General features: G+C 41.8%; 13 protein-coding genes across 15 annotated transcripts in view; 7 read left to right on the forward strand and 6 right to left on the reverse strand.

Annotated features, from left to right (window-relative positions):
* The first annotated feature begins 2379 nt into the window (after window positions 1-2379).
* Window positions 2380-9009, forward strand: fzr1b (fizzy/cell division cycle 20 related 1b). The gene is made up of 14 exons (XM_085390297.1): window positions 2380-2599; window positions 2951-3131; window positions 3253-3354; window positions 3439-3502; window positions 3619-3746; window positions 3957-4039; window positions 4141-4324; window positions 4408-4473; window positions 4561-4663; window positions 4848-5029; window positions 5435-5668; window positions 6814-6918; window positions 8435-8527; window positions 8634-9009. Exons 2-14 carry the CDS (start codon window positions 3054-3056, stop codon window positions 8673-8675), a joined length of 1464 nt encoding a protein of 487 aa, XP_085246423.1. The 5' UTR covers window positions 2380-2599; window positions 2951-3053; the 3' UTR covers window positions 8676-9009.
* Window positions 9010-9121: 112 nt separating this feature from the next.
* On the reverse strand, window positions 9122-22249 carry LOC146648506 (importin-13-like). The gene is made up of 21 exons (XM_085390293.1): window positions 21796-22249; window positions 21193-21318; window positions 20423-21063; window positions 20201-20341; window positions 19945-20086; window positions 19690-19856; window positions 19443-19563; window positions 15251-15398; window positions 14858-15039; window positions 14751-14777; window positions 14446-14580; window positions 12348-12494; window positions 12111-12191; window positions 11890-12027; window positions 11686-11782; window positions 11562-11614; window positions 11414-11480; window positions 11246-11304; window positions 11063-11152; window positions 10757-10938; window positions 9122-9636 (listed from the first exon to the last, which is right to left on the reverse strand). Exons 1-21 carry the CDS (start codon window positions 21862-21864, stop codon window positions 9543-9545), a joined length of 2907 nt encoding a protein of 968 aa, XP_085246419.1. The 5' UTR covers window positions 21865-22249; the 3' UTR covers window positions 9122-9542.
* A 5-nt stretch (window positions 22250-22254) lies between these two features.
* Window positions 22255-28796, forward strand: LOC146648507 (uncharacterized). Its single transcript, XM_085390301.1, has 6 exons — window positions 22255-22390; window positions 22517-22697; window positions 23546-23836; window positions 25350-25625; window positions 25751-25911; window positions 27540-28796. Exons 2-6 carry the CDS (start codon window positions 22631-22633, stop codon window positions 27582-27584), a joined length of 840 nt encoding a protein of 279 aa, XP_085246427.1. The 5' UTR covers window positions 22255-22390; window positions 22517-22630; the 3' UTR covers window positions 27585-28796.
* A 78-nt stretch (window positions 28797-28874) lies between these two features.
* Window positions 28875-31032, reverse strand: mgst3a (microsomal glutathione S-transferase 3a). Its single transcript, XM_085390302.1, has 6 exons — window positions 30905-31032; window positions 30056-30182; window positions 29899-29972; window positions 29730-29787; window positions 29498-29570; window positions 28875-29405 (listed from the first exon to the last, which is right to left on the reverse strand). Coding segments are annotated over exons 1-6 (465 nt in total). The 5' UTR covers window positions 30907-31032; the 3' UTR covers window positions 28875-29274.
* A 1070-nt stretch (window positions 31033-32102) lies between these two features.
* Window positions 32103-46496, forward strand: LOC146648509 (leucine-rich repeat-containing protein 52-like). Of its 2 annotated transcripts, none has more exons than XR_014908635.1 (2): window positions 32103-32339; window positions 42755-42892. XR_014908635.1 is itself a non-coding variant. In XM_085390300.1 (2 exons), exons 1-2 carry the CDS (start codon window positions 34961-34963, stop codon window positions 43081-43083), a joined length of 978 nt encoding a protein of 325 aa, XP_085246426.1. In that variant the 5' UTR covers window positions 34556-34960; the 3' UTR covers window positions 43084-46496. The 2 variants fall into 2 exon arrangements, 1 of the variants encoding a protein (XP_085246426.1); XM_085390300.1 differs by lacking the exon at window positions 32103-32339 and adding an exon at window positions 34556-35609 and having other exon boundaries at window positions 42755-46496.
* A 4938-nt stretch (window positions 46497-51434) lies between these two features.
* On the reverse strand, window positions 51435-60160 carry LOC146648510 (protein zyg-11 homolog). Its single transcript, XM_085390295.1, has 14 exons — window positions 59989-60160; window positions 59318-59483; window positions 58262-59061; window positions 57961-58101; window positions 56274-56450; window positions 55533-55597; window positions 55140-55239; window positions 54837-54887; window positions 54278-54439; window positions 54113-54160; window positions 53776-53976; window positions 53645-53697; window positions 52620-52717; window positions 51435-52424 (listed from the first exon to the last, which is right to left on the reverse strand). The coding sequence occupies exons 1-14, from the start codon at window positions 59989-59991 to the stop codon at window positions 52243-52245; spliced, it is 2247 nt and encodes a 748-aa protein (XP_085246421.1). The 5' UTR covers window positions 59992-60160; the 3' UTR covers window positions 51435-52242.
* A 2400-nt stretch (window positions 60161-62560) lies between these two features.
* LOC146648511 (angiopoietin-related protein 1-like) lies at window positions 62561-72631 on the forward strand. Of its 2 annotated transcripts, none has more exons than XM_085390298.1 (5): window positions 62561-62774; window positions 65492-66316; window positions 67997-68190; window positions 70415-70685; window positions 71492-72631. In XM_085390298.1, exons 2-5 carry the CDS (start codon window positions 65512-65514, stop codon window positions 71677-71679), a joined length of 1458 nt encoding a protein of 485 aa, XP_085246424.1. In that variant the 5' UTR covers window positions 62561-62774; window positions 65492-65511; the 3' UTR covers window positions 71680-72631. The 2 variants fall into 2 exon arrangements, with proteins under 2 accessions (XP_085246424.1, XP_085246425.1); XM_085390299.1 differs by having other exon boundaries at window positions 65520-66316.
* A 5294-nt stretch (window positions 72632-77925) lies between these two features.
* tada1 (transcriptional adaptor 1) lies at window positions 77926-82659 on the forward strand. Its single transcript, XM_085389129.1, has 8 exons — window positions 77926-78025; window positions 78608-78699; window positions 78804-78869; window positions 79089-79183; window positions 80177-80389; window positions 80956-81107; window positions 81294-81450; window positions 82144-82659. The coding sequence occupies exons 1-8, from the start codon at window positions 77943-77945 to the stop codon at window positions 82294-82296; spliced, it is 1011 nt and encodes a 336-aa protein (XP_085245255.1). The 5' UTR covers window positions 77926-77942; the 3' UTR covers window positions 82297-82659.
* A 1130-nt stretch (window positions 82660-83789) lies between these two features.
* Window positions 83790-85922, reverse strand: LOC146648513 (transcription factor Jun-like). Its single transcript, XM_085389130.1, has one exon. It carries the CDS (start codon window positions 85536-85538, stop codon window positions 84567-84569), a length of 972 nt encoding a protein of 323 aa, XP_085245256.1. The 5' UTR covers window positions 85539-85922; the 3' UTR covers window positions 83790-84566.
* A 5661-nt stretch (window positions 85923-91583) lies between these two features.
* On the forward strand, window positions 91584-109575 carry fggy (FGGY carbohydrate kinase domain containing). The gene is made up of 16 exons (XM_085389317.1): window positions 91584-91707; window positions 92002-92195; window positions 93963-94074; window positions 94443-94594; window positions 94777-94865; window positions 95196-95311; window positions 95434-95562; window positions 97433-97536; window positions 97972-98079; window positions 98348-98409; window positions 98710-98872; window positions 104847-104921; window positions 105058-105178; window positions 105621-105715; window positions 108958-109019; window positions 109180-109575. Exons 2-16 carry the CDS (start codon window positions 92013-92015, stop codon window positions 109259-109261), a joined length of 1653 nt encoding a protein of 550 aa, XP_085245443.1. The 5' UTR covers window positions 91584-91707; window positions 92002-92012; the 3' UTR covers window positions 109262-109575.
* Window positions 109576-122275: 12700 nt separating this feature from the next.
* Window positions 122276-132765, reverse strand: LOC146648515 (peroxiredoxin-6-like). Its single transcript, XM_085388648.1, has 6 exons — window positions 132632-132765; window positions 132014-132145; window positions 131275-131431; window positions 123083-123232; window positions 122818-122964; window positions 122276-122683 (listed from the first exon to the last, which is right to left on the reverse strand). Exons 2-6 carry the CDS (start codon window positions 132103-132105, stop codon window positions 122555-122557), a joined length of 675 nt encoding a protein of 224 aa, XP_085244774.1. The 5' UTR covers window positions 132106-132145; window positions 132632-132765; the 3' UTR covers window positions 122276-122554.
* Window positions 132152-136086, forward strand: LOC146648516 (polyisoprenoid diphosphate/phosphate phosphohydrolase PLPP6-like). The gene is made up of 2 exons (XM_085388647.1): window positions 132152-133000; window positions 135344-136086. The coding sequence occupies exons 1-2, from the start codon at window positions 132622-132624 to the stop codon at window positions 135763-135765; spliced, it is 801 nt and encodes a 266-aa protein (XP_085244773.1). The 5' UTR covers window positions 132152-132621; the 3' UTR covers window positions 135766-136086.
* Window positions 136087-139640: 3554 nt separating this feature from the next.
* Window positions 139641-140707, reverse strand: part of LOC146648517 (myocilin-like) — a 2382-nt gene continuing 1315 nt past the window's right edge. The window contains exon 3 of the mRNA XM_085389405.1: window positions 139641-140707. This exon is cut by the window's right edge and continues 38 nt beyond it. Within this exon, the coding sequence (XP_085245531.1) occupies window positions 139943-140707 (765 nt within the window). The 3' untranslated portion in view covers window positions 139641-139942.

The raw sequence follows: 140707 nt of genomic DNA on the forward strand, positions 1-140707 counted from the left end.
AGCGGATCGGTTTTGTTCCAGTTCAACTTGCTGCGCTTGGCCAGATCGGAAAGTAGGAACTTTGTGCTGAGTCAGCTTCGCTTTTGCTTTGTGTTACTTTAGCTGTTCCCCAAAGGTCTGTGCAGCGCCTTTCTGATTGTAACTGCTTAACTGCTGCCGCTGAGCAGTGCCATAGTGTGAATAGGTGTATGGGAGTCTGCAACAATGTTTGGGTACGTGATGTGCAAAACTAAAAATCTACAATCAAAACTAGGACCCATAGTTTCCCCATTAAAATGTTCCTTTCACTTCACTGGAAAGTAATGGCTCTGATAGTTAAAAGCAATGGCTAAACTGCTACTCTGATCTTTACAGTTGCAAGAAAAAACTCTGGGAACTCTTTGGAATCGTAGAAACATAGTCAAGGTGTCTGGCACAGCTTCACCTGTTTCCAGGCTGCACAGAGAAGCTTAAAGCTCTTCAGCTTGTAGTCTTCAGCAGGGATGACACACACTCATTATGCATCATCACCGAAGTCCATTGACACAACAGGACTCAGGTTCAGCTCTGCCGGCCTTTCCCCCATCAACACCCTTCCAGGTTTCAGTTATCATTGCCTTCATGAGCAGCTGAGGTGCCCCAGCAGGACAATCAAGGATTTTCCAGCACCCTTTTCTGGGACTCTGAGAAGGCCGGGTACTCTGAGCCATTGGCACATAAATGTTAATAACAGTGAGGGCCCGTTCTTGACCCAAGGAGCGAAGCAACCCTCTCACTCACTGGAGAAAAATCCTGTGTAGAGGCACCGACCAGCTCTGGCTCTTTCCTGAAATACTGCAAAGAATGAGTTTAACTACAGTTTTGAAGTTCTTGCACTTTACCTGACTGTCTTGTTTTCAGGTTAGTTTATTGACGTGTTGTAAAGAAATGTTGCATTTTCCAATTCAGACATGCTGACATCCTACTGTGTTACCAAGGTAACAAATCAGTCCACACCGTGATGAGGTTTGGATGTTACTGTGCACCACCTTTGGCTCAAGGTCAACTTTTGCCTCTTCTGTCCACAGGACATTGTCAAATAAGTGTTGTAGATCATAAGGGTAGTTTTTAAGCAAAGCACAAAGACGTAATTTATTACCATCATTCTTACTCCGTGTTTGAGACTGTTACACAGCGTAGAGGTGTGAGATTTGAAACAAAAAGTACAGTGAAAAGGAGACACGAAAGTGACGTTTAAGCCCTTCAGAATTCAGAGAAACACAAAAAGGAACTTAGACACAATCTATAAACAGTGCCTGTGTGGCCCACACCAGATCTGCTGACATGTAAATGAAGACCGAGTGTCTCGAAGTATGTCAGAGAACAGCTTGGCAGACAGCCTACGTGCAGCTCAGGGTGCAACCAAAGATGCCAATGCCTCGACTCCACTCTACCATGTCAGTCACTCTAATTAAAACCCCAACATAATAGTAAGGCTGTTTTCCTTTCTCTGTTTTATCAGTTTGGCTCAGAAATATTATATGAAAGAGGCCAGAGAATAGACCTTTGTCTGCCTTTTTAGTTTGCAAAGTGGCCACCCCCATTGCTTTAAGCCAAGGGATGTAAAAAAAAAGAAAAAGTAAGATTACTTCACTTTGAAGTTTCACAGAGGGGCCCCTAGCCAAGCATATGCTATCAATACTCTGACAGCCTGACCCAAAAACTTTTGATGGCCATGCAGCTGGTGAATATGAGACGTATGCTTTAAAAACTGGTTAAAATTGAGATCTGTAGAATTACTCTCATACATAGCTCTCTGGTGTCTACACACCAGTGTGAGATAAGAATTTGCATTTTCCTTCTTAATATGTGCACGTTTAAGTAAGTGACAGTTAAAACAAATATAAATAGAATAAAGAAAATGTTTTTAAAATTAAATTTAACTGATGCACTTGGTGACGGTGGGAAGAAAAAACAGGAAGAATAGGAAGACTCCTCTGGGATAACCGAGCTCAGGTGAAAGAGGGGGAGACAGATTAACAATGACTAATGATTAAATGTGTAAAACACATAAAATAAAGTTAAAGGTGTTGTTTCTCTTGGAATTAGGTTTTACTCATTTAATCAATATTCTTTTTTTTATGTTTTCCCTACTACTCTCGCTTAAATCTTTCATATAATCTATTTTAAAAAGGAAAAAAACCAAAACAACAACAAACCCCCAAACAATAACAACAACAACAGAACAACAAATAAATTGGGAATTCAAAGAGTCGGGTAATTTTATTTTACAGTGCAACAGCGACATCTTGTGTCCTTGCGAGGAATCACAGGCTACGCTTCAACGATGCAGTGAACATCTGTCGCCAGCGGGCGTCGCTGTTGAGTCACACTGCGTTGACTGCACAGACAGCAGAAGTCAACCAAAGAATTTCTTCCACAGCTGTCGCCATCTTGCTCCAGAACATAAACAACACCACCGAGTCCCGTTAGCGTTTGGGTGTACCGCTATTTTTCTTTTTCTTTTTTTTTTTTTACTTTTTTGATTTTGGAAGAAAACAACAAGTCTTCCGGCCTCAGCGCCGATCCTTTCAAACAGAGATGATGTTTGATGTGGTCACCTGAGCCGCCGTGTCAGTCGGTATGACAGTCGTCAGCTGATGTGCGTTGCTTGTAAATTGGTTGTTGTGTGCGCGACCATGATACCATGACAACGGTGCGGCTGTCATTAGCACACCCTGAAGCATTTTATTTTAGCTTCATATCTACCCGCTTTAAGCTAGTTTTGAACGCCGTAAGCGGAATTGGCTTTTCAGTCGTGTATGTTTAAACCAGCTGAGCTTAGACGATGACGCCAGGCTAACCAGGCCGTTTGGTTTGTTAGCCGAATAAGCTACTTGTGTGTGTGCGTGTGTGCGCGTGTCTTTGGATAGCGCACATTGTGTTCTGGATGGGTTCTGCTGTGAAATAAGCTGAGCCGTTTCTTACACAGACATGGGGATACACTGCGGATTTCCTTACCGGGAGGGAGCGGAGGTTTAAAGGGGGGCGGGGAGAGCAGCAGAGGGGGCTTGCTGCTCGTCATCCCCGAAGAAATGGACCAAGAGTACGAGAGACGGCTGCTGAGGCAAATCAACCACCAGAACCTGCCCGCAGAGGCCCGCCTGACCAAGGTGAGGAATAGAGAGCGATAGTTAACACGTTTCAGCACGGCTGCAGTCTTCTCGTGTGAGTGTGCTGTTTTTTATTAGCACTGATCTTTAGTGGACTGCTTATCTCTTACGTTCATCCTAGTGTTTGAGTGCTACCTGCAGTCCTGTCAGTGTGAAGTCAGGGGACCGCTTCATCCCTACTCGAGCTGGAAGCAACTGGAGCATCAACTTCCACTATGCCAATGTGAGAGGTGTTCGTTTGGTTAAACTAACAGTGACAGCTCAGTAATCCAGGCCAGTGGTGACATACCTTTCACTTTCTTGACAGGAGAACTGTCGCTCTCCCAGTCAGAACCATAAAGCAAAGGACGCCACTTCAGACTCAAGCAAAGGTCAGAAGTCTTTATTATTATTTGTTATGCAAATGTGTTATAACAATCATTTAAAGTCCAGATCTGCACCTCTAACACGAGCATTTTCATCACCGCTCTCACTGCCGCCCCTCCAGATGCTGTGGCCTATGCTGCCCTGTTGAGGAATGAGTTGCTGGGGGCCGGGATCGAGACGGTGCCAGACCCTCACACGGAAGACCGGCGGCATGCAGTCCTCTCGCAGGACTCTCACAGTCTTTTTAGGGTAAATGACAACGGGGGTGTGGGTGGCCATTAAAGTGAATTTAAAGCGACTCCTCCCGTGGGCTGTCAGTGTGATATTTACATGCGGCTGTCATAAACATTTCACGCATGTATTATGCTGTTATTTTTGACTCAAGTTGGCCATAAGAGACAACGTCCGTACCAAAACCTGGTGGCAGTTTGTAACTGTGGTTCTGTTTCCTCTCTGCAGTACACTGTCCACACTAAGAGAGTGCCTTTTGATAATGACAGTGAAGTCTCACCATACTCTCTTTCTCCACTTAGTAACAAAAGGTATGAAATGTCTCACACACATGCTGCTCACTCATCAGGTGTTTGAGCCGTGCTTTTTTCAGGAGGAGGGGTTTAACGTCTCCATGTTTTGTTTCTTGTAGTCACAAGCTGCTCCGCTCTCCCCGCAAACCAGCCCGAAAGATCTCCAAGATCCCCTTCAAAGTGCTCGATGCTCCGGAGCTGCAGGATGACTTCTACCTCAACCTGGTGGACTGGTCAGCAGGCAACCTGCTGAGTGTTGGTTTGGGAGCCTGCGTCTACCTGTGGAGTGCCTGCACTAGCCAGGTAAGTGGGGGTGTGGGTTAGATTTTAAAGAGGTGCGCTGCAGATAAGGAGTTCTGGAAGTGCTTATTTTTGTGTTTAAACAGGTGACGAGGCTGTGTGACCTTTCAGTGGACGGAGACTCTGTTACGTCAGTGTGCTGGAACGAGAGGGTGAGCAAGCGACTGCTGCTTGTGTGTGGCATGAGAGAGGAGAGTACAGACAGGAGAACAATAATGTTTGGGTTGCTCGTGTTTTAGGGGAGCCTGGTCGCCGTCGGGACGCACAAAGGTTACGTTCAGGTGTGGGATGCAGCAGGAGGGAGGAAGCTGACCAGTTTGGAGGGCCACTCAGCCAGAGTAGGTCAGTCCGAGCAGGAGCGAAGTGAATTCAGTCAAATGTGATTTGTGCATCTCTCGCTGAGAAGCCGTTTATCCTGCTGCTGGTAGTGGTTTCAGGAACTACCGTCGCTCTGAGCCTTTAAGCTCATGCTCAGCTCTCTTTATCTGGGGCATGAGAGTAAGAGAACCTACCCTGTGTGCCCAAGGTGCCCTGGCGTGGAATGGGGAGCAGTTGTCTTCTGGCAGTCGAGACCGAGTGATCCTACAGCGGGACGTCAGAACGCCGCCTTCTGCTGAGAGAAGGCTGCAAGGTCACAGACAGGAAGTGTGCGGTCTCAAATGGTCCCCCGATCACCAGCACCTTGCATCTGGAGGCAACGACAACAAGGTGAGGCGACTAAAACAGCACATACTTAAGGAAAGTTTTAGGTTAGAATCTAGGTAAAGGTTCAAAGTAAGCAAATTCAAGCTGTATTGATATCTATATATTTTAAAGCAGCTGTTCGTACCTCTTTAGCCTCTTCTAGGAGTAGCCCTTGAATTTTTGTTCTGAACTGAGTGGTCTCTTTTATATTTCTGCCTCCTTATAAAACAAATTGACTGGGTTTACACTAGAAAATATCGAGGGTGGTCTCTGCCCATGGAGTTACCCATGGAAATGATTCTAATGGCTGTCACAGCATGTTTTTATTGGCATAAACTGAGGTGTCAAAACTTTTCATTAAGGGTCTTTATGGAAGAAAGAGTTAAACTCAAAGCTCTCCTTACTGACCTCTTCCTGCCTTTTGAACAGTTACTGGTGTGGAACAGCTCCAGCCTTCTCCCTGTGCAGCAGTACAGTGACCACCTGGCAGCAGTGAAAGCCATCGCCTGGTCTCCGCACCAACACGGGCTGCTGGCGTCAGGCGGAGGCACGGCCGACCGCTGCCTGCGTTTCTGGAACACGCTGACGGGTCAGGCTCTGCAGAGCACAGACACCGGCTCCCAGGTCTGCAACCTGGCCTGGTCCAAACACGCCAACGAACTGGTGAGGAGACGCAGACACGCACTGCCCAACACTCTTAAGACGTGACGTCAGCACAGCAGCGTCTGGCTATAGATGATTTCATCAAGCTAGTTAGACCCACTTTGTGAAAACAGTAGCTCAAACATTAAATTAGCAAAACAGATCCCGTTTGGACAGCTTAATATAGAGCCAGTTACTAATGCGCACATTGCACCTGTGTTGTGTAATGCAGCGTTTGGTTTAGCTGGAACTGCGACCCCTGATGTGCTGAGTCATGGTCAGTTTTCATACTAGCCGGTGTTGGTTTTGTATTGAATTACATGATACTTGAAAGGCGTTTCTACTGTGCACACATGACAAAACCCTGAATTAAAACAGCTTAGTTACGCTCGACGTCCAGAGATGGTTGCAAATTGAAGTGAGCAGTATGTTGAAGGTGTTTCAAACTAATAAAGACTTCTGCAGTATGTTATTAAATTCCAATATTATCGTCTTACACTGGTGTTTTCTTGGAAAGAGCATAACCATCCAAATGTGGTCTGAAATTTCATTTCACTAGCTGGGCCCACGTCCTCATTTATGTTTGACAGCGTTTTAGCAGGAAAAAGTGAAAGCTTTGACATGAATTGAGCTGCGGTTTGGGGAAGGAATCGAAGGGGACTGGCGATGGCTCCCGGGCCTGGCAGATCCCTATGCACTAAATAGAAGTGAAGAAGTTGAAGAATGGAGAACAAGGAGGGAGGGAGGGTGGGGCACGTAAACGAGAATGATCAGCTTGCAGAACTAGGGGAACCTCGTGTTTGGAGGCGTGGTCCTGCTCCTGAAATTCCGATACATAATCTCCAATAAAAGTGGTGTTTAACTTCCTTTTTTACTTTTGCTGTTCAAAGATCACTATGTCTGCATAAAAAAAAAATCAAGAATTCATACACTGCTTATGTTTAAGTACCGTTCCACTCAGGAACATCAGTACCGCATCAGACGCTAAACTGATGACGATCTGTGTTGTTTGCTTATTACATTTTTTTTTTTTTTACAAAATCATCAATTTATATATTTATTATACAATAAATCAGGATGGGACATGGTTGGAAGCTCCCCCTTGAGTGCTTGGCAGAAGCATCCAACTGCAAAGTGGTAACTGCAATGCTGCTCTTTGTTTGCAGGTGAGCACACACGGCTACTCTCAGAACCAGATTCTGGTGTGGAAGTATCCATCGCTGACACAGGTGGCCAAGTTGACGGGACACTCCTACAGAGTCCTGTATCTGGTATGATTACACGTTCTAAATGAATCACTGTGCATGTTCAGCACTGATGTAACTAGATAGTTGCACTTTGATAACTTACACACTTCTAGCGTTGGAATACATTTTAATTCAGTGTGTAGCAACTAGGGATGGGTACCGGTGTCCGGTGCCATTATGGCACCGGTTCTGACATAAACGGTAGTAACCAGACCGAAAAGCAGCGCACATTTCGGTGCTTTATTTCGGTGCTTTTTTTCCTGAGCTGTGATACACTTTAGATTCTAGCCAATCATTTTACGTTTCCGAGGATAGTAGGCGGGCCCAGGTACGTACATTCTGTTAGAACAGAGCTACAGATTAAAAATGCCCAAGGCAAAGCGGTCAAAGTCTGGCTGTACTTCACAGCAAAAGATGCAAACTCAACAGCCTGCAACAAGTGCTTTAAGCTGATACTGTGATACTGTCAAAGGAGGTAACACCCCGAATCTGGTGAAACACCTGGCGACGCATAGCGTTGTTTTTAAAAGCCGAGAAATGCGCCATATTTGATAGCTTGCTGCGAGACCTCACTCCGTGCACATCTACTGCGGGTGGGTTGCCTGTTATCGGACCCGGAGCAACATCCCCCAAAAACCCGAAGAATAGAGTCCTGGCCCCTAGCCCTCCCAGTGTAGCAGAAATGATGAGGATGATGATGGTAGCAGCCGTTCTTCTCTGCTTGAGTAACTTCATGTTGTTCGAGTGTAATTTACGTTGAGTAGGCTAACCACGTTATTACATTAATGCATGTAAGGTGAACTAGCAAACACCGTCGTAGTTACATGCGGCTGTCTTCTTGTTTGATGGCAGATACTCCCTTCACCCTGGCCAAAAAGGCTAAAATGACCAAAGAAAAAGTGGAAAACAGTTAAACATGAGAGGTTTTTGGACAAAGTTTGTGTTTTTTTCCATTGTTTAAGCATTGCTTCCAGCCAAGAGTGATACCATATATGCCCCATAGCTGCAGAAAAGGCTAACATTGTTATCTTTTTACAAAAAACAGCTGAACATGAGAGGTTTTTGGACAAAGTTTGTGTTCTCCATTCATTAAGCACCGGTTTGAGCACCGTTTGAGCACCGGCACCGTTTCAAAAGTACCGGTTTGGCACCGGTATCGGATAAAACCTAAACGATACCCATCCCTAGTAGCAACATGCCGAAGTAAAACTGTGCAAGAATCACTCTGTGTTACATTTAATGGACATTAAACTAGGGATGCACTTAAATCCTGCGGTCTGCTTCCATTAGTGAATTCCACACTTCACTGTTGCATTATTTTTCACAGTAATAAAGAGGTAATTTGTGGTATTATATAAGTAAAGAAGCTGATTTTATAGTATGTCTTCGCACCAGTTAAAGCTCATGCCTGTGCTGTTGTTCTTACTGCATTCAGTGCATGTAAATCAAAAACATTTTGAGAATATTAAAGGATCTCAAAACTGTCTTTGTAACTGTCCTGTTAAATCTCTCACATGCCACATTTTTTCTGCGCTCTCAGGCTGTGTCACCAGACGGGGAGGCCATCGTTACAGGAGCGGGAGACGAGACACTACGATTCTGGAACGTCTTCAGTAAGACGCGCTGTACCAAGGTAGAGTAAATTATCCGAGAACTTTATATTCTTAATTTCTGAAAATGAGTAAAACTTGATGCATTTCAATGTGCTTCACACTGTTTTGATGCATTTCTCTTCCCAGGAATCAAAGTCAGTACTTAACCTCTTCACGAGAATACGATAGTAAACGGCCCGGGGGTCGGGACGGTCCTCTGGAGGAGCCTGCCGGGGTGTGGCTGTAATACACAGAGTCAAACAACGACACTCAGACTAGCCTCGCCGCACAAACTCTCATCCTTTTCTACAAAAGGATGGAGGCAAAACTTCGACGGACAACTGCCATCCCTCACAGTGATGTCACCGATTCCAGAAAAAAATAACACACACACAGAAACAGCAGTCTTTTGTCACAATTTGTTGTCTGCTTATCAAGTTGATCTCGTTCTTTTTTTTGTTGTTGTTTTTTCCCGTTGTGAAAAGTGATCAAGTCGTTTTCTTATCTATCAGCAGAAGTACACCTGTGCAAGAGTTCTAAGCTAAATAATGTAATGTAAGATGTTTTTAAGAGGCGCTCCTTTGTAACAGAGAGAAGATAAAGCCTGACCTGGGTGGTTTTCTTTCATTAGATAATGTGTGAATATGATCTACAGCAGTATGCAACAGAAGAGGGAACCACAAATAAGTGAACAAACACGACCGGTTGCTCAGGTGGCTGCAGCAGAGTTTCATGTGTTTATTGTTGTTTTGTCAGTGTTCATAGACACGAAGCACAGGTTTGGAACCTTGCGCATTCCTGCCTATAGATACGAAAATGCCACCCTGACTCTTATCTCATTTTATCCTGCTTTGGATATTTTATTAAAAAATATGTCGCACAGAGAATCGATTATCTCATAAGTGTCCACTCAGTGTGTCTGTGGGAGCGTCTTGTTTTCCAGTCGTGCTTTCTTAAGTCTCATTTAGAACCAAAGCGTTTCTGAAAACGAGGATGAGCCGTGGGCCTTTCTCAAAGACCCGGTGAGGAAGTCGGATGCAACGCTGGCAGCTCCGACTAGTAATCTGAGTATCCAGAGCCCTGCGGACCTCGGCAGAGCAAAGCGAACTCCTTCACAATCTCCTTAACGCGACGCTTGTTGGTTTGTTCCCTTAGAGAGGGAAAAAAAAGAGAACAGATTTTGCTGTTGGACAGATTTGTATTTGAAATCATCTCCAAAGCTCATTGATCATAAAATGTCATTTTATAAATGGGCCAAATATCATAAAGTCATGTCTCACATCCTAATTTGGCATCAGTAATGTTTCGAATGCGTTCACATTACATGCCGATACTTTTGTGTCTTTATCGTGGAATGAAACAAGTTTGTAACACAGCAAAACTACAGACAACACATTTAAAACGTTTTTGTTATTAACAATTATTTTTAATGTATACAAACACCAAGTCTGTTTTGTTCCATTTTGCCATCGATGAACATTACACTTAGGTCCATGATCTCTTGGACGATACAGCTTTTGCAGTTTTGCCTCTGAATGCCAGCACAGTGGATTTTAAATGTGCCTTTTAAATGTGATTAAAAGGCAGACTTTCAGCTTTAATTCGAGGGGTCTTATAAACGTTTTGCATTCACTCTTTATTAATTACAGCCATTTTTAGAGGCTCAAAGAGAGATTGGAAACTGACTGACAGCAGTATCCTGGTCAGGTGAGGCTTGTTTCATTGTTATTTCATGACAAGTGAAGCAGACAGATTATCTGAAGTTGACTTTGTATTTTATATCTTTTGACTGTAATTTTAAATATGAAGCACAAGAAGTCTGTGCAAGTTGGTGAGGACACCATTAGGCTGAAAAACTTAAATAAACCTATCAGAGAGAGAACAACTTTGAGAGGTGTAAAATCTACTGTATGGTTTATTTTTAAAAAGCAGAGGAATGCACTGGACAGCTAACCGACACCAGAAGACCACATGATGACTAAATACTTTCATGGTCAGGAAAAACGACTCGACAGCATTCTCAATGTCTACAATCAAGACACACTTTCATGAGTGGAAATGCAGAGGATTTACAACAAGGCGCAAACCACTGGTTACATTCAAAATGTGTTAAACCCTCGAATTAAAGCTGAACCTCTGCTCTTAAGTCATATCTTGACTGATTTAGAAACCACGGTGGTGGAGAACAGAGGAAAAACTACAAAACAATAAACAACTTGTCCATTAATCGAATAGGTAATACTTCTCTACCACTTGGTGCTGTACTTTACCTTAGAAGCTGCTGACTGAAGGTGTGTTTCTGCTCTGCAGTGAGCTGGGCACAGGGGAACCCTGGGGTCTGCAGTGTTTCTTTGAGCCACTGAGACAGCAGGGCCGGGCAGTGCCTGCTTAGATTGAGCAGCACCTCAGAGAAGTGCTCCGTCAGACTGCTGGGAGACTCACCTCCAACCGCCTGAGAGAGGAGGAAAAATGTACAATATGTTAGCATTAAAAGACAAATTCAGTGCCAGAATGAAAAAAGAAACCCATGGGTTTAACGAATTGAGGTGGACGCTCCGATACTGTCACTAGTTTACCTGCAGAACGGTCTCTGTCAGGAGCTTTCCATCCCTCTGCAGCACATCACCAAATGAGGGCATGTCTTTACAGCGACTCAGGAACTCTGTCTGCCAGGAATAGGGTAGAAAAGGTGAGAAATTCAGTTCTGACAAGAAACATGATGTTATATGAAAGTCTGCACATTTTTTGCCTCAGCTTACAAAGAACTGGCTGGCAGCTTTTACTGTGGGTGTCTCTGGAAACTTGAGTGACAGAATCCCTGCAGACAAACATGACTGATTCAGCGAGTGACTCACACAAAGGCACTTTTGCAGGAACTGTAAAAACAATGTAAAATTTTCTTTTCATGAGCATGCGGTGATACTCACCACAGTAAAACAGTGCTTTCACATCGAACTGCTCAGACAGATACAAATCAGGCTTCCTTTTAAGAATCTAACAGACGAGAAGACATGGGTGTTGTAGTCAAACAATGAATTTCTTAGACGCTCCTAAACTCGCACGGCTTCCACCAACCTGGGCGTGAAGGTCCATAAACGATTCAGCAATGTCAGGATGATCTCTCGGACCTGCCGAGCAAGCACACGGTAAGAAAAGCCCTGATTCAAAACAGGTGCATTTCCACGCAGCCTCTTTTTACCTTGCTGAAATATAGTGAGCGTGGTGGATGTTAACACTTCAGTGAGGCTTCTGATGTGAGGGATGTGATGCTCCTCTCCAGCAAATATGTGAACCATCTTTAAAACATACAGAAACAAAGAGACTGACATCTGAGCCTGCGAGAGTCTGTGTCAGAGTCAGAGGAGTAATACTTTAACTCTGGCCTGTGTATGCGGAGGTGTACCTGCCGAGCCAGGTCCAAAGCCGAGGCTTGTGGGAAGGCGCTATAGATCTCCCCCAGCATCTCTCCCAGCTGAGGAACCATGGGTCCAAAATCATGTAGGAGGGTTCGAACTGATTTATCAAAAACCCCACACACTGCCTGGTAGAGGGGGGCGCAGTGGGCATGTGTGAGTCATGAAACACACATACACACGTTTATGCAAGAGGTGAAAACCCTCCTACCTCTACCACCTCCGAGTCATGGAGCCATTTGCTGAGGATGGTCTGGATCAAAGTGAAGACTTGTTGTAGCACAACGACCACCTAAGTTTACGAAAAAAAGAAAAGAATAGTTTTTAATTAAAAAATATTAGCATAAGAAGTTCTATATATGAACTTTAACACTTTGTACCCACAGGCATAGTGGGGTTTTCTAACTGTTCTCTGCTAATCAAGCTGTTGTTTTTCCTCTGAACTTACTGGGTTTTGCGTGCTCTGGGGGACTGGGAGTCTGGAGCTGGCTGCTCCCTCTAAGCAGTCTGCCTGCCGATTGATGTCCAGAGTGGTAAAGAGACTGGCCAGCATCCCCACAATGTGGATGATGCTCTGTTTATTAGTGGGATTCAGCTGTGGGGAGAGAGAAGGTACATGGGTCTGATATGTACAGCACAAAGCTTGAAAAGCTTAAAAAATAAAGGACAAGTAACTGTCAAGTGTCAGAGTGAAGCCGCTGCTGTTACTGTAAAAGCTGTGTTAAGAATCTGAGTGTGAAAAGATGTTTTTAACATCTTAACTGACAAACTGTGCATCGAAATGCATTTTATCTGTACTCTAACAACTCTGGATTACATGCTGTGCTCTATTTGCAAAGGAAGCATTGTTACTCTTTCTAAATGTGGATATGTTATATAACAAATGACTGTTTGTGCACTTTCATCGGTGTTTTCACTTGTTTGTCAGTGCTTTAAACTGGAGGGAGGACGTGAGTGGAAAAACGCTGATGTCACATTCACGCAGGATTGTGCAACAGTGCAATCAAAATGTGATGACAGCTGTGGGGTTGCCCCCATCAGTTTGAATTTAAAAAAAACACTCAGACGCAGAGCTGCTTCAGAAAAACAGAAAGTTCTTCTTTTTTCTCTCATGAAGTAAATGATGAACTAATCAAACTAATCACACTAATATCTCTTTTACTTCAGACCAAATTGTCACCAGCATTAAAAAAACAGCAAGGTCACCCAAACAATTCGTAGGCACCAGCACCTCTTCTGTAATTGTTGATTCAGTATCACATTTGTATCAGTTACAATGTAAGAATTTTCACTGTTAAAATAAAGGACGAGACTTGCCAAAAAAATACAGTACTATGCTTTATATAATAGAAGCTTACCAGTATAATTATCAGTACAACTGTATGTATCTGTATCTATCGTGCAATGCAGAGATAAGGAAAGAATCAAGGTGCTTCAGTGTCCACAGACACTGAAGCACCTTGATTCTTTCCTTTTGCAGTTAATCTGTTTTAGATTTGCTGCTGTGTTTGGGATCATTGTCCTGTTGCATGACACAGGTTGGGCCAAGCTTTAGCTGTCAGGCAGATGGCCTCACATTTGTCTCTGGAATACTTTGGTATGCCTACGAGTTCATGGTCGACTCATTGACTTCTGCATGGTCCTGTAGGTGTGAAACATGCCTAAATCATCACTCCATCACCGTGCTTTAGCGCTGGTATGAGGTATTTGTGCTGATATACTGTGTTTGTTTTTTGACAAACATGATGATGTGCTCTATGGCCAAACATTGTTTGTTTGAATTAGGACATTGTTCTAGAATTGCATTGGTTTGTTAAATTCAATTTTTTCAGATTGTGAATAATCGTTCTCACTGTTTAATGACGGACGTCAGATTGTTTGGAAATAGTCTTGATGGGCAGCTATAATTGCTTCTCTAAGATTATTGCTGGCTGCTTTCGTGTTTGCCGTTGTGTTAGCACACACCTGAATGTTTCAGAGCAGCAAACTGCCAAACCTGCTGCTTTTATAGAGGTGCTCACACTTGCTGATGATCAGCTAATCACACGATGATGTGATTAGCAGCACTTAGCAGTACCTGTCACTTTAATTCCTGTGGTTGTATTAAGGATGGACTTAGTTTTTCACATGACTGCATATCGATATGGTTTCACTCAAATTGCACTGATGACGGTTTGTAGCTGAAACGTGGATTGAACATTGAGAATTTATACTAATAGGTAAGTGATGGTGTTTTGTCTGCTATGTGTTATTAAGACTGGTCACCCTATACAGAAAACACTGGAATAAACCATTACAGACTATTACAATACTACCCCACCCCCACCCGCCCACATTTACACATATACAAACACACTCAAAATAAACCAGACACTAATATTCTGTAGAAAATATACAAATACTGCTGCTCTTACTTTTTCTCAAAGGCTTCAGGATGTTCTATATTCAACTGGATTTACAAAGAATTGTAAACTATAGCATTTCCTGTATTTTTTTTTAAACATCAATTTACTAAAGCATATAATTATTATTATTTTTACATTTACCTCCTGCTGGGCCAGTGTATCCAGCTGCTGGATGTGAGGCGTGATGAGTGAGTGCAGTCTCCCTAAAATCTCCTCTGATGGCAGGGCAGACAGCAGGAAACCCAAACCCTGCATCAGCCACATGCACTGGCTGCTCTGCACACACACACACACACACACACACACACACACACACACACACACACACACACACACACACACACACACACACACACACACACACACAATAAATTCCACCCTCTGACAGGGAGGTGATATGGTCTGTGTTTCAAAGTAACTGTGACTGTTTAAGGTTAAGAACTCACCTTGTGGACTTCTTTAACCAGTACATCCTACAAAAACACAGTAAACAAATCACCACATGGTTTAAAAACCCTGATTACGTGTTGCTGTGTATTTCTCTGTGTCTGACCTGTGACACCGTCAGGATGTCCTGAGCGTAGGGGCCGAGGTCATACCGGCACTCCCTGCAGATCCTCTTCAGTGTAGATACACTAGACACAGACAGCTCTGGCTTTGCAAGGCCCTGAAGCACCATAGGCAATATGCCACCCAGCATCACCGGGTGGTCAGCCAGCCACTCAGCAAGTGAGCCTGTTCGACGAGGGATGTTAAATTTCCATTTGAGCATAAACACAAATCACAATCACAAATCTACGATCGTAAAAGAGAGCCGAGCAACCAAAGATCTGTTACCACAGACTAAGCAAGAAAAAGAGAAAATAAGAATTTTCTTTTAAAATAGGCATAACTTCTTACTATGAACAAGGACAATATCATGCAGGTGTCTGAACATACACTGTACCTATTGTGTACATCACAGTGTCGGCTAGCAAAATGTTGCTGATGTTGATTCTGGGGATCAGACCAATCAGACCGGGAATAACATCAGAGTAGTTCACGTCTATGGTCTCAGCTATGGACTGGAAGCCAAACAACAGCGCCTCAGTGTCCTGGAGATGGAAATAAACAAAGTCTGGTGTTAGAGACGACATGAAGCATTCCAAATTGAATATATATAGAACTAGCTTAGCAGCTCAGATTCTTTTATTTTATTTGTATAATTAAACTTTCTTGCTGTTTTTATAATTGTTTTTTTAATGATAATTTATTGTATTCATTTATTTTATATGTGGATTTTTCTGTTTGGCATCTGTTGTGGACAGTAAAGGATGTCTCTTTACTGTGCATATCACAATAAAACTTGTAATTTGAAAAAAAAAAAAAGACACACAGCAATCAAAATAAAAAAAGAATGAAAATAAAGTAAGAATTTACTTCAACAACTGGTAAAACACGATGTTTGTAAAAGCTCTTAAACACAACTAAGCTGAGATGATAGAAACAAACAGTCTGTTACACACACAGTCAGATAACAAGCCACACATTCAGGAGCTGTAATATGTTTAATAGATCTGTTAAAACAAGTTATGTAAAAGCAACTATTGACTATAAGGCTCAAAAGATGAGATTATTTTGAATGGTCTGACTCACAGCAGTTGTAAAGGTGCAGACTTATTCCTCTAAATCATAAGTACAACTGAATAATTAAAACAATAACAATATCCCTAATACTCAGTGAAACATGCTATTTACTTCAGTTCTCTATTCCTAATGCTTAATGAAGTAGGAGTGAATCATGGTGAATTGTGCTATAGTTAGCTCTGAATACTGCTTTGAAGTGCTTGAACACTCAAGATAACAAGTGTGGGCTCTAGGAGAGAGCAAGGAGGCTGTCCTTTCTTCTGCAACATTAACAATGCTACCTTTCAGTGTCAGTCACTTTCTCTATAGGTGGCTCAGCTGAGCACAAATCTTTTGTTCAGTCAAAGAAAGACTAATATCGGCCCCTGATGGACACCTGGAAGATCTTATTTTTTGTTCTAAGAAGCAAGCACCAAGAATGGGTCACTAAAGCGGCCGGCACCATGTCATCACAGTTTTATAGAAGGACAGACTGAAACAACCAAATCTATTTGTGAACTAATTTACAATTTAGTTAACACACATATGCAATAACTGCAGGTTCATTACTACAGGTGAAACAACTTTTACAGTCTTATCAGTCATCAAAGATTAATTTGCAGTTTTAGCTTAGTTCATAGATAATCCTAATATATATGTGTGTATATATATATATGTATTGCCTGGAATGATTACAAGAAGGGCCTGTCCCTGTGTGTTAGCCCTGCAACAGACTGGCGACCTGTCCAGGGTGTACCCCGCCTCTCGCCCTATGACAGCTGGGATAGGCTCCAGCACCCCCCGCAACCCTGAAAAGGATAAGCGGAAGTGAATGAATGGATGGATGGATTACAAGAAGGCCTATGACTCAATGCCCCACACATGGATCCTGGAATGCCTAGAACTATAGAAGATCAACAGGACCCTAAGAGCCTTCATCAGGAACTCAATGGGGATGTGGCGTACAACACTAGAGGCCAACTCCAAGCCCATAGCACAAGTCACCATCAAGTGCGGGATCTACCAAGGAGATGCTCTGTCCCCACTGCTGTTCTGCATAGGCCTGAACCCCCTCAGTGAGATCATTGACAAGACTGGCTAAAGATACCGACAACAGAATGGAGCAGTTGTCAGCCACCTCCTGTACATGGATGACATCAAGCTGTATGCCAAGAGTGAACGAGACATCGATTCACTGATCCACACTTCCAGGCTATACAGCAATGACAGCGGGATGTCATTGGGACTGGAGAAGTGTAGTCGGATGGTAACAAAGAGAGGGAAGGTAGTCAGAACGGAGGGGATCAAACTACCAGAAGGCAACATTGCAGACATAGAGGACAGTTACAAGTACCTGGGGATCCCGCAGGCGAATGGGAACCATGAAGAGGCCGCTAGAAAAGCTGCAACCACCAAGTACCTGCAGAGGGTCAGGCAAGTCCTGAGGAGTCAGCTGAACGGTAAGAACAAGATCCGGGCTATCAACACCTACGCCCTGCCCGTGATCAGGTACCCTGCTGGGGTAATAGGCTGGCCAAAGGAGGAGATAGAAGCCACTGACATAAAGACAAGAAAACTCCTTACCATGCATGGAGGGTTTCACCCCAAGTCCAGCACCCTGAAGCTGTTTACTAAGCGGAAGCAAGGAGGCCGGGGACTGGTGAGTGTCAGCACCACAGTCCAGGATGAGACAACGAACATCCACGAATACATCACAAAGATGGCCCCAACTGACCGCGTGCTCAGTGAATACCTCAGGCAGCAGAAACCCAAGAATGAGGAGGAAGAGGAGGCACTATCATGGAAGGATAGGCCCCTGCACGGTATGTACCACCAACAGATATGGGAGGTGTCTGATATCCAGAAATCCTACCAGTGTCTGGACAAAGCTGGACTGAAAGACAGCACAGAGGCACTAATCATGGCAGCACAAGAACAAGCTCTGAGCACAAGATCCATAGAGGCTGGGGTCTATCACACCAGGCAAGACCCCAGGTGCAGGCTGTGTAAAGATGCCCCAGAGACAATCCAGCACATAACAGCAGGGTGCAAGATGCTAGCAGGCAAGGCATACATGGAACGCCATAACCAAGTGGCCGGCATAGTGTACAGGAACATCTGTGCCGAGTATAACCTGGAAGTCCCGAGGTCAAAATGGGAGATGCCCCCAAGGGTGGTGGAGAATGACCGAGCTAAGATCCTGTGGGACTTCCAGATACAGACGGACAAAATGGTGGTGGCTAACCAACCGGACATAGTGGTGGTAGACAAACAGAAGAAGACGGCCGTAGTGATCGATGTAGCGGTTCCCAATGACAGCAACATCAGGAAGAAGGAACAGAAATACCAAGGGCTCAGAGAAGAGCTCGAGAAAATGTGGAGGGTGAAGGTAACGGTGGTCCCCGTGGTAATCGGAGCACTAGGTGCGGTGACTCCCAAACTAGGCAAGTGGCTCCAGCAGATCCCGGGAATAACATCGGAGATCTCTGTCCAGAAGAGCGCAGTCCTGGGAACGGCTAAGATACTGCGCAGGAGCCTCAAGCTCCCAGGCCTCTGGTAGAGGACCCGAGCTTGAAGGATAGACCGCCTGCAGGGGCAAGCGAGGAATTTATATATATATATAATATATAAAATCTCATGAGTAGGGTGAGAAGCTGGAAAAACAGAAGCAGCTGTTTAGCTGAGCTGATTTGATCAGTTCTCCTGCACAGCTCTGGGACAAGCTGGTTTATTACTGCTCTGTAAATTCCAGTAGCTTTCCTGACTTACACAAATGAGTAACTCATTTATGTAATTAAAGAATTTATGCTTTTATTATTTATGCGTTTTTTTTTATTAAGTAGATGTTCATTGCACTGTGAAAATAATAGTTTACTCTTTTTATGAGTGACTTCAATTACTTTGCCTCTTGTTTGGGTGGTTAATGTCTTACACCTGGACTACTTTAAAGCCATGACAAAGTCATTCATCTTTCAAAGACCGATGGGTTGCATGCAACAGGAAAAAGACCCTCCCAAAAAATCTGCAAACTTTCAGAATAAGAAGCCTTTAGATTTTAAATGTAACTAAACAAGTGTCTGCACACATGGTTTTATATAATCACAAGTGGAACTAAGCGATGCTTTGTGACCTGTTTTCTGCCCCTCGGTCCTTGTATACAAGATAGATCACAATCTAGGGAAAAATACAAAAAGCTCAAACTGCTGCCTCCACTTGTGTAAATTAACTTTTCAGATGAGCAGTCTCAGCTGCTTTAGAAGGAGAAAAATAAAGTACGAATATCTGAACTGTATTTTTGCCTTTATTTATTATACGCATGTATTATATGTATGTATGTGATGTTTTTAGAGGAATGCAACCTCTTTGCCATTTATCTCAATGGCTTTCTGAAGCACCTGAATCACTTGAGTAATGCTTACTTACTTTTTTAAGGTTGTGTGGTTTTTACAAGTAAATCAAAAGCTCATTGTATGAAAATTCAGTTAATACAATTTCATTTTAAGCGGCTGAATAGGAGTTATTCAGGGCATTACCTGCCATACTGCTGACTGCTGGGGGTCCATCAGTAGTCTGCCAAGCCTCTCATAGAGGTTACTGAGCAGCTCTGCCCCCAACATTTCATACACGTACATCAAAGTGTCCGAGATGTCGACCCTACAAAGTCAGGAAAACATATTTGTAAAGTTGGTCTTGGGCGTTGAAGAAAGATTATCAGTGTAGATTATTAAAGTCAGCCTCCAAATTTCAATCAAACAGAAAAAATATTAACACCAGACCCACCTGTAAATACGAAACTGCTCTTTGTCATCAGGGGACCAGGAGGTGTACTCTTCCTGGGAGGGATAGTGGGATTTATGAAGCAGCACGTCCACCAGTTGGAAGTAAACTGGCCTGTAAACCTGCAGGTAAACAGACTGCTTCTCCTCCTCAAATGACAAAATGTCATCCTAAAAATGATAACAAGCTGATTTTGTAAAAAGGAAGTATAAATCTTTTGTCCTAATGGACAACACGTTAATACTTCACTCTCCATACCTGCAGAGTGTACCAGAAGGTGAGAGTAAGAGAACTTGTGGTCTCATTAACTGGGTAGTGTCCAGGGATGCCGGTGCAGAAGAGAATCATGTTAACCAGAGCTAGGTATTCTTGCCAGTGGTCCACCTGTTCCAACAGAACTCTGTCACAGGGAAAGAAATGTAAGAAATAAAAGAACATTTCAGACATAAAAGACAAATGGTGGAGCCCAGGTACAGGGTAGAGTGTGTGTGTAGGTGTGTGCTACTCTGTGTACCTGGAGTGTGTTTCCCCTAAAGCAACTGCAATTCGACAGATACCATGTGAGGTTTCCATGTCCCCATCCTGAGCTGCTGTCTTCAGTTGGTCATAGAGGCCCAGCACCAGAGGCATCAGGCTCAGTAGAGCATTAATGTACCTGCACACAAATGTTTGGAGTCATCCACCCATATGCTGCATGTCACTCATCATCACCTAATCATCCAGCTGTGCTTCTCACCTTTGGCAGTCGGGCTGTGAGATGGCGTTAACTACCGTCTCCACAGCTGCGTCAAACAGCTCTGGGTCGGACAACGCGGTGAAGCAGTCATGGAGCAGTTCCTGGATTTCCCCCAAAGGCACATCTAGCGCCACCCAGCTAGACAAGCATTTGAGCACCTTCTCTTTCACCTGACTCGATGAGTCCTGGCTCTGCATGAGCTGTCGCAGCAGAGGACACACCACTGCCCACTCTCCGGCAAGAGCCTCCCTCAGCTGGCCTCGCCGAGCTTGAGCCAAGCGGCTGCTCTGGAACTCCTCTGGAAGCACGGTGAGAAGCTCTAGCAGAGTGAGACAATGTGTGTGGGGGTCCTGAGAGGCCTTTGCTCCAGAGCCATCTTCAGGATCAGGTTTGTGCGGTTGGAAAGCCCTCACCATGTCCGCCACCGGCTGAGACCAGGCCTGGGGAATTACGTTAAGAGCCAAAGAGGCCAGTGCTACACACAAACGAGTCAGCACCATTTTAGGCCCAGAAGAGAACTGCAAGATATGGCTGAGCAGTTGCGTCCTCAGGCTCTCGTGCTGGTCTGCAGCGAGGTCACTCCAGTGACGGGAGATCTTGGTGTGCAGGGTGCTGGCACCGAAGAACTGAACCTCTGGGATCTGCAAAGCGACACATTCACACACGGCTGCTCTTAGTTTCACATTCAACCAGGCTGTATTAAGTTATGGTGCCTAATGTTTGTTACAGAAAAGTGAAGCGTGGGGGTAAAGAGGGGAAAAACTACAGACCTTGTCAGGGCTGAGCAGGGCCCAGCAGAAGTGCCAAGCCTGTGCAGAGGCCTGGGCCTGGGTCAGCCACTTCTGGGCTACATTCTTATGCTCCATGTCTGGATCAAAGTACAGCTGGTAGAGAGCCTGGATGGAGAAACACATACCAGTGCAGAGAACAAAGTAAGCGATGTAAGAAGTCAAAGGGATATGCCGAGAATATTTTAGCACATAAAACTGGCTTTAAATTTGCAGGGCAACATGTACAACAACCACTAATAATCATTAATAATGCTGGATGGCCAAATGTTTGAATTTACTGAAAAATGTGTTGTCACAGCAACTAATCCAAAGCACATGTGTTAGTTATTATTAGTACAGCAGGTGCTTCTAACTGGCATCATATTACAAATGCTACACTTTGCCCAGTCTCTCTATGATGAGCAAACTACAGTTATTTACATGATAAAAAAAATCGTTTCACTAATTTGGTATGAAATCATATTTATATCAGCAGAATGTGCTGCAGTTCTTTTTCTTCCTGGGAAAACATGCTGCTGTTTCCATTCCATAACTCAAACTTCCCAGTTAAATGCACGAGTTTTGACTAATATCCTAACTTACCGACTCCACATTCTCCAGCGTTAACTCCAGCTCCACCGGGGTGCCTCCCGGGTTGCCTGGAGGCTCCATCTGGGACAGGGTGAAGGTTTCTTTTACTGTTGCGTCTGGATATCCTTTACAGCTCAAAGCCTGATTTTTTAAGGAAAAAAATTAAAGGAAAATTCGGCGTCTTCTAAAGTGTGTCAAGACAACGCCGAGAGAGGACGCAGCGGGTCATTCAGCTGTCCGTGCGGCACACAGGTGGGCAGTGCGCTCAGCCGTGACGACACGCTGACCTCAGTGGGAACTGAGAGGTGGCTGAGCCAACCACCTTGCTGTGAGCCACAGCAAGACACTGACACACATTCAGCTGTTTGATACTGCAGACTAGTTTTCACAGTGATAAACAGCGCAGTAAAACTTGTCAAAGAGCGCGTTCACTTCGGTGTCACGGCGCTTCGAACGGGCGCTCCTGACGCACGCAACTGCGCCTCTGACACACTGATGTGTGATTGGTGCAGCAGAGCAACAGCGACTGCAAAGTGACGCGTTGTGGACACTTCCATGTAGAGATGATTGGCTCCGAAAGGACAAACACCGAGACGAGAGGCCACGCGTGAGTTTGCGGTGGTTATCGGGGAAGCTTGTTTTACTCATTAGAATCTATTTCTTAGTGGTGCCACCCACCAACACCGCCCGCATCCAGCCCCACCCCTACTTCTCTTCTGCCTGACTCCCTCAGGATATTTTTAGAGCCCATGATGTGCCCTGTCAAATCGCGTAACGGAAACAACCCCAGAGAGCCACAGAGGAGAGCTGCTGTGTAATCTAAAGGGGGAAGCCTGCCGCCGCTGAGATGAAAACTGAAATTCATTTGGTGTTTTGCGTGTTGATTGTGCTGTCCGGCACAACGCGGACAAGAGGTAAGCTGCCATTCTCTCTCTCTCTCTTTCTCTATGTGTCTTTGTGTTTGATGCGAACACTTCTGACATCCCGCTGATGTGAGTCGGGCTCGTAATCGAGTCCGCACGCGACTATTTATTGGTGTGATTGAGGCGATGACGGAGATCATGTTGCTGCAGGTTCTTGGTTGCATTTCATCTTCGTTAAACGATGTTTGTTAACTTTCCTTTCCTTTCCTTTCCTTTTGTTTTGTTTTTTTATTTTTAGAGTTTCCTCTCATCTCTCTTGGCTTACTCGTAATTCGCCATAATGAATCTGTCATGATGCAAAATAGCACCTAAAGTAGATTAAAACTTGAAATTGAAGGGGACGTCAATGTGTTAGTCGATGAAATGTCAAATTAGAGTCGTTTACCTCGAGAACACACGCAAAAGCAAATATAAAGCAAAAAGTTTTCACCCTTTCCTTTTTAGGAACCCAAACAAATCAATTCAGTCAACTGTCACCTCAGGTCACCTTAGATTGTAAGGTAAAGACCCTAAAATTATAGAGAGAAAAATCCCAACAGTCAGCTGACCCCAGTGAGCAAGCATTTGGTGACAGTGGGAAGGAAAAACTCCCTTTAAACAGGAAGAGACCTCCAGCAGATCCAGCCTCACTGTTTGGAGGTGAGGGGAAAGAGACAGGACTGATAATGAACTTCAAATTGAAAGTTATATTTTTACACTATTTTGCTATTTTAACACTCACTTGATAAGTAATTAAAATACCTTTATGTTAATCTAAACGTGACAAAGTCATCACTAGTCTGGAAAACGGTCCTAAAGTCAAAGTCTCTTTAACAGGAGTTCTCTTTATCAAATTACAGGTCAAAGCAGTGCTCTGCCCAATGTCTTCACACCGGCCGTCTTCCTGAATCATCCTGGAAGCTCAGCATCTTCTAACCTGACAGAGTATCCTGGGAATGAGTCCCCAGAGCATGCACGTATTCCTGCAGGCAGGGATGAATCCGCGGGTGAAACCACAACCCTCAGCGAGACAGAAGGAACAGTCCGTGCAGAGACTCTGACAGATGCAGCACTTAAAACCCACTTGTTCACAGCAATCCCCGCAGCACTTACATCTCAGCACGCAGACCTCGGTACTCTAACTCCTTCAGGTAATCAGCCTCATATGACTTGTCTTAAAAAGCTGCATCTTTATAATTAGGAACGTGCGATTATGTGATTATATCATAATTCTATAATTGTCCATCTATAATTTTCAAGTCCGGTCTGTTTAGATTGACCAGACTGGAACTTTAAAATAAAACTTCCCACACACTTAAACACTGCCTGTTTGCAAATACAGGCTCTTCTTGGGCACAGTCCCTTTTGCCAGCAATGTTCGTGCAACACACTCCTCGCCTGACCTGACCCCCGCTTGACTGGACTGAGAATAAGAATGTGTGTCGCAACCTTGTTTAAAAGATTCCTTTTATAGATTATATAAATATAACCCACTCAGCTGATGCTGTGTTACTGCTTTGAGAAGCACAGAAATAACAATATGACAGATCCCTCTCACTTGTCCCTTTTTGACCCTTTGTTGTTGCCCCGTCCCTGCAGAATAACGTGCAGGCTGTGTGTGGCTTCTCGCTTTGAAAGCTGAAAATATTCTCACTCGAAAATATTCTCACTATAATCCAATTAGAAAACAAACATTTTTGTGGTTTGTGTATTTTGTTGACACCGCACAGTACTTTGACAGTCTGTCCGTTCTGCTGCAGGAATGTAGTCCGGCTGTCAATCACACCATGTGCACCACATTCTCAGCCCCCACCAAACTGTCAGTGCAGGCACATGCGCATGAGGTGAAATGAAATACACCCACACCGAGAGAAAGTTATTGTTCTACGCATAAACAATCATCAGCCACTTTATTTCGTTACACCTGTTCAACTGCTCATTAAAGCTAATCAGTCAATCACATGGCAGCAGCTCAGTGGATTTAGGCATGCAGACACAGTCAAGTTGACCTGCTTAAGGTGAAAACAAGCATCGGATTTCTTGGCAGACTTTGGGCCTTTAGCACCAGATGAGCCATGTACACCACAGCCTACCTGAGTATTGTTGCTGACCATGTCCATCTCTTTATGAGCAGTGCGTATCCACTATGTTGTGAAAAAAGGCCTCCACAGACACCTGATCTCAGTCTAGTAGAGCACCTTTGGGATGTGGTAGAACAGGAGATTCACATAATGGTGTGCACGTGACAAATCTGCAGCAACTGTTTGGAATCGCTGGGATATATTTAAATTCTTAAGCAAACAGTAGCTACTTATTTAATGTAGTTCTGTGGCTTTAAGCTGAGACCTCAGAGTCCAAAGCTCTTGGAGAAAAGACTGTGGATTTATCTGATTCAAGAGTACCTCTGTGTGAGCAGTGATGCTTGAAAGCGCAGGCCATTGGGATTCACAGCGTTCTGATATACTGACAAAGGTTTTCTGTAATTTGCACAGATTTTTGTCACGGCGTGAGCCACACATGCTGCACAAACACAATCGCGGCAGCTTTAACGTCAGCAGGGCAGTGCAGCGTTACCTCTGGCTGTTGTGAATGCATTTCATTTCGTTTGAAGAATCTGTACTGTTTTGAATTGATACAGCACTGCGCTCACATCCCCCCTTTCAGCTGCCGCAGAGAGCCTTTCATCCGCGCCGACTGTTCAGAGCACCACCCCTCTGCACCCTGCAGCTACAGAAGGCAAAACCCCTCTGACCAACCATTCCCTCTCTACCTTTTCATCTCAGCCAGCCCCAGCAGTGCACCACACAAGCTCCACAGCACCCACCTTCACCACATGGCCACACTCTGAATCTCTGAACACAGCTACCGCATCTCCAGGTGGAGCCCCTGCTGGGTCGGTGTACAAGGAGGTCCAGTCTGTAAATAAATTTGGCGGTGAAGGTAAGGTGACTGGCAGGTGCTAAGTGTGATGAGGTGTTGCCTTAAGCTTCTCCCATTGAGTTGTTTTGCCTTTACCATGACCTATTTTATTTTCTTCATATCATATCAAATTCTTTATCGTGTAGAGAGGTCCGGTCACCGTTCCAGCTCCCCTCTAGACCCTCTGCTGGCTGGTCTGCTGTCAGTGTTTATTGTCACCACAGCTATCGTCTTTGTCGTCCTCTTCCTCAAGTTCCGCCAGCGCACTAACCACCCGGAGTTCCATCGTCTGCAGGACCTGCCCATGGTAAGATACAGTCTAGTACCTTTGCATTACCATTTTCACCACTTTTTTTTAACAATCTCCATCTTAGAAGTCCCCAAACTTTATGAAAGTCAAATACCAAATAACTGCATCTTTTATTAAGCACCCTTCACTGTCAAGATGAACTTGGGTATTAGAATATTAACTGCAAGCAGAGATGACATATTGGAACGTGACTTGGCCGCTAGCTTATTTCTTGATCAGGGGTTACTCTTGAGATGTGGTTTAGCTGATTAAAAATATTCGAGAGCTTAGGTAAGAGAAACTGAAAATTATTTTCATATACTTTATTAGATCCTCACTAGCCACTTCATTATTTACACCTTGCTAGTGGTTGGCTGGACCCCTGTGGCCTTCAGAACTGCTTTTATTCTTTGTTGTCTAGAGTCAACAAAACATTCCTGGAAACATGCCTCAGAGATCTTGGTCCATATTGTCATGACAACTGATAAACCTGCTGCTTTATCAGCTGTGCATCCATGATGTGAATCTCCAGTTTCACCACATCCCAAAGGTGCTTGATTGGACTGACATCTGATGACTGTAAAGGTCATCCGAGTACAGACAACTCATTGCCAAGATACCAGTTTGAAAGGATTTGAGCTTTGTGACATGATGTGTTGTGTGAAGCAGCCATCAGAAGATGAATATGCTCTGATCATAAAGGGATAGATATGGTCAACAACAGTATTCAGATAGTCTGTGACATTGTGCCAAGAAAACACCCCCAACACCATAACGCCACCAGCAGCAGCCTGAAACATTGATATAACGCACAATGGATCCCTCGTGTTGTTTTCGACCATTTCTGACCCTACCATCCAAAATGTTGCAGCAGATATAGATTTATCAGGCCAGGCAACATGTCTCCACATTTTCTATTGTCCAACTTTGGTAAACCTGTATGAATTGTAGCCTCAGTTTCCATGTCTTAACCCACAGGGTACTCTTCTGCACACCTGGGTTGTAACAAGTGGTTTATTATAGTTTTTATTAGAGTTATTACAGTTAATGTTGCCCTTCTGTATGACTCAAGCAGCCTGGGCAGTCTCCTCTGACATCAACAAGATATCACACAATGAACTGCCACTAACTGGATTTTTTTTCCTTTTTGGACCATTCTCTGTGAACTATAGAGATGCGTGTGTGGGAAAATTTCAGTAAATAAGCCGTTTCTGAAGGTCAGCCCACCCCATCTGGTGCCAACAACCATGCCACAGTCACAGTTTCTTAAATCACAGGTGTCGAACTCCAGGCCTCAAGGGCCGGTGTGCTGCAGGTTTTAGATGTGTCCTTGATCAAACACAGCTGATTAAAATGGCTAAATGACCTCCCCAACATGTCCTGAAGTTCTCCAGAGGCCTGGTAATGAACTAATCATTTGATTCAGGTGTGTTGACCCAGGGTGAGATCTAAAACCTGCAGGACACCGGCCCTTGAGGCCTGGAGTTCGACACCCCTGCCCTAAATGCACCGAGTCTCTGCACTGTGATTAGGTCATTAGATATTTCTCCAACAGGAGGTATACCTAATGAAGTGGCAAGTGAGCGCATATTTTGAATTATGCTCTGTGGAGTACTGATAATGTTTTTTAAAATCACCTTATTTAGGATGATTTGATGGAGGACACGCCACTGTCCAGGTACACCTACTGACAGAAGATCCTGTTCTGTCAGTCACTTCCATCACTCAGAGGACCGAAGCAAATCTAACACCAAAGGAAGACCAGTTTGGATGTGAGCAAAACCTCTCTTTGGCACTGAGAACCTACTGTTAGCGATTAAGAAAAAGTTAAAACACATTTAACCAAGGACTGTTAATGTTTTAAGCGGGAAGTTTCTTCCACATTCCTTTTAAAGTTTTGGAGACATTCAGTGTGCTGAGAACTCCCCACCCCGATGGAAATTAAGATGACTCTGCGCCCCTGACTGACTCCTGCACAGCACTTTAATATGACACAAACGGTTACACTGCCCTCTAGGGGTGATCTGAGGTAATGTGGATCAAGGTCGCATGAAGTCCTCCGTAGCCAGTAAGGCAGAATGAAGGCTCATGGGAAAGCTGCTCAAAACAATCACAATCCCTTGGGTGACCAAATGTTAGTGAAGTGCATTTTCAAATCCAATTGCCCAATCTGCATCATGTGAAGCTAAGGTCTTGCAGAAAGTTGACAAAAAATTAAACAGATTTTACAATTGAAAAGCCACATCTTTGGAGATGTGGACACAGACACGCCAGGTCTCCAACAGTGGAAACCACTTTATTTTTCCAAATTGTAATTTAGCCTGAATTACAAATGCAGATTACTTACTGTTGCAGCTGTTAAACATGCAGTTATGTTCACAAAGTCATGGAAATCTTGAATATAGTGATTGCTTTTCTTTAAATGTTTTGTCTGCCAGTGTTTACTGAGGAGATACCCTGCTAAGCCAAATACTTAGATATCTGTAAATTGTAAAACTCACTTAGTAAAATTGTTGTTCGCACACAGTGGAGGTTTGAGAGCAGCATTGGAATCATTTTAAGGGTCCTCCATCTGGACTGGTTGGAATGCACTGCAAATACAGTGGAACGAAGCTCTTATGTTTTAACTTGGTTACTTTACTGCCTGCAGTGATGTATGATGAAATGCAAGAATGACTTTCCTGTTTAATGAAAATAAATATATCGAATCTATGTGGGGTGTGGCAAACGCAATAATAGGTGGGTAAGCTCTCAGGCATTATGCAGAGTCACTGTGTGAACGACAGTTTCTATTGTCAACTATGATTCGCTTAAGACTTCAGCAGCGTTGGTTCCTGCCTGTCCAGACAAGGTAGGTGCACTTTGAACATTACTCCAGAAAGAGCCACTCCCTCCACACACAGGCCATTGTTAACCACATTCAGGCAAAGAAATTAAACAGCTGATATGAGAAGGTGTCAGTTTTATGACAAACAGGAGAATAGAAGTTATGGAGGATTTTAATTACAAAAGCAGGACAGTTGAATAACCATCTTTAGTCACTCAGTGTACAAAGTTCCTTTTCAGCACAATAAACAAGGAATTTCTTCATCATTACTTCTTTTTATTCATTAATAAATGCACGACTGTAGATGATATTAAGAGTTTAGACCCAATTCATAGATTGCTGTTAACATTATAAGAAACTGATAACTCATGTATGTTACAAGAGTGCTAGTCTGCATTATTCTAAATCAGGCCATACAGTTCTTGAAGAACTAGTCAGATCAGCTAACACACCTGACTTAACCACTTAAAGATGAGCACAGTGCAAGTGTATGAGTTACACCATAGCGATGATGACTGAATTGGCCCAGGCGTAAATTTTCATTACATATTGGATCAAACACCAAAACGGCTCATACGTGAGCTCCCCCTCCAGCCCAGCAGAGAGCCTCCGAAGTTCAGTGTGGCCAGCATCATCCCAAGTAAAGCCAGATTTCCAAAAGCTCCCCTCATTCTTTTTTTAGGATCTAATTAAGATGAGAGACAGACATACATTCTGACCATGTTTTATGATATAAGAAGAATAGAAATCGATGTGAACTGCTGAACGGTTTCTTACCTCCTGTAGAGTAACCGTGTGCATAAACCTCTCTGCTGATAATCCACACGACTCCAAGTCCACTGACCAGACGCTGCAACAGCCACACAAACAATCAGATGCAACAGGACTTGACAGAACGGCTACCCATTGCATGCAACAAGTTGTGAACATTTTTAGCCAAAACGTTGTGACAAAGTTGACAAAAATAATTTGTATGATTATGGTGCAGATACAATGAAAATAAACTTACAGGTGAATGAAAACCGCCAACAGCCAGGCAGAAGAGGAAGGCAGGGTAGGATTCCAGGCTGGTGAGGAGGTCACAAGAGCGACGTTAACATCAACCTGCTTCTTTGTTGTCGATGAAAGAACATGACATAATGCTGCTGACATGGATTACATTACCTTACTATACTTACGTGTTTTGGTGTGCCCGCTGGATGCAGTTGAAAATGTTCCCAGTTTCTGGGTCGTTGCTGTACATCTGAGGATACTGCAAGGCGTGACAAGTTCATTCGTACAGGACAGCACCTTTCAACAGGTAGCCTCCACTGTGCTCCATATTTGAATACTCACGTGCACATTGTACTTCTTCCTGGCTTTGCCAACTTTAATGGCCAGATGTGTAACCATGACCATACTAGCCATGCCAGTCAGCACCACATATCCATAGTCTTTGGAAAGCACAACCATCCTGACAGACCTGGAAAATGAATTAGAAATATATTGTGGCTCATATCGAAAGTACTCATTACACTTTTATTTTGGTAAAAAAAGGCAACGCAAGCGTTTCCTCCCCCGGCTAACACATAAAACAAAGTGTCCATTTTCGGACCCTCTAACAACACAATTACCTCGAACACCTGAGGAGAAAATTAGCCGTGCAGCTACCGGCGCAGATAAAGGACGTCTCACAAACGAAAGGTCAAACGAGAAACACCAGCAGCACCATGACTCGTCAGGGCTGCTTTGAAAGCGCACGAATTACAATAAACATGAACACACTCACTTTGACGAAGCAACCAAAGTTCACAGATACAACCCTGGAAAACACCAACCACCGTGAAGTTTCCGTCTGAATATATCTGCATGCGTGCGGCTTACGTAACATTCACGGGGGGGCGTGGCTAACAGCCCACTACTGGGATATCTACGTTTCAATTCAGTTTTATAGCTAATGCGTGTTAAAGGTTAGCTGTAAGACTCGTAAGGATAGACCGAAGCCTTTTTTTTTTAAAATAAGCACATCATTGCGGAAGTAAAGACTCCTCACGCCACACAGGCTTCACATTGACCACAACCCTGTAGGCAAATACTAACACCGACTCATTATATACGTGCGCGTATATGTGCTAAATGTCAGCGATCCAAGTTATCTTATCATAGCACTGCTCCACATTTCCTGATTAGATCCGCCTATCTTACATGCAAACCTGCTCCCCAACAGGACTGACCAGCGTGAATGGACTGTGCTACCAGTAACTTGCAGTTAACTTCACCTCCGGTGTTACTAAAGTTGTACGTTTTTGTATTTGTTTTTTATTTTTTGAAGTAGGGGAGTTCATGATTTTTTAAGTGGGCGGTGCAAGGAGGAACAAAGGACAACACAGGGGGAGGAGGTGCCGGAAATGAGGATGTGTAACCAGAAGTTAAAATGGATTGCTGTGATTTGCAAAGCGTCAAAAACAATAGTTTGGGGCTTTTTAAATAAGTAACAACACAATCTTTCTACTTAAGTAAAAGGATCCCTGAAGTATTGAAAGTGAATGTACTCCAACTGACCTTTGATGATTGGATGATGGTTATTAATTTACTGATTGTGTACACAAGCTGGAATTTTTATTTTTATTATTATTATTATTATTATTATTTTGTTAGCCATTGTTTTTCTTTTTTCACTTTTCTTTTTATTGTTATTGTCCGCAAGCCAAAAATATTTGGGGTACAGCATAAAGTCGAGCCTAACTGCCCAGAAGCACGGATTTCTTAAAGGACATAATCTTAGAAAAGAAAAAAGCCCATTTGAAATAAAAACAAAACAAAACATAATTTGATAACATGAGGGTAGTCTGCTCCTCTTGAAAATCAGAGTTTACGCTACCCGGACACGATTTATGTGGCAACGTTTACTGCAGAGTTAATCCCTTTCTGACTTGGCGTGCCAGACAAAAGTGGGAACCCAGTGTCATTAACGATGGCCCCATTCTTTTGAAGTGACTTATATTAGCCATGTCAGTGAGCCAGCTCACAACAACTGGTGCAGAGCGCAGATTTTCTTGGCTGGAGTGCAGCCACATTATTGTGCCCTGTGATGAGGGGAACAGGGATCTGACATGCCAGGGTTTCTTGTATCAAATATCAGGTCAAGTTGAGGTATGCGCACCACTGTTAGAGGTGTCATTGGTTCAGTGACATTTAATAGTTTATATAGCACCTTTACACAAAAAAGTCAAAGGTCAAAGGCCTCTGTGAATAAGTAACATTTCAACTGCTTTTTGAAAATTTTCAAAGACAGAGTGTTTTAGAGGAGAGCACATTCCAGAGAGTGGGGGGCTGCAGCACCGAAGGCTCTGTCCTTTAAAAGACCCCGGCCTGGTGAGGGGGATGGCAAGTAAGCCTTTAACTGGGGAATGCAGTGTGGGGTGTAGGGAAGGGAGGATAAGACTGAACAAGTACAGGAGAGAAAGAGCATGTGGTGGTTTGTAGGTTAGGTGGGGGTGATGTAAGGCCAGGACTTGTTGCAGGTAAGAACTGTGAGTTCTGAGCTTGTGCAGAGCTAACGGGATATCACTGCAATAATCCAGGCAGGAGGTGATGAAGGCATGGATGAGGGTTTCAGCTGAGGACTCTGAGAGATGAGGTAAGACTCTAGAGGTGTTCTTTAGGTCGTAGAAAGAACTTCTAGAGATGGATCTGATATATGATGAGAATTAGAGCCTGGGCTCCAGGATGGCACCCAGATTGAGAACCCCAGAAAATTAATGACCTTTACCCATGTTAAGGTGAAGGTCAGCCCCTTTCAGGAGTCGTGACTTGACACAAGAGTTCAGTTGTATTGTTTTTCAATATGATAAAGCTGGATTACATCCAGATTTAGATGTCATCCAGGGACTTAATGAGAGACAGAGAAGTGAACTGACTAGAGGGTTTGGTGCTGAGATACAGCTGTGTATCATCAGGATGGCAGTGGAAGCTCAGCCCATGGTGGCAGATAGTCTGACCACGAGGGGCACGCAAACTGTGAAAAGAAAAGGTCCCAGCTCAGAGCCTGGTATTTGGGAAGGACCTGAATTTGTAAAATCCTTGTAGATACTGATGTGAGGATGTGTTGCCAGTTTAACAGTGATTGGATGCTTTCGTGAATATATTTCTTTTTTTTTTATTACTTTGTGTGACTTGTAATACAGGAACACTCAAAGCAGCATAACCTTCACACCAGCTGTTATAACGGAAGAAATTTGTATGTCTGCAGATTAAATAGGATAAATAGGGGGATTCTTCTTACAACACTAGATTTAAAGGATTACAAAAACACCTTTCGGCTGCAGCTCTTTCTTCCAGTGTTTTGCATTTTTCTGCCATGCCATTCTAGACGGTTAAATATAATGATGAATATTTTAGGGAAAACAGAGAGTAAGACAGATGTGCCTGTGCATGACTGTACCTGCTGGAGATTCCAAGAAAACAAATAGCAGAGGTTAGACGTTGTCAGGAATAATGCAAAGCCTGTATTTTGAAGTCTGCTTGCCAATCAAACAAGAACTGGTCCTGCTATGCGCTTTCAAAATAATGGTTCCTCAAAGTATATATGAGATGATTAGATTTTAAAAAAAATTTAAAAAAAATTCTCAATGTTCTTAATGTTTTAAAAGTATCTTCTTCTACCCTTTCTGTAAATATCACATCTAGATATTTAAGCCTCCAGATTTTATGTTTTTATGCCTGCAGCATTCCCTCATATTTCTCATTTGTCATTTTATGCACATTCCCCAACATCTATATTTGGAAATTTGGGGATTTTGTCAAAAAATCAGCTTTGGCTTTGCACAATGCTGGACTGAACTTGCTGAGTTATGGCTTATGTTTGGTTTATACAGTTTTGCTTCCTGTATGATCATAAAAAGAGAGCAGATAAATTTAGACATCTATTTAAAAAAATCCTTGTGCAATAGCTTAAAACTATATAAAAATAGTTACACAAAGACCATTACATGGTTGCTGTTTCTGTGTAACATTACCAAGTTTTCGTCACTAGATGTCCCCATAAAGTCACTAAATATCCTTGACGCAAAACAGCTGTGTGGATTAAGTTCAGTCCACATGGATCGAAAGCGTGAAAAAAGCATTAGGTTATACACAGGCCCACTGTTCTGACACACCATCGCAGGGTAAAAGGCTTCCGCCTGGTTTTGTTGACGTGCGCGAGCGGTCAGCGTTCAGCAGGTTGCTGGCTGTCGACTCGGGGTAGCGCCTTTCACGGACTGTCAGCGGCACATCTGTCCTCCTCCTCCTCCTCCATCACGCCGAGTCTGATTCAGCACTTCAACACCTACACAGAGAACCAAGAATAGAGACAGGGCTCACACTGAGACTGGAAAGAGGAGGAAAAACAACTGCAGCCTGAGACCACCTAGTACCATCTCATCTCAGCCCATCATCTGCTGGCTGTATACATCAGGGAAAGTTTCAAGTGGGTGGGCTGGCTGCCTCTGTGACAGTCAGTCACATACAGAGAAAACCCACGAGATGCACATCCAGGTACACCTGATCCTACTCCTGAGACAGGCTGATGAAAAGTGTGCACGCTATCATCCCCACAAACAGATCTTTACATACACATTCTTACATCCACGCAGCTTTTACCCACAGACCCTCCAGTAGTGTTTGAAGATGTAATCACAGCGCCCGTGCTGGCAGCTAAAGCATCACAGGTCACCTTACACTAGGTGTCAACTGTGCGCGGGCTTTAATATTTAATGTCAGCCTTACATTACCTCCACTGCCCAGACCCTTCCACTCCCCACGCTCCATCTCACTCCCGAGCGTGAGATCACTCCGCAGCCCCCCCTCCCTTTCAGTGCGCCCCCTTTATTTGGATTCAGTTTCGGAAAGCGAGAGGATGGCAAACATGTAACGGAACAACTGACTGCAAGCAGCAGCGAAGCATCAAAGGACGTCGGCTTTTTTACGACGTGCGAACAGCTGTCAGCAGAATACACTCAATAAATTCATGAAATTCGAAACAGCACCAAGGCAGCCGACCGTCAAGTCCAGCACAGCGGATGCGCGTCGGATCCAGAACCAACAGACAGGATGAACTGAGACATTACGCGCGAGAGGTTGCCACGGGCACGTTTGGGCTTGACCTCGGCGGAGATCGTTTCTTGGGACAAGCGGCTCGCACGGTGATGATGTATCAATGAAGAATGTCACTGCGACCGACTCTGTCCAAACAGGGTTGATGAAGCCCTCGGCGGTGTCATGCGTCTTGCCCCGCAGCCAAGCGCGCAACCCCTGCGGCTTCTAGTTCTGCTCCTCCTCGCGAAAGCGGTCCCCTCATCCCCGGTAATCTCCACTGGCTGCCCGGACAGGTGCGTGTGTGACGACCAACTTGTGGTCCAGTGCGCTGGGCAGCATCTGACCACCTTCCCGGTCAACCTTCCGCTGGCCACGCGGCAGCTCATCATCTCAAACAACCGTATCGCGGAGCTACCGCCTCTCGCGCTCAACTACCTCTCTGACCTGGTGTACCTGGACTGCAGCAACAACTCTCTGACGGAGATCTCAGAGTCCACTTTTGGGAATCTACGCAAGCTGGCCTACTTGGACCTCTCCTTCAACACTCTGACCCGGATCGAGGACAGGACGTTCGGCCCCTTGGCGAGCTTGGTGATGCTGAGGATGACGGACAATCCGGGGCTCTCCGAAATTCACCCGGACGCTTTTGGGGAGAACGCGGCCCTTCAGGTACTCGATGTGAGCCGAAACAACCTGACGGTCTTCAACATCACCTCCCTGATCGCGCTGCCCGCCCTGCGCTCAGTGGGGCTCAGCGGGAACCCGTGGAGCTGCGAATGCGACAACGAGGACCTGTCCTTGTGGGTCCATCTGGAGGGCTTCAAGTTCCAAGGTCTTGTCAGTTATCTACTCTATTTTTTCTATCAACAAAGAACATCACTTACATTTGCTTTGGTGAGAGGCCCCAGAGAGCCAGTCATACACAAACATTGTTACTCCATTTAATTGTTAGATAATTCTCAGTTACATAAACTGGCCTCCCGATGGAGGTTCTTTCAGTAACAGAACAGCATCCACTAATAAGATCAACAAAGTGCCCGCGCAGCACCTTTCATAAATCCAGCTGTGTTGTATGTCGATAAGCAACAACTTATATGAAGAAGCACTTTAGAAGTAAACAGACAAAGGGCTACTTTAATAGCTAAAAAATTATGGTGAATCTAGAGGCTAAGTCATTGTTTATAAGCTGGAATTACTTCTGTTTAATGTGCAGAATTTTTTTGCTATTATTTGAAATCACTGAATTGAAATCCCCACGTCTGCACAGTTTAACCACAAGGCACTGATTCAAAATCAGCTATTGAACCCCTTTTGTCCCATCTTCTGTGGAATATAGTTTGAAGGTCATTTGATTTCGTTTAATTTATCTGGGTCTTAGTCATATGCACATATACATTAGAGCTTCAGGGGCCCTGAAACTTTTGCCTTGTTGGTTGGTAATCGAGATTGGTGTCCTCCTACAAAGTGACAGTCCTTTAACTGTGATATTTTTTGTTTTTTCACACCTTACATAATTAAAATTCTTCGTATAAGACAGAAAAGATGTTCAAACATGATGGCAAAATGGCAGCAAAGCTCTTCCTTTTGACTCCCTCAAGGAAAGAATGACTCTGTGTCTTTCTGAATACATGCAGAGGCTTAACTACTGGATTTCCCTCACACCATGTCACTCCCTGTCATGTCTGCATCTCAATATACACACACACACACACACACACACACACACACACACACACACACACACACACACACACACACACACACACACACACACACACACACACACACGCCATGTGGTATCCATGTACACCACAACTCTGCAATGTGCTGTTAGTTTGATGTAACTTCACTCCTCTCTCATCTTTCAGTGGGATGAGACGCAGGTGACAGCAGTGGAGCGTGGCAGCAATCAGACTATCAAATGACAAAGAGGGTGAAAGAAGATCGTAGGCAGGGACCCACTTGATTTGTCTTCTGGCGACTTTACTCATAAATTCTGTTCTGCTCTCTGCAGTGATGAAGGAAACAAGGCGTTTCTTTTTTGTTTTGTTTTTTAAATCTGAGAATGACTAATCAATCTGCTATCAGGCTCCTGCGTTGCAGGCGTGATAAATGGATCATGGCTCCACCATCAAATATTGATCCCCTTTGTTTTGTTGCTGTCAAGCTGATAAATGTGTCCGGTATTCCATCATCGTTCTTACTTTGAGTTATTATGCTCGTGGATAATGGTGTGGATGTGTCACTATGCAAAAGGGCAGCTGCTATTTATAGTGTGATTTACTGAGCAAGAAGCCAGCCATAATTCTAACACCACAGCTATAATACAACTGCCACGCTCACTAAAAAGGCATCCCCTGCTCTTTTCCCTCTCACACACACGCACACATACACACACACTATAGTTCATCATGCTCCCTGTGAAGCTCAGACTGAGTCCAAAAGGAGTCCTGCAAGAGCTGTCCCATTTTCCTGCCTCTCGTTGCCTTTTGTCTAGCTTAATTTGGAGTTGAGTCTCTTCCAGTGACAGCTGCCAGCGAGGGAGAAGGCGGACACATGGATACAAACATTCTCTACATCTACACGCAGCCTTTGGTAAACACTATAGAAACTCACACACATACACACCCTCACAGGCGCAGATTTTACACACTGACTGATTTGTGCACTGAGACGTTTAAACACAGACAAAGCATACTTGTGTAGCTGGGGGGTGGGAAGGGGGTTTCTGGGGGGGGGGGCGTAGAAAAACATTTTAGAGACGGTTGTTTTTCAGCTGCAAGCTCCGGCTCCCAAGCCTGTTATCGCTTGCCTGGGTCTCACCTGGCTCATGCAACATGGCTCGCCTTGTCTCCTCGGTTTAGGAAATGCATCGAGACCAAGCGAGAGACAGGGAGAGAGGGAGCGAAAGAAATAAAGCCTCAGGAAGGAACCAACAGATTCTCCTCTGTCTCGCCTTCCTGGCTAGATTAGCACTCTCTCAGCTGTTATATAAGGAAAGCGTCTAGAAATAGAGCAGTGTGGATGGGGGAAGGAGAGAGGGAAAGCCCTGTCCTTTGATGTCAGTCCCTGTAGGGGTATAGGGGGTGAAGCCATAAGGGTTTCCTTCCTAGCTGTCAGGCCTCCCCTCACACACACATACCTGCATATGCAAACACACACACGCGGACATGTGCATCCACAACCATTTGCAGATTCAGATTGGAAACTTAAATCTCATGCAGACACATGCATGTACAGTGCATTAAGTGGGAATGCACACTGTACGTATTTGTGTCTGCATGGAGGGCTGTCGGAATTTGAGCAGCATATTGTGTGAACAGTGAGCAGCAGCAGAAGCTTCTGAGAGGATCAGAGCAGACTTTGAATTTTCCCTGCTATTAAGCTTAGAGGAGCAGAGCCTCCTCGTGTTCTTCAGCTGCATGCTCATTTTTTAATCTTTGAGACACATAAGAGCTTCTCTGAGCATAAAAGCAGAGATTTCAGTGCACAGTGAATAATATATTAGGGGAAGCATACATTTCAGTGAGATTGTCGAGTAGTTTGATTGAAAGCGACGGTATGATCCCTGTCACCCTCTGTCAAATCACACCTCCCACCAACCTGAGCCTGTTTTTATATGTGTTGCCAGTGAGCAAGCGGAATAGGTTTAAACAGCTAAAAGTAATTGAGTGTGAACATTTGAAAACAATTAGGTAAAATATTAACTAAACAGTTGATATAAAAATGAAAGAAAAGCGATTAACAAATAGGTGAATTAGTCTAAAAGACTGAATGTGCAGGTTAAATGCAGAAAGAAGTAAACAAATTCAGCTGAACTATAACAATAAGCAAGTAAAAATGCTGTTGACTTGGAGTTGACTTGGAGCAATTAAGGGTGCAACAATAACGGCTAAACACCTGCATTTAATGGCCTTGTTGATTCATGTGAGGTCATCAGTGAATATGGACGTGGCCGATCTTCATTAATCACAAACACATAAAGAACTGAAAGAAAACAGTACAGTTATCTGTTATAATAACAACTTTCTTTCTTCTTTGTTTTTGGCAGAAATTGGGAATTAAAGAAAACCAAACTGGTTATTAGCCAAACTGTTACTTCAAACATCAGGATTGGCATCAGCCCAATATTTCAAAATCGTATGTGTCTCTTAAAGTAGTTTCATAAAAAGCCAATACTTGGAAAAGGAAGTGTAGATGATTTAAATTCTAGGGTTTTTTTTCATGTCAAGACATAATAAAAATGATTTGGTCCTTAGCAGGTATTAAAATTTGGGAAACATAACCTCAGATTAGGATGTGACATATTACACAATGTCATTATTTGTTTAACAAAAATTAAGCTAAAATGCAGAATGCAGCTAGGTGCCGATAATGAAATGCACTTAATTGCAATGCACTGATCATCAGTTCTTAAAGAAGCGATTGCTGCTGCAGCCAGCAGTCTGGGAAGGTTTGTGCAGCCATGTCTAAACCATTCGAAGTCCGTCATTCTACAGCGGGAAAAATTACTCACAAGTGGAAAACATTCAAGACAGTTGTTCCCAGGAGTGGAAGTCGCAGCATATTTACCTGAAGTTCAAACTGTGCAATGTTTACAGAACCTGTAAAAAAAACAGGAGCTAGATCTCGGACTCTGAAGGCCTCAACTAGCATGTTCAATGTTAAAGTTCATGACAGTACAATTTGACAAACAGTTTGGAAAGGTTGCCAGGAGAAAGTTTATTATCTCTACAAAGAACATGTCAGGACAGCTTAGGTTAAAAAGCTGCATCCGAACAAACTACAAGACTTCTGCAACAATGGCGATATCTGGCGATAATTCACAGTGCCACATTTGGACCAAAACAGCACATCAGCACAAAAGCTGTAAAGCCCGGTGGTGGAGGGGTGATGACCAGGGCAACCTTCAGTCACTGCGTCGACCATGAACTCGTCTGTATACCAAAATATTGTAAAGTTAAATGTGATGGTCATGGATTGGCTCAGACAAACTTTACTTATGTCTAATATTCCTGTATAAGTGTAAACATACCATAAATGTAAGCTGTACTTATTTCCTACTTTTCTATTAAAACAGAAATAAATGAGGGACTTTTTCACAGTACTGTATATAAAATGTTTTGACGGTCATTATTATTATTATTATTGTTTATTGTCATCTAAAATTGTCAGCTGAAATAACACAGAATACAGTAAAATGTTCATAAAGTCAAAGCTTACCTTGCTGAAAGACCAATGATCTCTGCTACAATGATCTGAATTTGCACACAATGACCACCTAATGGATCTTCACCCAAACTGTGCTTAAGGTCAAGGGCAAGATCACATTCATCATTCTCAGGCTATTTGAATTCTTATCAATTTGTCCAATACAGCAAACTATTGGCAGCTGGGTGACCAACTACATACGACATAAAGCTACAAAATTATAGGGTAATACATGAGTAAACGTTTTCATTGTCATTTTTCATAGTAAAAAAAAAGATTTATGAATGTTTTGTTATTTATCAGCGGTTTGTGCGACGAGATCACTCTGTTCAATATTAATGAGATGTTTATGTAAGTGTTGTGCAGTAAGTTTACAGTTATTCTCTGATGGTCATGTCTCGGTTTTCCTCTGTTTGTTAGGGTTGTGTGAATGTTACAATTCCATGGCATGCATCTCACAGCAAAAAGAGTCAGGGTATTTTAAGCATGCTGGTATGAAAATGGGGCTACAGGAAACTGTTCCCTGTGCAGAAACTTCCAAGTCTTTTCATCTCTCCCAGTGGGAATTTCTCCTAGCACAAAAGCTCTGAAAAAACAGAAGCCAATTAAAAACAGTGGCCGCGTGGAGATGCCACACTCTGCTGTGTTGCACTTTTTTGCTCACAATAACAAAAGACTCAACCAGCTTTCAGGATTGTTATCTTAAAAAAAAGGCCTCTCTGGTGAGCTGCTGCAGGGCTCAACACCTATAATGTGGTGTGTTTAATTTTCATTCAGAGGGCTTTAAAATTATAGTTCATGCAGTTTTCCGAAAGCGAATGAACTCAATATTTTGTTAGAATATGTGGATTTCAGCAAGGTCTCAGTACTGTAGTGAAGTCATATCCAGTCCCTGATGATGAGAACCCTTATTATCTGTGGTTTCAAGCAGACACAAAGGCTCAAGTCACTCACTAATCCTGTGCAGGGAAAAGGAATTTGAATATTTCATCCATGATTTTTTCTTTTTTGTTAACATAATGCTGCATCAACAGCAGACTGTGAAGCGCAGGAAGCTCTTAAAGCTTTTGTAGTTTTCTGAAAGAAACAGCAACATTATTATGATGCAATTTGATGCCTTTTGGTTATTTATTTATTTAGAAGTATGAATGTGAATGAGTTTTGGATATCCTCGTCTCAGGATGCTGCCATTTACAAATGTTGAGGAAAACAAGTACAAACATGCTTGAATTATTCAAAAGGCTGCTCTCTTTAATGCCATATGTATGATATCGTACTTTGCATTATGTTACAACTCTCACAGCAAAGGATCTCATAGATCATATGCTAATTAGATGCAAAGGGTTTACACACATCTGCTGTACATAAGTAAAAGTACTGGATGAAGAACGTGTGAGAGAGAAAGAGCTCTGTGACAGACTGGCGACCTGTCCTGGGGGGAACCCGCCTCTCACCCTGTGGCAGCTGGGATAAGGTCCAGCCTCCCTGCGACTCTGATAAAGATAATTGGAAGAGATCGGAGGGATGAATGATATAGTACAGTGGAGGGGATAACAGGAGTTATATGTGTCCTGTCACATTTTCTACTATTTTGTACGTTTTTGCTTTTATTATTTGGTGAAGTTTTTTTTTCTGAACTTGTACGATCTGTTAGAAAGTTGAACCACTGATTTATTGATCATTTTTACCTGGTTTTTTTTTGTTTGTTTATTTGTTGATGGTTCAAGCTATTACGATAAAAGTTGTGAGGTGTTTGTTTACAGTCAGCGAGGATAAGTCGCCTGGAAGTAAAACAGAAGGAGACCGTGTGATGCTGAGGCTGAGGAGCTTGAACAGCTCTGCTGTAATTAGTCCTATAGAGAAATCTTGATTTTAAAGCAGCTTTAACCCTCTGACACCAAGTGTCTCATATTTAATACATGTGTTTTCCAGACATCTATGTCATCAGTGTGGTTTGTTTAAGATGAACTGTGAGCAATAAATTGCACAAAAAATGCCAGATGTATCAAAAGCGATACAAATTGAAACTTATATTATACTATTACGGGGCGGTCGTGGCTCAAGAGTTGGGAGGTCGCCTTGTAATCGGAAGGTTGCCGGTTCGAGCCCCGGCTTGGACAGTCTCGGTCGTTGTGTCCTTGGGCAAGACACTTCACCCGTTGCCTACTGGTGGTGGTCAGAGGGCCCGGTGGCGCCAGTGTCCGGCAGCCTCGCCTCTGTCAGTGCGCCCCAGGGTGGCTGTGGCTACAATGTAGCTTGCCATCACCAGTGTATGAATGTGTGCGTGAATGGGTGGATGACTGGATATGTAGAGCGCTTTGGGGTCCTTAGGGACTAGTAAAGCGCTATATAAATACAGGCCATTTATTATACTTTTTAAAATTTGTTAGAAGGTGTAATAAATTCTCCAGTTTAAAACAAACAAACAAAAAAAATTAATGGTTCAGGCTTTAGAGAGTTAACCACCTTATGATGTATTAATAAAAAGTTAAATTAATAATCATAAAGAAAACAATATTTTTATAGAAAAAGATCTGATGAACTTTCACTTGCCTTGTGTCTTAAAAATGTCACTTAACAGTAACAACATCGCTCGAGCGGTGCCACTCTAGGACAGCTGTGAACTGTCTGTGGTGCGTTTCTTTGATATTATGAAAGAAAGAAGAAAAAAAAGGATTGAGTTCTAACAATAGAAAAATGCTGATATGTTACTTTGTCCCATGATTAATCCTCACCGTTCCTCCTTGGTGTACTTTTGTGTGACAGATGAGGGCCAGACGGTGTGCGGTTCACCTGCTGATACTCAGGGCCGTCGACTGGGGGAGGTGGGCATCCAGCTACGGACGTTATGTCATCAAACACTCGGCTCCTGGGACTACCTTTTCTTTGTTGTCATCGGCTTTGTCATCTTCGCTGCTGGCACCGTGTCGGCCTGGGTGATGGGTGTCATCATGGTGCTCTATGAGCGCTACATCAAGAAGAAAGACGAGCAGCTCGAGATGGACGACGAGGAAGAAAGCATTGAGACAGGCCGTGCTGCGAGCACCAGGAGTGGCCATGACAATGGGAATTTAAAAACTTCACATACTGTTTAAAACAAAAATCCCACCCCTCTCGCCATGGATTCCCACAGTGCCTCCTTTCAACTTCCACGACTGTCTGAGAAGTCTCATGAAACTGGGTCCATTTATCAGGCTCAGATCTGTTAATGAATGGAACAAGGAATGTGTTTCTATCATTTTTAGTGGGCTTCCAGGTGTTGTTACACACACTGTAGTCGCCATAGTGGAGGTCTCCAGTCCTTGGGTAATACATAGACTATGTATGCAAATATATGACCACATATTTTGTTACTTTATGTGCAAAGTTAGCATTAAAAAAACTCAAAAACAACATATCTCAGAAAAACTCTGAATATGTTTTCACAGAGATATTTCTGACTGATCTTCACATCAGTTTAAAATCAGCTTTTCGAAATTTTAAAGTTTAAAAGTAAAAAAAAAAAGTCAAGACAAGGCAAAGATAGAATCTTAAGCTAAAAGTAACCTACCCCCAGGTTACCTGTGAACTGCGACCTGCACTATAGTAACACCAGTTGAAATAAAGACGGAAAACGTGGCTTACAGTTTGTGCTTTGCTGATGATATTGTTAACACTGAGTAGGAAAAGTGTGTTTTTGTGACTGTAGTTGTAGTTTTTTTTCTCCAGATCAGTTTGTCTTTTTTATTGGTACATTTTTCACTGAATATTCCTCTAAGATGCTTTATTATGGTTATTTTATGGATGTACTGAGGAAAGCTGGATACCAGAACTAAAGATGTTGACGGCTTGCTTGACAGAAACAGAGCTCTAACTGGATTTGTAGCTCAGTGAAGGAGCACAAAAGTATTTTCCTCCAAAAAAGACCTTCACCTACTGTCTACAGCTATTGGCCCATAGCTGTTTCACTGCACTGATATCATAAAAATAAAACTCATTGATAACGTTTATAGGAAAAAATATGTTTTGGGCACAGAAGATCTTGACCACTGTGAAAAATGAACAACACAGACTTTTTTTTTTAATTAAAAGACAGACATTTGCTGATGTTGAAACCAGATGTGACAAGAAAGTGGTGGATCTGAGTGAGAAATGGAGGGACACTGCACACTCATACAGTAATGATTTATCAACCATAAGCCATCTCTAAAGGGGATCATGGTTTACAAACTAAACATCATGCTATATTCAGTAAGAATTGAAACTAGCATCTGAGACCATATAGCTATTATTTTTAAAAAACAAAAACAAACTCTTAATGAAGTCAAAGACAGCGGGAGTTGAAGGGCGGTTTTTGCCATAAATTATTAAACTGCTGAACTCCTGTTTGGAAACCGTGTAGTCGCCCCCTGCTGGCCACGAGAAAGAATCAGGTTTAAGGCACTTTCACATTAGCTTCACCTTTTAGGAACAGAAGCTACATCCATCTTTGAGCAGCAATGCTGAATACATTCAGAGGTTTAAACTTATAAGGAAATTATAGCAAAATAATCCCACTTAAGACATTTAAGAGCTAAACAAATGTGTGTGGATAAGTTTAGACATCTAAGTCGGACAATTATATCTAAGCCATAGTCAAAATATCCATGCATCCATGCATCCAGCTGTCATAGGGTGAGAGGTTGGACTGGCACAGAGAGACAGACACATTCGCACCTACAGCTAGATTAGTTCTAAATCTATGAGGTAAAACCAACCATCAAAGAAAAAATGTTGCTGTTTGCGTTCCATTGTCTTAATACCAAGCTAGGCTAACCATGTACTGGCTTTATATTTAGTGGATGGATACAAATATGCCTCTCACTCAAAGAAAAAAGAATTAATCTTGTGTTACCATCATTTTTTACATGTCTGGTTTACAGCATTCGCTAAAAAATCCAATAGAAGGAAACTAGAAATGTTTGCCAAATCTTCTGTAGTAACTATAGACCCAGTTCAAATATACAAAACATTTTCCTAGTATTATAAAATGCACAAACACTATTTGGTTAAACCATACAGCCATCTTATATAGAATTGTTTTGTTTACACTGACAGTTTTCTCAAGGACCTCCATGATGGCACTAACCAAAGCAATACAATTGTGACACAGCTCGAGCTCCTCTGTGTAACATTATAAATGTCTTGTTGTCGCTCCACCCACAGGTATGACAGGAAGGAGAGGAGGAACTCCTTTTAAGGAGTGCATTTATCCCCGTGTATGTGACAGAGTGTACGATGTAGCTTTATGTGTGACTCTGCACAGTGAGAGTGTCAGTCCGTGCACTGCTGGGGCATGATTTTGTACTGTAATCCATCTTTCCCTTAATCATTAGCCCAGAAACAAACTGCTGTGGCCGTATTTGTGTTAAGGTTCTACAGTTGTTGTGAAGTGGAGAGAGCCCACAAATGCCAGCTGCTGAGATCTGTTTTGGCAGTGGGCCCTGCTGGATGGCGAGCAAACAGGACAATGTGATAAGTGATTTCTACTCTGTTGGGTTGGAGTGCAGTGTCCCATCTACTTCTGCATGCACTGTTAATGCACCAAAAAGCCTTACAAGGTGTGTATACGTTCATTAAAGAATGAAATAGGATTTCCTGTAACATACGAAAACATCCTATTTGTGATCATTTCAAAATGCTTAAAAAAAACAATTCTTTGTATTTTTTTGGTGACTGAGTTACTGTGCAAAGACAAACATTATTTATGCCCAAAATAGCAAACATGAACACTTGCTGTGCTTCAGGTTTCCATGTCACAAACCTTCCATGCTTTTAATACTTATCTGGAATTGCTCTCCATTGACCCTGACTTTAGTATCAACTTGCTTCAACCGAGACATCAGTCTGCCTTTTGTATGTGTACTGTTCCTGTCTCAGAATTATTCATTTGATTAAAGAAAAAAAAAAGCTATGACAGACATGCGAAGGATTAGATCAGATACTTTTTTCCTGTGTTTGAAGTCAAATGTTTAGATGTATCCAAGTATAACATATCGCAGAATTGAAAGCAAAGCAGAAAAGAAATACTTTACTGAAGACATTTTGAGACACACACACATTAAATCAAATTAACGAGAGCCAAAATATATTTAGCTATACAATACTTTGTTTCCATGGCTTTGGGTTTAATTTGCTATTCTGATAATGTCAAGGTCGACTGAATGTGGCAGGATTTGTGTGCCGAAACATGTGAAGGTTTTTTGAACTGCAACTGCACAAACTGATGCCTTTCTGTAATGTGATCTACATCTAATAGTGAGAAACCTTTCTTCACACATTTACTGGCACTTCCAGTCACATATTCTTGTGAATTGTCCAAAAAGAAAAAAAAAGGTAGGGTTTTATATTTTATGTGATGAAATGAATGCACAATAATAGCATATTATAAACACAGTATTTATGGATGTGTCAGAGGTGGTGTCACAGGTATTTTATTTTTGGTCACCACAGGCCTTTCACGCGGCAAACACATGGCAGCGTTTGATGTACAAAGGTTTTCTTGTTGCATCCTTAAGAGCTATTAAAAGAAGAAAGCAAATATAAACCACAAACATAAGACAGTCAGAAAATAATTCAAATTTTTTGTTGCTTGTTTTCTCTTGAGAGAGAGAGAGAGATGATTGGAATTAATGCTGACTCATAACAGTATATATAATTATGCATGTACCGATGTTTTGATTGGTACATGCATAATTATATATACTGTTACTTCAGCAGTATGCTGAGATGCCTTCAGTCCTGTGCTCCTGATTGCTTCTATGGCTTTGGGTGGAATATTTGCATGGGTTCTGTCAGTAATGCATTGCTTAATGTGCAGGTCTATTCAGGTCTCCATACTAAACTCTCATGTATACACATACATACATAAACTCGATCATTTTGACTGTGAGCCTGTGTTAGTTTCTGCTGCAGCTTACTGATTAGGCCATGCGATGCCACAGGCAAGGGTGAGGGTGCAGACTGGAAATAGGATAGCTGATTGCCCCAATTCATGTCAGCACAGTGACACACATGAAATGACAAGGAAAACCCACGTCTCCCTCTCTGTTCGTTTACACAAGGTGAAGGTTTGCAAAGCTTGGTTTTGAGTAATAACAGCTTCCTGTTGCATAGCACGTGAATGAGCTGAATTTCAAGTAAAATGGAATATTTTGCACTTGTTACACCCCCGTGCTTCACGGTCAACCCATACTTAGGCACACGTATGCTTAAACACACAGAGACAGAAGCCTTGGTTCTGCCTCTAATTTCCCCTTGGGGTAGAAAGACTCTTATTAACACTGATTCTGACAGCGAGTACAATAGTATTGTTTCGCATCACAAACAAAATTGATATAATTTGCTTTCTTTCTGATGGTAAAATAAAGTAGAAAGCTTTCTCTTGTCTATCTGATGAAAAGCCAGCAGGTTATTAACATAGCATAAAAATAGGGGAAGACAACTAGCTTAGCTCTTGGAAGGAAACTAAGCTGGCATAACACAAAGGTAAAAATTTAAGTGGGTTTAAAAAGTGCTAGATGAGTTGATTAGTTAACTTTGAAGACCAGCAGTTTTTTAGTGTATGATGGTTACACACCAACTACAACTGCAGCTACATAGCACCAGAACAGGTGTTCAAAGGGCAGAGTGGTAATGCAAGAGAAGCGATTCTTTCTATTCACAGAACCATAAAAGGATTTAAAAGCTGCCATTTTTTATTTTATATAGGACTGCAGTGCTCCTTTAAACAAAAACGTAACATTCATTTGGCAGGTTGGGTTAGGGTCGCTGTTTCCTTCTGGTTCCACGTTAATCTAAGTTCAGCAGCAACTGGCTACAGCATCACATTAACATACAAACCTGAGGGGCAACAATCATTTGATCTGACCATTGGCAAGTTAGCAAGTAGTAAGAGCACATTTCCCAAGATGTTGAACTGTGGCTTTGAAATAATAGCAGTACTTAAGGCAGCTGTGGTGCTTGCGAATGGATGTTTGTTTTCATTTTCATATCCCATCATTCAAAAGCCAAGCTGAGGCAGTGGTCAGGATGTGCTCCAGGACAGAGATGCGCCCAACTGGATATGGTCACATTACAGCTGTGACTGCGAGCCAGTTCAGTAAATAGACAAGGAAATGCACACAGCTACTGGACGCAGAAGCTCCTGCAGCCCTGCTTCCTGCTCATATTTTTGCACCATTGTGTGCACCCACTGAGCTGGAGGCAAACGGGCCAATGTAAAAATGCCTGCAGATGGGAGATGTGACATGAAGTAAGACTGGCTCTAACCGACCGTAATAGCCCTCTGACACATCTACTTACAAACATGCTCACTTACACACAGTCATGCACACACACACATCAAATTGGAAAATAATCCTTTAGTCATGGAATAGTGGAATGACTTAAACTGAACTTGGAGATGAGGGGGATATTTCCACGGAAGGGTGGAAATCTGGTGTCAGTGTTACAGCTGTTATGTGAGAATTTCATCATTAATCAGACCCAAATTAATGTTAGCTGAGACAAATCTGCGATACATGCTGTACGCCTGTAAAGAAAATACTTTAACGTATACTGAAATGCATTTCTTTTGCATGCATTTGTGAACACACGAAGGCTAAGGAGGGTTCTTGTTTTATACTCCGAGTTACTTTCTGACCACAGAAGGATCAGGATCTGCAAACACTGGTTTTCCACCAGTTTTGCTTCCCTCATTTCCTCCATTGTGATCTCAGTACATTCTCAAAGCAAATTATTTGTGTCGTGGGATTTGTTGCAAAATAACATTACTGTTTGATTTGATTTCTGTCACATGCAGTATATAGTATATATTTTATTGCAGTATATATTCTATTGGACTCAATATTGACAGCTTCTACTTATCCCTTCCTTGGAAAGAGGCTATTGATTGATTGCCTTCACTTGGCAAAGAGGAGGATGGTCCTGCTGCTGTTACACACTGTATTTCCACACAGGCCCAGGGGCCTGCCAACTCTGTATCCTTCCCCAGCAATAAAAGGTCATTGGAGAGGAGATGGTGTGTCCTTTTGTGCGTCACAGTTCTGCCTGGAGAAGTGTTTTTTTCTTCTTTTTTTTGTTTCGCCTTCTTAGACGTCTCCTCTCCTCCTCTTCTTTTCTTGAAACGTGTTTTCTTCCGCTCTTGCTCTGTGGGTATGTAGAAGGCTAGCCGGTGTCTAATTAGCTTCCAAGTCAAAAACCTGTAAAGCCAATAGGCACATATGCACTGCAGAGACCGTCGCACACAAGTTAATAGGCACACAGACATTCGCAGCTGGAGATGTGTTGCATTTTACATTAGTGTATTCTGGGCACCCAGGCCAGTGCACAGTTGTTTTAATCCAACGGAGCTGGCTGCACAAGTGAGATAACGAGATGCTTACTCACACTTAGCTCCAACTCAAAAGCAGCACAATGGTATTTCAGACTGAGACAGGCACTTTGCAAACTGGTCTGTGGTATTTTTTGCACATACAACTGGCATGAAAGGGACTTTAATTTTCATTTGACTGGCTCTGTTCCTCTTATCTCTTAAATGTCACTTTATCCCTCCCTTGCTGTATTTGTCTCTTAAATATTTTGGCCATATGGCCAGAAATATCTGCACCTGCCATTTTCCCTATTGACGTGCCTATTTCTAGCTTTTTGCCAATCTCCACCCTTCTCTCTTTCTCTGAACAGAATACTTTCTTGCTGTCTGATAAATACCAACAATGAGTTAAGCTTAGCTTAATACAAAAAAGCTTCATATCTAATTCATATGCTGTACATTAACTGCTTCTAGCACTGATAGTCTTGCAAATTTTTGCTTTAATACTTCAATTTTTGGAGCAAATGAAATAATGTAGTGACCTTCAGGATTGCTTGCACTGTATGTGTGTGCATTTTCACATCAAAAAACACCTCTTGGACATCTTTGCACAATACAGCTGCATTCAGCTTTTATGCTCCTTATATCTGGAACAAACTCCCAGAAAGCCTCAGATCAGCTGAAACACTCAGTTTATTTAAATCCAGGTTGAAGACTCACCTATTCTCAGCTGCATTTGAATAAAGCACCAAATCCACACTTTTAAGCTTAAATTTCAAAACTTACATTTAACTACTGATTTTATCTATTGTTCTGATTTTATCTGTTTTGATTTTATATACTGTTTTGTTTGTTTGTTAATTAGTTTGTTTGTTTGCTTGTTTTAATCAATTTTAAATCATGCTTTTTATTTGTTTTTGTTTCTAATGTCTCTGTAAAGCACTTTGAATCACCTTGTTGTTGAATTGTGCTATACAAATAAACTTGCCTTGCCTTGCCTTGCCTTACACTCAAGGATAGGAGTCCAGGCACATTATGAGGCTGGAGGTGAAAGCAACTGAGAGACACAGGGAAGGAGTTTCAGGGATCAAGTGAGGGTCAAGGTTGGCATGCCCAAAAGGTACTGTGTCCCTGTACTTTCACAGTAAACAGTTAATAGTCTTCAAGTTGAATCAGTATTAGCTCCATAACTTTGACACCTGAATGAAGAATCTTGGGCTCGAATCTTCGGAGACACCTGGGTCAATTTTGAAACTCCAGAATTTCTGTATTTCAACACTTGACATCTAGCAAACACTATAGTCTACCATCAGTGATATATCACATACACTAATTTTGCCTGACAGAATCACGTCCATTTTTAATTCAGTCAGCCCAGTGAATACAGTCATTCAATTGTGGATTTGACTTCTGTTAATTTCTTTTTAAAAGAATCATGAACCCCTTTCCGTCTTTACTTCTTACAAATAGTAAAGATAATCAGTCACTTTAGGAAGCTCTCTTTATAAATAATCCTCTTACTGACTTCTTGTTAATTAACCAAATTAGACTTTCGTTGGCCCTTTCTCAGCTTTTTTTCTTCTTCTTTTTTACAAACCATTTCCATGTTTTCCCCCTTGCTTTTGTCCGTTTGATATCCTTCTGTCTGCTTCTTCCTCGTGTCACTTAAATATTGATAGGTTCCTCGAGCAACAGAAAGAAACTTTAGACCTGTAACAGTGCACAGCGCTGTTGTCCTTTGGCTCGGTTCTCTCCAGTCACTTTAACTCATCACACGCCGTCTTTTCCTGTGTGGAAGTGGAGTTCTACGCTATCGAGTAACAGCACAACTGTAATAAAAACCCTCGAAGGAAGCGCTGTTTTTCCACCCTTCTCATGACTTGAACTTCACACCTCTCTGGCTGTTAGCACTTAAACTTTTAACACAGGGCTGCCACTGTGAGTTTAAAGTTTAGAAGGCGAGTCTGTGTTAAATGCTGCCTCTGGATCAGATCTGGTTCCCGTTTTCAAGCGTACAGAATAACCCACCACTTCCAAGGAAATGAGAAACCTGGCTGAATCACAACATGCAACATTATTTTATTTTTTAATAAATACTTTTAAATGCCTGCTGGGATTTTCTTTTTTAAACAGGTGAATCGAAGCAAATTGACACTTAAAAAGTTGAGCAGCCTGGTAATAGTCAAATATTCACGTGAGCTTTTTAAATTCACTTCTCAAAAGGAATTATTAATAGAACAATTTATAATAGACACTCTCGATGCCTACAAGCAGCTCTGTCTTCCGGCTGTATTACATAAAACATAATGAATTCAGAGAGCCAGAGAGCGACAGTGTGCGAGAGAACAGAAAAATAAGAAGAGGAGAGAAAAACAGATAAACAGCAGGTTAAGCCTGCTGGTACCTAGCCACTTATCACACGATGACCTGGAATCTGTACATTTAGTGCCTAAATAATTTACACAAATACACATTAAGGGCAAAACAGTCCAAAAAATACAGTACTAAAGCACCCCCTAGTGACAGGTTTTGAAATTAAAACCTTAAGTCAATCCATTTTTAGCTGCAGTTCATTTTATTAAGCTTCTATGCTGTTCAGCCCATTATCAATGTAGACTAAAAACAGTGCACATGTCAAAGTAGAACATTCGCTCTGTAAACAGCAACTCTGGTTTCAAAGTAAGTAAACAGTTTAAAAAATAGATAACACAAATAACTTTTTACATCAAGCAAATACACTGTCCATATGAAATAAATATTATGCATTACGTGGTTTATTCTATTAAATATGTTTCCAGATGATTAGTATTAAGTGTCTGCACCTTGATACTGCCTCTGCTTTCTCTGCAACTATATATCTAGCGTATTTCAGATATAGCTCAAAGATAGCAAATCAAGTAAAATTCTTTTTTTAACACTTCTGTCAAGAGCGTTGAGGTGCCATCTGATTGTTGAACGCTCCCGCATGAATCTGATGTTGCTCAACCATGCTCAAGACGCTGTCTGATAGTCCTTTAATGTCACTGTGTGTGCTGGGATGTGCAGCCAAAGCTTTCAGAAGTTCAGTCAGGCCTTCCTTCTCCAGCATGCTGCTGTAGTGTGAAGCTGGATGGATTGAGGAGAGGAGAAGCGATAAAAAGATGAAAGAGGGATAGAGCTCAAGACTATTAATAAACCAAACGGCCTATAAAATATGATCATATTTTTGCATGAATAAAACAATTGTTTCAGATCAACCCATCACGCCGATAGTGTAACCGCCCTTGGATCCCCACAGCTGTGTTTGTGTGTGTGTCTTACTGTTTTGAGTGCAGACCAGATGTATGGCCCAGACTGCCCACAGCTGCACGCCTGCGGGCTGACAAGTTTGAAGCAGAGGGCAAAAAGGATGGAACGACCTGAAACATGGACATCAAATAACCCAGTTTTTGTTTGTCCCAGATGCAATCCAGCTGAGTATGTGAGCTAAGGTGATGCAGAAAATGATTCTCAATCACATTTAGGACGTTTTCTTGTGATGTCTGAGCTTTCTGTAGCAATTGTGGTAGAATTCTAGTGGAAAGACAAGTTTTATAACACATAATTACCAGGTCATCTTTTAAGACTTCAGCTATCAAATTGTGCCCTGGCTGGAAAATTCATACAGCTACAGCAGAAGGGTTATTATCACTAAGAAAATTTAATGAATGCCAAATGGGGAAAAGTCATTTTATCTAAAACGCTGAAACAGTGGCGTTGGTATAGCTGCACCATTGAGAAAACAATGCATGAATTATATTAAAGTTGCAAAATCCAAAAGTATCAGAGATTGTCAGTAGATGCAGCTGTGCTGTCATATGAGAAGCCTATATGATATCCTTCCTGAGTAAATATACCTATAGGCATGGTTTAAAAGATCCTACATGACCTCCTTCTCAAGCTACTGTGTTCACTAAACTTGACCTCTGACCTTGAAGTCTTACCTTAATCATGAGGTCAAGGCTGCTGATATTCAAAGCTATCAGAGAACCTTTTCTCGAGTTATCATCACTGCTGCCCACCTGGTTAACCCAGTTAATGCCCCAAGTGTTTCAGGCTGAGAGGTAAAAACTGTTAAAAGGAACTGTCCATGGTGTTTAAGATCAGGCTTGTATTCCACTGATTAAACTGGTGAAAACTGTGCAAATTTTGTGTGATCTAAAGAGAATGTAACATGTGTAACCTAATTAATGGGGAAACTGTTTAAATAAAGTGTTATTCAGCATGTAGCTCATGTCTGATGTCAAACTGAGACTAGTTTTATTCTCTCTTTACATATTTCTGTTCTGTCTTTGCTATTCTCTCACCTGTAAGACACCATCTCCCTCTCAAGATGGGTCCACGTCATGATGGAATCGTGCTGCCGAGACAGAAAGGCATATTCACAAAATGTGGTAGATCTTACATGAAGAGCAGCATTCAAAACACACACACACACCAGCTGCTTCAGTACGGTGCTGCGCAACTCATTTTCCAGGGTCCAGGCATCTGGTCTGGAAGCAAGGTGCGCCAGTATCCCCCCTGCAAAGTAGCGAACCCCCACATCCACCTGAGAGTCCTGCAAGAGGCTGAGAATGTGCTCCAAAATGTCCTCCTCCATCAGATCAGCCTGCAACTCCTCCACCTCAGCAATGTTGTTCTGCAATTCAGGGAGACCAATTATAGCAGTGACTGCAAAAACATAATATAAAAGGCAAGCATAACACAGGAACTGTTTTGTGTATGATTACGGCTGCCTACAGATGACTTCATTTAAAAGTATATACACTACCCACCAGAAGGCCAAGAACTTTCTGCTGAATAGAAGGTTCAGTGTAGTAGGACTGCAAAGCAAAAGGGAACAGCATGAGAGGAAACATACACTCTTATGTTAACGTCTCTCTTTGTGACGTTCATTTTTAATCAGTGTGTCTATTGCTTTATTTTCTGGTCTCCTTTACCTCCAGAACCTCCTCGTACAGCTCCAAGCCCCGGCACTCAATGAAATTGCGCGCTGCTACTGGCATTTCATCCGTCAGGTTCCACAGAGCACTCAGGGCAAACTTCAGAGTGGAGTCGACAACTCCAACCATGGCTTTCTGCTGCACAATAGCCAGCAGCTGCTGTTAACAGAGACAACAAGAAGAGGAAATATGGCACCGTGGAAAAGCACAGAGGGGGAGAGAAAATGGGAGATTACTTTTTTTGTAGAATAAATAAATATATAGGAGAAATATTGTACACATAGCGGGAACATACTAATGTGTAGCTTTAGACATAGAGCAAAAGAGGATAACTAAGTGTGGAGAGCAAGACGAAGTGACTGAGAAGCAGAGAAAGAGCAAATTGAGGCGTAGGCGTGCATTAAGCGATGGAATGACAAGGGCATCGAGTAGAGACGTGTATGCATTAAGTAACTGTAAATGGACAGGTGAGAAAGACGGCGAGGGAAAGAGAAACACAGGGAGAGAATTAGAAATAAACCCATGCTAAGTCGGTACCCTGAGAGCCTTAATGTACCTTCATTATAAAGATATCCTTGCTGAATTGTGCCATCTCCTCTGTGGACAACTGCACATAAAAACAAATGGATGAGTGCTTCTTTTAAGGGTGTTTTATCCATTCTTCTAAATGTCAGTCTAAAACAAGAGGGTACTTTTATCCCACAAGAAAATTGTCCACATTTAACTGGACTAAATGAAAGCATAAAGCCGCTCGCTGAAATAAGTGTCAAAGGGTTAGCTCTCAACAGGTAGGATTAAAAGGTACCACCACTATTTTCCAGCAGCAGACTAATGCACAGCGAGCGAGAAAAGTCTTGACCTTGGCCACCAGAATGGAGATGACAGCCACAGCCATCCTCTGCAGGGTCGGATCCTCGTGGCTGCTCAGCCAGTTAATCACCAGCATTGCCGCTAAATACCTGAAGCACGATAGCAGCGTGGATATAAGGAACACAGTATTACAAAAATACACCAGTGATGCACAGCAAAACCTTGTGAAAAGTTCACTGCTTTGGTTTAACATCTGGAAGAACTATTTCTTTTGGCAGTTGCATTTCAGGAAAAAAAAAAAAAAAAACCCACACAACTCAGCTGGATTCCAATCTGATGGAAAAACACTACACTGCCACTCTATGCGTGCACTGATTATTTTGGCTACTGCCAGACCAATGGACTCAAAGATCATATTACGACTGACGGAAAGTAAACTAACTTGTCAAAAGGAACCTCCTGGAGGATGTAGTCACTGCAGAGGGCCAGCAGACAGTTCTTTTGCACCTGGAGAGACGGTAACACTTCATGAATTGAAGTATGGGGTATTATAGAGCAACTACAACTACAGTCAGGATTAGGTCTTAATTCTGTCAGGAATTAAGTTGGATTCTGGTGAATAGCAACTCAGCTAGAACAAAACCATTGAGTGCCACCTTTTGCTGGTATACAAATACATGATATTATGATTCTAAAATCTGATGGTGGCTTTCACAAAGGATGGGGCATGCACTGAAATCCATCCATTACCTGAAATAATGGTTTTTCAGTGCATCCATTATCTTCAATAGCTTGCACCACGCAACAGCACTTTGCTGCTGCGCAAAGCAAATGCACAGCTCAGGAGCATTTGCGGGTTCAGCATCTTTCAACTTTGACCCATGCTTGCTGGGAAGCACACATTGCCAGTGGAAAGGAGGCTATGACCTGGCAGCAGGTAGGGAAGGCAAAATGAGGAAAAGTTGATATCATAAGTCTGAAATTTTGGCGTGCACACACATACACACACTCTCACCAGAAGATTAATACAAAAACCTTTTGTGGAAAACAAGTTTCCATCCCAGTAGAGACGCCAAGTTTTTAAACTCCTAAAACACCTAATATTAGTAGTGAACCCAAAGGCGAGTAGAGTACATGCCACATCCTGAGTGAAAGCCTTTGAGGCACTGAGCATACTCCTGACCTGCTGGTGGTTGGGGAAATTCTTCATGGTGTTTAACAGTTGGGTGACAGTAGAGCTGAGCAAGCTGATGGGCATGGCCTGTGCCAAGTCCTGAGTGGTCAGGTTGAACACACACGCTGTGGCGACCAGGTGGATGTGCAAGGAGGTGGGGTGCCTCTGCATACCACTCACCACCAGCTATAGGACAACAAAATATCCATTATATTAGTGGTGCCCAACATTTTTTATCTGAAATATACTCAGAGCACTGTCACTGTCTTTTATAAAAAATAAATAAATAAAAAAAAAAGCACCAATCTATGTTCATTTGCACTTATTTTAAACTGAACGATAAACCCTTTCAGCTTATTTCTCAGCTGTAATCAGCTAATTGTTTTAACCATCATCACTATAAGTTCACAATGTCAACCATTCACTACTACTCTGAGTTCGACTCATTGTAACAACTATTCATTTCACTTGACACTTAGTGACCAATAACTTTACGTTACTTTAATCCATACTTTCACATTGCAATTTAAACTTTCAATTCATAATCTTAACTACAGTTTACCTGTTACTTTTTTCAAAACTATTTATTAATTTTTATTCATAACTTTAGCTAGCTCTAAAATTATAAATAAATAGCTAATAAGACTAGCTAACACAAGCGGCTAATCATAGCTAGCTACACACTATGCTACGAATATAACTGCTAGCCATATTTAAATACTTCATAACTTTGCATTAAGAATTTCATGTAGCCAATTGATTTTACTCAACCACATTAGCCTATAGTTTAACTGTAACACTTCACCAAACTATTATACAGATATTTACTAAAACTTTTAGCTAGCTCCTACATTCCAACTCTTTATCGCTTTGGTTTAGCAAAAAAATTAAAATAGCTTACATACATTTAGCTAATTTTTATATTAATGATATAATTTTGTACCCAATTCTTTGATTCAATTTTTGTTTTTTGTTTTTTTTAGGTCAGTGTTAGCAGTTGTGCTAATCTTGCTATACTTAAGGATCTTGCAGAAGTACTCTCTGTGGTACTGTATCTCATTTGGGAATCATTTTGTAGATCATTATTACACAAGCATGTGTTTTCGAAAAAGTAATGAAAGCAATATCCAATCCGCATGTTCTTTTGTTCAATTCTCAGCTCTATTCAACCAATTCATCTATACAGTTGGACTGTACTATTTAACATCAAAGCTGTAATTTAAACTGCCTCACCACCTCTTCTCTTCAATATCCACAATTCACAGGACATTAAAGCTGTAAATTAGGAAAGTGGTTTAAAACACCAAAGAACCAAAGATTTTTGAGAAAAAAAAGATTCTTTATATTACTTTTTTCTTTATTTCAATAAATCATGTTTTAGTACTTTGAGATATGGTGTGAATGTTTGCATTGGTCTCTGCATATGCTGTTTCTCTTGGCAAGGTCTTAGTTAAAAAAAGGAAATGCTAGTTTCAGTGACAGTACTGTTTTTTAAAAAGAAATTAATGAACAAGGGAAAAGATCTCATACAATGGAGAACAAAGGGAGATACTACAGTAAAATCTTACTTATGGTAAGTTTTTGCTTCTCCTAAACTGAACAAAATAGCCAACTGATTTTCTGTTACCACCCAATCAAACAAATCATTCCACAGGTTTACTAAAGACATGTCGGGAAGCAATGCAGACCACAACACCTTCAGCACATCTGGCTGTGGTTTGTCAGTGTCAGTGGTTAGACTGTAGAGATGGACAAGGGCCTCTCGTATGAAACACTCGCGGTCTCTGTACCTTCTGAGTGCCTCACACACCTGGTTCTCATCAGCCTCTCCTGTTACCTGGACACACATTCAGCAGCATTACAGAGAGAGGAAATGCAGTGGGAAAATTCAGAAAGAGTACAAACAGAGCCTCAAGTCAAAAATAAATGAGAAGCTTGTGCAGTAATCAGGCTTGTATTTCTACCATTGCTTTCCCTGGGTAGTAAAAGATTCTTACTTTTAGGCTTTTCTGTGTAGAAAAGAAGTCACAGGAGCTAACCCCAGTGGCTAGCAGGCCCAAAAAGACCAGTCCACTTCTGGATTCCACAAAGCTTCTGATTGCAGCTTCACTGATTCTCTTCCGACCAGAGATATCTAAAGAAACTAGTGATGGGAGGACCTGGGGACTCCCCTCCAGAAGCTGCCGCACTGTCTCATCTCCATCTCTTCCATCGCTGTCATCTACAGAGAAGTGGTCCTCTGAAAAGTCCAGATGCTTGAGAGCATGAAGCTGGCTAAAGACAAAGAGCAGCTGGGCAGGGGACATATCCAGGTGCCGCTGCCTGTGGGCAATAAGGGATCTCAGGGTGTTTTTGCACTCAAGAAGTGCAGTGAGCTTAGAGATAGCACTGCAAGAAATATCCAGCGTCTCCAGGTGAGGGAGATTGCAGATATCCTCAAGGGCAGCATCATTTAGGTCTGTGTTGGCAAGGTTTAACATTCTAAGGCCCCGCAAGGAGCTGAAGCCAACATGGATCCCACCATTTGCCTCTAAAGACTCCCAGTCCAGACGTAAACCACTGAGGGACAACCTCTGCAGGCTGGATCTGCATTCTGGGTTGGAGGCCAAGCCTGAGACAATGTCAGCCCCAGTAAGACCACCAGAGACCCAGGAGGCATCTAGTTCCAGGAGCCGGTGAGGGCAAAGAGCCAGGCGGAAAGCTTCTGCAGACAGTGGGCAGCTCTGAATGGAGGCTCGGCGCAGACGGAGTTCTTTGCAGCTTCGGAAAATCCCAACAGTTGTGTCATTCAGTATCTCTTATGGGAAGAAACAAACATAGGGATATTGTAGGAAAAAGAAGCATCGGTTAAGTCATATTTATGTTTGTGGAATATACCTTTCCTACTCTTGCAATATGACAAACTGAAACCTCTGTTTACTGCGAACTAATAAATCATTTCACCTTCAATTCTTTGGAATAATTTTTCTTTCCTTCAGTTTGCCAAACAACTGCGACCACTCAGTAGCGGTAGAAAATTGATGTTTGCAGAGCTGTTTTATTTTCTGACCTACCTTTAGCTGCCATGTGATTCAGAAGCTGGTCAGCAGTCTCCTGCGGGAAGACCGGGGCCCAGATGAGGCTCATGGAGCCGTCTGCTCGCATGCTGCACAGAGAGCTCAAGCTCTGGCACACCTGAGCCAAGCAGAGGTCACAAAGCGTCGGGGGGCCCTCCGCATCCTGCAAGAACATCACCATGTATCACAATAATCACACACACACTACAGAAGAAGTATATGCTCATATGCTCACTCGACTCAAATTAGAGGGAAAACTTTACATAATATTCCATGTGATCTGGCCAAAATACAACAGCGCAAGTTTTATTATATGTCATAATTCTGTGATGTAAATGTCATATTAAGAGGTTTCAGTTTATTCTAATTGCATTTAAGCCTACATAGACCCTCCAGTTGTCTGTGTGGTCTTCCTCAGGCCTCAGCGGATCTACAGAGACACGGATCTCTAACCTTAGTCTAATTTTATCCGCCACAGATGAGTCTCCGCTCACGAGCAAAGCCTGTTTAAATCGCCTCGACCCCACCGCTTTCTGGAGGGCAAAGTGGACAATAACAACTGTTGCTTCTACGGCTCTACACAACAGCCGAGTGCTTGTCACAGAGTCGATGTGCACGAAAATAAAACCTTGGCGACATTACATGAAAGGGAATGGGGTCAAACTCACCATGCTTGAAAGTGAGAAGTCCGTAGGAAAAATGAAAAAAGTAACAGCAACACTTCGTTCACCTGCTTTTTAAACCATGTTACTCTGATTATTTATTCATTTCCTTCCCCTTAAACGAATGACAGCTAATCAACCGCTCCTCTGTTTAGATTAAAGTCGCTACAGTTTTTCGCCAGACGTCAAACCACAAGTGTCAACTGTCAATGTCCAGCTTGTGATTGGTCAAGCCGCATGACGTCACCGAGGGCTTGGCGCAGTGTCTGTGATTGTAGGGGATTAAACGCTGTATCAATTACAAGCTTAGAGAAGTGTCTTTGGAGGTATTGCATAGATTCTAAATAGTGAGACTTGGATGGTGACTTTAAGTGTTACGATTACTGTGGACTGGGTCTTAAAAAATACAAAAAATAAATATATTTTTCCCTCTCCCTTTGATTTCATCGCATAGGTATTCTCCAACTTTCCACTAGACCAGTATTTCCCCCTTACCTTCTTTCGGTCTTGGGGCAACCCAAAGTGCCTCTCATGTTTCTTGCTGGATAGGAATATGAACATGTAAATAATATAAAATAGCTATCTATTACTTTTTGGCCTCCCACATTTACATAGCCAGAAAGCATATGCTTACACACAAACACATAAACCAGTTACTAATTCTGATAAAAAAATATGGATATTTTTGTGGAGTCTGTCAGTTCTTTTACTCCGCAGATTAAGAAATATATTCTTTTAGTTTGTCTGGGATTTTTGTTATTGTGTTTTTGTTTTTATCTGCTTTCATGCATCTTCATATCTTCATTCAGAATAAACTGGTACAATTATGGTATTTGCGAAGGTGAAACTGGGTGGTAGTAGAGTAGTTCGGCCACAAGGAGGGGCTCACAGAGAGGGGTGGATTTTATCTTTTTTACCACAATGACAGCTTAAGTCTCAAAGTTCAAAGTGAACTTTCACAGAAATTATCCACAGATACAAAGGATCAAACTCCATTATGTGCCTCCAGAATATACACTTTACATATACTTGGTTTTCAGAAATTTGAGCAGTGAGCCACTTCAGGTGGAGCATGGAAGACCAGGTGATTTGTTTAGAGTTTAAAAGAGTTTGCAGATGTTATTATGCTTGCCATGTTTTATTGTTAAAGGTTGATAATAATAATGGAATATGGGTCTTAAATTATTGATTCTGCAGGACATTTTTTCAGCTTCTGAAATGGCACGTGTTAGAAAAAGTTTGGTAACCACTGTGGAGTCTGAAGTAAAACATCATGTTAACTCAGAGAAACGGGAAAATTATGAGGAGCATTTTGCTCAAAGAGTAATGTCTGTTTTCATAATATATTTGAATAATTCTTTTTATTTTGAAAAGTAGTAAAGTCACTTTGACGTCTTCAGACTTACTGCAAAATTATTTCAAAATAATGAACAAATTTAGAATTTGTTAGTTTTATTCATTGATATGATTTTACTTGCTCAGAAATCTGGTATTACCAAGGCTAAAACAATTTATTTACAAATTAAAGATTTACATTTTTGCTTATTAAAAAAGCTTTTTCCTTTCCTTTTCAATTCAATTCAATTCAATTCAATTCAATTCAATTCAATTCAATTTTATTTATATAGCGCCAAATCACAACAAAAGTCGCCTCAAGGCGACTGAAATCAGATTTTCAGATTTCAAAAACATTTTTAAAAATAAAGATTTTTCATTCCTGTTTGCTGTAATTTTTCAGTTTCACCCACTGCAGTGAGACTCACTATGTCGATCACGCACAAACAAACATATGCCCTCACCTATGTGTGCGTCACACACGAGCACCCACACACTTCTACACAGACACATTTCTACAATATGAATCCTGTCTTGATTGCTCAGAAACAATACTGTCCTCCCACATGCTGAAGTATGCCTCCCCACACAGAGAATCCCCATGCTTCAAAGCCTGTGCTTCCTCTCCGGTCCAAAACATTTAGCTGAGGGGCGTTCTTTTTTGTTTGAAAAGCCCTGTGCATATTATCCTCATACCAAATAAGCACAGCTGCCAATAGCTCTTGGATTGCCTCTGGAGGAACACACATCCCATATAGGGAGTAAACACGAGAGAAGCACTCGCATCCAAAAAAACAGAGCTCGTATTATTATGCTAGAGCTGGATCGCCAGAATCACTCAGTCATTAGATTCGAGTTGATAGGAAACAGATTTGCGTGGAGTAAGCAGACTGTGAGAAGTAGTTAGGTGAATGAAACTGACAGATGAATATGTGAGTGAGAGGGAGAAAAGAAAAAAGTCCATCAGCTTTCAAGCCTGACTGGCATATTGCGTGTGTAGGAGACTGACTAACCCTGCAAACCAGATCTTGTTAGGATTTAAAAGATGGCAGAAAGATTGTTTTTTGCATGTGCCTTCACCAGTAACTGACTCACAGCCAAGTGCATTCATCACTTTGTGGTGAAACTTTATATTAGGAGGAGTCTTTTACCCAAACTGACATCAGAGGAGGAAGGCAGGGCCAAAGCCTCCACTCAGACTACAGGAGGAAAAAAAAATCACACCATCAGCCCTCTCGTTCTGTATATGGACCACCCTCCAGTGTCCTCTTCCAGTTGACAGTTTCTGCTGGTGCCATAGCATAGTGTGCAGGCCGTTAATCTCAATGAGAACAAAGTCAGAGGGAGACTGGGAGTGAGGAGATGGGAATGGAGAACCAGCAGAGGAGGCACGCGTGAGACACCGAGCTGGGTTCTACCTGCAGCTCTTGGACCACTGATTGATCTCACTGACACAGGTTAGACTTTTGCCTGTTTTAAGAGCTCAGAGTGGCATGTGAAGTTTCAGAAACTGATGTGACAGTATGTATATTTTTGAACTATATGCGCATTATTGAATCTGTAGATCTTTGATGAATGCAAAACACAGATCTAAATGCAATGTACTGAGTATAAACCTTCTTCTGATGGCTTTAGAAGGATCCGTGGAAGGACTGTTAATCTCCTAAAGGAAATATGTCTGATGTGAACCACTTGGCCCCATTCACCATGTTTAATGTTCATGTTTAATGTTGTCTCTTTAGCAGACAGACTTAATCAGTGGCACCGTCGGAATAACTTGTGGTCTAATCCTGAAAGAAATCTGCTGGCTCCGAGCAAAAGCCACAACAAAGTTTGAGTGGGATAAAAAGGAGGGATATGTGATTTGCAATAATATATTCTGTATGTTGGTATAACCAGTTTGATGGGACCGTAGGGACTCGTACGCTGTGTTCGCAGATATATAAAAGAAAATCCTTTAATCGAGGAGCTTACCAGCACACAGTGATGCCACTTAGAGTTAGTGGGCCATTTGGCAGAGTCCTCCTAGATCCCTTCTCCACTGGGGAAAACCAGCCACCGCAAAGTTTGACCTGTCTGGTTGCAAAGGACTATATTAATATAGATGAGGTGGCTGGATCTGGTCAGGTCTGGCTCTGACCAAGGAACGTAGAGGTGAAAATACCCTTTTAATAAGTGAAAAAAAGAGGGAGGGAAAAATGAATGCTGTGGCCGAGTTGATGAAGACCAGCAGGGTGTGAATGACAGAGAGAAACCTGGTGGTAATAACTGCAGATGAGATTCACAGCTGCGGCTGAGGAGCCTCTATGTAAACACTGTCACTCCTGTCAGACCAGAGCCTGTGAGATTCATATTGTGGCGTTGGAGACATACAGATGGGCCAATTGCTGAGCCTTAGCTATTGAAGGGAGGGATGACCGGTGACTACAGAAAGACAGGAAAAATGCACTCTCTGAGTAATAATAACTGACTGCCTGTGCCAAGGTGTTTTTGAAGCCCGACACATGGGCCACTTTCATTAAAGCGCCTTTTCCTTTCCCATCATATGGTTTGTGATCTATGCCAAATAAACAGAAGCTAGTTCCATATGTAAAAGCTAAAACAAGCCAAAGCTTTACTTCTATCAATGAGTCTTTGTGCTTCATGAGAACACAAAAAACTTTCCCTTGAGGCGAGCATGTTTTTTTCCCTGCAAGGATGATAAAAGGGTACTATTCTGCTACCGGAGCATTCTGAGCTTAGGTAATGCTCTGGGATCTGTCCCGTTTACTGTGGTCAGGGCTCTTCAATGCAACTAAACATCAAGTTAAGGCCACAGAAATGATTCAATGCCCCTGCTGTCTCTGCCTCGCGATCATTAATTTCTGCCTTCGTGGGCATCTGTAAAAATCCTCAGCAGATGTGTTTCAGAGCATCAGCGTGATGCAGTTCATATCATGCGCCTGTCAGAAGTGTCAGCTGAAGGTTCAGCTTCAACTCATCCACCAGACTGCCTTCTGGTTGGATTTGGCTTGACTGCCAAAGTCAGCCTGACGCTGGCTCGCCGTTATTGCTCCACTTCCAGAGCCAAGCCATGTTACTGAATATGAGAAGGAGGGATCTTTCACTTAGCATGCGCCCACCCCTGCTTCTTTTCGTTGCGCTGTCAAAACCAATAAGATCAAAACACCAGCTTTCTTCCCAAAAATAGACTCCAGAAAACATTACTCATAACCCAGGAATCTCCCCTCCCCCCCCCCCCCCCCCTTTTTTTTAAACGCTGCTCTTCATCAAACACGCCAATTTATTTTATTTGTCACCAAAACTCAAATGTATCTGCTTTCTAGCAGCCAGGCAGAAGTTAAAGTGAGTCAGAGAAGCCCAATGACTACCACCTGCTGCTTTCTTTGCTCATTACCGGACTAAAAATGTCTGCACCTCATGAAACACAGACTGCCACTGGATGCTTCCCTATAAGATAGCACATTCAGCATCCTCCATGACCACAGTAACGCAGTTTTCTCTCAAGTATATTTTAATTTAATTTAATTTTTTTACTTGGAGTTAAATCTTTTGTCAGATTCCTCTGTTTTATCCACATAAGCTGGTGCTGGTATGGTGAAAGACTATAGGGGAGATTTGCAGAAGGTCTGAGCCATGAGGTCTACTGAAATATTAAAAACAGATCTCAGCACTTGTTCACACCCGCCCAGACATACAAATGTGGTAAGAAAGAGAACCCACGAGGGGAATGTATTTAGAATAGGAGATTTTAAATACACAGATTCCTGCTGATGAACAAACAGCTTAGTACGTGAAAACAGGTGTATCTCAATTTTCACTTTTGTAAAAACTATTTAGTTATTGGTGCTTTTTGACTAAGTTTTGCAGCCGCAGTGGATTAAACAGATTCAAAGGAAAAAAGAGAGCCTTTGCAAAACTTTAGTTTTCTTGTAGTCTGCCTGTTAGAAAGATGATCAAATGGAAAGAGATGAGTGATAAAGATAAATATCTGAACCAACTCTAGTGGAGTCAGTTTATTTTGATGCTACCAAAGTCCTTTTAGAAGCAGGCACCCACTGATGTCCAGATCTGTGGCAGGGAATTCGCAAGGAGCTGCAGGTCATGGAAAACTCTAGAATAACACCAACCTAATTCCTTATGTATGCAATGCGTTTCTCTTTCCTTTTCATAGATCTGTATGTTTTTTTGATAATGCATAGAGGAAACACCATGGGACCTGGAATGTGGACCGTATTTATTCTGCTTGGTCTGTCCCTCTGGAGCAACAGTCAAGCCTTTACCAAGAACCCCATCCTCTCCCGGATGAGAAGGGCCCCAGAGGCCAATGGAGAAAACAAAAAGTGCTCTTACACCTTCCTGGTCCCCGAGCAGAAGATCACAGGCCCCATCTGTGCCACCCGTGGTTATTCAACCGACAAGGATCGAGTGACACGCCTGGATGTGGCCTCGGTGCGCGACCTGCTGTCTAAGCAGCGTCGGGAGATGGAAACTTTGAAGCTGGTGGTGGACGTCGATGGCAACTTGGTGAATGAGATGAAGCTGTTGAGGAAAGAGAGCAGAAACATGAACTCCCGAGTGACCCAGCTCTACATGCAGCTGCTTCATGAGATCATCAGGAAGAGGGACAACTCGCTGGAGCTGGCTCAGCTGGAGACACGCATCCTCAACGCCACCACCGAGTCGCTGCGCCTGGCATCCCGCTACAGGGAACTGGAGGCCAAATATGCAGCCCTGTCAGCAATAGTGAATAACCAGTCAGTGGTTATAGGAGCACTGGAAGAGCGCTGTATGCAGGTGTATAGTCGTAGGCATGAGCATCCACCTCTTGGACCTCCACTGGTGCAGGTGGTGCCTGAGAACATTCCAGTCAATGTGCCACGTTTCACCAACGAAATCCAGAGGTTTGCACGGGAACGAGGCTCTCGTTCCGGTCCGTCACCCACAAGCGGTACCCTGGAAGCCCAGAAACCTCCACAGAGAAACTTCAGCGCAGAAGGTTAGAGAGTTACTCATCCATCCACAAATCCATTCATTTAATCCCTGCTTCAGTCCCAAATATCCAACAAAGTCATGGTAAAATGTAGAGCAGCAAAATAATAATCCAAAATTTTGAACACAGCTGCAGGTGGGCCAGTGTCCCAACTTCTAAAGGTTAAAGATTTTGTAAATTCAGCTCGCACCTCAACAGAAGGAACACAAACCAGGATGGAAATAAAAATGCGCTAATGTCTGAATAGAGGCATGCAACCTAAAGTAGAACAAAGAAAGTCCTAAGCAGTGAGATTTTGCTCATCAACAGATCTCCCTCAGATAGTTCAATTACCTTCACCCAAGAATAATAGAGTGTGTTGAACTTCAGTGCAGCTGTGTGCAAAAGATCCTTCATAAAACTGCAACTGCATGTGAAGTGCAGACAAAACTCAGGCTGGCATTACAGGCGCCGTCCAAACCACAAAGTAGAGGTAATTCTGTTATATAAGTGAATGGACTATACCTTTACCTTATTATCATAATGTGAGCGACTTCCTCATCCTTTCTGTAAACTCACTTCTACACCTGCCAACAATGAAAAAATTTACAATGTTAAATTAGCTTGCGAAAGGGCAGACATTATTAAAGAAAGGTTAATAAGATATCTACTTTTTTATTACTTCAAATGAGGGAAAGTTATTTCTTATTAAAGTGACTTAATAGGCCAATTTTCTTCTACTGCTCTGTATTTAACTTTGCAGACCTACAATACATGTGTTTTATATTACTCTGTGTGCTTGTGTGACTTTTTTTTCGTGTTTACTGTTTTTTCCCGCATATTTCATTTTCTGTCAGACATTTCGTTCCTTGTAATGTAAACTCGTTGTCTCAGTGCTCTAATTTAATCTGCCCTATGAAACCCAATTGCGGTCGGATGATAGGTTTGGTCAAAATTGACCTTTTGTTCTCTAGAGAAGTGTGCTTTGTGAAAATGTAACATTTGAAACCACTTACCTACAAAACAGGATAAAAAAAGAAAGAAGCCTGCAATGTTACCCAGTGATTTGTGAAGTCTTTTTAAAGCCTCAAGCTGAGCATTTACACTTTGCAATCTTGTCAATATCAAACAGGGCCATACTTACAAAATTAGCATCATGTTGTATTCAGTATTCATAAACTCAACAGAACAGTTTTTACTGATAGCACGGATTAAGGTAGTGCTACTTTTGGTCTATATAAAAAGTAGTCCACGCTAACTACATCTTAGCTAGGTTAGGCTAACTTGAGGATAGTTTGTTAATCTAAGCTGAAGCATATTTGATTTCTTTTGGGTTTTGTTTTGTTTATTACTAATTTTGTGCATTGAAAAAAAGAACTGAATGCTCTAAAGTCCAATTCAGTTTCTTATGTAGCATAAATAAGTTACTGGCTGAATCTAATAGTAAACAGTACTGGTAAAAGCTAACTAGCCTAGCATCCGTTTCCTTAACAATTCAAAAAGCCTAACAAACCTCACCTTCAGATTTTTGTCTCAGGTCTTTGATTTTTATAAGCATATACAAATGTATTTTTAGTAAATCTGATTATTTTTTCCTACAAAAATGTAGAATGTTTGTTCAGCTCTCTACTTTCTTGATAGAGCTAGATTTTTTAGTTCTCTCTTACTTTTATCAACTGTATCTTCTCTTATTCTCTTTTCCCTCAGGCCCATTCAGAGACTGTCTTGCAGCACAGGAGGCTGGCTACAGCACTAGTGGCATGTACCTAATCAGACCAGATGAAGCTGAGAGGCCAGTGCAGGCCTGGTGTGAACAGGACATAGACAACGGCGGCTGGACTGTCATCCAGAGCAGAAGGGATGGTTCAGTTAACTTCTTCAGGAACTGGGAAAACTACAAGGTGATGACAATTGCACTTCCTCTGCCCCATCTCTTTCCCCCTCTTTTCTTCTTTTAAAAGTGCTGTCAAATAAATACTTGGCCTATCCAGAGATAACAATGTGCTGTTATACGTTCCATCTAGAGGAACCACTGGGGTGTTTGAAACAATTCCCTGAGCCTGAATCTTCATGTATTCACTTACTGTAAGATATGTCAGCAGCACCATTTGTTGGAGATCCTTTTTTATTTTCCCATTATGAAACATTAGCTGTCCCACTAGGAAGGTATGTTCCACAGCTCAGCTGGAGCCAAATTCTTTCCAAACTGCTTCTACTACAGCACCTTCCTGGGTGGATGGTTAGTACTACACCACATCAAAGCACAGTGAGACTGAGATTGAGTACATCATTGCTGGCAGCCTCTGCAATCCGGAGTTCCATTCAACCAGGTCAAGGCTGGAGTCTAAATTGCAATTTCCAACACTGATTTACCTCTGTACTCTCCCACAAAGCCACACACACATACACACACCACAGAGGAGGCCTCAAACTCAAAGCCTACATCATTCATCATTTGCTGGCTCCCCGAACTAATCCGCAATCACAAACCTCAACCTCTTTTACCAAGTGAAGTGTTCTGGCGGCATGTAGCCAGACATAGATGGCTGGTGGTTTTTCAACACAAGTGGCCAGGCCAGTTTCACTATTAGCAATTGTTGTGATATTTTGATACCATGGTAGCATTTACAGGATATTGTTTTATTGTGATATTATACAGAAAAGAGTTACTCAATAAGGCCCATCTACTAGTTGTTTTTCTCTTTCTCTCTGACCCAAGAATTAATGTGTAAGACTCACAGGCTGGTACCCCAAGGTCGAAAACACCACAGAGACGAGACCACTTCCTTACTCCCATCCTCCCTTCTTTATCTCTTAGAAAAAGGCTCGTTAAAGGCCAGGTGGTTTGTTTCAGAATTCACTAATGAAAGAACTCTGTATTCTGTGTATTTTGCTGGGATGATTATAAATTGTAGCTGAACTGATAAACTACACACAGGATACTTCTTTGCTCACAAGGCAGGAAGACGTTTCCTTATTTGGTCTGTACCGGTTTGAACTGAGAACTTGCTGACACACGAACCTTTTTTTCCTCTATATAAGCTGTTATGTACTAAATAAACCTTTGAGTCGATTGGGAAGACAACCTGAAGCAGTCTGTGTTTCCTTGTTCTCCCAAGCTGCTCCCGACGTCGTAACTAACCCAGCTGAATGGCATACCTGAGTGTTACTTTAAATAATTAGGAATCTTAGAAGGAAAGGACAGAACTCTGCTTATCGCTCGTGCCTTGGAGGGAAAACCGGGATGGACATTTTTTCCTTCAGCAATGATCCAAGAGATCGTTGCTGTGGGGTAGGAGCAATCAGAATCAGAATCAGAATACTTTATTGATCCCTGGGGGAAATTATTTTTTGTTACAGTGCTCCATTTTAAACCAACATTAAGACAAGACAGACAATACGCTAACTAAGAATAGTACAATATATACATATATATACATACATACATACATAAGTCACTTATAAATAAATAGTTGGAAAAGAAACATGTGTAGCTGTAGCAGCAAACAGTGTGTTAAGTGGATGCGTTGTACAGGGAGATGGCCACAGGCAGGAATGATTTCCTGTGTCGTTCAGTGGTGCTTTTCAGTAATCTCAGTCTCTCACTGAACGAGCTCCTGTGACTGACCAACATGTCATGGAGTGGGTGGGAGGTGTTATCCAACATTATCTTTATCTTGGACAGCATCCGCCTCTCCGACACCACCTTGAGGGAGTCCAGCTCCATCCCCACAACATTGCTGGCCTTACGGATCAGTTTATTAAGTCTGTTGGCATCTGCGACCCTCAGCCTGCAATGAAGGAGAATTTTGAAGACAGATGGCTTTTCCAGCATAAACTCTACAGCATGTCTTCCTCAGGAATTTCAAATGCAGGATGGTATCCGTATATCTCAATGTATTTTTTTTTTCCTTTTTAATTTTCACTTTTCTGCAGAATCATGTCATGAGAAAGACCTTTCTTATTTGTTCCCCTGACAGTCACTCATCATCGCCCACAACTCCTTTTTATTTTCCTAAATAATCCTCATGTTTCTAAACTCCACGGGTAACCGCAGAACATACAGTGTACATTGTTTTCTGTGATCTTTTTTGTAACTTTCCTTTTAATCTTCCTTTGACTCAGAGCGGCTTTGGCAACATAGACGGAGAGTACTGGCTCGGCCTAGAAGGCATCTACGGCCTCGGAAGGCAGGGGGACTACAAGCTGCTAGTGGAGCTGGAGGACTGGATGGGCAAGAAGGTTTACGCTCAGTACAGCAGCTTCCACTTGGAGCCAGAGAGCGAAGGCTACCGCCTGAGGCTGGGCACCTACCAGGGCAATGCTGGGGATTCTCTGAGCAGCCACAACGGCAAACAGTTCACTACTCTGGATCGAGACAAAGATGCTTTCTCAGGTAAACAATACTGTGAGATTGTCACACATAGTCTTCTCTGAAGTGTTGAAATATACATTTTCTCTTTGAATAATTGAGACCATTAAATTATTGGAATCTGCAGTCTAAGTGGTCCTTCTTGATTGGTCAAAACATATCAGAATCGACTAACAGATTCAAAAGGGAACATACTGTGACACGAGGCCAAGTTTGTTCATATCAGTGGTATATGTAAAAGATGGGATGGGTCTAAAAAACTGTACTTTACACTTGCAGTCTTTCTAATTGGGTGCAGTGCAGCTGATTACAAGTTTACAAAGTTACCTCAGTAAACATTTTCACCTAATTTAATTTATAGTCTCAATACTTTGTTTCAAAATATATCACAGCAAGATGCTCATTTCATAAATATGGTTATAATTACTGTAAAATAGACTAGAAAGCAATGTATGATTTAAGGCATGGCTGCTGTATGAGCACGTGGTGTCCTCCATTTGTCGCTTTCAGAAAAGCTTTACTATCACAGTCAATTTTTCTCACTTGATAGAAAAAATAAAGACTGGGTTCCATCGCTAGAAATACTTTTTCTGTCCATCATTATTGGCAGACGTAAAAGATAACAAAATACAATACAATGTTATGTTATATGTGTATACACAACACAGAATGCTAATCTCAAGATAACAAAAGGACAAAAACAGAACAAAAAGGGAAAAAAACTTATAGTTTTTTTTAAAATTATAGTAATGTTTTCTAGGGCAGTGCCAATTACCTCACTGAGAAGAATAACCAATATGATAACCAATTCTTCTGTTTCCCATTCGCAGGTAATTGTGCCCATTTCCATAAAGGAGGCTGGTGGTACAACGGATGTGGCCAAACCAATCTCAACGGTGTCTGGTACAACGGAGGTGTCTACCGTAGCAAATACCAAGATGGTATCTTCTGGGCCGACTATGGCGGAGGTTTCTACTCAATGAAGTCTGTCCGCATGATGATCAGGCCCATAGATTGAGAAGAATGCATAAGCCAGGCTGGTCAAGGGGCAGCTATGTAGGCCACGGCAAACTTGACTCCATCTACATTGAGCCCAGCTTGAAGATGGAGTTTACCAATCGTCAGACAGTGACCTGAACTCTCTGCTATAAAAGACACAGATTCTGCTTGTTCTCCTTTTGATATCATAGCTGACTCAAACATAGATGGATTTACCATATTCCTATATGACTGCTCATAGGAAGCCATACTGCTCCTTTAACCACCTAATGTGTATGACCGAGAAGGTGAATTAAGAGTATATGCCTACGTTTTTCACTAAAATAATGGTAGCTGTCTCTCTGATTAAGAAACCACAATGTTTTCTTATTAGTATATAACTTCATGGGGCAGAGAAGCCACATCATAAAGGAACTTCAGCAGCTGTGATTTCATTCCCACGGTTAGCATCGCAGGCTCTTAATGCAGCTCGTCCTACCTCGCCAACATAAACGTCTGGAGGAAACACACGTATACGGCATTTAACTTCCTATAGTTGCTGGTAGCTGGAAAAGATATTTTGTTACTACGTTATAGATTTATCTGGGCTCTGTATTCACTTCCAGATGTGAAAGAGCAACACATTAATGAGTTGGAGTTTATACATTTGATTACATGGAAAGAGTGGCGATTTTATTTTTAATCCCTACACTTAAAATGACCTGTATACTGCATGTTAAAGTACTTTGAGTGCAGAAGACCAGAAAGGATAATTTATGTGTATAATTAAGTTATCATTACAGTGAAAGGGGCCAGGTGTCCTGAGGGAAATAGTAAATGATCCTGAAGAAAATAGGACTAATTTCCTGCACTGTACGTGACAATCATTCTCCAAGTGTGCTTACACGTATGGAAATTTGTTTTATATGTTTTTCTCATTTGGCTGTTGATTAAACTTGAGTATGACTCTGTGAAATACAATCATTGTTGGGAGGGGGAATAAAAAAGATGGATTTCCGTTTTGTTTTGAGTGGTTTTCGAGCATGAAGAATATGCCAGCCGAGCGTGTTGAAAGTTATAGGCATGGGGACAGACAACGAGAAACACATTTCTGAAAGCCAGACGGAGATGGAGAGAGAAATAGAGGGAAGGAAGGGGAGGAGGAGATGAACTGGGATGGAATGGGTCCAAATTTCCAAGTTATTTTTTCCAGCCACCCAACCAGCCCCCTACCCGCACGACCTTTTTTTTTTTTCAAACACAGAGAAATGTACATTCTTTCCACACAAAAGTGCTTGAACTGTATGTTTTTGTAATTAAAAAAAAATCTCTCCTCAACAAAGACACCAGTCCCTCCACCCTGTAATCACTGGTAAAGATGGAGAGCAGCATCCTTTTAAGGAAAACCATCCCAGAGGAGGGGGTTGCAGGGATGTAAAATGATGGGGATGCATTTGAAGAAATAGCCAGTTGTTGTATCCACAACAACACATTAAAGCCGAGCAGCCTGTAGTCTCGGATCTGAAAATAGGCTCACATGTTGTGCTCACCCACCACAATGGCCTTCACACCCATGTCTTTAAAAACTTTTATAAAGCATGAAATATGAACCAGGAACACGGGTCAAACCCAGCTGGACATGGAAACATGTTTATGGACATGTAAAAAAGCAGCCGCTAATAAAAAAAAAATGGCATTACAATCTTAAAATTAAACAGCAATAAAAGCCGATGAGTCACGATGCTTGGCAGAACAATATTACACAACCAACAGTCACTAAATGGGAACATTTAGGGTTCACTTCAGGGGACATTCTTGTTCAAGTGGTTTCAAAAGAGCTCTTTCCATAGGCTGGTTTATCTGTTCACCAACTCAATAGGTTTACTTGACTTATTAATTATTCGTCCTGTTCTGTCTTGCTGGTTAAAAGTTGTTTTCCACGGCTGATTCAAACGAGTGCTATGACACTTAATAGAAGAAGGATATGCAAAATCCAAAAGTTCCAGCGAATTCCTGGACCAGTTTGCAACACTTTGAATTTGACACTAATAAGAGTTGTCTTAAATCTTTCTGGCCCTGTCGGCTTTGTGTTGATGAGCCAGACCATCACACTCTTCAAGTGGTGTCCGTGGATGACTGGTTTCAAGCAAAGTCATCAACGCCAGGCGCACAACTTTGATCACATGGAACACATGAATCCTTTTTCTTTCTTTTTCAACCATTGTGTTCTCCCTTTGACAGTCCAAAAGAGTGCTCTTAATGCCTTTATGTCTATAAATCTGTCTCATTATAACCGTCAAAACCTCTGTTTCCTGAGAGTTTGCCTGCATGCATGTCGATGTTAGTTTAGAAGACTGAATTTAATTACATCAGAATATCTTGCAAACAGTAAAATTGAGATTAACGGTACAACTCTCATGTGTCTCTAATAAATCTGAAACTTCGGCCACCTGGCGTTTAGCTTACTTTGCCATAAAACTGGAAAACACTTCCAGTCAGGATCAAGAGTTATAAAAGCAAAGCAAGTGGATCCAAAGCTTACAGATTAATGTGATATACCCCCTTTTTTTACTTCTAAAATGAGAAGTTGAGTAGTTCTGGAAACTACCCCCATAACACTGATTCCACGCCGCTGAAAAGATGAGAAAAAAAAGTGCAAAGCTATTAAAGCTGATTTTAGTTTTATTGTTTGAGGATTCTTCTGATTTTAAGAGAATTTGTCTTCTGTATAACCGTTTCTGTGCTCAAGTAAGCTAAGAGCTAGCAAAAAAGCAAATAAACGTGAAAATTAGAGGCCAAGGGCTTTAATCTGTCACAGGTCTGAAAATATATAAATGCTTATTAAATCCTTCATTTAAACATTTAGTCTCATTGAGATTGAGATCTATTTTTCAAGACAGACCTGTGAACAAAATAAAACACATACAAAAAGTTAGACAAACAGGTACATGTACACAATTTAAAAAAATGCACAAGAGTAGCTTCATAACATTTTGGTAGTTTGTTCCGTTTGTAGGTGGAGAAATATTTCAATCCAGTTTTTCCAATTTCAGTGTGAACAACAGGTACAGCTAATGTTTAAAATGTCCCACGGCCTGACATTGTAAGAGCTCCGTTTAAATTCAGTCAAGGAGATAAGCAGGCAATCTTTGCAGCAAAGAGCCTTGTAAATAAATATCATACAATGCTGCTGTCTTCGATTTACTGTACATTATCACATTTTGTTCTCTCATATAAGATACGATGGTGACCAAGAAAACAATCACCTGTAATGAATCGTAATTTACGGTAGTACACAGAATCAAGAGGCTTCAACTTGAATAGAGAAGCAACATCACCATAATCAAGCGTAGACAAAATTGGCAGATTGCACAATGATCTTACTAATCATGAATGAGAAACAAGATTTGTTTCTATGTAGAAATCCAATCTATTCCTTTAATTTTCTTAAAAGGTGCTCCGCATAAATAAAATAAAACATGCAGAAATGTGACCTACTGACATATACAAAGCATTTTTAACAAAGTATAGGCCTACTGCTTGCTGACAAGGTTGAAAGCAGGTTTAGATACCTTTCTAGAGCATGGTTGTTCTCTAAAACACTTTTTTGTGCTTTAATGCAAAATCTAGACGTCCTGTCCATCCCTGTCCTCCACTGCTACCCCCTGAGAAGCTTTACTGGATTAATTTCAATACAGATTTTCCCAGCTTGACCAAGGAAAAGGACGCTGATTATAACGGACCACCTTCCTGTTATAAATGTGCCTCTAAACCCTCAGTGAGAACAGACCCCACAAATCAGCCAGTGTGGGTTGATCCAAGTGTAGCCTTCCAATAACTTGTGCCGGTGACACACTGAACCCTCACAATTTTAAACAGCCTCACAGGGACATGGAAATGCCTGATTAACCCACAAAAACCAAACCCCTGCAAAGCCTCATGCTGGAACTGTGAAGGTGACATCCTTGGCTCCAGTGAAAGGACCACACTCAGGTCTGCACCAACTCAAAATACCTTGCCAGCAGACTGGGGATAGGCAAACGCTGCTACGGTGTGGTCCTCTGAAAACCACTGCACGTTTCAGAGGTAAAAGCCCTCCTTGTCACTAAGTGAAGGTTCACTGTCTACAGATTTCAGGCTTGGAAGATCCCTGACAGTTCGCTGCTGTTTGCTATAAAACATCTGCTGTTGGGGGAATGTCCGTGAGAGTGACTCATTAGCTCTCAGAAGCTCACTTAGTGTCAGCAGCAAATCAGCAGACAGGATGTGGAGCTGTTTTCTTTGAAAATAAGCTCCATGATGAATTTTTTGCTCTAACTGGGACGGTTAAACAAATCCGTAACTAAGTTTGTTGCTAAGTGACCTTTTGATTTAGGGCTCAACAGACACTTGTTTAAGATGGATCATCGTTTGGAGAAATCTGGGAACGCTCACTTTGCTGTGGACAGCTACAGTTTCCAGTCTGTCCTAAAATTTCCAGAAGAGTGATAGTGTGCTTAGCTTTGAAGCAAACAAGCAGAGGCTGAGATTGTGAAAATGATCTTTATCTTGCTGAGGGGTTTTTCTCCAAACTAAGCAGCAAATGCAACCCAGAGATAACAAACAAAAGGACATGTGAACCATAGAACATTTGCTCCTTGAGTTTCAGCTGCTTATTAACTGACATTTAGTCTGTTAAATGCATCTAATAGCAATGAAAAATTCAGATGGTTTTCATCGTTCTTGCGTTTGGCATGGCAGGCTTGTTTATTCTGCTAAAGCCGCGAAAGCCTAAGATGATCAAATGCACATCCTTTGTAAAGAAGTATGACCTCTGAACACTGCAGGTTAGTCACGTAACTGAGGACCCGCTAATAGCCTACAGTATGTCTGTATATGTTCAGTGATTGCACTCATTTTGATGAATGACATGAGTCAGATGGCCTGGTTAAGGCTTTAGAACCTCCTGGGTATGTGGGGGCAGGGGCAAGGAGGACCATCTATTTGATGACTCAGCTGTTTTTACGCCAAAGTTAAAAGAGTGAAAAACAAAAAGGGCCTCCTGGCCTAAATCTGCTCTGGAGGAATATTATCTGTAAAGGACAATATATGGAACCACGGAAATGCTTTCTGATGAGCACTGTGGAGAATTGAGGTTTCTAACCTCAACTGGTAACTCTAAAGCTACATTTTTTTGGTGAAAGCAGAAGAAATAATCATTTCATAGAAGTGTACTGGCTGATGTTATAGCCGTTGCATTCCAAAGTAGCTGTAGGTGTGAGTGACTTTTGAATTGAGTGGAAATTTTAGTGGTTATAATGGGAAGTGCGGGCAGGCATGCTTCATATTGGAGGGAAACTTCTGTGATCATTAGAAGTGTTTCTTCTGGTCTAAGGGGAGCTAAAAACAAAAAGTAAAAAAACCCATAAAAACTCAAAACCTAGTCTGCAAAATGTTGAAAAAGCCTAGAGCATGAAAACAAGACAATGTGACCTTTCTCTAAGTTTGTCGTAAAAGGTTGCAACACTGCTTTACGTGATTTGTTTTGAAGGCTTTGATCACATTCTTCCCACTGGTCTTGCAAACTGACTCTGGAGTCATTCTTTATACACGTCAGCTCAGGCTCTAAAGTCGTGTTAGCACACAAATGCTGTGTTCTGACATGAAAGCTGTTCACTGTTAAACACAAAGAGCTAAGATTCTGCTTGGTAAAAGACAGACAGCATTTGGGGGGGGGGGCATCTTGACCTCTTTGTTATGCTTATGAAATTTACAAGATTAAAAGCACTTTTTTTCAGCTCTTCTGCATCAAGTGGACACCAGTGGGAGAAGTTTGTCCTCAGGGTTAAAATACATGCTTTCATCAAAGTTAAGCACGTCTTTAGAGAGCTTGTCTGGCAGAAGGCCTTGAAGGCAAACCTCACTAATCTGTGTACAAATATGAAAATGATACCACACCGCCATCTAGCGGCGCAGTTGTTTGTAACAAAACCACATGGTTTAGTTATTCGTTTTACTTACATTGTGTTTTCCACTTCTTTTTGTTGTGTGATTGATTCTGTTATTTATCTTAGCTTAGTCATCATATTTATTTAATTTAGTCACCATATTTATTTAACCTAACTTATTTATTGATTGGTTATTGACTTTTTAATAGATTTCATTTAACTAGTTAGTTTCAACTAATTTCAGCCATTACAAAATGCTAAGTGCTTTTCTCTCTTTTAGATTAATTTTGTGAAATGTATTTTCTACAATAAAGTTTATAGGTTTAGGGGAAGAAAATGTTACTGTCGCCGATTAATGACGTAATTGTAGGCGTTTATGAACGTCATGGCGGCTCATGCTAGCGAGCTTGAGATTGCAAAGAAGAATTTAACGGATGCAATTGGCGATAATGTCAAACAGTAAGTGAAGTGTTGTTTGTGTGCTTGTCTTTGTTCGTAGTCTTGCGTTTTGGTCCCATTTCTGTGCCACTGAAATGAAAAGGGGACTAACATTAATTAACTGCGCCTTGGACCAATTAGCACCTAGCTATCCTCTGCTACATTTTGCAGGATTTTCCCCGTTGTTGACATATTACTGTAGCATCTCTTTGGTATTTTTTTTATGTCTGTGGTGAAGGTGATGCGTAAGAAAGGTGAGATTTACCTTGAGCTTTATTAGCTGTATGAACTTTAACGTTATGGCGGGTTTGTGTAAATCCAACTTGACGATATTTTGAAAAGTGTACCCCGAGTTGGCGAGAAGTGAAACTTAACTTAAAGACGACGAGAGAAAGAAACAGGAACAGCACTGTTGAGTATTTGTGATTTTAAAAGTTAATAGCACGTGAATAACGCGATAAAGAGATGGAATGACGTGCAGATGGTGCTTGTGTATGTGCTTGTGTATGCGTGTGTTTCTGTCTGTGTCCAGCATCACTTTGTGTTGTAGATGCACCTGAGTTATGTGTGTGTTGGTGCTTGCGTCTTGTTTCCTCCCTGCAGTTACTGGGCAAACCTGAAGCTGTGGTTCAAACAAAAGATCAGCAAGGAAGAGTTTGACATTGAGGCGCGTAGGCTGTTGGCACAGGAGAATGGTCAGTGTCAAAGAACAGCTCTCCTCTGTGCTAATGTGTAATGTAGAAATTATAATACTACTAATAAAAAAATGGCTTATTCTGTGTTTCCTTCATTCATCCAGTCCATGTTCACAATGATTTTCTCCTGGCTATTCTTACACGGTGCCAGATCATCGTCTCCACACCAGGTGAGTTTTTTTTTTAATAATAACTTAATGCCTCTGAAATTGTGGCTGAACCTATATTTTATAACAGCTGACATTTTATGCATGTATTAAGCCATACCTTTTTGTCAGGACTGGCTTGGGAGCTGTTGAGATTAAAATTCAAGACTATTTCACCAAATAAAATGGGATCTCTGTTTGTGTCTTTCATGCACCTTGTTGTGTGTCCTTTTTGTCCTCTAGAGGGTGCAGGGTCATTGCAGTGGCAAGGTAGCTGTGCTTCAAAGCCCGGCAAACCGAAGGGGAATAAGAAATGTTCCTCTAGGCAAAAATTCGACGTAAGTCCTCCTTCATATTTTCATCCCCGCACGGGCTAGATATGTTCATGTTGGCAACAATACTGCTAAAACTGTTCCCACAAATTTATATTCTTTGACAGAGGTTGCACACACACCTTTAATGAATTGTTGGAAAAATACTTCTTATAAGGTTCTCCTCTCTAAATATTTTAGTTGCCAGGTAGTGTAACCAGTAAACCTTTATTGAGCTGCTGCTCCATTGAGTCTCTCTGTGGATGAGCTTTATCTCTACTGTGTTGGTCTGCAACTAGTGATGATAATCCATGTTCTGCTTTGCATTCTCAAAGGGCTCAGCATAGTGCCACATGACCCATTGCTCCCGCTGAAGTTTCTGGTTCTTGGGCCATTCAGTTCACAGCAGAAAAAAAAGACTGTCACCAGTCTAAGTCCGTCTGACTATTAACACAAGACCCATTTAACTCTTTACCCCTTGAAAGCCTCCTAGGAGTAACCCTTGAAGCTTTTTTCTGAACTGAGTAGTTTCTCATATTTCAGGCGTGCTTATAGAACAGGTCATTCAGTAGTAGTAGACCAAGTAGACCGATGAATACTGGGGTGTCAAAATTCATAATTAAGGGTACAGTGGAGGTAGATGCCGCTGAACCACACTGAGGATTGCCACAACAGCAACCTGACCAGCAAACCAGCTGCTAGGGAAACTACACAAAAAGGGCCTGGGCTTTCAAAATAAGAGTAGGGGAATGGTCCAACTGTAAATCAGCCATGGGTGATTTCATTTTCTGTGGCATGATTTAAAAAAAAACAACAACCCAAAATGCATTAAAAAAAGGCTGAAATGAGTCAACAGATACACTTGGGTGGCCATCCTAAGTAAAGTGTATGTGTGCAGTACACTTAAAAAGTAAAATCACGACCGAGTGTTGCAGCTGCAAGGTTAGCCACCTCTAAATAACAACTGTGTGCTTGAACAGTGGACTGACAATATCGCTCGGATGCTTGTGTGTCCTTCAGCATCGTTTCCAGCCTCAGAATCCTCTGAGCGCCGCCCAGCCATTCAGCCCGAGGGAGGGGGGAAGTGAGGAGGAAGAGCTGCGTCTCAGCGCCCACACTCTGCTGCTGCCCACACGGGGCCAACTGGAGGCTCGCATGATGGTGACCGCCTTTGAGGTGGGCTTGGATAACGTCACAGAAGATGCCATCAGCACCATGATCTATGCCGTTGAGGTATATACTAACAGTTCAACAGAAGAGTGACTGTTTGAGCCTCAGTGCACCCTCATAAAAGCTGAGAGTGTGACGCAAGTGATTCTTCTGCTTTTTAAGTCTGACATTGTTTAAACATCGGTGCAGTGGTTTAAATGATCAGAAAGAACATGTTCTGCGTCATTTATTATGCAGCACTGACAGCTTTGTTTTCTCCAGAGACTGAGCAGAGCTTTGTCGCTTAGTCACACCAAAATCTAATGAGATGTTTACCCATGTGTGGTGGCCAAAAGCAGGAGGGACATCAGTTGTACTGTCTCAGTCTGTGTCCTTGCCCAGCACAGTGTCTTTTTCACTCAGCTGTTTGAATTATTTTAAAGTTGAGTTATGAAACAAGTATATAGAATATATATATGTAGTAAGAGAGGTCTGTCTTGATTCCATTATCAGTGATCACTTGGATTAAACTACACTAAGCTATCAGTCAGTTTACATGCAAAAGCTAATGCGACCTGTTGCACCCAGAAATGAATGGGAGCCATTTTGAGTCTGACTGTGCACTGACTCAGTGCTCTGATTTATTTCAGCACCACTTGAAAGATGTCCTGACTGCCGTAATCATGCGGAGGAAGGCGTATCGATTACGAGACAGCCGTTTCCCCTACGCCTTTGGCAATGACGTCACGCCTCAACCCTATCTGAAAAACAGCCTTGCTGCTTACCACAGTGTTGCTGATTGGTAGGGACTCCAGCTTTTGTTAGGCTGTGAGAATTCTCAGTATAAGAAAATGCATTTGATACAGAAAAATGTGTATGCCTCTCATTAGTGCAACTTCATTAAATCTTTTTAGTTTTTATGTTTGTATCAGTAGCTGCTTTCTTTTGCTGTCAGTATGGACTAATAGTGTACTTTTTTCCCTTGAAGTCCGCCACAGAGTGCTTCCCTCCCTGCAGGCCCACCACCACAGGTGTCACCCGATGAGGCTGAGCAGCAAGCTGTTCATTTGCTGGCTTGTTCTGCTGACAGTCTTCCTGCACCTCTCCCTCCAATCAGCATGTTTGATCTCCTCGAGGCTTTACAGGTAAGAAAATGTGCACAACTGGTCCTAGCAACATCAGCATATTTCACAGTGAGTTTTCTTGGAACAGCCCAAAGGAAAAGTTGTGATATTCCCAGGCAAGTGGTCAAATAATACAACCTTTGACCCTGTTAAATGTGATGGAGTTTTTCACCTTGAAAATGTGTGTGTGTGGGATTCTTAGAATGCTGTGAAGTTGTGTAATAGTCCACAAATGAGTGTGTAATAAGATTGATATAAACTCATTTTTCCAGCAAAAATGCCAAACTTTTCTAAGTTCTGGCTTCGAAACTGTGTGCAGTTGCTGCCGTTTTTTGTCTTATAATTTTCAAGCTGTCAGTTAGAGATGACAAAACTCATAGCTTTTTTTTTTATTTTCTAACCAACCTATAAGTTTGAGGTCTTATTGCAGAATTGTTAGGCTGTTTGCCTTGTTTACTGAATAGTTGTGTTTACACAAAAACGCTGTTTCCCTCAGAAATGCATATGTAAAGTTTAAAGGTTTATATCTTCATGTCTTACTCTTCATGTCAGCACATGAAATTTCCCACTCGTGGGACTAATGAAGGTATCTTATCTTATCTTTCTTTACTCTTAACGCTGGATTCTTTTTTTTTTTCCCAAGCCTACTTTTCCATCATTTAACTATCAGAATTGAAATGGTTTACTCATCTCTTTTATACTCGTTTAATGCAGGTTCACCACGGCGTGATGCCCTCCCACACCATGTACGCCCTCAACATGGAACGCGTCCTGTCACGGCTTTGGCACCCCAGCCATGAAGAACTAGAGCAGGACCACGTCCACCGGCAGCGCATAGCTGCTAAAGAGGGCGTGCTCGTCAGCTGAGAGCCCCCGGCCACAGGACTGTGCACAGACTATGGGGGTTATCAGGAACCAAACACAAGAACGACCCCCAGATAGATATAATTTAGGAACTCAACTCTGTGTTTGAGAACTTAAAGCTGTTTAGAACCTGGAAAAATTTGTGTTGCACAGAAAGACGGAAGACAAGTAAGATCAAAAGAAGCTGTTGGATGAGACCAGAGCAGGCAGTCGGCTGCAGTAATCAACTCCACCAGTCGCTTCTGGCAGACAACCGTCATTTTGTAACTTCAGTTCCATAGTAGAATATAGTGTTTAATTTTATGTACACTGTCTGGGGATCCAGTGCAGGATGCAGTTGTGGAGTTTGTGGGTAAGATGCCTTAACAGACTAAACCCTGTCTGAGTTGCCTCGAGTTCGTCTTTGCTCACGTTGTCAGATACGCATCAAAACATCCTGTAAAGATACAGAAAAGCACATATCTAATCCTCAAGTGTTGTGTAAATAACCAGTTCACAACATGACATACGGCACGTATAAAAGATTACAAGCATTTAAATGGTCATAAAAGTCCTGGACAGAATATGCAGGTGTATGCATTTAATGGCTGATTAAGTCTTGTGTCAGGCTGAAGTTGAGGGAATCTATGAGGAGCTTATCTAAACCAATGTACCAAGACTCAAGTTAAACATAGAAACAGTCCTGTCATAACAGGTAGGGCCAGGGTGTATCAAGCAGTGAGTGAAAGCACCTGTGTGGGTTTACAGTCTGTGTGTAGGGTCTTTAAACTGCCAGACAGCTGCCTCCTCCAATCATTTACCAGCTGGTAAATGATTGGGCATGAACATGTATCCAATCATTTACCAGCTGGTAAATGATTGGATACATGTTCATGCCCAATCATTTACCAGCTTCTGGTGTCACTGTTGGGCTAAAGAGTCTGTTTTTTGTTTTATTTTGTTTCAATTTTTTTCCAAGTAATCTAACATGTGCCCCTCTGTTCAGGTTAAATGTATAAAGTGTATACATTTGTACTTTTTTTCTTCTACAGAAACGTATTTATATTACAGACAGTTATTACAGTTGAGAAAATAAATTAAAAAAAATAAGCCTCCTCCTCTTTACAAAGTATCTCTTCTCCACTCACTCCCTTCAAGTGTGTAAACAGATCTGCCTCGGCATCATGGCGTTTCTTGTAAAAGAGTCACCAGCTGTAGTGGGAGGACGGTGACTATTACTCGCGCGCGCGCACATACACACCCCCACCCGTCCCAGCGCTCGCTCGAGACCTCTTGCCATATTTGGCTGCCTGCGGCTCACTTCCGACGCTTCGCTGTCCAATGGGCGTCCGAGTAGCTTCGGCAACCATCGGGTGCGCCTCAGCGAGCTGGTGACTCAGTCTCCCGTCCGCCCCAGTTTCTCCAACAACAAACACTCCATGTAACACACTGCAAGGCTATCCGCTCACCTCCAGGCTCATTTATCGTTGATCACAAAGCCACAACACACATCCTGCTGCATGTCCAACACTTTTATTTTCTCATATTTACAGTTAAGTGCTCAAAATACTGCGTACAAATATTACTAAGTGTTAACTTGAGGTTTAACATTAGTTACAACTATATCACAAAGTTGCTTGAAGGTAAGTATTAAGAAAGTAAGGCAGTTTTGTCAGTAAACACACACCTATGAGTCTTTAGGGAAAGGTGTGAACTTTTGTTGTTGTTGTTAGTGTTCTGTACATATAATCGTTGGTGTCTGGGATACTCAGTGCTTGACTCATGTCTATATGCATACGTTGCTACTTGACATAGTGAAAGGTTCGGTTCACATTGTGTCTATGCAATTTGAGCCCACATAAGCCCTATCTATCCTCCAGTCAGGATGCAGGATATGTGCGGGCCACAGTCGAGTGATAAGATGTGAACACTTGCCATAGCTGGTTTGACAGATTATAGATTTCATTGTGTAGTTTAAGGTGGAAATAAATGACAAAGACACAAAAAAAAATGCCAAAAATATGTAACGAGCCAGATCAGAGGCGCTGGCAGAGCCAAGGTTCCATCTGAGCTGTGTGCGCCTGTGCAATAAGTTTGATGGCTTCTGCTCTGTGATAATTCACCGTTGCTGACCAATACCAAGTATCTTGTCAGTCAGCCTCCATGTGGATACAGTCTGAGCGGATATTTTGGTGGAGGAGAAAAAAAACAATGCGCTGAGACTTCCCTGAAAGGCTGCATTTGGTCCCCGAGCAGTGTCCCTTGGTTCTTTTTCTTTTCTTTTCTTGGCAAGTCTAGTAAGCTTGGAGCTGCTGCGTCAAAATGAGCTGGCAGCCGCTGTTAACGTGGTCCATCACCTTTTGTTTGAGCAGAGCCAGCTCGTCCCGCAGGACGTTGGCAGAGGAAACCAACTCCGTGTTTTGGCTCTTTAGGTTTTTGACCCTGTCCTCCAGTCGGGCGATCCTCTCCAGCTTCCTTTTCCGGCATTTGGACGCGGCCACCCTGTTCCTCATGCGCTTTCTTTCAGCTTTGATGCGCTCTTGGGACTCCATGTCGATGGGGGAGAGCGGTGGGGTCTCGCCGGACATCTCCGGGACCGTCTGTGGCTCCTCTTTGAGCGCGTGTAGCCGTGAGTGCTGCGCAGCCACCGGCAGCTGGTGGTCCATGTGGTTGTGGGACGGCTGTGGGGCCGCCGGGTAACTTGTAGGTGGAGGTGGCTGTCTCTCGCCGGCAGGTGCGGGCGTGGAGCCTATTACAGCCCGAGTGAAGCTGCTCAAGTTGGTGTACTCCGGCGGCTCCGTGCGCACCGTGCAGCTGTAGGAAATCCCGCCGCTCTCGGGCGCAGCGGAGCCGGATGTCATGCCGTTGGCCGAGCCGGTCTGTGGGTCGGGCTGGGCGGCAGGTATCTGCTGCTGGTAGTGGAGCTCAGCCAGCGCCCTCACAAACCCTTCAGCGAAGCCCTCCTGCTCGTCGGTAATGTTCTTGGAGCAGATGAACTGGGTCGGGGTGGGAGTTGTCAGCCCGTTGCAAGACTGGATGATCAGTCTCTCCAGTTCAGGTGAGGCCAGCTTCAGTAACCCGACATCAGGGGACGTCAGGATGTCCAGGGCCTTGGCGCCCAAATGAGGTTTAAAGTTCTTCGGGTCGTTCAGATTCAGGGTCATGGTCTGTTTGAGGGTTTTAGGGTTGAAGCCGTACACTGCCGCCCCGTCCCGCTGAGAGTTGGAGGCTTCGTCGTAGAAGGTCGCTTCCATTTTTCTGGACATAAAGTTTTGTTCACCCTGAGGGAGATCTTTCTTTTTCTCCTTTAAAAAAGAAACGAGAAAACAGTCCAAGGTCGACTGTTTACATAGGTCCCGTGACAGTCCGTCAACTGGATTGCGATAGAGTCCGCCTATTGTTGAAGTTCAACTCACTTGACAACTTTATGTCCTGGGAAAACTTTTCCTTTGTGAGCCCTGCGCTCATCAACAACCAAAAATTGTCCCCCCGCCGCCGGGTCTCCGTGTCCGGACACACCGAATGTCTTCCGTGATTTATCCTCGCTCCCAAAAAGTAAAAACAGTGCCCGAAAACGTCTAATACTTTCTATCACTTCCAACGTGGAGACGAACTTTATCCACCTCTAAGCTGCAGCTCGCCTGAAAATAACAATGATGTCATTTCTACAGCCAGCGATTGGCTGGAGACGACTTGGTAGGCGGGATGTGTCTAATGACATGCAGGTTGCTCTGACAACAGGCCATATCCCCGCCCACCGCGATGGCTTATGGGATTAGGTAATGCAGACAGTGGAGCAATGTACTCTGGGATTACGTAGTGTTTTTGAATATTTAGTTACCCGCTCAATTACTAGTTATCCCCCGAAGTGCGCGCTGAGGGTGCGCAGAGATGAGCGCTAATTGGAAATGAACCAGGAATCTTTAAATAAGATGTTTCGGATCAGGAACATGTGATTTAAGGCTGTAGGTTTCACAGGCTTAAATATTAAAAAAATAAATCACAACAAAGAGATAATTAACCTGCTTGAAAATGCAGAAATTGTGGTGATCAGTGTGTGTGGCTGTACAGGAAGAACTACACGGGACTTTTGAGGAAGTGGGCACAGGTTGGCTGGTAAAGCAGGGTTAAAGACAGGAAAGAACAAGAACCTGACTTACGTTGAGCTCCTTTGTTGCCCACAAAATATGTGGTCCTACACCTGTGCTGGTTTTAAGTTTCTTTTTGATTTCTTGCTATCTGAAGATGGCATGTGTCCTCAGCAGTGCACATATTTACTCGGAAAATGTGTATCTGTGCCATACAGTATGTGGAAACAAGTAATATCCAAAAAGCTTAGAAATATAAGAACAAAAAAATTATTATATGTAAACAAATGAGTATTAATACATAAATGTACACTAGGCCGTAAGCACTAATTTATAGTCTTGTATGGGTACTCCATGTTTCTATACATGAAATTTATAATAGACTATAAGATTTGTGCATCTCTAACACTAACATTGTTGTATAACAAACATTTATGCAGTTATGGTCTGTTTTTCTTAGTACCAGTATCATATGATGCAATAAAATCAAGTTAGCTGCTGAGCCAAAGAGTATTTTATTTAGCTGATCATTTTCAGAAAAAAAAGCTCTTCCAGGAGAAATTTGTTCCACTCTTTAAGGAACATCAGCTTGTAAATTTCCACAGCAGCCTTTTAGAGTGTTTTTTCTCTTGAATGTGTTCATGCAGAGGATGTCAGTCATTCTTTTTGATGTGTGGCTTAAAAAAAAAACAAAGTTGCGTAATCCTGTTTGGAGTGTGTCAAATGTTTGGCATGACGTGAAAATAAACTAGCATGCAACTTTTTGTTTTGATTAAGGTGCAGTACTAGCTAAAACATTTATGGACACATATTTATTTCACAATGCATTTTTGCACAACATAAAAAGTAGTTAAAATAAATAATCGTAAAATACAAATGGAGCTCTATTTTAGGTACGATTGTGACCAATCTATAGATGAAGTCTGCAACAGCAAAGATGATGGCACAGGTGTAACTTCCAGGGGACATTTTTAAAACCTTATATTGAGGGGAAAGCCAGCACATTTAACAGCTATATATAATTTTTTAAAGATATTGATGGGGGAGTGTTTGTTTCCTGTAGTGGCCAATCAAATTAAGCTTATTTTTAATTATGTCATGAAATAAATACCCAAATAAGTTCCTGCGATAGATGGATGCTGAGTGGTGAGACTTGCTCGAAGGACTTTGATATGACACGTGAATTCCTTAAACACTGTAATTTTGGATTAATTGTTATTGAGCAAAATTTGTCAACGCTGATAAGGCCACACTATTAAAAACTCTAGGCAACCTTAACACTGAACTGTGCTGAGAAAAAAAAAGACCATTGATTTAATGATGTATATGAGGGGATAGCAACATACCTATGCACTGACAGGCTAACCCAACCCTAAATCTGCACAAAAAGTAAGGAAATCAGCTTTTTCTTTCTTGGTAATTTCTTTCTTTCTTTTGTTCCCCTAAAATAATAACACATTTGTAAGGAAAATGCATTTACAGGTTTAGCAGCAGAGTTGAGTATGTGGACTGAACCCATGAAAAACTTGTCAGATCTTTTCTTCTTATGTCAAACAGCTTATTCTACTATTGACTCTTGTTTTGAGCTGCTGACACCCCAGCATATGAGCATGGACCCTGCCAGAGCAGTCAGTTGTTCTGCTCCAAGCATGCCCCATTTGACTGTTCTGGATCGGACTTGTGCCATGGTGCAACTTCAAGCTTGTGTTTTATAAGACCAAGTAGCAGCATTATTTGGAGTAAGCCCTAGTATCATCTCCAAATTGAAGGCCAACTTCTATCTAATGGGGAATGTCAGAGACAGTCATTGAAGTGGGCGTCCCAAAATGCCGCCGCCACAAGAAGACCATTTCCTCACGTTGTCAGAACCGTAGGCAGTCTTCTACAGATTTGCAGTCAAGGCTTGCAGGACGACATAGCAGTGGGTAGGCAACTCCCTCACTGGAAAAACAAGGCTTGTCGTCACTGGCGGCAATCTGAATGCATATCAAGATATTGAGATGAGATTCTACAACCAGCAGCGATCCCATGTCTCCACAGTCTGGGACAGAATTCAGTCCTCTAAGACGACAATACTTACCTCCACAGAGAGGGGTTTATCAGAGACTACCTTCAGAACTTGGGAGTGGAGAAGATGGAATGGCCTGCCTGAAGTCCTGACTTCAACCCCCCTGAACACTCGTGGGTGTGCTGTTCATGACCAACACAACCATATTGGCTGACTTGCGACAAGTCGGTTGAAGAATGGGACGCCATCCCACAGCAGTGCCTGACCAAGCTGGTGACTAGCTTGAAGAGGAGCATGTGTATGGTTCTTCCACATGCTACTAAGGTCCCTGTTTGTTAAATGAATAAACTGTTAAATTGTCAATATGTATTGTTTCTTCGGACGAAATCATCCAATCTAATAAACGACACCAAATAAAAGTCCACAGCTGTTTGGTACTGGCAGAGAAGCATGGGTGCAGCCCCCACACTTAACTCATGAATGCATTTTCCTAAAAATGTGGCACCATTTAGTGGAAAATAAACATAATGAATGCATTCTTTGGCATTGCAGTCTTAACCACCCCGCACTGTATGTATGAATATGTGTTCTTTCATTCACATAGGTAGACACAAAGCCAGCTAATGACAGCTGCTGTCCAGTCTGTCTGGTCTACCCCATTGTATTATTAAACATGTTCTCCTCGAGCCAACTATAAATAAGTTAACAGCCCAGACAGACAGGCTGGGATAACCAGGGCAGCCTGAGGTCAACACTCTCCAGATGACATGTTGTCTTCATCAGAAGGCTGCGCAACACCCATTCTAAAGTATGATACCCTGAAGAATGCTTTAGAAACGTTCTTTCTTTCTATCACACGGTAACGTTCTGGGCCACTCTGTCCATATACCTGTGTCAAGACCCACCGTGCAGTGTTTCCAATCAAACTATCGCTATGGCCTGGCCATGCTTCCTGTTTCTCTGTCAGCTTTTCCTCTCTACTGGGTTGACGGGGTCGCCTTTAGATAACAGTGCTTTCCTCCTCCCTGGCTGGGCCAGCTGTTTCCACTGCATGGAGTTTTCTAATCAGGAGCTGGTCCCGCCTGTCTCTCAACAGGCCCTGCTTTTGTTGTACAGAGGTGGGACAATCCAGCTTTCACGGAAACACCCCTCCCCTCTCCTCCCCTTTATTAGGGCAAAACACACAGAGAGAGTGTATGTGCATGTGTTGATGTATCAACAGAACAAAGTTTTGATTACCTTCAGGCATGGACTTGAGGGACACACACACACACATGCACACTGGCCAGTGAGAGAGACAGATGAGATTTCAAACACTGTCCATGCACTGTTTGTTGGAGACCATCTGTTTCTTCCTGTCCTGCTGTTTGGTTTTTCTCTGAAGTCCATCTCTGCTGATCATTCCTTGCCCAAACATACGGGTCACATCCAGCGGCACTTCCTTTACACAGCTGCTTAGCTCCTTTAATAACACAAATAGACAAGGTAGGATTTAGAATGAAAAACTTGACTATATAAAATTCCCCACCCTTTGTCCTTCCCTCGAGCTTGAGGGTACCCTGGAGTATCTTTGCTGTGTTCCTAGAACTGCGCTCTTCTGGACAGAGATCTCAGATGTCATTCCTGGGATCCGCTTGAGCCAGTCGCCCAGTTTCCAGTCACTGCTTTGAGCTCTCCGATTTCACCCTCCACATCTTCTCTACTCTCTCAGCCCTTGGTATTTCTCGAGTTTCTCATGTTCCTTCTTCCTGATGTTCCTATTGGTTGGTATAGCTACGTCTACCACTAAGGCCTTCTCCTATCCCATTTTGACCTCAGGACTTCCAGACCATACTTCCAGAGATGTTCCTGTATACTATGTCGGCATACACTTCCACATCTGCCCTGTCTAATGGCAGCTTGCACCCTGTTGTTATGTGCTGGGTTGTCTCAGGGGCATCTTTGCACAGCCTGCACGTAGGCACGTGTCTTAGCTGATGTGGTAGACCTCAGCCTCTATCAATTTTGAGCTTATAGCTTGTTCCTCTTCTGACATGATTAGTGCCCCTGTGTTGTCTTTCAGTCCAGCTTTGTGAAGCCATTGGCAGGATTTCTCTATATCAGCCACTTCTTCTATTTCAAATCAAATCAAATCAAATCACTTTTATTGTCACATCACATGTGCAGGCACACTGGCACAGCACATGCGAGTGAAATTCTTGTGTGCGAGCCCCACAAGCAACAGAGATGTGCAAACACAACAACACAAACGAGCAAAATACAAGAATGGCCAACCTGAAACTAATAAATATATGTACAATATATAATAGTGTATGCATTTCTGGATGTGTATACTAAATATTTTCCTACGTGTGTGTGTGTGTGTGTGTGTGTGTGTGTGTGTGTGTGTGTATACACATTTTTACAAATTAAATAGTAAAAAATAAATAAATAAATAATAATAATAATAAAATATATAAAATATACAGAGTTGAATATGTGCAAAACAAGTGGCATTTATATACAGTGTGGAGTGCATAATGTTGAAGTTCCAGTAGTGAAGCTGAGGTGTCTATGACGTGTTCAGCAGTCTGATGGCCTGATTTCTTGGTGGTACATGCCGTGCAGGGGGCTGTCCTCAATGATGGTTCCTGTTCTTTCTCCTCTTCTTTCTCAGGGGTCTGCTGCCTGAGGCATCCACTAAGCACACAATCAGTTGTGGCCAGTTGTGGTTTATATATATCATAAAAGCAACTGAAATCACCAATGTCCTTTATTACAAATGTTGTGTAGGAATCAGTAGTTCTGATCTTTTGGTCCACCCCACCAGATTTATTATAATTTGTATTTCTAATTATTTTTTTTAATTTTTATTTCATTTTTAATTATAATCTTTTAATTCAGTTTACTTTCAGTCCCCCCCCCACCCCCCGCTCATTGTTTAGATTTTCTAGTTTTTATTTAAATAATTTCAGTTTTTAATTAGTTTTAGGTAATTCTGATAACAAGCACTCCACAACTGGCATTGCAGTTATTTTCTGCACACTTTGAAAAAGTCAAAATGTTTTCAATGGTAAACTTGGACTTTTCAGATAATAAAAGATATAAATGTAAAATATAAAAATATTTAAATGTATATATAAAAATATGGCATGATGAAAAAGTGAATAAGCTGATTTCTGAAGCTAAAATGCCTGAACAACTTGGCATACGATAAGCTTTTTGTCCGCTTTCGCATTCCGTCCGACTCTGAAGTCCAGCAGCGTTAAAGCAATGCTTTAACTCTGAAAGTACCCTGATCACAAACTTGAACGATCAACACAAATGCTCTGCGGACTAAAATAATTGTTTAATCGCTGGGTAAGTTCAGATTACGCACTCGCGTCCTATTTGTTTATTAATAAGTACTTTATAAGTACTAGTCTGTTATTATTGCTGAAAACTCTGTTTTACCAGCTGCTGCTGCACTTCACACATCCCTGCCCTCCAACCGTCTGCAGGAGTGTGTGAAGATGCTAAAAAGAAGAAATTTTTCAAAAGCAAAATACGCAAGTTGCCTTAATAATTGCGTTTTTCTTGAATTTGTATAACCTGCTCAAAGTCGACACTGGTAATGTAACCTGGTTAATAATAAACCTCCTCCCCCACTTTCAGGTCATCTCCTCATGGCAGAGGTTTTTTATGTTGGAGTGGACGTGGGCACAGCCAGTGTGAGGGCTGCACTAGTGACCAGGGAGGGCCTGCTGAAGAGCACTGCACAGGAGCCCATCGGCATTTGGGAGCCGGAGTCTGACCACTATGTCCAGTCCTCCACTGAGATCTGGGAGAAATGCTGCACAGTTGTCAAGGTGGGATGATTTATGGCCTCAGTGTGTGTTATAAAAATATACATCCATCCCTCTACAGCAGCAGTCTGAGCACAGATACACCAACACAGACTCATGTGTTCATTTTAGCTAATTTTTAGCATGGATGTTAATAGTATTTTAGCAGCTAAAGAAAAAAAAGCAGTTTCTTCATTATATATGTGTTTTAATTATTTAAAAATTCCTTCTAAAACGTATTATTTAATATTCCTACCGCCCATACATTGTTCTCTGCTAATTATTTCAGCATTTTCTTCACTACATCAGCCATCGTTTGTTATTTTTAGCTAACTCTCGGTAAGTCTTTCAGTCGTTGTGTATTGTCATATGCTAATGTTTCGCTTACTTTGCTATAATTACTTTAAGCTAGTTATTTCGTCTTTTTATTCAGCACCTATTTTAGGTAAAATATAAAATATATTTACTATTTTGACCATTTTGGTTACCTTTAGCTAGCTACTGTACTCGTGCTTTTTCTGCTAACTTTCTGCATTTAATTCCCTCCTAGTTCAAACTCAGCTGTTGCAGTAGGCTTCTTACTACCAGTACATTTGCATAATTAATTAAACTAGCACCACTGAAGAACAATGGGCTGTGAGCTCAGTTTCTTGATCATTAATATGCCAAGTGTCATGACCATGAGGACCATTCACAAAGAACTGAGGAATGGCTTTCAGTCATTGTGCAAAGGCACTGTTTATAAGGTTGGGGAAACCTGCAGTCAGCTGAGACTGAAAAAGTCACTGGGATGAGTGACCAAGCGTTTCTCCCACTGAAAAGGCTACATCCAGATGATTTTTGGGATTTCCTTACCTAAATGATTGCGCATGCATCAAGACATTTTACTTCAAGATGTTGCACCTCCATTGTTTCCAATACACAAAACACTATAACCAGTGGTCTAGAATTAAGCTGTGTGTTGTTGTTACACTGTAAACTAGTTTGTTTGAAATACATTGCTGAAAAGTTGTTATGCAGGACCCAATCAATTTGCCTTTTATTTAGAACTCCCCTGTAAATACAGCATTACTGTATGTCTAAAGAATATAGGGCATATATTAGTATCAGATCATTTTTTACACCCTAAGTTGGCCCCCAAAATCTAGTATTGGTCAGGCTCTACTCTTAATGGCAGCACACACACTTTGGCAACAGCTGCCTTAAGTTATGGGAGGTATATACTCGGCAGCTGGCATATGTGGTGGATGACTGGTCTCTGCGACAAAAAAATTAACATTACAGGGTTTTTCCTGGCTCCAAATGTGCCTGTGGGAGAAGCATGATTCATCCACATTAGGTTAAGGCAAAGAATATGTTTTACCTTAGTTAACAGAGGTTTATGTAATGAGAAAAATGTGAGTAAATTTAACTGTACTAAAAAAAATTAAAAAAAATACCTGTTAAAAATGCTGGTTGAAATCATCAGTAGTGGTAATTTCCCCTCAGTGGAAGGCAAAAACCTCATGGGCAAGGAATATTCAGGAATAAACTTGTATTAGACTCACTACATGTTGTAAACGTGTTGTGCTGAAAAATCTTTTCTATGTATTGCCAATGTACTCCCTAGGTTTCAATGTGCACTTGGTTGGGAATCTCAAGCACACATCCTGTGTGAACAGCTGTTTATTTATGAAAGGCAGAAATTGACATCATAAGTTGGTAAATGTATTCGTGCCCTCTTACGGTTGCAGGATGAGTAAATGCACGGAGGAAATGTAATTTAAAAACAACTGCGTGTATTTGTTCCAGAAAGTTACTCACGGTGTGGAGAAGAGCCAGATTAGGGGGATTGGCTTTGATGCCACCTGCTCTCTAGTGGTTTTGGACCAAAGCTTCCAGCCTGTGCCCGTCAGTCAGGAAGGTAAGCGATTTATTTTATTGCATTTGATCTGATCTGAATGCTTGGTAAGCATTGGTTATGTAAGCCCCATTTTTGCTGAGCATTGATCCTTCAGGGGGGAAAAAAATCACCCCTCCACAGTGAGGTCCAAGGTCATAGTCGGCTGCAGAGTAGAAGCCTGGAGCTGGATTTGAATCATGTTTTTGCTTATTAAGCAAGACACAAAAGCATGACCCAAATTCTTTGGCTAAATACTGAATTTGTACTCCAAGATGAAATCTATCCATGACAACAGTTTTATGTATCAGGTCTTAACAGATACAATATTATATCCAATATTAGCTCTCTGGTGTTTGTTGCCTTCTCCCTTACTGAACTGCTTTTCCCAGGTGACCCCCAAAGGAACGTAGTGATGTGGATGGACCATCGTGCTACAGAGCAGGCTGATCGTATAACAAAAAATGGCCACAGGGTCCTCAGCAGGGTAGGGGGAGTCATGTCACCAGAGATGCAACCCCCTAAGCTGCTCTGGCTTAAAGAGGTGAGAGGTGAACAAGGTCACCACTGATCTCTGCATGTTTTATTATTGCTCTTTGTACTGGCTGTTCAGCAGATACCTGGTGGGCTTTTTTTTGTTTGTTTTTTATTACTGTTTTAGCCTTAGCATATTTGTCATACAGTTGTTGCTTTTATTCTCACACACTCTGTCTTTCACTCATTCAGAATCTAAAGGAGAACTGCTGGAACAAAGCCAGTCACTTTTTTGATCTTCCAGACTTCTTGTCTTGGAAGGCATCCGGCTCTTTAACGAGGTGAGTTGTCGATGATGTTACGGAGACTTACACACTTATGTATGTCTAATAAAAAAAGGAGGTAGGTTTGAAAAGGATCACCACTAGCAGGCCTAAAACCCCTTGTATTAATTCAAACATATTTGCTGGTGGGCTGCCCCATTAAAAACAATAGTCTTCTTTCTGTTCTCAGTTAAAAAGAAAAGATGCAGTTGCCTAATCCGTTGTAAAATGTGTGGACAAAGTCATTGGTTTTCACAAAATACTTGTATCTAATGTGTGCTGTTAATAAAGCATGTTTATTATCCTACAGTATTTGCAAGTGGATGCATGTTGTCCAATGTTGCACAGGTCTTTATGTACTCTGGTGTGTAAGTGGACCTACTGCCCTCCAGAAGGATGGGAAGCCAGCTTCTGGACGAGCATTGGACTGGACGACCTGCTGGAAAATAACTTCTCCAAAATAGGCCAGAAAATGACATTTTATACATTCAGATAGTTTGACTGATTATTTCTTATATCTTTTACAGTTTTTGTGTCCTTTATTAAATTCTAAGAATTAAAAATTTTAAATAATTTTGTCATCCAGGCAGTGTGACGTGTCCTCCAGGAAGTCCACTGGGAGAGGGCCTTACACAGGAGGCAGCAGCAGATTTGGGTTTGGACCCAGGAACTGCAGTTGGGGCTTCTCTCATCGATGCCCATGCTGGAGGCTTAGGTATCAGATGACGAATCACACTTACTTGAAAACAAAAGTATTTTCTTGTCATGAATAAGCTGAGATTACTCAGTTTGCAGCCGCTTTCACACAGCCTGTGACTGAGGCTGTTCCATATGAAAGCTATAGTGAAAGCATGGAGGGTAATCACATAGCCAAGTCATCACACACCAGAGATGTGTAGCTGTTTTTTAATGGTGTGCTGGAGTGGTGCAGACATGCTGGAGGAGTAAAAATTGCTCTATGCTGTCGCGTTGTTATGCCTATTTAGAGGTACTGAAAGGAAAATGAAGGCATAAAATGTCAGTGATGCAAAGTTGATATTTTATTTGCAAAGTTGATATTTTGATATGCTACGTGTCAGGGTCACAATAAAAAAGAAGTTCATTCCTTAAGGAGCAAAGTTTAATATAAACATTTACTAAATAGACTTTAATATTTCATAATTTCCACTTGTGGCTGTGGCTTTTCAGTATCCTGTGTGCAAAGTTTAAACTTTAACTCCAAAACAAAGCATGTGCTAAGTTAAATCATTATTTTTGTAGGTGCATGAATACACTAGGAAACCAACTTAAACATCATAGTAATATGTATATGGACAAATGTAAATTTGGGCTTGATGGTAGTTCTATATTAGATGCTAGTTTATCCATCCATTATATTTTGCTTATTTAAAGCCACGTCACAGTAGCAGCAGGCTAAACAGGGTGCTCCCGACAGCTTTTCCAGTCCTTTCTAGGAGATCCCGGGGCATTCCCATGACGCGTCAGATATATAATCTCTCCAGGAGCTTTTGGGTCTACGTTGGATTGTCCTCCAAATTGCATATGTCAGAAAAACCTCTTAAAGGAATCTCCAAGGAGGAGGCTTCCTAACCAGATGCTTAAACCATCTAAGCTGTTTATGTTTGGCGTGGAGGCGCATTGGCTCTATTTCAAGCTCTCTCCTGATGTCTGAGCTCCTCACCCTGTCTCTAGTGTTCGCAAATAAAAGAAATCAACACAAGTTGCCTTTGTGGTGTGGCTGGGCTCAGCCTTCGAGATAGGGGAAGCATTTTTGCACTTCTTTGTGAAATGTATGCCTATTGATCAGTGGATGACCTGCCACAAGTTAAAGCGCTAATTATCAGGATAGTGTGATCCTCACTGAAAAGTGAAAACAACCTGCTTGACCAGCCGACAACTTGTGACTGTACTTAGTTACCAAAAAATAAATAAATAAATAAAATACCTTTTTTGGTTATATGAGTTTGCTGGAAGAAGGAAGTGAGAAGGGAGATAATAGATGGATGATGTGATAATATTTCAACAACTATAGTTTACCACATGAGGATTAGGTGCCTAGCGTGTGTTAGATGTTCCCATCTTTAATATTATGGGAAATAAACTGAATAACAAACCCGCCTGAGATGTTAGTGAATTTCTGACCAGTGTCAGGGCAGCAGCAGACCTTCCTCAGGATCAGAAATCCTCACCATCTGGATCTGTTCTGTGAGCTGAACTCGTCGTGAACTCTTGCCTTTGACCCTCAACCGTGACCTCTGCCAATCACACATTGCTGCGTCAGTGAGAGGTTACAGCACTCTGCACCATTAGTTTCTGTTCATGTCACAGTGATGGAGACTGGCCTCCCACCTTAAACTCAAACCAGCTTGATAAACATTATTCCAGCAGTTAGCGTCACTGCTGAATCCTACGAAGAGGTTGGAGCACAATTTCATTCATGTGGATTTAAAGCTCTAGCAGCATCTTTGACACTTTGTGTTAGATGACAGCAAAAAAACCCAACAACTTAATTATTACAATGTATCTTTTTCCCCTGCATAAAATAAAGAGTGTTAAATAAAGCAACATTAACCTCCTCCTTCCAGGTGTGATCGGTGCTGATGTGAAAGGTTTTCATTTGCCCTGTGAGGGTCTGCCGATCACTGCACGCATGGCGCTGATCTGTGGAACGTCAACTTGTCACATGGCGGTCAGTAGTTCACAGCTGCTGTTCACCTGATTGCTGTAAAATTACCGTGCTAGTCTACTACTGTACTGTTCCCCAGTGGCCTTTGTGATTGTGTATATGTTCCTGTGAAAATCTCCTGATGACTAATAAAAACGTCTTCTGATGATTAATCGTGTACTCACCACCTTCATTTCCTAGGTGCACAATCTGTCTTAACTAGTCTGATAAGATATCTTTCTAAAAGCCACTCTATCTGTATTACTTGTTTATACTTATGTGAGCATTGTTAAAAATTGTTTATAGACATAAATTATCCTGTCTGCACAGGCCAACTGCAGTAACTCTGAGATGAGAAGCAAATGGCACGCATATCCTGTTAGTCCGGCGGTTTCTCTTTTAATTTATAAAATATCTACCTCCAACTAAAACTAACTAAAAGATTTCCTGTGCCATCAGATCAGTGAGCAGCCTCGGTTTGTGCCAGGAGTGTGGGGGCCCTACCTATCTGCCATGGTGCCTGGACTGTGGCTCAACGAGGGAGGGCAGAGTGTGACAGGAAGGCTGGTCAGTCTACTCATATTTTCTTGATCTTTTTCATTCATATTTAAATTATTTTTCAGATCCTCTTCATGCTCAATACTAACAGAAAACATGGAGACAAAACCACTTATTTTTTCCTCACCTTTCACATTTGAACTACTGGTTTGACAAAAGGAGCTAATGCTTTGAGATGTATATAGATTCAGCTTTGACATTATTAGTTGAAGCCAGGTGGCCACCAGTCATTTGTGATCCTTTTCAGTTTAAATGTATTGCCTCTTTCCTCCCTCAGATTGACCACATGGTGAAAGGTCACACTGCATATACCCAGCTCCAGGAACAGGTTCAGCAGAGGTCAGCTGATGCTTTTAATACTGCAGTTCCCAACAATGCTTTTGCACATCTGTGATCCTCATCAGCTGGGCTAGAATAATGTCAAGTATGCTTTTGGGAGATTAGAAGCTCAGTAATGTGCTTTCAGTGCAACTCAACTGTTCTCTGGAGGAATAGGAAGTTAAATTTTTTGATATACGGTACTTCACGTTTGCTGAAGATTGAATATAGATTTCATGCTCGCCAACCACCATGGCATTAATATAGGTAATATCAGCTATCATTTTAGGTGTCCTGGCAACAGTGTTTTTAATTTTATAGGCTTCCTTTTGCTGGCGAGAATATCTACAGCTACTTGAACAACCATTTGAGTTCGATGGCCAACTCCTGCTCTGCTGTCGATCTGCTAGGGTCCAGTCTTCACGTGTGGCCGGACTTTCATGGAAACAGGTCGCCCCTGGCTGACCCAACTTTGAAGGGCATGGTAAAGGCTATGACTTAAAAAGAAGGATATGTGTAGACTGACGTTGTGTTGGATGTGTGAGTATCAGATTTTAAGTTAGGGTATGCCTGCTTTGAATGTTTCTTCCTTTTTGTGCACTTGGGGTTTTCTTAATCTTTTCTTAATGTTCTCTTATGCCCGTGGAAGTCTGTGTTTCAAAGATCCATGCTCTACAGAATGATTATGAATGAATTCCACAATGATTCCACATATATGTGTGAGGCTTTTAGAAGCAGCAACATATATGCAGCTCTGACTGGCTGCTTTCCTGTTTTTGCACTTTTTTCATTTGTCACACATTTAAAAGGTTTAATCAAAACAAATACATAAATTCCATTGTAAAATGAGGGCAAATGATTAAAGTCAGACGTAGGGCTGTTCAATATAACGATATATATCGGATGACGATATAAAAAGGTCTATCGTTTCATTTTACACTATCGTTTGTTTCGTGGTGTCGCAAAATAAACTGTTTACGGCAATATTTTTTCATCGTTTTGATGGTCACTGTAGTGGCTATATTAATTTATTAAAGTTCTTTCTTTCTCTTATATTTAATATAATCACACTACGGATGGACAAGCGCCTGTTTTTATGCGTTGTGGTTAGCAACAACGACGGTAACAGCATCACGTGTCCGCTTGTTTATGTTCCACATAAACCTTTCACAATAAAGCTCAAGATCCTGTTGAGACTTTTCAAAATAAACTGAATCACGTGAAAGATGCAGAGTATTTACGGATGAGAAGTAAAAAAGAGCCGCCAGGTGCTAAAAAGTAAACCTTAGACTCAAACGTCAGAACAGGCTTTTCCCTGCAGCACGCTGTGTAATAAATACTCACAAAGAAAACGGCGGCCGTTACAACTTATGTCTAAAAATGTATAGTTTCATGCATCTGTTAAAACACTCGACTCCAGCTACATGACGCGCAGCTGGAAACACTTCCTGCAAGTCGAGCTGCCCGAGATTCACAGAATTTACAGAAAATGTTACATTTTTTGGATTTATATCGTTATCGGACGATAGAATTCTTATATCGGGATATGAGATTTTGGTCATATCGCACAGCCCTAGTCAGACGTTACTTTTGTTACATTTTCCAATTAAGGTGAGTTATTTTTGAACTGGTCCCTGTTATCCAACTCAAAGCTGTTGACTTATCTTTTTTTTTTTTTTTTTTTTTTTAATCTCTTTATTTTGATTTTTTGATACAAAAAAACAACAACCACAACAACAACAAAAAAAATAAATCCCAAAACAAAAAACAAGAAGCAACACAATAAGCAGTCTGAGACATGTAAAAGGAAAACTAATACATTATGGTAAATAATTGGGTATACCACCCATTTACACATTTGTCCTGACAAACCCATCCTGCCATTGGAGTGGGGCTGCCCCTCCAAAAAGATATCGTCATTACCGCTTAGTTTTGCACTCAGTCTTTCCATCGGTAAGATTCTAAAGATTTCTTTATACCACTGAGTTATTGTTGGTGGTTTTCATTGATCCAATTGAAAAGAATACATTTTCTTGCCAAAAACAATAATTTACATAGCAGTTTATATTTGTTAGCTGTTGACTCATCTTAATACAGGAAGTATTGTTAAAGAAAGCTCAGATTAAGTTATTTAGCTTTTCCTAAGAACCATCAGTAATGTTTCTAAAGAGCTTTACCATTGAATAAGACCATAAAGAACAGTGAATTTACAGGGAGTGCAGAATTATTAGGCAAGTTGTATTTTTGAGGAATAATTTTATTATTGAACAACAACCATGTTCTCAATGAACCCAAAAAACTCATTAATATCAAAGCTGAATGTTTTTGGAAGTAGTTTTTAGTTTGTTTTTAGTTTTAGCTATTTTAGGGGGATATCTGTGTGTGCGGGTGACTATTACTGTGCATAATTATTAGGCAACTTAACAAAAAACAAATATATACCCATTTCAATTATTTATTTTTACCAGTGAAACCAATATAACATCTCCACATTCACAAATATACATTTCTGACATTCAAAAACAAAACAAAAACAAGTCAGCGACCAATATAGCCACCTTTCTTTGCAAGGACACTCAAAAGCCTGCCATCCATGGATTCTGTCAGTGTTTTGATCTGTTCACCATCAACATTGCGTGCAGCAGCAACCACAGCCTCCCAGACACTGTTCAGAGAGGTGTACTGTTTTCCCTCCTTGTAAATCTCACATTTGATGATGGACCACAGGTTCTCAATGGGGTTCAGATCAGGTGAACAAGGAGGCCATGTCATTAGTTTTTCTTCTTTTATACCCTTTCTTGCCAGCCACGCTGTGGAGTACTTGGACACGTGTGATGGAGCATTGTCCTGCATGAAAATCATGTTTTTCTTGAAGGATGCAGACTTCTTCCTGTACCACTGCTTGAAGAAGGTGTCTTCCAGAAACTGGCAGTAGCACTGGGAGTTGAGCTTGACTCCATCCTCAACCCGAAAAGGCCCCACAAGCTCATCTTTGATGATACCAGCCCAAACCAGTACTCCACCTCCACCTTGCTGGCGTCTGAGTCGGACTGGAGCTCTCTGCCCTTTACCAATCCAGCCACGGGCCCATCCATCTGGCCCATCAAGACTCACTCTCATTTCATCAGTCCATAAAACCTTAGAAAAACCAGTCTTGAGATATTTCTTGGCCCAGTCTTGACGTTTCAGCTTGTGTGTCTTGTTCAGTGGTGGTCGTCTTTCAGCCTTTCTTACCTTGGCCATGTCTCTGAGTATTGCACACCTTGTGCTTTTGGGCACTCCAGTGATGTTGCAGCTCTGAAATATGGCCAAACTGGTGGCAAGTGGCATCTTGGCAGCTGCACGCTTGACTTTTCTCAGTTCATGGGCAGTTATTTTGCGCCTTGGTTTTTCCACACGCTTCTTGCGACCCTGTTGACTATTTTGAATGAAACGCTTGATTGTTCGATGATCACGCTTCAGAAGCTTTGCAATTTTGAGACTGCTGCATCCCTCTGCAAGATATCTCACTATTTTTGACTTTTCTGAGCCTGTCAAGTCCTTCTTTTGACCCATTTTGCCAAAGGAAAGGACGTTGCCTAATAATTATGCACACCTGATATAGGGTGTTGATGTCATTAGACCACACCCCTTCTCATTACAGAGATGCACATCACCTAATATGCTTAATTGGTAGTAGGCTTTCGAGCCTATACAGCTTGGAGTAAGACAACATGCATGAAGTGGATGATGTGGACAAAATACTCATTTGCCTAATAATTCTGCACTCCCTGTATATCACAGAATTTAAGGCCTTTATAAGCACAGAGCATACAGAGAAAAGTACTAAACTGAATCAATTTCAGCTTTTGTTTTTCATCATGTATATTTTATTAATAATTACATTTCATTATCTGTATCTTTGCCACACAGGTGTAGATACTGTAGGTAGGTGCAGTGAATGCTTAAATTGTATGGATTAGAATATACTGGACATTCAAAGCTAAGATTCAGCGCACTGTGTTAGAGGCCGGGATTTGATGAATTCATCATATATACAACCTTTGATCATCGTTTATGTCCAGTTGAGAATTAATCTGTGCACTCACATATTAAATGAACTGAAATCAGTAATGTGATCTCCAGTCTTGATATAAGGAATGAGAGAACTGACAGCTGTTATTTTAATCAGCCTGTTTCAGTTTCTTTAACTCTAAGTATCATAAAGTAATGTGGTAACATCTGGACTGACGAGTTTACTGTCAGCATTTTAATCGCTAGTTTAAAGGCTGTAGGTTGCAGCCATTGCTCTAACACTGTATAAATGTAACAGGCCTCAGTGTTGGTTCTAACAGTCTGAGCTGCTTCAAGCTTTATTTGTGAAGAGCACCGCAGCTTACAAAACACGTAGCTAGCTAGTACAGCTGCAATGTAAAATTTGCGATGTGTCCGTCCAACCAATCAGAGAGCTCTTTGCATCCCACGGTTTGGCTAATTTGCATTGCAGCAGGATTTTTAAAATGAAGTTGCTAATCTAAATGTTCATCCCTGAGCGAACAGGAAAGGGAAATGGATTTTGAAATGAGGAGTGGAATCGCCATTTTACAAAGCATTTTGAAAATCAGTTTATTAAATTGGAATATCTATATGAGTTGTTACATGAAAACTGTCAGACATTTGAGTTGGTTGTACAACTTGGACAAATACCATCATATTTAGCACTGCTTTGCGTTCTGATTTATCAGTTATTTATCTCTTTGAGGACTAGAACTTTTGCCTGCTCTGGTGTTCCATTTAATTTAATGAATACCTTACAATCTGATGACCAAGTTGACTGTATTTTCTTCTGTTTTTTTAATATTCTTGGTGGTGCCCGGCGTGGCCTGGCAGCTAGCCTCGCTGGCTGGTGGTCTGGTGAATGTCCAACTCTAAAGTTTCTCTCCTCTTTGAAAGTTCTTCAAATTCAATACACCGAGGAGTGTTGGGGTCATCGCTCTCTGTTGACTGGTGTTTTTTTTTCTCTCTCAGGCATTTTGGTACCTTGCTGACTAACATGACTCTGTGAAGGATCCAAATGTGTTTAAATTCGTCGTAGTCGATGCCGAATGTTTGATAGCTGCGAACAAACCGGTGTGTTGACTGAAAATGGTTGACTTGAAGTGTCTCTTGTTTACTTATGAATTATAAAACAGCATAATGTTTGATATAAGATTCTAGTGATGCAGCCAAGTTCCCGACAAGGTCAACATTCCATGTGCAAATTAGGTTGTCACATGACATTTTTGAGGAAGGGATTATTTTTCTATTTTGTTTGTTTCAATCTCTGATATCTTTGTTAAAGATTTATTATCATTGCAATCCCATAAATATAACTGAAACAATTTAAAAAGCGATATATATATATATATATATATCGATATATTTTACAAATTATTAAATACACCTGGCCAAAGAAGTCACTGATTTTGAATATACATATTCCACTTACGTTATTTCTTATCACCTTGATTAGTAAAGAATAAGAACCAGAACTTACCTGTTGATTGTATTATGAAACAATTTTTTTAAATTTATTCTTTTAAAAACTTCACATCCACAGATTTGACTTATTTTAGTTGTGGTGTGGAAGAGAATTATTTTCACTAGCTACAACCAGAAAACCCCCTTTTCTCCTAATAAGGTTAACAGTGGCTGTATTCTGTTCAATTAAACTGTGTTTATCCTATTTTGACATATCAAAGTGTCTCCTGAAATATGGTCCATCAGCATTAAAACTCAGCACATGGGGAAATAGTTAATTTAACTTGAACTTATTTAACTTTGCAGAACCACAGATTGTGTTTTCTAGAGTGCTGGTTTGGTACAGGGAAAGCAAATGAGATAAGATCCTAATGACTGATTTGATTTTGTAAGTCACAGCAAGACAGTTCAAACCTGTGCCTTAACCTTATTTGTTGAACTCCCCACAGGACTGAATAGGTTCAAGTTGGCAGTTTTATACGATCTGTTTCAGATAATATAACAATGACCAATGAACATATATTTTGCTCTCTACATAGACAGAAATTCACATTTAACTCATGCATTTGTGCTCAGCAGCCTTTCTATTCTCTTCCTGTCCCCTCGACTTCAAATCAAATTAATTTCCCATTACACAATAAAATGCCATTAATTGAGTTTGCTACTCTTATTCGCTTACTTAGCTTATGGTCCCTCACTAATCATATCAAAAAGAAACTATTTTTATTTGTGAGTTTAACTTGTTATTATATTTGGTTATCCATGTTTTGTTTTGGTTTTTTTGGTAATTACTGGCGCCAAACCACATCTAAAATTCCAGGAAACAGAAAGCCAAGGAATGGAATATGAAAACCTGTTTTTAATAAATCACCAAACACTGGATGACAGCCTTGCTTTCACAAAATCTTAGACGGTGATCACACCCTTGCTGGTATTTTTGTGTCATTACTGTTTTGCAGGTAGTTGGACTCTCTTTGTCCCAGACCTTGGATGACTTGGCCCTTCTCTACCTGGCCACCATGCAAGCCCTCGCTGTGAGTCTGATGGCGTTTTGTGTTTCAAATGACTTCCTCTCTCTCAGACTGATACCCTAGCACCTTTAAGTACAAAGGAGGTTGTATTTGCTTTCTTGTAACTTTATTCCTGTTGTGTGTCCTCCTCTGGTTTCAGCTCGGTACACTTCATATTCTGGAGGCCATGAAAGAAGCAGGACATGAAATCAGAACCCTCTTCCTGTGTGGTGGATTGAGCAAAAACAACCTGTTTGTACAGATTCATGCTAATACTACAGGTAGTAAATACCAATAACATGGTTATATGTATATTTTGAAACACAGTTGCACAGTATGTACATTTATAATTTATTGAGAGTAAGAAAGAATGTTTGTATTAGTATTTCAATAACTTAACCACGAAATAAAGATTAAGAAGAAAATTTTAATTATGTGCAGCTTCCAGTGGCCAACTTTGAAGTTTAAAGAGTCCCCCAAAGTCTTTTTTTAACAACACAGCACAACAAGACAGAAGAAGTTACTCCTAGGATGGACTTACATGTAACTGAAGTAAATTTAGAATACAGACAATCAACAACAAAAAATAATTAATATATAGTAGGAATATGATACATGAAGACATTGAAGAACATTCAGGCAGAGAAGATCTGGAGAGAGGAAAAGGTAAAATAAGTTCTGTGATAGCTTTAGCCCATTCCATGTCTTCAATCTCATTCTCAGGATTGCCTGTAGTGTTGCCAGACCAAACTGAAGCTGTGCTAGTGGGAGCAGCAGTGCTGGGAGCATGTGCATCAAGACACTACAGCTCTATACAGGTAGAGTGAAGTTACAATACACATGAGTCAAACAACATCTGAGGGATTTGGCAGGAAATGCTTTTGAAACGTAATTAAGCACTCGTTAGATATAAGGTCTGAAGAAGAGCATCTCTGAATGGGCAACATGTTAAACATTGAAGCAGATGAGCTACAGCAGCAGAAGACCACACCGGGTGCCACTCTGTCAGATAAGAGCAGGAAACTGTTCTGATGTAACATTAAAGTTCATAAAGAACATGAAAGTATAAATCCAACTGCCTTGTATCAACAGGTCGGTCTAGTGTTGATGGTGTAAAGGTATGGGGGATATTTTTTGGCACACTTTGGGTTGCTAGTACCAAATGACCGTTCGTCAAATAAACACCTGACGAATGGTACGTAACTGGAAGTTTTTTCTGATATGTCACAATACCAACACAATAACATAACAAAAGTATCCCGGTGGAAATCCACTGAAACACTGTCGGCTGTCACAGTGGAAATTTGGATTTGCTCTTTTGCACAAGTAGAGATGGAGGTGCATAGTGTTTTACTCCAGTCTGCAATTTGACTTTAAGAGCTGGCTTCCCAAAATACATTCAGCGATTGTAGGGTAAGTTGTTCATTTTAACAGTTTTTCTGTTTAACAGAGTTAGAAAAGGATTAGAATCTGTGACTGGCTTTTTAAAATAATTTAATAACATTAAATTTTCACGGCACTGTTTGTGTTTTTGGTTTAAGCTGTACTCTTTGAATTATGGATTTCCGTTTGTATTATATTTATAGTTCCTGGTTATTCGGTTTCTGTTCTGTTTCTGTGCCTCCTCTGTGTTCTTGGTCTAATTCTGTTCTCCGTGTGTTGTATATTTAGTCTTAGTTTTCTGTCTTTATGTCTTCCCTATGTCCCACGTCTTGTTACTTTTGTCTCTGTGTTTCATGTTCCTCTGTCTCAGTATCAAGTCCACGTTTCTGTGTTATGCTTCCTGTTTACTTTTGCTTTGACAGTCTGTCCTTGGTTAATGTATTCTGCTTTTCTTCCTTTGTCTCACTATGGGGGTGTCTAAATTCATGGGCTGCATCCTCCTGAGGACACATTTGTAGGCCGATTATGTCACAGCGACGCGACGAAGGCTGTCCAAATTCGTAGACTCCTCCGAATGCAGCCGACAAATGTGTCTTCCTTTTCTCCGAATTTGAAGGATGGGTCGGGTGTGTCCTTCGTGGCCCACCATATCCCAGAATTCATAGTGTGGCTTAGCCAATTCCAGTTTTCAACAATGGCGGCCGCTACTAAGTTTTAAATTACTCATACTAATCTTTCTGGGTCACAAAATAAACTTTTAACATATTTTCAGACCAGAATGTAGCTGTGTAAACTTCAAATATCTGCTCAGTTTATCAAGATATCACGTATTTGTAAAAATGCTCCGACGTTTTCGGAGACGTCTGCTACCCACCAGCTCGATAGCTAGCCGGGAGCTCGAGGGTCACTGAAGCCGCAGAGAACGGCACAACTCCCGGCACATCATTTTCAGATCACCGCGGACTTTTGCTACTCAGGTTAAACGTAATATATAAGTCACTTAGACAACCTAAAATTGTTATTGTTTGGCTTTTTTCAGTGTTGTATTTGTTTGTGAGTAAATCGGTTTGGCTGAGATTCAAGTTATTAGATTAGATTAGATTAGATTAGATTAGATTAAAAAAAAAACTTTTTTAATCCCCCGGGTGGTTTTCACACAGCTGAATAAACGTCAAACAGAAAACAGATTAAACAGAAGTGTGAGATGGTCGAGAATTTACGCCAGTGTCCTGTTATATTTCAGATAGCAAGGAGCAGACAGCTGAGTTTATTAAACTCCACCGAGACAGCGGTGACGCAAATCTGAAGGCTAGACCGTCCAATTTCACAGCCGTTTACTTCCGGCCTACCCGACCTTCTGAGGACCCGGCCCACATAGACCGCGAAGGCCGAGTCCTCAGGAGGATGCAGCCCATGAATTTGGACATGACTTATATCTGATTTGTACCACCTGTGTTCCCACCTGTTCCCCATCATTGTCTTGCCCTCTCATTTAAGCCCTGTGTTTCCCTTTGCCCTTTGTTGCATCGTAACCTCACTGTGCTGTGTTTCTCCCTTCGTGTTCCTGATGAAATTCTAGTTCTCAGTCCCTGTGTTTCTTTTCCTAGTTTGTGTTTTTTATTTACTAGTTTCCAGTTTAGTTTCTATTTTATATGTTCAAAGTTTTGGTTTGTTTTTTGGGAAGTTTCTTTCTATGGAAAAGTATTCCCAGCAATAAAAGCTGCTGCTTTAAGTTTGTCCTCCGTTTGGCTCCTACATCCTGCCTGCCACAGCACACACCTTGACATAAATACATTTCAGTCAAAGAGGACACGTTTGATGAAGTGGTTGCATTTGAAGAACATATAAGTAATCCCATGTTTCTGAAACTTGGCTTTAAAGGGATGTTAATGATAACCACTTCATTATAAATACAATATGGATAGCATTTTTTAAAGAGACTGCCCCTGCTACTTAAATGTAAACTGCATATATCCCAGTTTATTTTGTAAAAGCCAACATCTTTTTTTTGTCAGCATCATAGAAGACTGTGTTGTGCAGCTGTTTTGAGCAGTTGAGCAGTACTTAAAAACGAAATACGTGTCTCTTTAATCTAGGTCAACTTGGTATTTTAATGTTTAGTTTACAGTTTACAGTCTGCAGCAGTTTGCAGTGTAATCATTAAATGCTGTAGTGTCATGGAAACACAGCAGAGGTCAAACATGACATAGGTTTTGTCATACATAATCACTGACTCACTGCCTGCATCTGCTAGGTGGAACCAAACTACATAATAAGCAATGCACTGTGCTGGCTTTTGTTACAGACAGGTATGGATTCATCTTGTGTCAGGTCAACTCATCATCTCTTTGTGTCTCAGCTCCACAACTCTGAGCAGCCTCAAAGCCAGACAGACTAAAAATACGATGCTGTTATTTGGACGAGGATGCACCTGTCAACCCATTACGAACATAGACACAGCAGGCAGTTGTGTTGTCTGAGCCTCCGAGCTGCAAACAGTCAGCTGCATGGATTTTGTAGGTTTAGACAGCAGAGGGGCCCTGCACTGCATTAATTATAAACTCCGCCACAGCAGCAGGCTGCTGCTTTTACTATAACTGGGTCATGGCTGACATGAAGCTGAATCAGTGTGCTATCATTTATTGAATGAAATTCATGTCTGTGTCTTGTGTTTCAGGAGGCCATGGAAAAAATGGCTAAAGTGGGGAAAGTCGTCCAGCCTGACAGTGAAGTCCAGAGGTGAGGAATTCTGCAACAGGAAAGGAAACGCTTGACTCTGATGCCTTCTTTGTGTTTAATAATTGATATAGTTATGGGATATTTTAGGAATGAAATCCGAAATATACAGCAGGCATCAAATTTATCTCATGATTTTCTTTATTCCTTCCTTTTTTTTCAGCTTCTATGAGAGGAAGTACAAGGTGTTCCTGCGACTGCTCGCCCACCAGAGGGAGTGCCAGGCCCTCATGAGCCAGAGATGACAGTGCTGGTGGGAGGTGCCTGAGATGAAGCTCGCTCTCTGTGACACAACAGTGATGACAAATCAAGAACGAGACGTCTTAACCTTGCTGCTTTTTTCAGTATAAATAATGTTTTTTTAATTCCATTATGGGGGTTTAACATTCTCATATGATACTATGTCATATATGCAGGACTTATCAGATGACATATGGCATCAGATCTCTGTGTAAAACTATGTGTTTCAAATTCAGGCTGAATGGGACAAGTGGCAGTTAAAGTCAAACATCATGGAGTGTTATCTTCTAATGCATTCCTAATAAATATTTCAAATGAACACTCCTGTCTCTGTCACTCCAGCCTAATGTGTCTGGATAAACAAGCTTATGTCCTTCCAGTCAGCGTTCAGTGACATTCATTTTTAAACTGCTTGTCCTTTGTTCTCTCCTCACTCGACTTCATCCCTCCATTTCCTGTTTTTAACACCTCCCTTGTCCTTAAATTCTCCTGTCTGCTGCTCACAGAGGGGAAGCCTGTTGCCATCGTTCCCCTAGATAAAAGTTGATAAGCTCTTAGCTGATGCTGTCAACCCGGTGAGGAGGGAACACCAAATCCCACACAGCTGAGTTAACACTTCAAACACAACTAACTTAGGATACAGAGGAGATCCTGGACATATCTATATATATATATATATATATATACATACACATATATATCCATCCCATCCATCCATTCGCTACCGCTTATCCTTTTCAGGGTCGCGGGGGGTGCTGGAGCCAATCCCAGCTGTCATAGGGCGAGAGGCGGGGTACACCCTGGACAGGTCGCCAGTCTGTCGCAGGGCTAACACACAAGGACAGACAACCATTCACACTCACATTCACACCTAGTGGCAATTTGGATTATCCAATTAACCTATCCCCACAAACTGCATGTCTTTGGACGGTGGGAGGAAGCCGGAGTACCTGGAGAGAACCCACGCAAACACGGGGAGAACATGCAAACTCCACACAGAAAGACCCCGGCCTGATGGTAGAATTGAACTCAGGACCTTCTTGCTGTGCAGCAACAGTGCTAACCACCGTGCCACCATATATATATATGTATGTGTATGTATGTTTGTTTTTATATATATATATATATATATATATATATATATATATATATATATATATATATATATATATATATATATATATATATATATATATTTTAACTCAAAAGTACAGTTTTTAAATTTAACCCTAACCCTTGTGCGCGTTTTTTATTTTGACAGCGAATACGCACCTGCGGACCACTTATGTGCAGCCCTGGTTATTTAGCTCATCATATTGCAGCCACAGAAATTATTTTGTCCATGAAACCATAAAGCTGCACTTTCTTTTTGCCTTATAGTCTCATTTGTATGGAAGCCCGTTTCCGCCACTAAAAAAAAAAAAAAAAAGGATCCATAACTCAAAATTTTGAGTTATTTTCTTGAAATTTCGAGTTATTTTCTCGAAATTTCAAGTTATTATCTCGAAATTTCGAGTTATTATCTCGAAATTTCGACATATTAACTCAAAATTTTGAGAAAAGCAACTCGAAATTTCGAGTTAGCGCTGCCAATCAGTAATCTACGTGAATGACGTCATTTCCATGTTACCCGGAAGCTGAAGCCCTCAGCTACAAATGCTACAGCTAAGCTACCGGTATTACATCCAGTCGTGAATGCACAGATTGCTGAGTGTTTTCAGCCTGGCTTCACAAATGATGTGTTATTAGCTGAATCACATGGTGTTACTATCAGCAAACATACTTTAATTTGTTGGGATCCGTTTTTGAGTGCGCGGTCCTGCGCCATATGCTTCCGGGTAACAAGAAAGCGACCTCATTCACGTATATTTTTGATTGACAGAGCTAACTCGAAATTTTGAGAAAAGTAACTCGAAATTTCGAGTTATTTTCTCGAAATTTCGAGTTATTATCTCGAAATTTCGAGTTATGGATACTAGCTTTTTTTTTTTTTTTTAGTGGCGGAAACGGGCTTCCATACATTTGTCATAACTTCTCCGTTTTGTGGTAAGCTTTTCTTTGGCTGTCACTTCTTCACCCTGACCTGTCTTATTTGGCTCAGCAGAACTGAAATGCTTTTACACGCACTCACATAAGCTCAGCGATTCTCTGCGCGATCAACCTCTCACATGTTTAAGCTTGCTGCGGGAGATTTCACTTGTCATGTTTGCATAGTAAGCTAACGATTAATAAGACGATGTCAGAGGAATTGGTGCACAAATTATCATCACTCACAGATCAGTGCTGTCGCTCTCTATACACAGTTCGCACGATTGCAAAGTGAAAGCAAAAAAACAAGTGCAAATTCAAACGCGACTTCAATATGTCACATATTGACAGTGGCTCACCGATGCCAATGACATAATTACCCAGCTACATTTCTGAAAGAATGCAAAAGCATTGACATATATTTTTCCTACAATAGCCCGACGGGCAGGGAAGAGATAGATTTTGGTAGCTCGACTGAAAAAATCGCTAGCTCCGGACGTCGGGCTAGCGATATTGCAAGCCCTGTATCTGATTGAGGAATCACTCATCTTTGGAAAAGAGAGTTTATTACAGAGAAATGGCTCTTTCCAAAATAAAAGCTATACTATCCGCTTCTTCTGTATGGAACGCCAGGACTGCCATAATGAATTAATTAAATACACCATTAAATAATTAATTAAATGTGGCAATAATTAATTAAAATTGGAATTAATTAATTAAATAAATAGTTATGACACATGTAATTAATTAATTATTGACACATTTAATTAATTATGTATTTCACATTTTAATTAATTATTGACACATGTAATTAATAAATTATTGACACATTTAATTAATTATTTATGTATTTCACATTTTAATTAATTATTGACACATTTAATTAATTATTGACACATTTAATTAATTATTTAATGATATATTTATTTATTTCATTTTGGCAGTCCTGACGCCTGGCTCTCGTCATGAAATAATTTTATCTGTCAGCCTCACCCATCAAACTCAGGGGGCGGGGTTAACGCTGCCCATGCAGCTTCTCTAACATTTGATTGGTTGCCGTGCAAAGTAAGTCAAAACAGGTCGATCCTAGAAAATCGATTGCTTGTGTAGACTTGGGGCAGCCAGTTATCCCAGAATGCAGATCAAATCACAAGCAGCAATGGTGGTGGTGTAGTTTTAAAATACCCCGTTTTTCTGTCACCAGCTACACTTTTAACAGTGTTTTAGCCGCGAATGTCGCGACGTATGTCTGGTCAGGTTGTCAACATAGAACATGTTTGCAAAAGTGCTCAGATGTTTTCAGAGATTTCACTAGCTCTGCTAACAGTTAGCATGCAGAGTGCACCGAGGGGGTTACGTTAACCGGTTTGTTTACATATTCCACTCTCCGTGTTCCACATGTTGCATTCGCAGATTCTCATTTTCACCGAACGATCGTCTCTTTCCGCCTGGTCTTGTGTCTCTGTGCTTCTGTAACATAAAGAACGAGCTGACATTTTTCTCACGAAACCAGCGATCAGCTCAGCAGACCCTCAGTTTACCTGCATGCATCCTCCTCCTCATCTGTCAGCTGTTTAACACCTGCTGCTAATTCAAGAAACACGCCTAGTTACCTGGTGATAGTCACAGTTTAACTGGGCAGCCGGTGCTCGATATAACGCAATGTCAGCGCATTTTTCTGCACAAGATAAGTAAATATAGTGTTTTCCCCGAGCGCAGAGCTGCTGGAGCTCGTTTCCTTACAGAGCACTTTATAGGCGAACAGCTTTATCAGCGGCTGATGTCCAATCACCGGCACACAGCTTTCAAACCTCAGCTGAGTTTTAGCTCTCAGTGGTTAAACGCTGGACTTCATTCACTCAGGTTCTGTCTGTCGGGTCACGTTTACTTCGCTGTTTTATTTACAACTGAGCAAATCGGTTTGGCTGAGGTTAAAGTTACGTTTCATAACTGCATAGTTTCACAGACGTTTAATGGTTCACTGGCACATGTGTTAGACTGAACTATCATCTAAATATCATCTGTTTTTTAATAGTTATTCAACTGTATTCTAAGCACCAGCTGTCTGTTAGAATGTGATTTTTTTTCTCTCTCTGTTGGCAGAGGTATAAAAATGCGCAGGAAAATTGACATGCATGGCGAACTTCACCGACGATATTTAGGGAGGAATAAACACACATCAAACATAAATGAACCATTTGTCTGTCTCCATAATTGAGAGAATTTTCTCTTCTTATGTCAACACTCTCTCTCTTTTTTTTTTCTTTTTTTTTGCTTTTTCGGTCATGTTATGTTTACCTGTCAAAGGCTTGTTACAAACTATGAAACACATTGTGCAGACTTCTGGATGTTAGAAGAAAACTAATACTGCTCATGAATGAGACTAAAGGCAGGAAGGTGTCCTTTAAAACTAAACATGTTAATAGGACCTCCCTGTTTATATCATAGTTTATGATATAGCACGTGTATTTCAGTAATAGCCTGCTGAGGCCACTATACGTGCTGGCCTCATATCAAATGTGAAGGCAGACTGAGTCTATGTTTGACGTTTTTTATATCTAATCTTCCTTTTCAAACATTTAAACAGCAGCGAGTCTGCAGCTGAGGGAATACAAATTCAAATTGTCGGAACAGGTTTGCTCGTTTCTTGGATTCATTTGGTGATTTATTAAATGTATAACTGTTATTCTAATCTGCTGCTGAGTCTCTTACACTTTTCTTTATGCTGTATATTTTCACTTCTCTGGAATAGTTGGCAGTTAGATAGTCAGCTGGGAAACTTTGTGTTAACTCATGGAGCTGAGGATATCGTGGATATGCTGACCTCGCTGCGTGGTGTACAGAGCGAGGTCAGCATGATTAATATTCACAATAAAAATATTAGCCGAACATCATGAAGTCTGTATGTGTTTCATAGTGTCGAACAACCTTTGTACAGTTAAAACCAGCAGTTACTACATGACGGAAACACCAACGTTATCTCTTTTATGTGTTTATACACAGGTCACGCTGATTACTGAACAAAAACCCAAAGATCAGATGTTAAACAGATTTATTTGCTCTCTCTCCTCCTTAAACATGTTTTTAATGTTAGTTATAATTCAGAATTGGCGACTGAAACACGTAGGACACATAAGAACATCAGGAAATAAAACATCGATAAATATAACCTCAGTAAAAGAAGTCAGCGGGGGTTACTACAGCTGTGTACCGGGGCCTGCGCTTTGTCGGTGGGATTGCTTGCGAGGCGAGCGGGTCTATCCCACGCTTTGCCGTGAGACTGGGCAGACATCTCCGAAATCATCGAAACACTTTTGCAAAGAGGCTGTATCTTGACAAACCGACCAGACACATGAAGATTAAACCACTACATTCTCGGCTAAAAAAAATATTAAAACGGTATTTGGTAACACACAAACAGGGTTTTTCAAAGCTCAGTTCTGTTAGCTTCCACATGCCGGTTGTTGTGTGCTAGAAACAATGGCCACCAGGCCAAAGCAATGGTTTTGACTCGATCAGCGTTAACCCCACCCCCTGAGTTTGATGGGTGAGGCTGACAGATAAAATTATTTCATGATGAGAGCCAGGCGTCAGGACTGCCAAAATGAAATAAATAAATATATCATTAAATAATTAATTAAATGTGTCAATAATTAATGAAATGTGTCAATAATTAATTAAAATGTGAAATACATAAATAATTAAATGTGTCAATAATTAATTAATTAAATGTGTCAATAATTAATTAAAATGTGAAATACATAAATAATTAATTAAATGTGTCAATAATTAATTAATTACATGTGTCATAACTATTTATTTAATTAATTAATTCCAATTTTAATTAATTATTGCCACATTTAATTAATTATTTAATGGTGTATTTAATTAATTCATTATGGCAGTCCTGGCGTTCCATAGGCGTCAGGACTGCCAAAATGAAATAAATAAATATATCATTAAATAATTAATTAAATGTGTCAATAATTAATGAAATGTGTCAATAATTAATTAAAATGTGAAATACATAAATAATTAAATGTGTCAATAATTAATTAATTAAATGTGTCAATAATTAATTAAAATGTGAAATACATAAATAATTAATTAAATGTGTCAATAATTAATTAATTACATGTGTCATAACTATTTATTTAATTAATTAATTCCAATTTTAATTAATTATTGCCACATTTAATTAATTATTTAATGGTGTATTTAATTAATTCATTATGGCAGTCCTGGCGTTCCATACTTCTGGGCTATATTCTCAGCAGCATAAGGAGAATCATGTGCTAACAGCTGTCTAAATGACTCGGCTAAAGTTAGTAGCATGCTTACTTTTTTTTTGTCTGCTTCCACTTGTCTTTGCACTAGGATGATGTCGGCATAAATGTGCAGTCATATTCATTGTGTTCCCACTAGTGCTTTCAGGTTAATCCCGTTGAAATGACCTTAACGCCACAACACGGCAAATCTCCGTTAACGAGCTACCGCCGATCGCTCCGTGCATGGGGCTAGACGGCCAACACGTTAACGAGCTAACTGCGCTAACACACTAGTTCACACCAATGTAATTGAGCATTGCATGGCACATTCAACATACTGTTTTACTTTAGTCCATGACTCGCTTACCTTCAGGGTCATACGTCACATGAAAACCAAAATAATTCCAAACGCCAGATCTGAATGAGGGTGGGGGAGGTCCATGTTAAAAGGAGAGCTTAACTTCTGTCTTGCTAGCTTGCCCTGCGCTCTTCCTTCTGACTATGCTGTCTGTGTTGAACGCTCAGTGGATCTGCGCTGGACAGTGCAGCCTAGGCGGAGTAGTCGAACGCAGATTCACTGAGCGCTCAACACAGACAGCATCGTCAGAAGGAAAATTGATAAAATAAATTACAAATGTTGTATTGTTCGATACATATGCGTACCGAACCGAAAGCACTGTATCGAACGGTTCAATATCGATACGAATATCGTTGCACCCCTAGTATATATATATATATATATATATATATATATATATATATATATATATATATATAAACACCCAGCACGCCCCTGCGGGCGGTTTATCCTTCAAGCTCGGGTCCTCTACCAGAGGCCTGGGAGCTTGAGGGTCCTGCGCAGTATCTTAGCTGTTCCCAGGACTGCGCTCTTCTGGACAGAGATCTCCGATGTTGTTCCTGGGATCTGCTGGAGCCACTCGCCTAGCTTGGGAGTCACCGCACCTAGTGCTCCGATTACCACGGGGACCACCGTTACCTTCACCCTCCACATCCTCTCGAGCTCTTCTCTGAGCCCTTGGTATTTCTCCAGCTTCTCGTGTTCCTTCTTCCTGATATTGCTGTCATTCGGAACCGCTACATCGATCACTACGGCCATCTTCTTCTGTTTGTCTACCACCACTATGTCCGGTTGGTTAGCCACCACCATTTTGTCCGTCTGTATCTGGAAGTCCCACAGGATCTTAGCTCGGTCATTCTCCACCACCCTTGGGGGCATCTCCCATTTTGACCTCGGGACTTCCAGGTTATACTCGGCACAGATGTTCCTGTACACTATGCCGGCCACTTGGTTATGGCGTTCCATGTATGCCTTGCCTGCTAGCATCTTGCACCCTGCTGTTATGTGCTGGATTGTCTCTGGGGCATCTTTACACAGCCTGCACCTGGGGTCTTGCCTGGTGTGATAGACCCCAGCCTCTATGGATCTTGTGCTCAGAGCTTGTTCTTGTGCTGCCATGATTAGTGCCTCTGTGCTGTCTTTCAGTCCAGCTTTGTCCAGCCACTGGTAGGATTTCTGGATATCAGCCACCTCCTCTATCTGCCGGTGGTACATACCGTGCAGGGGCCTGTCCTTCCATGATGGTTCCTCGTCTCCCTCCTCTTTCTTGGGTTTCTGCTGCCTGAGGTATTCACTGAGCACTCGGTCAGTTGGGGCCATCTTCCTAATGTATTCTTGGATGTTCGTTGTCTCATCCTGGACTGTGGTGCTGACACTCACCAGTCCCCGGCCCCCTTCCTTCCGCTTAGCGTACAGCCTCAGGGTGCTGGATTTGGGGTGAAACCCTCCATGCATGGTAAGGAGCTTTCTTGTCTTTATGTCAGTGGCTTCTATCTCCTCCTTTGGCCAGCCTATTACCCCAGCAGGGTACCTGATCACGGGCAGGGCGTACGTGTTGATGGCCCGGATCTTGTTCTTACCATTCAGCTGACTCCTCAGGACTTGCCTGACCCTCTGCAGGTACTTGGTGGTTGCAGCTTTTCTAGCGGCCTCTTCATGGTTCCCATTCGCCTGTGGGATCCCCAAGTACTTGTAACTGTCCTCTATGTCTGCAATGTTGCCTTCTGGTAGTTCAATCCCCTCAGTTCTGACTACCTTCCCTCTCTTTGTTACCATCCGACTACACTTCTCCAGTCCGAACGACATTCCAATGTCATTGCTGTATAGCCTGGTAGTGTGGATCAGTGAATCGATGTCTCGTTCACTCTTGGCATACAGCTTGATGTCATCCATGTACAGGAGGTGGCTGACAACTGCTCCGTTCTGTAGTCGGTATCCGTAGCCAGTCTTGTTAATGATCTCACTGAGGGGGTTCAGGCCTATGCAGAACAGCAGTGGGGACAGAGCATCTCCTTGGTAGATCCCGCACTTGATGGTGACTTGTGCTATGGGCTTGGAGTTGGCCTCTAGTGTTGTACGCCACATCCCCATTGAGTTCCTGATGAAGGCTCTTAGGGTCCCATTGATCTTGTACAATTCTAGGCATTCCAGTATCCAGCTGTGGGGCATTGAGTCATAGGCCTTCTTGTAATCAATCCAGGCAGTGCACAGGTTGGTCAGTCTGGTCTTGCAGTCTCGGCTGATTGTTCTGTCTACCAGTAGCTGGTGTTTTGCGCCTCTGGTATTCTTGCCAATTCCTTTCTGTGTCCCGCTCATGTATTGACCCATGTGCCTGTTCATCTTAGCCGATATGATGCCTGACAGGAGCTTCCATGTAGTACTGAGGCAGGTTATTGGTCGGTAGTTGGAGGGGACCGGTCCCTTCTTGGGGTCCTTGGGGATCAGGACCGTCCGGCCTTCAGTTAGCCATTCCGGGTGTCTCTCGTTAACTAGCAGCTGGTTCATTTGTGCTGCCAGACGCTCGTGGAGTGCAGTCAGCTTCTTCAGCCAGTAGGCGTGAACCATGTCGGGCCCTGGTGCTGTCCAACTCTTCATACTGGAGACCCTTTCTTGGATATCTGCCACTGTGATGGTTACTGGACCCTGTTCAGGGAGGTCGCTGTGGTCAGCCCTCAGATCCTCTAGCCACTGAGCATTGCCGTTATGGGTTGCATCCTTCTCCCATATGCTCTTCCAGTATTGCTCCGTCTCCAGCCTTGGTGGTGCTGTTCTCTTATTGTTCCCTTGCCACTGAGAGTACACCTTTGCTGGTTCTGTGGAGAACAGCTGGTTTATTCTCCTGCCTTCTATCTCTCTGGTGTACCTCCTCAAGCGGCTGGCCAAGGCTGTGAGTCTTTGCTTGGCAGTTTCCAAGGCCTCAGGTATGGACAGCTTGCTGTATTTCTTAGGCACCTTATTTGTCGCACCTTTCTGCAACTCCGTTAGTTGGCTAACCTCCCTCCGTGCTACTTTGATCTTGCCCTCTAGCCTCCTTCTCCATGGAGGGTACTGCCCCTTGTCGCTGTTCAACTTGTAGCCAAGCATCTCACTGATCACTGTTGCCGTATTGTAGATCAGCTTGTTAGTGTCGGTAATCGTGGTTGTAGGTATTGCCCGTAGTGCTGCATTAACATCATCTAGCAGACCTTCTGAGGGAACTTCACGTAATCTTGGTAACCGGCTACGCGGGATCCAGGTTTCAAGCTTGGCCATGATCCTATTTTTCAGGTCAGTTCCTCTCGCATCTCCTATCGCACTTGGGGCTATGTACCCAATCTCGGGTGGGGGTGATGATATCTCCCCCCTGACCTGGCGTCCTGACTCCTCCTTGCCGTAGCATTTGTGTTGTACCTCGTCAATCTCTAGCTGTGAGAGCAGTCCCTTCTTTCGAATGTTGGAACACTGAGCTACTAGTTGTTTCGCCGTCATTGTGGATGTTGGGTATCGAAGAATCCATAGGTCCCTCATCCTATTCATGTAGCCCCTTCCGCCGGGGTTACTTGCATAGTAGCATTCCAACAACGCCCTGTTTTCGTCTCTTGCCCACCGATGCCTTCTTGTTCCAGTAGCCCACTTTATATATATGTGTGTGTATATATATATGTATATGTATATGTATATATATATATGTATATGTATATGTATATATATATGTATATGTATATATATGTATATGTGTGTGTGTGTGTATTTGGGGGCTCGTCCTTGCCATTTGCGTTTCCTTTTGTAGCGCCCAGGTGGGTGGCTGTTTGGTTTGTGTTGTTAGCCACAATGGAGTTTGATTTGGATAAGTTTGCTGGGAATCCTATATTGCAGCAGTTGAATAAGTGTAATATGATAGATTTGATGCTTATTGCCAACCTTTTTAATGTGCAAACACCACTGGTTGTGAGGAAGGAAGAACTGTGGCGGCTTATAGCCAAGGCACTGGGTGAGAGGGGACTGTTGGCGGATGGGGCAGGCATAGCTGATGTGGAGCCACTAGCTCCTGTACCTACTCCTTCCACTAGTCTTCCTGTAACCACTTCTATAGCTCCTCCCAGTCCTGCGGTGGGGGACGTCAGCTGAGGAAGTCCAGCTGATGCTCTGCATTAAGGAAGTGGAGTTGAGAAATTGGGAGCTGGGAGGGGAAGCGATGCATCTTAGGGTGAAGGCGTTAGAGCTGGAATGCCAGCCTAGTAGCTCCGTCCACCCACCGCTCACACTGTGATGTCATTACAGATCCAACAAGAAGCCAACCTCAGCCAAGGCAGCTCACTCTTTGGGCAGTAAGCAGTAGCATATACATACATTTGGTATATACATACATTCCCTATATTCTTTTATGTTGTCAATACAAACGATGGCAAAGAAACAATGTTTTCAAAAGCTTTATTATCACGGTGACCTTGAGATGAATCTATTGAAGGAGGTTAGAGGTCAAATGTAACATGATATTTTAAATCTTTATATAAGGTACTTTCTATATGTTAACAATACACACCATACTTGTAAGAATTATAGTTTCTAACTTATGAGGCTTTTTGTCATTTTTTGGCAAATAAATCATCATTACTTAAAGACCTTGGTGGATATAAGATTGTTAACATTACCGGACTCTACACCACTACAAAGTTTGCATTCATTCAAATTCATTAAAAACTTTATGAGCTATGTGTTTACACACAGAATGACACGCACGCACAGAAATGCTACCAAAAACATGTTGCATGACCAAAAAAACTTGGTCTTGCAAAAGTTTTGCATCATCACTGTCAGCAGTTTAATATTAGACCAGTATTACACACTGTAAACATTATTGCCAAATTTAATCATGTTTACTGATTTAAGCTTGTCATGCTCAACTTGACAGCTGTAAAGAGAAGAGTGGGGAATTATATTAAATTTTGTTACAAGTTGCACCTCTTCTCAATGTATCACCACATCCAGCTTCAAAAACCTAAAATGTCCACAAATGTATACAGTAGATTTAAACCTGCAGGTCCGGGATTGGCCACTTGAGTCTGGTTTGGAATTGTTGTTGTTGTTGAAATGCCACATTTCACAGCATTAAAAGGGATGTTTACTGCCTGATATCAGTTTTAGTCTCTATGAAGAGACCTCAGATAATATGAATCACTGAACCGGCCCTTTTGGTATTTTAATTGAACTATTTGACAAATATTGTGGCCCGTTGTGTGGTACAGACCACCCAAGAAATTTGTTTTCAGTCTCCCCTCAACTCTAGATTACATGGATGGATGAGCTCGGTGAACTGATTAAGGCTCTGAGGGAACACATGAGTGTTGACTGATGTGCTTCATGGAGCGTTGCAGTGAGACGTCGCCACACTCACATTTTCCAGACCACAGAGTGAATGTACCTGGCTTCAGAACTATTCAGCAGGCGTGGATGTTAATCTGAGCAATAATGAGAAATCTTCTTGTATTTGTGGTGGTGTAATCCCAGACTGCAAGGAAATGTTTCTGCAGCCTGAATATTGAACTGCCAGCTGCTGGAATGCATCCATATTACTGGCCAAGGGAATTCGTCATTGCTGTTGCTATTTTGAGTGTAGTTTGAATCAGCACACTGTTTGGATTCCTCCATCATCTGAGAAAGAGGTCACACAGATAACAGTGGATGATGAATGGATCCTGACCACCCCAGCAACCCTTACTAGACATGCAGATGAATGCTTTCTCTAACATCTGCTTCAGCTTCTAATTGAACTCCCCTTTGAAACATTTTTCAAATCTTTCTATTTTTTGTGATATTGTATTCATTTATTTCATCATTTTTCATGTCTGTAATGGTCATTTGTTACAGCAGTAACAGTTACTTAACACTAAGTAGAGATATTAATGTTTGTATGTTGCACACCTAAAGTTTATATATGCAACTTTCTAACCAAGCTAAATGCTAATGCTAATGCTAAACTAACGCCAAGCTGAAAAATGAGGACAACAGATGCCAGTGGTGTCATATTTGCTACGTCCATCTTTTATGTGCAGGGTTGTGGAGACCCTTCTAAGGAGTCAGCTGTGCATTTTCTCTTATTAATATCACAGCTGATTATAGATGGACCTTGCTAACCAAACTAGCTAGCTCTTGATTTAGTTCAAAACTCCTCAGATGGTATGGCAACATCAAGGCATCAATACGAGAGTAGCTTATGGGTATGGATATTAATAAACCTATTTGTGAGGTCATATTCCTATATGTATTTATGATATACAACGTATGGCTTAAATGGCATCATAAACATCTTACCTTTGAACCTGTAAACAACATGCCAACAGTATTTCTGCTAAAAAAAAAAAGAGACTTATTCTGCCACACTGTAGATTAAAAAAAAATCTTTTATTCAAATAGTAATCTATTTCCCCATGACAGCTCCTTTCCATCTGTCTTCTTAGAAAAGTAGGCAGCTTGAGGAGAGGAAGTTGTACTAAATGTCTCAATCCTATATCATAAGGCACTGGTATTCATTCCATCCATACTGACTGGGACTTATTCACAGCTGGGATGTCTATCAACCAGGTGAGAGCGCTGTCCATGCAGTGGACATTGCAGTCCACGTAAAAGATGCAAGTGTTGAATATCAGCATCCTTTCTGCCTGTGCTTATGGCTGGGGTGTGTAGCGCAGGTACTTCTTGCCAGAGGGGAGGTCTTTGGTGTAGACGCCAGCTGGGAACAAAGAGGCGGCCTCTTCTTCAGACATACTCGGGGGAACCATCACGCAGTTTCCAGGCTGGAGGAAGAGACACATTGCAAAAAGTCTGCTGGTCAACACAGCAGCTGCTCAGGTCCTATAGCTATTATCTGTGCCTTCAGCTGCTGTAATAACTGGCAGCAACTGAGGTCATTTTCAAATGCATGGCATACCTTCCAGTCGGCAGGTGTGGCTACTCGCTTCCCTGCTGTGAGCTGGAGCGAGTCCACCACCCTCAAGATCTCATCAAAATTGCGTCCGGTGGTGGCTGGGTAAAGCAGGGACAGCTTTAATTTTTTGTCAGGACCAATAATAAACACCTAGATGGTGGGGGAAAAAAAGGTGAGAGTTTCCCAGTGAGAGGGATAAAAACCTTCACAGGAATGAGCAGAGATGGGGCACAAATTCCAAAAACAAATGTGTGTTTATGTTTCTCACACAGCGGGCAGTAAGGGGCATGCCATCTTTGTCCTTCTCATCTGGGTCCAGCATGCCCAGGGCGACTGCCAGCTCCCGTTTGCTGTCCGCTATGATGGGAAAGGGCAGCGAGCAGCAGGCAGACTCCTCACAGTTGTAGGCCACGATGTCCTAGTCACACACAAGAACAGACGCAAGCTCTCCATTAGATATTCAAAGCAAGTGTGAGTGGTGCAACATTGATTGAGCTCTGTCATATATACACTGTTACTCAGATTTCAATGTAGATTTCTGGGATGTGAGGAAATAATCCCCCACATTATTTAGAACACAATCATATAGACTGTGGAGTCGTGGCCTGACGAGTTAGCTTTTCTGTGTTGTGCCATCCGACTTCGCCAGAAGTTGTTTGGTTTCCCAGATGGATAACTGGAACTGATCACAGCCACAAAACAGCAATTCAAAACAACAATATTGCAGACGTGGAAGCAGAGCAACTACAGACGAAGGTTTTGGCCGGTCTCAGCAATGCAAAGCCCCCAGCATGCAACATCAGCATGGAGGAGAGGAAGGCACTCACATCACTTAGTAATGACAACAACATTATTATCCTTCCGACAGACAAGGGTAGGTGCACAGTTTTGCTAAACCAGAAAGCCCATCGTGAGTAAATTTTATCACTGCTCAGTGACAAAAATACTTATGAAGCAAGACCCAGAAAGTGGTTACAGGAAGAGGGTGATAGATTGTCTAGTTCAAACGGCTTCTGACAATCCTATTGACTGGACCTCATACCACAGGCTATACCCAGGGGAATCTACACCAAGTCTGTATGGTTTACCTTAGATACATAAACAGGGTGCACCTTTAAGACCGATTGTCTGTATGATCAACTCGATCACCTATAACATCTCAAAGTTTCTGGCTTCGATTCTCAACCAGAGGCAGCTCTGAACAACACATCCAGAACACCTTGGATTTGAATTGGGAGTTGGAGCAAATGAAGTATCTTGGAGTAAATATCACTAAAGATCTCTCTAAAATATATCATGTAAATTTTAAACCTTTGTGTTATAAAATAAATGAGGATATTAAAAGATGGAACTTAATACCAATTTTGTTTTTTAAGTCACGTATTGATACAGTCAAAATGAATATTTTGCCTAGGATGCTTTATCTGTTCCTAACACTCCCAGTTGAAATAACTGATAAACAATTTCAGGAGTGGGATAAAATAATCTCTGTGGCAGGGGAAAAGACCACGGATTAAGTACCAAACTATCCAGTTGGCTAAAGATAAAGGGTGGTTGGGGTTCCCATGTTTGAAAGATTACTATATTTCAGCTAAACTGAGGATCCTAGCATGTTGGTGCAATGTAGACTACCAAGCAAGATGGAAAGAAATAGAAACAGTTGTCTCAAGAGATTTTCCGATTCAGGCAAGCTTATGGGACGTGACACTTATTAAAAAACAAATTAATAAAGGAAACCAATGGATTAACTTGCCTTTAAAACTCTGGTTACAGTTTCTTAATAAGAATGACTGGAATGAAGAGGCCAGGATCTTAAGATGGTGCGCTTATGATCTTGATTTTTTACCCAATAAGTTAGACCAGGGGTGGGCAATCTCAGTCCACGAGGGCCGGTGTCCCTGCAGGTTTTAGATGTGTCCTCGAACCAACACAGCTGATTTAAATGGCTAAATTAGCTCCTCAACATGTCCTGAAGTTCTCCAGAGGCCTGGTAACGAACTAATCATGTGATTCAGGTGTGTTGACCCAAGGTGAGAGCTAAAACCTGCAGGGACACCGGCCCTCGTGGACTGAGATTGCCCACCCCTGAGTTAGACGCAAGATATAAAAAAATGGGCAGGGCAAGGCTTAATGGCATATTGTATGTTTTATGATAAGGGAACTCTTAGGGATTTCCAATCAGTAAAAGATCAGTACCAGTTAAGCAATACGGATTTTTTTCAGGTTTCTTCAAATCAGGCATCATCTACATAACTTTATACCTAAGTGAACAGATCTTTTCTCTCTTCCCGTTTTGAATATATTTGTCAAGGCTTACCATGCAGATCCTGGCCTCAAGGTGATTTCTAGATTGTATAAGGGTTTACAAGAGGTTAAGAAGTTGAACACTATCTACATTAAACAAAAATGGGAAAGGGAAACAAATACAGCAATTTCAAATGATATCTGGTATCAGCAGTGTGCCTTTCAGTGGAAAATTTCTAGTTCTAATATATGGAGATGTTTTGGTTGGAAGAGTCTCTGTAGGTTTTTTATTACACCTGCACAAAGTAAACACTATTCTAATCACTCTAGCTGTTGGAGAAACTGTGGGGCCCAAGGAATAAAACACTTCCACTTGTTTTGGTCTTGCCCATTGATCAACACTTTTTGGGTATCGATTCACTCTGAGTTACAGACCATTTTTAGTATGCAACTCCCCTTTAATTGGGATGAACTTTTGTCTGGATATTTATATTCAGTGAATGTAGATAAAATGTCCAAGCTGTTATATGGTATTCTGAGTCTGGCTGCCCGAAAGACTATTACTAAGAAATGGCTAAGTGTGAAAATTCCATCACTAAATGACTGGCATGAGACTGTTTATGGGTTGTTTAAAATGGAAAGAATTACCTTCTTTAACAGATTTCAATATGACATATTCATTGAGATTTGGGATAAATGGAAACATTATATGTCGTCAAGGAGACCCGATTTCGTTTGAATCTCTGTAATTCTGTATGCCATATTTTTGAACTGCTATGTGTATATATGTGTATGTCTGTATGTATGTATAGGCGTATATATATATATATATATATATATATATATATATATATATATATATATATATATATATATATATATATACATATGTATAAATCCAATATACATATATTGAACTACCAGAAGGCAACATTGCAGACATAGAGGACAGTTACAAGTACCTGGGGATCCCGCAGGCAAATGGGAACCATGAAGAGGCCGCTAGAAAGGCTGCAACCACCAAGTACCTGCAGAGGGTCAGGCAAGTCCTGAGGAGTCAGCTGAATGGTAAGAACAAGATCCGGGCCATCAACACGTACGCCCTGCCCGTGATCAGGTACCCTGCTGGGGTAATAGGCTGGCCAAAGGAGGAGATAGAAGCCACTGACATAAAGACAAGAAAGCTCCTTACCATGCATGGAGGGTTTCACCCCAAGTCCAGCACCCTGAGGCTGTACGCTAAGCGGAAGGAAGGGGGCCGGGGACTGGTGAGTGTCAGCACCACAGTCCAGGATGAGACAAGGAACATCCAAGAATACATTGGGAAGATGGCCCCAACTGACCAAGTGCTCAGTGAATACCTCAGGCAGCAGAAACCCAAGAAAGAGGAGGGAGACGAGGAACCATCATGGAAGGACAGGCCCCTGCACGGTATGTACCACCGGCAGATAGAGGAGGTGGCTGATATCCAGAAATCCTACCAGTGGCTGGACAAAGCTGGACTGAAAGACAGCACAGAGGCACTAATCATGGCAGCACAAGAACAAGCTCTGAGTACAAGATCCATAGAGGCTGGGGTCTATCACACCAGGCAAGACCCCAGGTGCAGGCTGTGTAAAGATGCCCCAGAGACAATCCAGCACATAACAGCAGGGTGCAAGATGCTAGCAGGCAAGGCATACATGGAACACCATAACCAAGTGGCCGGCATAGTGTACAGGAACATCTGTGCCGAGTATAACCTGGAAGTCCCGAGGTCAAAATGGGAGATGCCCCCAAGGGTGGTGGAGAATGACCGAGCTAAGATCCTGTGGGACTTCCAGATACAGACGGACAAAATGGTGGTGGCTAACCAACCGGACATAGTGGTGGTAGACAAACAGAAGAAGACGGCCGTAGTGATCGATGTAGCGGTTCCGAATGACAGCAATATCAGGAAGAAGGAACACGAGAAGCTGGAGAAATACCAAGGGCTCAGAGAAGAGCTCGAGAGGATGTGGAGGGTGAAGGTAATGGTGGTCCCCGTGGTAATCGGAGCACTAGGTGCGGTGACTCCCAAGCTAGGCGAGTGGCTCCAGCAGATCCCGGGAATAACATCGGAGATCTCTGTCCAGAAGAGCGCAGTCCTGGGAACAGCTAAGATACTGCGCAGGAGCCTCAAGGATAAACCGCCCGCAGGGGCGTGCTGGGTGTTTAGTTTTTATACATATATATACATATATATATATATGTATATATATGTATATATATACATATATATACATATATATATATATGTATATATATGTATATATATATACATATATATACATATATATATATATATATATATATGTATATATATGTATATATATACATATATATACATATATATATATATGTATATATATGTATATATATACATATATATACATATATATATATATGTATATATATGTATATATATATACATATCAGAATCAGAATCAGAATCAGAATACTTTATTGATCCCTGGGGGAAATTATTTTTTGTTACAGTGCTCCATTTTAAACCAACATTAAGACAAGACAGACAATACGCTAACTAAGAATAGTACAATATATACATACATACATACATAAGTCACTTATAAATAAATATTTGGAAAAGAAACATGTGTAGTTGTAGCAGCAAACAGTGTGTTAAGTGGATGCGTTGTACAGGGAGATGGCCACAGGCAGGAATGATTTCCTGTGTCGTTCAGTGGTGCTTTTCGGTAATCTCAGTCTCTCACTGAACGAGCTCCTGTGACTGACCAACATGTCATGGAGTGGGTGGGAGGTGTTATCCAACATTGTCTTTATCTTGGACAGCATCCGCCTCTCCGACACCACCTTGAGGGAGTCCAGCTCCATCCCCACAACATTGCTGGCCTTACGGATCAGTTTATTAAGTCTGTTGGCATCTGCGACCCTCAGCCTGCTCCCCCAGCATGCAACAGCATAGAGGATCGCACTGGCCACCACAGACTCATAGAAAATCCTCAGCATTTTCTGGCAGATGTTGAAGGACCTCAGTCGCCTCAAAAAATAGAGACGACTCTGGCCCTTCCTGTAAAGTGCTGTGGTGTTTTTAGCCCAGTCCAGTTTATTGTCAATGTGTACTCCAAGGTATTTATAGTCCTCCACAATGTCAACACTGACCCCCTGGATTGAAACAGGGGTCAAGTGTTTCCTGGTCTTCCTGAAGTCCACGATCAGTTCCTTGGTCTTTGCCACGTTGAGCTGCAGATGATTCTGCTCACACCACGTGACAAAGGAGTCGACCACAGCCCGGTACTCTGTCTCATCATCCCTGCTGATGCATCCAACCACCGCAGAGTCATCAGAAAACTTCTGAAGATGGCAGGTCTCTGTGCAGTGGCTGAAGTCTGTGGTGTAGAGGGTGAAGAGGAAGGGGGAGAGGACAGTCCCCTGTGGTGCCCCTGTGTTGCTAATCACCTTGTCAGACACACACTGTGGGAGACGTACATATTGTGGTCTTCCTGTCAGGTAATCAACAATCCAGGACACCAGAGAAGCATCCATCTGCATCGCTGCTAACTTATCACCCAGGAGGGTCGGCCTGATGGTGTTGAAAGCACTGGAAAAGTCAAAAAACATGACCCTCACAGTGCTCGCCGGCTGGTCCAGATGGGTGTAGACACGATTGAGCAGGTAGATGATGGCGTCCTCTGTTCCGAGACGAGGCTGATAAGCGAACTGAAGGGGATCCAGATGTGGTCTTACTATGGGTCGCAGCTGGTCCAGGATGAGCCTTTCCAGGGTCTTCATGATGTGGGAGGTCAGTGCCACGGGCCTGTAATCCTGGGGGCCACTGGGACGAGGCGTCTTTGGTACAGGGACGAGGCATGATGTCTTCCACATCACCGGGACCCTCTGCAGACTCAGACTCAGCATAAACAGTTTATGAAAGACTCCACACAGCTGGGGGGCACAGGCCTTGAGGACAAGGGGACTCACTCCGTCTGGTCCAGCAGACTTGCCTGAGTGAAGTCTCCTCATTTGCATCTCAACCTGGTATTGAGTGAAGGTGATGGGTGGGGGAGGGGTGTCAGGAATCTCACAGGAGGCAACATGTGAAGAGAGAGGCTGGCACAGTGGTGTGGCTCTGGATTCCAGGCTGACTGCAGGTGAGGTTGTGGGGGTGGGAGCAGACACTATATATACATACATACATATATACATACATACATACATACATACATACATACATATATATATATATATATATATATATATATATATATATATATATATATATATATATATATATATATATACATATATATATATATATATGTAAGTGATTACAGGATGACACCAACCTCAGCAACAGGACCACTCTCAGCACCGACCACGTGTGTTTGCTTTTGGAACTGTGTTTTAATTCCACCTATTTCACATATAAGAGTCAGTACTACAGGTAGAAACATGGGTGTGCCATGGGTTGCCCAGTTTCACCCATTGTGGCCAACTTTTACATGGAAGAAGTGGAAAATAGGGCTTTGTTATCCTACCCTGGAACACCACCAAGTCATTGGTTCAGGTATGTTGATGACACCTTAAGATGTGCCACAATTCACTGATCACATTAACTCGGTGGACCAACACATCAAATTTACCAGGGAGGATAATAATAATAATACATTTTATTTAAGAAAGCGCCTTTCAAAACACTCAAGGACACTGTTCACAAGCAATTACAACAAACAAAAATTTACAAAAATATAAGGATAAAACATAGAGCAAATAAATAAAATAAATTAAAGTAGCAGGATGGAAAAGCTTATGTGGAATAGGCTGTTGTGAACAGGTGAGTTTTGAGTCTGGACTTAAAAAGGGGGAGGGAAGTGATGGGGGCAGAGCCCCATGGTGGCTAGCCAAGGGGAAGGGATGGAAAGAGGAAGAAAGAGAAAGAGAGGAGGAGGATCTGAGACACCGAAAAGGAAAGGTGAAAAGGATATGAAGGATATGAAAAGTGGCAGGTTAGCCTTCTTAGACTGTGAGATTTCCATTAGTAATAAGGGACATTTAAAAGTTGATGTAAACCTACACATATGGATCAGTATTTAAGGTTTGACTCTCATCATCCACTGCAGCATAAACTGGGTGTCATCAGGACACTACAGCACGGAGCCAACACCATCCCCACAGACACAGCAGCCAGGGAAGCAGAAGAACATCGCATCAAGAAGGCCCTGAGTAAATGTGCGCAGTGGTCTTTGAACAGCGGTTGTTCACATAATAATCCTATTTTGCCACAGGAATGATGGTTGCTGATTATGTGCCTTGATGTTCTATTGTAGATATTCCACAGACATTATTAATGATTATTATTTCTATTAATCATTGTGATTGACAACTTTGGAGGCAGTATACAGTACTTAACCTTATACTTGGGAAGAGAAGTGATGCTCATTTCACAGCTGTTGCAAAGGCAACATGGTAGACTTTGAAGTGCAATATATATTTTTAAAAAGCATCAAATATTTGAAGCAGGAAGACAATTTCACACAAGGGGTTTTCAGGCTTTCTCAAAGATATATAGATTGATACTATATTGATCCCACAAGGGAAATGTAGTAGTTGTAACTGATGTAATCAAATTGAGTGCTAGCAGTAAAAAAAGTTGCCACGGCTGAGATAGTCTCACTTTTAGCCTCTCTAAACACACAGCATTCATACACATCCCATAATCACAAGCCTCGTCCTTCTATAGATCCTCAATATGGTTCATACACCTTTCACCCCAGTTTTAAATTCACAGCTTGTGGTCGAAGCTTTATTTGTGTTGCAAATTCTTTCCGCACACACTATATATAGGAGTCAGGCCTGCACAGGCTCAATGTTCATTGTTCATTTGAGAAACCTGAGATTTTAATAGGAGTGAGGTTTTGAGTGAACCCAGAAGGATTCATTTATTTCAGCATGTTGTTGGAAAATCCTAAATACCCACATAGATTTAGCCTAGCATTAGTCCAGATATCTCGATGTCATTTGGCTTGCAAATCTCTTGTGCCTTGTTTAAAGAACTATGCTCAGCTGGGAAGTCAGAATGCTGAAATATCACCAAGCTTAGAGCACAGTTCACCAGCTAGCACCGACTTCCTGCTTTCTTTATGTGTTTTTCCAATACTTCTAAATACTTAAAGGTGTGCAGCAAATAAATAAATAAATAAAATGTAGTTACAACACCTTGGCCCAGCCGTGGTGATCCTCCAGGAAGTCCACTGATAGGGCGATCATTTTAACGTTGCGTTTACTGAACTCAGTGCTGAGTCTGGCAGCTCGGCCCAGCTCTGTGGTGCACACAGGAGTGTAGTCCCTGGGGTGGGAGAACAGGATTCCCCATCTGAAATGAGTCAGATTTACCACCATGCTCAGTTCGATCTCAGAAAAAAAGAAGCCTCATCCTGACCCAGTTTCCTCTCCGCATCAGTCTGCATTTCTTGATATTGTGTGTGTTACTGCTTGTTTCTGGGTTTCACAAAAGGACAACAGGATGTAAAACGAGTTTAGCAAAGTTGTCAAAAGTGATGGCAAAGTTGTTTTTCTCCACCTTGAGGTCAGCGGTCTGCACATAATCACTCAAAGGAGCGTTTTTTTCTCAGGTTTGACCTCAATTTCATTCGTTCAGCTTACAGATGCTCTCAATATCAGAAGACTTTCACTGTCTCACAAAGAGATGATTACTGATAGATGCACTAAGTGGTAAAGTGTTGTTTTAGACACACTTAGATCGCACTTAGACCACAATACCGTCATTACAGGTACAGTATGCAGATTTTAAAAATGCCACATGCAGTATTTCAAAGCAGAAGCGAAAAACCATGACAGGAACTACATCCCGCCATCTCTCCCCGCTCTTAAGCGAATTCTCAATAAGTCTGTAAACCTGCAGCGTCAAAAATAAAAAGTCACAAAGTCTACTCACGAATCACCAAGAAATTCGTGGAGTTTAATTGTGCCGGTGGTGGTCTCTGCCTCGAAATCAGGAAACACGTCTCCGAGCAGCAGCCCCGGCATGCTGTGGCCGTGGAAGTGTTTAGTCCGGTGTGCAGTAGCTCTGGTGACAGCAGGTAGAGCAAAAATAAAGAAGAGGCGGAAACCACGCACGCACTGCCACAGCATGATAGACCCAATTTAGGTTCATAAAAAGCGCTGCGCTCTGAGCCTTTGGCGTAGTTGTGACACATTTTGCGCTCAGACCGGTGTCGTGAAGAGAATATAGACATTTATTATCATGAAATGTTTATTATGACACAACTAACAAAATAGTCAAACTTTACAGTCAAGGCGGGCTATCTGGTTCACAAGTGATAACGTGTTCGCTGGGTTTCCAAGTTTAAAGAAAAAGCCTAAAGCTCAACACCGGACCCGTTCAACGAGCACGGTTTTGTGGATTCATTCTTGTCACGTGACAAGAGCGGTCCCGTTCTAAACTGGTACCATTTATCCCCTGTAAACCGGGCAGGATGTTACGAGCTCATCAGGGGCCATAAAGGAGAGCGGATACACGACCTACGGCACTGTCCAACCAAAATGTCCTCACCAGGGTCCAGGCGGAATAGTTGCCGTGGAGCTGCGTGTGGAAGCCGGGCAACTTTTGAATACCAAGTCCGTCGCCGGAGCTCCAACTGTTCTTACTTTGCCTCTGGAGCGCAAACGGGAGACTTTTCAGCCAGTCTGAGTCAGCCGATATTTACTGTAACGCTCCGGTTTTTGCTGGCGATAGATCTATGGCTGTCCAAACGGCTCGGAGTGTGCGCCTGTGAGGGGTCTGCATGGGGCAGCATACGGCCCTTGGTCCGGCTGGTCGAGTTCTCCGGTCATGTCATCCCGTGGCTCATCGGCACCGTGTACACTCTTCTCCGTGGACGAAGTGTGGAGGAGCAAGAGATCATGCTGAATTTGGCATTGGGTAAGTATCATTACACCATAGTTAATGTTAGGATTTCTGTCTTTAATGAAACAAAAATATGTTCTGATTTAATAAATAACACATCTCTAAGTCCACAGCCATCAACAGGCTCGATATTTACGTAAGAAGTGCTCCAAAGTCAAACTGACTTTAGCTGTCCGACGCTCTCGCAGCTTCATATTTATCACCACATTGCCGATAAGCCGGTGCGTTATTATGCACGTTTGTGCCATGGCCACAGTGGAACCCGTGGCATTCATAAGTGGCTCTCATGTTTGGTCAAAGCTAGATAACGTTAATAGCTCTTAATGTCCAGAGACCAAAATGAGTCCAACTAGTGCCAATTAATGCATTAGCAGGAGTAAATGGTGTCTGAGCGAGAAACAACTGCACGACAGCGATGGAAAGTTTTTCGTGGGAGCTGTCTGAGATGTGATCCACCGGTCATGGCTGATGATTTATTTGCACATGTAGATTATATTTGTGAACTTGCAGCCTTGAGTTCAAGCTCTGTGCTGCTATACTGTATTGTGTTGTGGTGAAATGCCAGAGCTATTTCTGGCCTGTAAAAGCCCAGGATGCCATGGAGATTTGGAGATAGTATATGATGTTAGACCAATCAGGTATTGACCTGGTCAAAGACCTTTAGAATTTTTTTTCTAGGTCAATAAATTGAACTGGTTATATGCTTTTACTTCAGCCTTGCTCAGTTCCCCAAGGTGTTACATTAAGAGTTCAACATGTTTAAAATCTCAACTATTGGTTGATTCAACTGAAATAAAATTCCACTTGACTTCAAAATGTTTAGCAGAGTGCTAACTAAAGCTGCTAACCATGGTTCACTGCAAAATTTGACCTTTGCTATAATGATGTACTGAAAACATCTGAAGATGTTTGAAATACCTAGATCTCAGTTCTTTAAATATCTGAAAGCCCTCATGGACTATCAAAGATGTTCAAATGTAATTTATTAGCTCCTAAAGCTGCTGAGCTCGTTGAACTTTTGAACTTTGGGCGAGGCCATCAAGTATTTGTAGAGTATTCACTGCGGATTCAAAACCTGTGTTAGGAAGCTTGAGAAAGTTTGAAATTTGATGATAAATGAGATGATGGGATAGGATATTTAGAGACATCAAAGGAATTGCAAGGGATGTAAAAGTATTACTTAGCCAATTTAATGTTATTAGTCATTTTTGTTGGACACAGTGCCGATCATGTAGATTTAGCTCACAAATCTAAATAATCTGCCAGGAATATTAATTAGAGTAGGGTCATTTACTCCAATTATGATCATGTAATAAATTCCAGGAATATTTTTTCAGGATTATGATAAGCATTAAGAAACAAGAATACAAACTGTGATCACAGCAGCAGACTGATTTTAGAGGATGTTAGGCTGAAGAGGTATCCTTGGTGTGAGAATAGACTGAAAAAATATCAATAGCTGCAGCATTTGGAAAAAAAATGTCTTGAAATAATTTGAAAACTGGACAATTATTCAAGAAAGCAGGGAAAAATTTTTACTTTTCCTCAGAGGACTCTTGACTTTAAGCCGCGAGGTGTGGAGCAATGTCTGTCGGCTGTTTCTCAGTATAAAAAATATATAAAACCTTATATAAGTTTTATATAAAACCTTAGTCTAGTAATTTTTTTTAATTAAAGAAGAAACTCAAACAAAGTCACCATGATTAAATATTAGATATAAGTTCAAGACAACTTTTCCACAGTATTTACATACTGCATGGTTACAGTAACACTGGTACTAGTAATCAAACCCTAAAAAGGCAGTCTCAGTTACCGGGGCAAGCTAACATAGGAAACCACATCATGAATTCACAAGCTAGTCGAAACACAGCCTAACTGAAATAATGATCACAGCACCGATAAAGCTTATGAAGCTAAACATTATCTTTACCACAAGTTTTTCTTTTGCAGAAATGCCCCATACTTGGCAACATCAAGTGCTCAATTAAGCAACTGCGTGCAACTCAGAATGGGGACAGAAAGTACAGCTAACTTAAGCGGGAAAACAAGTGTGTCAAAGCTGGTACAAATTAAGTTCAACACACTAAAGTAAAACTTTTGTTTGTCTTTACAGTGTAAATCTATAATTAACTGAAGCTTTAAATAAATGTATCAACAACTGAACAACTTCAGCTGCATTTTTTACTCATCTTTTCAGCTATTTAGTTCTTTTTCTAATATATTTTAAGGAAAATGTAATACTAATACTAATATTTAATAATAATAATAATTGTTATTATTGTAAACTAATATATATCTAATGCAATCTTGTTGTTATTTACATCCTCAACTTTAAAAACTACTCCTTCCTCCCCACAGCTCTGATTTTGGATTTGCTGCTTGTCAGACTTGTGAAGACTCTGGTCAGACGTCGCATGCCCACCCAGAACCGCTCGGAGATCCTCTCCACCTTCTTCGTGGAGCGCTATTCTTTTCCCTCCGGCCACGCTTCACGGGCGGCCATGTGCGCCCGGTTCTTCCTCGCCCAGCTGGTGGACACAGACTCCATGCGGCTCCTGGTGGTGGGGTGGGCTGCTTTGGTGAGCCTGTCCCGACTGCTGCTTGCAAGACACTATGTGACAGATGTGGGCTTTGGCTTGGCCATGGGCTACTGCCAGTACAGTCTGGTGGAAAGACTGTGGGTGACTTGGGACTGGTTGCAGGACGCGCTGCTCATTGGCCTGGGAGAGAGGCTGAACAGGGCTTACGATGGACTCTGGATGCTAGATGGGAAACATTAGGTCAGGTTTAGGTGTGTGTGCATGTAGGAAAATGTTGAACCTGAGTGGGTAATTCTGAAATTCCTGATTATTGATGTTATTTTAGGATTCTTATATGTTTTAAAAAAATCTGTATCAGCGTTATGTGTTTGTCTTTGTGTTTACTTTTATTTTGAAGTAGAAGTATTAAATGTTTTACCTCCATTAAGCTGCTTGTTTGCACATCACTATTGATAATGCATGGACTTAATTTCACAAGCCTGAAACCAATGTTGAATTTATTTAATTAAATTTTCTATCTTAAAAAATTACATTTTTTTTTGAGTGTGTGTGAAAGTTTAAACTGTGGTATAAAAAAGAGAAATCCCCCTTGACACACTTCATGATGTGAGAATTTTTTCTGTGTTTGTTTTTCATGTGGATTAGCCACAGTGTGTTTGTGTGAACATTGTTGTGGGGAAAGTCAACTCACACTCAACCAAGTTTCCATCAGCTGCTGCTGCTGAGTCTCCTGACTGTCATTGCACGGTAACACATTCCATCTCATCTTACAGTGTTGATAAACTGCTGCCACCGCCTCCTTTTTAACACACCGAATACCACTTCCAAAGCAAGCAGTTGTTACAGAAATCATTACACTCGATACATGTGGGTTTGGAGTTAACATGTTGAACAGGTTAAGACAGCAGATGCGTGTGTAGCCTACATAAACAGCTGGAAAGTGTGACAAGTTGTGCTCAGGTTGTAAGTGGGAACGTGGGATATTTTCAAGCAAAGCTGCTCATTTTTATTGACTTTCAAATAATGCAGGTGAGCTGACGTGTGGGCGCGTGTCTGTTAGCAGTTTTATTACTCCAAGAAATGTGACAGAAGTAACCTCATCTCTTTCAGTTTCATCGTGTGAATACATATACTCATATTATTTAAACTTTTATCATCTAAATTTAAAGAACACAGTTGTGTTTAAATAGGAACAATTTTCTGAAGGCTTTCTGTAATTATAAAAGGAGGAGTACATTTATTGAATATACTGTGTATCTTAGAACCTCAATTCCAAAATAAGGTTGATATCCTGTAAATGTAAAATGTAACTAAAGCCAAAATACAAGGAAATTATATTTTAATTACAATACAGCATGGAAAACATATCAAAGGTTTACAAAGAGAAAATATATAATTACAAGAAGAATATTAGCTCATTTTGAATTTGATGGCTGCAACAAGCCTCAAAAAAGTTTTGCCAGAGCCATGTTTAGAGCTGTAAGACAAATCCCGTCTTCTTTTAAAAGCAGTACGTTTTTCTCTCGGAAAGTGAGGGGCCTGCCAAAGATGCCTCCTGGGTGAGGTGTTGGGAGCATGTCCCACTGGGAGGAGGCCCTGGGGCAGACCCATGACACGCTGGACAGATTACATCTCTTGGTTGGCCTGCTGGATAAGTTGGAGGAGGAGGCTGGGGAGAGGGAGTTCTGGGCTTCTATGCTTAGGCTGCTGATCCCACAACCCGGCCCCCGGATAAGTGGAAGAAGATGGACAGATATTTTCTGATGATGCTTGAAATGTTTTCAGTTGGTGAAAGATCTGAAGTGCAGGCGAGTTCTGCACCCAGACTCTCCTACTATAAAGTTGTGCTATTGTAATAGCTGCAGTATGTGCATCAAGATTGTCTTGCTGAAACATGCAGGGCAATCTTGAAAATAAATTGGACTGGATGGAAGCATGTGTTGCTCTAAAACCTGCACTCAGTAATCATGCTGATGGGGCCTTTCCTGATGCGAAAGCTGCTAATTCCGCAGGGCTAATGCAACCCTTTTGAACTGAGCACTGATAATATGGTCCCCCTCGTCTTTGGGAGGACATGGCGTATGTTTTTCAAAAAGAATGTAAATTTTGGATTTGCCTAACCAGAGAACAGTTTTTCTCTTGGCCTCAATTCTTTCCTGGATTCAGAAAGGTTTCTTTGCACGACAGCTTTAACCTATGTTTGTGGATGGCACGGTGAATACGTTCACAGACAGTGAATGAGTTCATGCAATGGTTTCCATGACAGAATCATACTTTTTTAAATTCAGTGCAGACATTCAGAAATTCAGCAATGATATTCAGGCTTGTCCTTTGCACACAGTGCTTCCCAGAAACCTTTGATGACGTTATGTACTCTGAATGATTTCTTTGCAACTTTACACGGGAACATTCCTCTAAAATTGTTCTACAATTTGTAGATACAGTTTTTTGGTGATTGTCAACCTCTGCTCATATTTTCATCTAAGACGTTCTGCCTCTCTAAGATGCTATTTCTATGCCCAGTCATGTTGCCGACTTGTTGCCAATTAACCCAATTAACTGCAAAATGTTTCTCCAGCTGTTTCTTTTTAGTACCACCTTCTTTTCCATCCTTTTGTTGCCCAATCCCAACTTTTTTGATGTTGTTGCCCTCAAATTGAAAATGGGCAATATTTCTATTTAATGAAAAATTATATTTTTCAGGAAGTAGCATAACAACGAGGAAGGATCTCTGAACCCACAGTCCAGCCCATCTAACAGTAGTATTAAGTATTAGAATGGACTAAGGTTGTCCTTATTTTATGACATAAGTTAACTTGGCTAATGCTGCCTGTAGATAAGCCTGTGGTTGAGGTTGTAGGTAATAAACAGCACATTAGCTTCCAAAGCTGAGCTTCTTTGCTGGTGCTGATTCTACGTGGCATGGTTTGTTTTTGTTTAATGAAGCCGTAACCATATTTTAATGAACGTGGGCGATGCCAGCTAATGCTATTTCTAGCTAGCTTGTTTATTTCATTAGGATGCTAACTTTGGCTAGCAAAAAGGAGCTTAAAATAAAAGGTCTGTGCTTTCTACTCCTTATATTTTCAAAACAGCTTGTTACATTAGGTTTAACGCATTTGAGGTAAGTTTTTATTTCGTGGTACTTTGCACCTTAAAACAGATTTGTGCCTAAATGAAGGGAACAATGAGACATAAAAGACAATCCTATTGGTTTAGCCATCACCAACGCTTACAGCATACAACGAAATGAAAGATGCACAAAGATAATTTATGCATAATCTAAAGCACTAAACTGTTCCTATATGGAATTGGTCTTGGTATTTCAGCATCAAGTTAGCAATAAAGAAGAGGAGCAAGTACAAAGGGAGTAACATGTTATTAAAGTGTCAGGTAATTTGAAATGTAACATTTCTATCAGGTCAGGTTTGTGGACTGCTGTCACAGTATGTTGCTAGCTAAACATCCTGCTGCTGTATTTCATGGGGTAGTGAAAAGAATAACAACTGACTGCACTCAGAGATGAAGAAATGCAAGATAGATAGGAGAGGAAGAGCAGTTATATTTAATGGTTAGAACTGCTCGGGGGCATTTGATGAACAGGAAATGTGCTTGTATGATGTGAAGTTTTTGTTTTTGTTTTATTTTATTTTATGAAACATCCTGTATCCTTTAACCTGTATTGGACTGTTTCACAGGGGTTGTGGTGCTCATGCTTTGTATTAGGTTACATAAAGTGTAGCAGAGAATAATTTGGCTTTGAGCTGATAATACTTAGCTTCATTCTTTGAATTCCACATTTATGCTAACCAGGTCTAATTTAAAGTTATTCTGAAGAGTATGCTGTCATTGTAGAGGATGCAAATCAACCGAGATGGCTTGTGAAATGTTGGATTACGTCCTGCTCAATTCAGTTGTGTACATCTACAAAAAGCAGTAAATCTGAGAACCACAGCACAGTCAGCTCTAAATTTAGGTATTGTAACCACTGTAGTCTACTAACTTGCTCTTTGACGCAGCTATAGTCAGCAGTTGGAACGCTGCAGTTTGTGACTTTGGCAGCTGAGGACATGAGTGCTTGGTTGTGACTACATTTTCAAAATGCAATCCAGAAAACAAAAACTTTATTTCATAAATTCATATCTTAAATAAAAAATAACATTTGCAGATTACAATTCTGTTTCATGAGCCATCAGTAACAATATCACATAACCACACTGAACAGCTTTACTGTATGAATAGTTCTTTGTTTTTATGCCACTCCTTATTTATGATACTAATGCCACAGAAATACTGTAAAATTCAAAACACATTGATAGCACAGCCTTGACAGAGCACCTGAAATGATTATTTATTTCATCTCTATCACTTGTTGTTGCATCAGTCCTGCCAACAGCAGTCCTTCTCTGTGTCCTCTCTAGCTCCTGCCATGGCTGGCCCTGCCCAGTCTGATGTCATAGGTGACCATGTGGAAGTTGTCCCAGGCATACAGCTTCCTCTGAGCGTGGTTGTAGTCCACCATGCTGTTGTAACTGTACTTGTTTTTGAAGGGCACGGAGACAGCTTGTCCCACACCAGTGGCTGTATCAAACGCAAAGTTGATGGTGGTGTTGGGAACAGTGTAGCTAGCAACTGTGTACAAACGTCCACACACCATGAAAGCGTTGGCCACTGTGTTCTTCTTAATATTAGTCTCCCAGGTCTTTTTCACCTCCAAGCTCTCGGGGTTCAGCTGTGAAATTACAATTGCACCCCTTGCTTTACTTGTACTGTAGATGGCCCACAGACCCTGTTCATCCACTGCTAGGTCAATGTCAGTGTAGCCCCCCCAGGAATAAGGGTGCTGGCCATGGAAGCCGGCATGAGGCAGGTCCATGCGGGATGCCAGATATTCAGAAGCCAGGTCGTAGCGAATCAGTGTCCGACTGCGTCTTCGCTGATAGTAAAGGGAGCCTCGGTACACAGTTGCCCCTGTGCTCTCCACAGGCTCTGGCAAAACCAGCACCTTCATTGGGAAACCTCGGGAGAACTGATCCATGTCTTCATATGCAAAGAGGTGACGCAAATCTCTTCTCACTGCATCAATACGCCACACAGTGTTGTTGGTGTACTGAGGGCCTTGAGGCTCTGGATCCTGCATCCACACACCATACTTCCCTGTGATACTGTCAGCTTTCCTGTG

This window comes from Rhamphochromis longiceps, linkage group LG18 (assembly GCF_057381845.1).
Source record: "Rhamphochromis longiceps isolate RC_006_pf linkage group LG18, R_longiceps_female_GT1.1, whole genome shotgun sequence".
NCBI lineage: Eukaryota > Metazoa > Chordata > Actinopteri > Cichliformes > Cichlidae > Rhamphochromis > Rhamphochromis longiceps.

Coding starts and splice junctions, on each gene's coding strand:
- fzr1b (XM_085390297.1), top strand. CDS start 3,054: ATGGACCAAGAGTACGAGAGACGGCTGCTGAGGCAAATCAACCACCAG. Junction 3,355..3,438: donor TCAACTTCCACTATGCCAAT/GTGAGAGGTGTT, acceptor CTTTCTTGACAG/GAGAACTGTCGCTCTCCCAG. Junction 4,664..4,847: donor GGGCCACTCAGCCAGAGTAG/GTCAGTCCGAGC, acceptor TGTGTGCCCAAG/GTGCCCTGGCGTGGAATGGG.
- LOC146648506 (XM_085390293.1), bottom strand. CDS start 21,864: ATGGAGCCTCCAGGCAACCCGGGAGGCACCCCGGTGGAGCTGGAGTTA. Junction 20,342..20,422: donor TCACAGCCCGACTGCCAAAG/GTGAGAAGCACA, acceptor ATTTGTGTGCAG/GTACATTAATGCTCTACTGA. Junction 12,192..12,347: donor CCCAGAGCACGCAAAACCCA/GTAAGTTCAGAG, acceptor TCGTAAACTTAG/GTGGTCGTTGTGCTACAACA.
- LOC146648507 (XM_085390301.1), top strand. CDS start 22,631: ATGAAAACTGAAATTCATTTGGTGTTTTGCGTGTTGATTGTGCTGTCC. Junction 22,698..23,545: donor CGGCACAACGCGGACAAGAG/GTAAGCTGCCAT, acceptor ATCAAATTACAG/GTCAAAGCAGTGCTCTGCCC. Junction 25,626..25,750: donor AAATAAATTTGGCGGTGAAG/GTAAGGTGACTG, acceptor TTTATCGTGTAG/AGAGGTCCGGTCACCGTTCC.
- mgst3a (XM_085390302.1), bottom strand. Junction 29,973..30,055: donor GGAAGAAGTACAATGTGCAC/GTGAGTATTCAA, acceptor CACGCCTTGCAG/TATCCTCAGATGTACAGCAA. Junction 29,406..29,497: donor ACACGGTTACTCTACAGGAG/GTAAGAAACCGT, acceptor CATCTTAATTAG/ATCCTAAAAAAAGAATGAGG.
- LOC146648509 (XM_085390300.1), top strand. CDS start 34,961: ATGCGTCTTGCCCCGCAGCCAAGCGCGCAACCCCTGCGGCTTCTAGTT. Junction 35,610..42,754: donor GGAGGGCTTCAAGTTCCAAG/GTCTTGTCAGTT, acceptor TTTGTGTGACAG/ATGAGGGCCAGACGGTGTGC.
- LOC146648510 (XM_085390295.1), bottom strand. Junction 54,440..54,836: donor AGGATATCTTTATAATGAAG/GTACATTAAGGC, acceptor CTCTGTTAACAG/CAGCTGCTGGCTATTGTGCA. Junction 54,161..54,277: donor TGTACGAGGAGGTTCTGGAG/GTAAAGGAGACC, acceptor TTTGCTTTGCAG/TCCTACTACACTGAACCTTC.
- LOC146648511 (XM_085390298.1), top strand. CDS start 65,512: ATGCATAGAGGAAACACCATGGGACCTGGAATGTGGACCGTATTTATT. Junction 66,317..67,996: donor GAGAAACTTCAGCGCAGAAG/GTTAGAGAGTTA, acceptor CTTTTCCCTCAG/GCCCATTCAGAGACTGTCTT. Junction 70,686..71,491: donor AGACAAAGATGCTTTCTCAG/GTAAACAATACT, acceptor TCCCATTCGCAG/GTAATTGTGCCCATTTCCAT.
- tada1 (XM_085389129.1), top strand. CDS start 77,943: ATGAACGTCATGGCGGCTCATGCTAGCGAGCTTGAGATTGCAAAGAAG. Junction 80,390..80,955: donor CCATGATCTATGCCGTTGAG/GTATATACTAAC, acceptor GATTTATTTCAG/CACCACTTGAAAGATGTCCT. Junction 81,108..81,293: donor TACCACAGTGTTGCTGATTG/GTAGGGACTCCA, acceptor TTTCCCTTGAAG/TCCGCCACAGAGTGCTTCCC.
- LOC146648513 (XM_085389130.1), bottom strand. CDS start 85,538: ATGTCCAGAAAAATGGAAGCGACCTTCTACGACGAAGCCTCCAACTCT.
- fggy (XM_085389317.1), top strand. CDS start 92,013: ATGGCAGAGGTTTTTTATGTTGGAGTGGACGTGGGCACAGCCAGTGTG. Junction 98,873..104,846: donor ACCCAACTTTGAAGGGCATG/GTAAAGGCTATG, acceptor ACTGTTTTGCAG/GTAGTTGGACTCTCTTTGTC. Junction 109,020..109,179: donor CCTGACAGTGAAGTCCAGAG/GTGAGGAATTCT, acceptor CTTTTTTTTCAG/CTTCTATGAGAGGAAGTACA.
- LOC146648515 (XM_085388648.1), bottom strand. CDS start 132,105: ATGCCGGGGCTGCTGCTCGGAGACGTGTTTCCTGATTTCGAGGCAGAG. Junction 131,432..132,013: donor CACGAATTTCTTGGTGATTC/GTGAGTAGACTT, acceptor GACTCATTTCAG/ATGGGGAATCCTGTTCTCCC. Junction 122,684..122,817: donor CCACACCTGCCGACTGGAAG/GTATGCCATGCA, acceptor CTCTTCCTCCAG/CCTGGAAACTGCGTGATGGT.
- LOC146648516 (XM_085388647.1), top strand. CDS start 132,622: ATGTCCTCACCAGGGTCCAGGCGGAATAGTTGCCGTGGAGCTGCGTGT. Junction 133,001..135,343: donor CATGCTGAATTTGGCATTGG/GTAAGTATCATT, acceptor TCCTCCCCACAG/CTCTGATTTTGGATTTGCTG.